This window comes from Hemitrygon akajei, chromosome 20 (genome assembly GCF_048418815.1).
Source record: "Hemitrygon akajei chromosome 20, sHemAka1.3, whole genome shotgun sequence".
Taxonomy (NCBI): Eukaryota; Metazoa; Chordata; class Chondrichthyes; order Myliobatiformes; family Dasyatidae; genus Hemitrygon; species Hemitrygon akajei.
Window position 1 is genome coordinate 52,925,279 of NC_133143.1, and position 121,896 is coordinate 53,047,174.

Consider the following 121,896-nt stretch of genomic DNA (forward strand, 5'->3'; position numbering starts at 1 on the left):
GCGAACTTCTGCACATGGCAGGACTCCGAGTTATATTGGAAGTCTGATGTGTACAGGGTGAACAGGACCGGAGAGAGTACGGTTCCCTGCGGCGCTCCTGTGCTGCTGACCACCGTGTCAGACCTACAGTCTCCCAACCGCACATACTGAGGTCTATCTGTCAAGTAGTCCACTATCCAATCCACCATGTGAGAGTCTACTCCCATCTCCGTTAGTTTGTGCCTTAAGATCTTGGGCTGGATGGTGTTAAAGGCACTAGAGAAGTCAAGGAATGTAATCCTCACAGCACAACTGACCCCATCTAGGTGAGAGAGTGATTTGTGCAGCAAATACGTGATAGCATCCTCCACTCCCACCTTCTCCTTATACGCAAACTGAAGAGGATCCTGGGCGTTCCAGCCGCTCCATGGTCTTCATCACGTGCGACGTCAAGGCAACAGGTCTGAAGTCATTCAACTCCTTTGGTTGTGCTCCGTGACCAGCCGCTCAAAGCATTTCATAATGGTTGTGGTTAATGCCACCGGACAAAAGTGTCACCTTCTTTGACAGTGGAATGATCGTTGCCACCTTGAAAACTGAAGAGACAATGAATTGTTCCAGGGAGGTGTTAAATATATCTGTCAACACCTCAGTCAGCTGGGCTGCACAGACTTCAGAACACGGCCTAGTGTATTATCGGGCCCCTCAGCTTTGTGTGGGTTGTCTCTGGCCGGGGTCTTCCTCCCCTCAGCTTCAGCCTGATGGAGTGTCTGCTCCCCTAGGGGGAGGGGAGTGTCTGCTCCCCTCGCCAGCACTCTATCCTGCGCATTAAATCGGGCGTAGAAGACATTCAGCCTCTCAGCTCGTGTGTGTCTGTTGGTACTGTGTTTTGCACTTTGTCCTTGGGGAAGTATATTTCGTTTGGCTGCTCTCATGGGTATTCATGCATGGTTGACTAACAATTAAACCTGAACTTGAACTTCAATTAGGTTCGACTTCAGTAACCAGAATGAGAAACGGTACCACCCAGGCCAATGGTGACAGGGAAGGTTAACACTAACACTCCACGGCATATTCTCTGGCTCTACATGTGGAAACTGCTGGGCAGAATCCACAGCACAAGCCCTCAAATACAAGCAGAAATTATGATTAGTGTTTATCCCCTCAGTCACTGAAAGGAAGTTTTCCCAAGAGCGGACCAAACTCATTTAATTTTCCTGAATTAAGGCCAGTAATTCTATCTTTAAGGAAATAGATTTTTGATCACCTGTGACTTATCTATTCCCAAGTACTGAGGTAATCATGATTCAGAGAGAATATTTTACCTATAATAAATGTGCACCACATGATACACTTATTAAGAATGTTCATCATTTTTAAAAATCTTTACTAGGAACCATATAACCATATAACAATTACAGCATGGAAACAGGCCATCTCAGCCCTTCTAGACCGTGCCGAACATTTACCCTCACCTAGTCTCACCTACCTGCACTCAGCCCATAACCCTCCATTCCTTTCCTGTCCATATACCTATCCAATTTTTTTTTTAAATGGCAAAATCGAACCTGCCTCTACCACTTCTACTGGAAGCTCATTCCACACAGCTACCACTCTCTGAGTAAAGAAGTTCCCCCTCGTGTTACCCCTAAACTTTTGCCCCTCAGTACTTGGTACATATTAAGGTTCAAAGTAAATTTATTATCAAAGTGTATATATATATATATATACACACACAAAAACAGAGAGAGAAAAAACAAAATAATAATAAACAATAAATATCAAGAACATGAGTTGTACAGTCCTTGAAGGTGAGTCCATAGCTTTTGGGAGGAGTTCAATGATGGGGTGTGAAATTAAATTATTTCCCCCCCCCCCCCCGGTTTAAGAGACTGGTGGTTGAGGGGAAATAACTTGCTGAACCTAGTGGCATGGGAACCAAGGCTCCTGTACCTCCTTCTTGATGGCAGTGTGAAAAGTGAGCATGGTCTGGATAGTAGGAGCCCTTGATGATGGATGCTGCTTTCCTGTGACAGCGCTCCTCAAAGATGCACTCAATGGTGTGGGGTGCTTTGCCCAAGCAGCACACACAAAGTGCTGGAGGAACTCTGCAGGCAATGCAGCATCTATAGAGAAGAGCAAGCAGTCAACGTTTCGGGCCGGGAGCTCTGATGAAGGGTCTCGTCCCAAAACCTTGACTGTTCACTATTTTCCATAGGTGCCGCCTGGCCTGCTGAGTTCCTCGAGCATTTTGTGTGTGTTGCTTGGATTTCCAGCATCTGCAGATTTTCTCATGTTAGTGCTTTGCCCATGATGGACTGGGCTGTGCCCACTATTTTCCATTCAAGGGCATTGGTACTTTCATATTCGGCTGTGATGCAACCACTCAATATACTCTCCACTGCACATCTATACAAGTTCGTCAAAATTTTAGATAAAGTGCCATATCTTCACAAATTTCTCAGAAAGTAGAAGTGCTGCTGTGCCTTCTTTGTAATGGCAATTACGTGTGGACCCAAGACAGACCCTCCGAAATTATATTACCCAGGATTTTAAAATTGCTGTCCCTCTCCACCCCGACCCCATGATGAGGACTGGCTCATGTATCTCCTGTTGTCAATATTCAGTTCTTTGGTTTTGCTGATATTGAGTGAGAAGTTAATGTTGTGGCACCATTCAGCTAGATTTTCAAACTTCCTCCTATATGAAGATATGTCACCACCTTTAATTCGGCCAACAACAATGGTGTTGTCAGCAATCTTATATTGGATTGCCACCAGAGCTGTACTTAGTCTCACAGTATTAAGCAAGTAAAGAGGAGGATTAAGCACACTGCCTTGTCGTGCACCTGAGCTGATGGTGATTTGAAGACGCTGTTCCCAATCTGAACCGACTGGGATCTGCGAGTGAGAAAATCAAAGATCCAGTTACACAAGGAGGTTTTGAGGCCAAGGTTTTGAATCTTATTTATGAATTTTGAGGTGATGACAGCAATAAATACAGAGCTGTCATCAATAAAGAATATCCTGATGTTTGCATCTTCACTGTCTAGATGTTCTAGGTTGAGTGAAGACCCAGTGAAGTGGCATCTACTGTTGACCAGTGGCAATGGTAAGCATATTGAGGTGGATCCAAGTGGCTACTCAGATAGGAGTTGATATGTTTGGTCACCAACCTCACTTCATCACTGTGGACGTAAGTACTACCAGACGATAGTTATTAAAGCATGGATTTCACTTTGGGGTGTCACTTTTTTTTAAAGAAGGAAATCCATTAATTTTATGGTATAACCACAAGAGAATTTGCAGCTGCTGGGAATCCAGGGTAACACATGCAAAATGCTCAGCAGGTCAGGCAGCATTCATGGAAAGGAACAAGGAGTCGACATTAGGGCACAAAACCATATTTTGTGGTATGCTTTTCAAGCAACAACTAACATGATTCAACTTAAGGAAACAACTAATAAACAATCAGGCATGATAGAGTTGGATGCAATTAGTTAATAATTTTAAGAAGTAGGAGCAGAAATACGCCATCAGGCCATTTGGGTCTACTCCAATACGAAGTATAAGCATTCTTGATCCTTTGCATCAACTCCACTTTCCTACAATATCTCTATAAACCTTTGATTACACTAGTGTACAAAACTAAGCAACTTCTGCCTTGAGTACATGTCCAAACAGTTAGAGGATTTCACAGTTCAGCCTCCAAGAAATTTATTAATCACAATCCAAAGTAGTTAACTGCTTTGTCTAAAAAAATGGTCCTTTGTTCAGGTTTATTCAATCATTAAAAAAAAATCCCTCATACATCCTGCTCATCTCTTTCAAATCCTTTAGATGATCAGTGAGATCATTTCTAATTGACGATGATATGGATTCAAACATTGAGAAATATCACTGGAATGGTTTGCTCAGAAGATTACCACAATATGGGATTAATTACCATGGGAAATCATTTAAAAATAATTTGATAAGGATGCCAAAAGCTACAGTGGAAAATAATGCAGGCAGATGAGACTAAAATGTAATTTTAGTACAAAGAAATGGACTCTTGATCTCTTAATACACCTCATTATGACCTTGTACTTTGGTGTTTACATGCATTGAACTTTGTCTACAGCTGTTGCACTTTATTCTGCATTGTTATTGTTTTACCTTGTTCTTCCTCAATACACTGTGTAATGATTTGACCTGCATGAACAGTGTGCAAGAAAAGAAATTCACCGTATTTCCCTACCTGTGCCAATATTAATAAAGTCCAAACCCAGTTAAGTGCTGATATCAGTACAGAGATAAAGGTCTCGTCGACTAAATGGGTTTTAGTTACTTTTTATTTAGAGATACTGAATGGTAACTGGGCCTTCTGGCCCAATGACCAGTCTGTCCAATTACACTGTGCCTGTCACGGAACGAGTTTCCGTAATATAAACCTCACTGTATTCTGGTAACACTGATAATTTACTTCTGTCATGTTCTTGAGAGGGGGACTTGAGAGAGAGACAATCAGAGACTTCCACAACTTTTAAGAAGTGCCTACACAAGCGTTTGAAATAAGAAGGCTTTTTCTATTTCAAGGAAAATCAGGGGAGTTATTTCCCCAGTCTCCTGGTCAGTATTTATTCCCATGCATTGTTATTCGGCACAAATGAGTTGAACCGTCAAGGATCATGTTATTTACATGCAATATACATATGCTATTATGCAAAAGACATACCTCCAAGATCTCTGATCATTGTCCACACAATGACAATTGAAAGCATTATTTCTCCAGAAGGTACAACTTCTTCACCTGTATGTCAAGATAAACATATTTTTAATTCTAATGTTATCATGCTGGCTCCCCCAAAAAGAAAGTCAAGTATGACCTCCGGAAAGTGACTGTAAGTACAAGGAGGCAATTTCAGACTAAACTAGGATCATAGATGCACGCTTGACAGTTAAGGCAAAGCTTGCACAATACGACTCCCTACAAGGCAAGATCGGGTGGCGAAGCAGCAATGACACATCACATGGATGAATTCAATATCTTTATGCACACCCTATGATACATGATACATCCACACGAGCACCCATATCTCCTGATGGCCTTATAGTCTCAGAGGCCAAAGTCTGGGCATCCTTCGAGTAGTCTATCCCACAAAAGATGTCTGGTCCAGGTGCCTTATCTAGCAAAGTACTAAAGATCTGTGCAGACCAATTACGGTAGCTGGAGTATTAATGGACTGATTCAGTCTTTCACTTCTGCAGTCTGATGTTCCTAACTGTTTCAAAAAGGCATCTATTGTGGTAGTGCCCAAGAGGAGCACGGTGACCTACCTCAGTGACGAACATCAACTGTAATAAAGTACTTGGAAAGATTGGTTTTGGCACGAATCAACTCCTGCCTCAGGGCTGACCTAGGCCTGCTTCAATTTGCTTGTAGCCAAAATGAGTCAACAGCAGACACATTTTTTTTCTGTTTTTCAGCCTGCTCTGAACCATCTGGACAACAAGAGTTTATATGTTCACTGACTGTTGACAAGGCTGCTGCCCATCGCCTGCGGCTCGGCATTCAACATAATCCTCCCATCCAATCTCATCATCAAAATTCAAGACTTGGGTCTCTTTACCTCCCTCAAGCACTCGAACTCCAACGTAATTTATTATCAAAGTACATACACGTCACCATAGACTCCCCTGAGATTCATTTTCTTGCAGGCATTCACAGTAGATGCAAAGAAACACAATAGAATCAATCAATGGCACACAAAATCAAGCAACTAATGTACAAATACAAAAAAAATGATAAATCATTGGATAGCTAGATAAATAAATAAATAAATGAGGACATGAATTGCAGAGTCTCTGAATGTGAGTCCATATAATAGCAGCAAAATTAGGCCATTTGGCTCATCCAATCTGCTCCTCCATTCATTCATGGCTGATATTTTTTCGCCCCACTTCCCGGCCTTCTGCCCATAACCTTCAATGCTGTGTCCAATCAAGAACCTATCCTATCCAACTCTGCCCTAAATAAACCCAACAACCTGGCCCTCACCGCTATATATAGTAACAAATTCCACAAGTTCACCTCTGGCTAAAGAAATTTCCCTGCATCTCTGTTCTAAATGGGTGCCCCTCTATCCTGAGGCTGTGCCCTCATATCCTAGACTCCCCCAATATGGCAAACATCCTGTCTACATCTACCATGTCTAGGCCTTACAACATTCAAAAGATTTCAATGAGATCCCCATCATCCTTCTAAATTCCAATGAATACAGACCCAGAGCTATCAAGCTTTCCTCGTATGATAACCCTTTCATTCCTGGAATCATTCTTGTGAACCTCCTCTGAACCCTCCCCAATCTCAGCACATCTTTTCATAGATGAGAAGCCCAAAGCTGTTCACAACACTCAAGGTGAGACTCACCAATGTCTTATAAAGCCTCAGCATCACAACCCTACCCCTGTATTCTAGACCTCTAGAAATGAATGCTAACATTGCATTTGCCTTCCTCACCACTGACTCTTCCTGCAAGTTAATGTTTAGGGTGGCCTTCACAAGGACTCCCAAATCCCTTTGCATTTGAGACTTTTGAATTTTTGAATCCTTTTATTCCCACTTGCTGCCTCCTACCAATCAGCCAATGCTCTAACTATGCTCTATTACCACTCTCCAGTAATACCATGGGCTTTTAACTTGGTAAGCAGCCTCATGAGTAGCACCTTGACAAAGGCCTTCTAAAAGTCCTAATATATAACAACTACTGCATCCCTTTCAACTTTCCTAATTCCTAATCTCCTCAAAGAATTCCAACAGGTTCATCAGGCAAGATTTTCCCTTAAGGAGACCAGACTGACTTTGTCCTATCTTGTTCTGTGTCACCAAGTACTTCATAACCTCATGATTAGCAATTGACTGCAAAATCTTCCCAACCACCGAGGTCAGACTAACTGGCCTATAGTTCCCTTTCTGCTGCCTCCCTCCTTTCTTAAAAAATGGACTGACGTTTGCAGTTTTCCAGTCCTCTGGCACCATGCCAGAGTCCAATGATTTTTGAAAGATCATTTCTAATGCCACCGCAATCTCTACCGCTATATCTTTCAGAACCCTAGGGTGCAGTTCATTTGGCCGGGTGACTTATGTACCCCCAAGTCTTTCAGCTTTTTGTTCATCTTCTCCCTTGTAACAGTACCTGCACTCACTTCTTCTCCCTCACACCCTTCAACATCTGGCACAGTGCTAGTGCCTTCCACAGAAAGACTCATGCAAAATACTTATTTTGAGATTAGTTGAAAGGCAATAACTGTTCCTAGACCCAGTGGTGTGCACGTCCTTCCCAATGGCAGCAGTGAGAAGAGAGCATGGCCTGGATTGTGGGAGGTCCTTGATGATGGATGTTGCTTCCTTGTGGCAGTGCTCCTTGTAAATGTGTTCAATGGTGGAGAGGGCTTTTCCTGTATCCATTATCTTTTGTTAGCTTTTCCATTTATGGCCATTGGTGTTTCCATACCAGTCAGGATACCCTCCACTGTGCATCTATAGATGTTTATCAAAGCTTTAGATGACATGCCGAACCTAAACAAACTTTTAAGGAAGAAGAGACGCTACTGGATACTCAATTTCCTCAGACCTCAGTCAGTGAGAATTCTTAACAGTATCTCCCCACTGACCATCAACGAGGCTGTCTGGCTAGCTCCCTGCTCTGCTCTCTCACACACACATGACTGTGTGGCAAAGCACAGCTCCAGTGTGATCTTGAAATTTGCTAACAGCACTACTTTTGTTGAATAAATCACAGGTAGTCATGATAGGTCACCTGACTGAGTGGTGCCACAAAGGCAACCACTTGCGTAATGTCACCAAAGTCAAAGAGGTCTTTGTTGACTTCAGGACGGAGGGTGAACATGTGCCAATCGACTCTGTGGACCAATGAATTGAATTCACTTTATTACTTAAGGAGTACATGAGCAGTGAAAATCTTCACGTTACGTCTCCATCTAAATGTGCAATGTGGAATTTATAGTAATTTATAATAAACAGTATGTCCAACAATATAACATAGAAATACAGTTATGTCAGCATAAATTAACCAGTCTGATGGCCTGGTGGAAGAATCTGTCCGGGGGCCTGTTGGTCCTGGCTTTTATGCTGCGGTACTGCTTCCTGGATGGCAGCAGCTGGAACAGTTTGTGTTTGGGGTGACTCGGTCAGGGATGACTTCACCAGCTTTAAATTTCTGGGTGTGACCATATCATCTGACTTGTCCTGCGCTCAGCACATAGATGCAATCATAAGGAGAGCACACCAGTGTCTTTACTTAGTTCGGAAGTTAAGGAGGTTCAGTTTGTTACTTAACAGAACTTGTGCAGATGTGCTGGTTACACCTGGGGTCTTACATTCATCATTCATCATTTCAAATGCACAAGAACACAAGTTTGGGTGGGACTACCACAAGAGGTCATGGGTTAAGGATGAAAGGTGAAAGATTTAAATGGAACATGAGGGGAAACCTCTTTGCTCAGCGGATCATGGGAGTATGGAATGAGCTGCCAATGCAAGTTCAACATTTGAGAAAAGTTGGGTAGGTATATAGAATGAGGGGCTATGGTCCCAGTGCAGGTCAATGGGAGTTTAAATGGCTTGGCATGGACTAGATGGGCCAAAGGGCCTGTTTCTGTGCTGTGCTTTTCTATGACCCTTTGGCTCTAAGAAGCCACAGAGAGTAGTGGACTCTGCCCAAATACCACAGGCACATTCCTCACCACCAAGGCCTTAAGAAAGATCCCACCATCAAGGCTATGCCATCTTTTTGAGGTACAGAAGCCTGAACTCCCACGGCGACTGTCAGTACATTCGAATATGGCCCAAGTGTGGAGAGAGAGAGAGAGAGACACTGAAGCAGGTCGATCGGTCAGAGACTTTAATGCAAATGGTATTTTAAGGGAAAAGAAAATAAACACTAGGCCAAACAGGGCCATTAACTAAAACTCTCAAATGGAAAACTAGACACCAACACTGTGGCTAAAAGGAATATCTAAATATAAAATAGCTGCTCTTGAACCTGGTGGCTGTCACAACCACAAAGCAGCCACCAATCTCACAGCAGCAATTTCCATTCCACAATCATCACTTGACCAACTGGCAAGCCATAATCATTAGAGTTTAGCAGCACTAAAATGGACTCTGTTGTTCCAATTGACATTTCTTGCAAAGTTTAATATATGTTTTTGTGAATGCTGATTATATAATGCTATTGGCCTATGATGACACTAGAAGTAAGGCTTTCATTGCACTTGTGCACATGACAAGGATATAACTGCACATGACTGTGACTGCCATGCTCTAGGGAAAGTTGGCTTTTGAGACATATGGTGTCTTCCACAATCAGCCATCTCTGTGCTCCTGGTTGTGTTACAAAATGCCTCTAAGACAGATTTAACAAGCCTCAAGGAACTTTGTGGGAAGTGCTACTGATAACCTCAACTTTTCACCAAAACTGGAAAGAGAAGACATTATTCTTCCTCATCCTATCCTGCACTCTCCATATTCTGAGGGTTTTGCTGCAATTGGTAGGGGCAATTGGAGTTGGTAGGGGCAGAAGAGATAGAAAATGGCAATAAAGAGAGGACTTCCTTGAGGACTAGAGAATCCTCTCAGGACTAACTTCCATTAACTCCACTCCCAGGCAGAGCAACACTCATACAGATCTTACCACCATAAGAATTTTGCACCTGTAGTGCAGAGGCTTTATATAGCTTTGGTCAGACCTCAGCTGAAGTATTGTGTGCAGTTTTGGGACCCGTATCCACAATAGGAAATGTTTATATTGGAGAAGATCCAGAGGAGGTTTGTGAGAATATTCCTGGGAATGAAAGGCTTACTATCTGAGGAGCATGTAGTGGCTCTGGGCTTGTATACACTGGAGATTAGAGAATGAGGGAGGGTCTCTGACACCTACAAAATATTGAAAGGCCCAGATAGAGTGGATGTGGAGTGGATGTTTCCATTGCTGGGAGAATCTAGGACCAGAGTGTATCTCCTCAGAATAGAAGGACATCCCTTTAAAACAGAGGTGAGAAGGAATTTCTAAAGCTCAAGGGCAGTGATTCTGCGGAGTTCAATGGCACAGATATCTCTGAGGTCAAGTCATTGGGTATATTTAATGTAGAGGTTGATGGGTTCTTGATTAGTAAGGACGTCAAAAGTTACACAGAGGATGTAGGAGAATGGGGTTGAGAGGGAAAATAAACCAGCCATGGTCAAATAACTGAGCAGACTCGATGGGCTGAATGGCCTAATTCAGCTCCTGTGTCTTATGGTCTTCAAACTGTGTTACAATAGGAACATACATATATCTGTCAATGACATCATACAAGTGCCACTTAATATGAACATGATCTATCTATATGTTTTCCAGTGTGAAAGTATTATCTTGGATATAAGATATGATCAAGTCATAATGTTATTCAGGCACTAAAAAATTGGTTTTGCTATTACATGAGGAAGATCGTGAAAAACATTCATCCAATTGTTCTGATCACCAATAGTAATTTAAACATTATTCCCAACACTTATACTTTGTGGCCACCATATTAGGTATCTCTTGTGGCCAGTGAGAGTATGGTTGTGGTCTTCTGCTGCTGTAGCCTGCCCATTTCAACGTTCAATGCGTTGTGCATCCAGAGATGCTCTTCTGTACACCACTGTTGTAACGCTTGGATTTCTGAGTTACTGTCACCTTCCTGTCCGCTTGAACCAGTCTGACTTCTCAGGGTGTTTTTGTTTTTGTTTTTCTCACCATTCTTTGTAAACTCCAGAGACCGACGTGTGTGAAAATCCCAAGAGGTTAACAGTTTCCGTCTGAAACCACCCTGGCAGCCACCATTCCATGACCAAAGTCACTTAGCTCACACTTCTTCCCCATTCTGATGTTTGCTCTGAACAACTTACCCAGTTGACCATGTCACCAAGCTTTTATGCATTGAGCTGCTGCCATGTAATTGGCTGATTAGATCTTTGCGCCAACAAGTAGGTGTAAAGTGTACCCAATAATGTGGCCACTGAGTATACGAGTGAAGCACATTTTCATAAACCCACTAATCCAATAATATTTAATCAGTTGGGTCGATCAGTTTGGTAACTGCATGATAATTGCAATTATTTTAAACAGAAAGAAAGTTTTCGTCAATAAGATGTAGTCATTTGTGATGTACTAATGGAGGATCTGTGATGAACTTGAAATTTGATAGGGAGTAAGTAAAGTCTGATGTAGCAGTATTTCAGTGTAGTAAGGGAAATTACAGTGGGATGAGAGAGGAGTTGGCCAAAGTAAATTAGAAGGAGCTGCCGGCAGAGCAGCAATGGCGTGCATTTCTGGGAAAATTGAGGAAGGTGCAGGACACATGTATTCTAAAAATGAAGAAATACTCAAATGGTAAAACAGTACAACTATGGCTTACAAGGGAAGTCAAAGCTATTGTAAAAGCAAAAGAAAGGACATACAACAAAGCAAAAATCAGTGGGAATATAGAGGATTGGAAAGTTTTTAAAAACCTACAGAGAGCAAATAAAAGAATCATTATAAGGGAAAAGATGAAATATGAAAGCAAGCTAGCAAATAATATCAAAGTGGATAGTAAAAGCTTTTTCAAGTATGTTAAAAATAAAAGAGAAATGAGAGTGGTTATAGGACCACTAGAAAATGAGGCAGGAGAAATAATAACATTGGGTAAGGAGATGGCTGATGAACTAAATGAGTACTTTGCATCAGTCTTCACTGTGGAAGACACTAGCAGTGTGCCAGATGTTGTAGTGTGTGTGAAGGAAGAGAAGTGGGTGCAGTTACTATTACAAGAGAGAAGGTACTCAAAAAGCTGAAAGACCTAAAGGTACATAAGTAACCCGGACCAGATGAACTGCATCCCAGGGTTCTAAAAGAGGTAGCGTTAGAGATTGTGGTGGCATTAGAAATCATATTTCAGATATCATTGGACTCTGGCATGGTGCCAGAGGACTGAAAAATTGCAAATGTCACTCCACTCTTTAAGAAAGGAAAAGGGCAGCAGAAAGGAAACCATAGACCATTCAGCCTGATCTCAGTGGTTGGGAAGATGTGACAGTCACTTGTTAAGAATGAGTAACAACACTTACAATGCCTCAAGGAAAAAAATAATTAAAAAAAATAATTTTTTTCCTTGAGGCATTGTAAGTGTTGTTACTTCCATGTACCTGTGTTATTTTTGAATAATATAATAAAAAGATTTGAAAAGGATAAGGTGATATAGTGCTTGCTGACAAGGAACAAGATAGTACAAAGTCAGCATGGTTTCCTTCAGGTAAAATCCTGCTTGACAAACCTTTGGAACTCTTTGAACAAATTACAAGTAGGATAGATAAAGGAGATGCAGTGGATGTAGTATATTTGGACTATCAGAAGGTCTTTGATAAGGTGCCACACATGAGCCTGCTTACCAAGTTAAGAGTCCATGTTATTACAGGAAAGTTACTAACATGGTTAGAGCATTGGCTGATTGGTAAGAGGCAGCGAGTGGGAATAAAAGGATCCTTTTCTGGTTGGCTGCCAGTGTTGGAACCATTTCTTCTTATGCTGTATATAAATGATTTAGATGATGGATTAGCTGACTTTGTTGCCAAGTTTGAAGAAGATACTGTTACGTACCCCGTAACTGGGTCACTTACCAGCAAAGATAGAGAGGTCCGTTGAAGTCTGATGGTACTATTTTTAACAGTATTTATTGATAGAAATACACAGAAATAATATCAATGCAAACACACAGATAATATACATCGTCAATACTAAATCTAAAAGCGCGGGTATAATAATAATCAATAAGAAATAGCTCTATCGTTGTCTAGGGGATAATGTATTGTCCGATGGAAATATAAAAGTCACTTTAGTTCAGTCAAGCTGTAGGCTGCAGCCTTTGGTTGGAGAGAGAGACGGGTTAAAACTTGCCCATTCCTTTTGTGATGTCAATCCTTCGAGAGTCGTTGGGAGTTGATTTCCCCGTTGTTAGCTAAAAACCGTTCTTCCGTGGTAAAGACCACCGATTCCGGGGCAAATGGAAACGGACACATGTGGCCTTCCACTGGTTTTTGCTATTACGAGATCACTAGCATTTCTTCTGGTGCGTCTGAGGGGCTGTTCCCCCAGACCCTCTTTTTATCCTGACTCACAGGGTCTCAGGTGTCAATCAGGTTGGGATGATGCAATCCCTCCACCAACCTCCTCCTTGGTTCATTGCCTGGGGCTTCGATTGCATCGTCCAGGATGCAATACACAAGTCCATCTCCAAGAGACAATAGCCGGTATCAATGGGTCCGCCTTTCGGAGGCCAGGACACATTCCAACCCTTTTGTGGATTCTGCATGTCTTTCTCTCATTTCCTGTGTCCCCTGAACTGACTTAATAGTGATCTTGCGATTCTCACAAAGGAGGGGGCTACCCCGCACCCTTCGGCCCCTCAGAGCTGTGGCACATTCGTAACAATACAAAGATTGATGGAGGGGCAGGTAGTATTGAGGAAATACATATGCTGCAGAATGACTAAGACAGATTAGGAGAATGGGCAAGGACATGGCAAATTAAATACTATGTTGGAAAATGAATGGTCATGCACTTTGATAGTAGAAATAAATGTGCAGACTATTTTCTAAACAGGGAGAAAATCCAAAAATCTGAGATGCAGAGGGATTTGGGAGTCCTTGTGCAAAACACCCTGAAGGTTAACACATTGAGTTGGTGGTGAGGAAAGCAAATGCCATGTTAGCTTTCATTTCAAAAGGATCTGGGCAGCATGGTCTAGGCCCGAAGTTGTTCGCTACAGCCTCGTCCTAGTACGAGGTATGATTCACTGTTTAGACATTTTAAATGCCTGCTCAGATCAGAGGCGAGAGCCAATTTCACTGGCTCTCAGCAATGATCTCTCCTCTCTCCAGGGCACCGGGGTCTTTCACTGTCCATTGTTTGGTCAATTTAAACACCTGCCCAGAGAGACTGAAAAGACAGGTTGTCGGAATCCAGGGTAAGAGCCAATTTTGCTCGCACTCTATGATGTCACTCCTCTCTCCATGGCACTGAGGCTATGAAGACAGGCCTGGCTGCTCTGCTCCATGCCCACTAATATGATGAACTGATAAGTGAGGCTTTGGGCCTAGTCTGGGCTGCTCTGCGGTTCAGACCTGAGGGTTCAATTTTGGTTTGGAATGCTTCAATTGTTTGCATATTTGTATTTTTTTTTCTCTTGCACATCGAGTGTTGGTCTATTTTTTTTTCTTTAATTTGGTTCTTTCAGGTTTCTTACTTTGTGGCTACCAGTTGAGCAAGCAAGTCTCAAGGTTGTATAATTTATACATCCTTTGATAATAGGTGGACTTGAATCTTGAATCTGGAGCTGTTAGAGAGAAAGAGGGCAAACCCCTGGACATTAAAAAGGAAATTACACTAAATTCAAAACAATAGAAAGAATAAAGGCTGAGGTGCACAAATAAGCTAATGCACTGACACTTCCCTTTTTAGAGGTCTGTCTAAACCCGGATCAGTGTTTTTTACAGTGCTTTGGTGGGACTTTTATAACTTTGTATCCTTAAGGGTTTGTGGATCTGTGGCAAAAACTGCCCATAACTTAACATTGGGTTCAAACTTAATTTTCTTTCCTGTGCCCAGTTTGTTATTTTCATGTCCTAATGTAAACTCCTTGCATCCTCATCTTCAAACTACCTTCCACCGGGAAGCATGCTATCAGTTGATTAGAACAACCCATAAGACCATAAGGTATAGGAGCAGAATTAGGCCATTTGACCTTTCGAGTCTGCTCTGCCACTTCATCATGGCTGATCCAACTTTCCTCTCAGCCCCAATCTCTTGCCTTCCCCCCCACACCCTATATCCTTCATGCCCTGACCAATCAAAAATCTATCAATCTCAGCCTTACATACACTGTACATAATGACTTGGCCTCCACGGCTGCCTGTGGCAAAGAATTCCACAGATTCACCACTCTCTGGCTAAAGAAATTCCTCCTCATCTCTGTTCTAAAAGGGCACCCCTCTTTTCTGAGGCTGTGTCCTCTGATCTTAGACTCTCCCACCGTAGGAAATATCATCTCCACATCACTCGATCAAGGCCCATCACCAATCGAAAGGTTTCAATTAGGTCATCCCTCATTCTTCTCAATTCTAGTGAATACAGGCCTAGAGCCATTAAACACTTTTCATACGACAAGCCATTTTCATGAACTTCCTTTGAACCTGCTTCAGAGTCAGCAAATCCTTTCTAAGAAATGGGGCCCAAAACTGCCTACAATACTCCAAGTGAGGCCTCACCAGTGCTTTATAAATTCTCAATATTACATCCTTGCTTTTATATTCTAATCCTTTTGAAATGAATGCGAACATTGCATTTGCCTTCTTCACCACAAACTCTACCTGGAAATTTACCTTTAGTGAACCCTACATAAACACTCCAAGTCCCTGTTTTTTGTATTTTCTCTCCACTTAGAAAGTATTCAACCCTTTCATTTCCTGTACCAAAGTGCTTGCCCATACACTTCCTGACACTGTATTCCTTCTTTGCCCATTCTCATTACCTGTACAAGTCCTCTTGTAGCCTTTCTACTTCCTCAAAACGACCTCCACCTGTTTTCATATCATCTGCAAACTTTGCAACAAAGCCATCAATTCCATCATCCAAATCATTGACAAAGAACTGGTACCAACACAGAGCCCTGTGGAACACCACTAGTCACCAGCAGCCAACCAAAACAAGCTCACTTTATTCCCACTCTTTGCCTTCTGCCAATCAGCCACTGCTTCATCCATGCTAGAATCTTTTCTGTAATACCATGGGCTCGTAGCTTGTTAAGCAGCCTCGTGTGTGGCAGCTTGTCAGAGGCCTTCTGAAAATCCAATGACTCAACATCTACCAATTCTCCTTTGTCCATCCTGCTTGTTATTTCTTCAAAGAATTCCAACAGATTTGTCAGGCACAATTTTCCCTTGAGGAAATCATGCTGACTATGGCCTATTTTATCATGTGCCTCCAAGTACCCACACCTCACCCTTAAGAATCGACACCAGAATCTTCCGAACCACTGAGGTCAGACTAACTGCCCTGTAATTTCCTTTCTTTTGCCTCTCTCCCTTCTTGAAGAGTGGAGTAACATTTGTAATTTTCCAGTCTTCCAGAACCATTCTAGAATCTAGTAATTCTTGGAAGATCATTACTAATGCCTCCACATTCCCTTCAGCCACCTCTTTCAGAACCCTGGGGTGTACACCATCTGGTCCAGGTGACTTATCTACCTTCAAGCAGAATTAATCAATACTGCCCATCGAGTTGCTCCACCATTCAGTCATGGTTGATTTATTTTCTCCCTTAGTCCCATTCTTTTGCCTTCTCCCCATAACCATTGACACCCTTACTAATCAAAAACCTATCAACCTCCAATTTGAATTTACTCAGTGACTTGGCTTCTACAGCTGCCTACGACAATGAATTCCACAGATTCACCTCCCCGTGGTTAAAGAAATTCCTCTCTGTTCTAAAGGTACATCCTTCTATTTTGCCTGTGGATCTTGACTCTCCCACTAATGGAAACATTCACTGAACATCCACTTGGCCTTTCAATATTAGTTTTCAATGAGATTCTCCCCCCCCCCCCCCCCGTTCTAACTCCAGCAAGTACAGCTCAGAGCCATCAAATTCTTCTCATATATTGACCTCATTCCTGCGATCATTCTCATGAACTTCCTTGGACCCTCTCCAATGCTACCATATCCTTTCTTAGATATGGGGCACAAAACTGCTCTCAATACAAGAAATTGAGTCTAAACAACACCTTATAAAGACTCGGGATTATATCCTTGTTTCTATAGTCCTCTCGAAATGAATGTTGACACTGCACTTGCAGTACCTTCCTACTACCAACTCAAGCTGCAGATTAACCTTCAGGAAATCCTCCACTAGGACACCCAAATCCATTTGCATCCCTGATTTCTGAGTTCACTACCTATTTAAAAATAGCCTACATCTTCATTCCTTTCTCCCAAAGTGCATGACCAATGCAGTAAAAGTTCAATTGGCAGTCTCTGCCCTCAAGATTGCCTTCTCTACTGGCAAAGGAACTCGTCAAACCCATCAGTTGTCAAGGCTGCCGGTTAAAAAATATTGTGAACACTTATGTAATTCGCAAACATTCAAAGTCAACCAAGAAATTTCAGAATACTGTTCATTATCTCTAAAAACTAAATTAAACCAGCACACATAAAAAAAATTAATCAACTTAATGAAATAAACTTGGCCTCGCTTGGAGTATTGTGAGCGGTTTTGGGCCCCTTATCTGAGAAAGGATTTGCTGGCATTGGAGACGGTTCAAAGGAGATTCACAAAAATTATTCTGTGATTGAAAGACTTAACATACGAGGAGCGTTTGATGGTTCTGGGACTGTACTCACTGGGATTTAGAAGAATGAGAGAGGATCTCATTGAAACCCATCATATGTTGAAAGGTCTCGGCAGAGTGGATGTGGAAAGGATGTTTCCTATGGTGAGGGAGTCTAAGACCGGAGGACACAGCCTCAGAATGGAGGGGCATCCATTTAGAAAGATGAGAAGGAACTTCTTTAGCCAGAGAGTGGTAAATCTGTGGAATTCATTGCCACAGGTAGCTGTGAAGACCAAATCATTGTGCACAGTACATTTAAGGCAGAGGCTGATAGATTCTTGATTAGTGAGGGCATGAAGGGATGTGGAGAGAAGCCAGGAGACTGGGGCGGAGAGGGAAATGGACCAGTCCTGATGAAATGGTGGAACAATGGGCCAAATGGCCTCATTTTGCTCCTATATCTTATGGTCTTATTGTTATTTCTTCCTATTAACATCAATCAATCAACATCTGATCAGTCAATCATGTAGCAGCAACTCAATGCATAAAAGCATGCAGACATGGTCAAAAGCCTCAGTTGTAGTTCACACCAAACATCAGAATTGGGAACAAATGTGATCTAAGTGACTATGACCGTGGAATAATTGTTGTTGCCAGACGAGTCCATCTCAGAAACTTCTGATCTCCTGGGATTTTCACACACAACAGCCTCTCTACTTTACACCGAATGGAGCAAAAAACAAAAATCAAAAATCCAATGAGTGGCAGTTCTGTGTTCGTTAATGAGAGAGGTCAGAGGAGAATGGCCAGATTGGTTCAAGCTAATAGGAAGGTGACAGTAATTCAAATAACCGCATGTTACAACAATGGTTTGCAGAAGAGCATCTCTGGATGTGCAACATGTTGAACATTGAAGCGGATGGGCTACATCAGCAGAAGACCGTGAACAAACACTGAGTGTATATGACCTGTGGACTGTCTTTTGGTTTCATAACTGGTCCCATCCATTATGATCATAATTTACCTCATAATGTCACTTCATTTCAAGTGACTATTATCCTATTACAAACTGGTTCTCCTCTCCATTCTTCCCACTTTATTTGCATGCTACAGTAAATATTCATATTAGAAATTGTTCTTAGAACCCGTGACTCAGCATGTTAGAATTTGTTTTTCTCTACCTGTCCTAGTTCTGATGAAAGTTGTCAGACTGAGACACTGATTCTACTTTGTTCACCATATACGATGCCTGACCTGATGATTATTGTTAACATTTTACACTTATACAAATTTCCAGCATTTGCATTTTTTTTGCTTTAGTAATGAAGTTCTTATGTTGGGATGCCAAAAGATATGAAAAGCATTCATATGAAAAACAGCAAAGTGCAGTGAAGTTTGAGTTTAGTCAGACTTTAAAGGTACAATAAGCAGGAGCTATGCTCTGCATTTTATTAATTTTTTATGAATTCAGAGCAAAAGTGTCAAATAAAATGTGTCCACTCATCTACATTTCCATTGTGGCGAACATAAGACTTTATTTTTTTTTTAAAAGAGAATAATATTGTAATATGCCTGGAGTAAATAGAAGCCGCTTTTGATACTAATATTAATTGCACAAGAGAATATTTTGATCAGTTCCATTAACTCCCTATTGAGGCAATGGAATCAAAATTGAAAAGGTGCATATGATCAGCCGACATTGGTTACCAGGATAAATTGATGTGAGATGAAAGACAGATTTTTTCCACTTTATGTTTAAAGAAATCACGTATTTAGGAAGGTGCAGTGTAGTTCTAAATGTTTAAAGATTAATATTTAAAGCCCTAAGAATAATCAAGTATTCTTCCAAGAAGCATCTGTGTATTTGGAATTACTGTGACAGTGCTCCTTTAAATAATTAAACCTTATGGAAGGCAAACGAACAGTGGAAAGTTACAGTACTTGTAACTGATCCCACAGTCATGACATTATGACACAACGATGTGCAAGCTTCATGCATTAATTCATCAGAATAACAAAGCTGAATATCATTGGAATGAAAGTCATCCAAACAGCAAGCATCTCTTGTCTCATGGTTCAGGGTTTTTTCCATTCAAGTGAGGAATGTGCACGTGCACATTCCAACAACACAAATTCTTGCAACTCCTCAAATAAAGAGTTTTGAAGGCTAACGAGCTTCACTTCAAACAAGAAGTATTGTATAATTAAAAGAAAAAAAGTCAAATTTGCAAAATGCTTTTCACATGTTTTTCAGGATGCCCTGAAGTTCCTGATAATCATGAAGTGTTTTGGATTTGTCACTGTTACAATGTGGGAAACAGAAACAAGATCAGGTTTACTATCACTTGTTATGTCGTGAAATTTGTAGTTTTGCAGCAGTAATAGAGTGCGAGACATAAACACTGCAAAAATAAATAATTAGGTAAATTTAAAATTGATATCTTGTTAGACCGGGAGCTAACACAGGATAAGCATACCTAGGTGATGGGATTTGGTGCAAGATAGGATAGAGCAAACAGAATTTTTGTGATGGTCACATTTACTTAGTGGGGAAGGGAGGCTGACAAGATTGCATTGGAATGATCACAGATGGATGTAATTAAAGCAAGAATGAGATCTTTCTGAGGCCGATGAGCAGATTTGTCTGATGTCAGAGATGGACTGAGGTGCTCTTACCATAAGATCCTAAGCATGCAATGATTTGATAAAGAGTAAAGATCTAAAACGCTCTATCTAAAACTCAGCACCAATTAATGCCTAACATAACACAGCAGGGAATATAAGCATCAAGTTAATTAGATGGAGAAGAAAGCAATTTTGTTTTTTAAATATTCAAATATGTTTACCAGGATGTACCCCTACTTAGGAGAATCAGATAACATCACAAATGATGAAACTAAAGCCGGAGCTGTTTATGATCACTGGCTGGAGCCTGTGAATTGAGATAATTACTCTATGACACACAATTAAATTCAAAGCATTATTTCACTCTTAGCCTTTTATTGCAGCCATTTGGGGAAACAACAATCAAATTACATTGTCTGATGCATCATAGTTTTCAGAGAAAAGAAAGATTACATCTTTAGTGTAAGCATATTGAAAAAAAATTTACACAGTCCTTGGTGAACACCATGGCTCTGAGATCTTGATTGTGAATTATCGCTCTAGTGCTACAATAAAATAAGCCAGTCAAATCAACTGTCACCATCTCAGGAACTTACCATTCAATGATTACCCAGTATCTGAAACATGAAACTGAGATAAGATCAGCTGCTCTATAAAGTTTCTATGCTGGAACAGTGAACAATTCATACATAATTGCCCCTCGCTAAACCTCAGTGTGCAATTACTTGGGAGAAGGCCTCATGTAGATACCAATGTTGGGTAGAGAAGTGGCAGAGATACCTTTCTACCAAAGGCAATATAAGGCACTCTTGCCCTCGGCTAACTTGCAGGTGAACTGTTGGGCGAGGTGTAGCACATGCTTAGCTTCCTGATCAGAGTCACGTGGAGCCATGGCAACAAGTGATGGTTGTTTGAGCAGCTGGTGCATATCACAAGTCCTGGTTATGCAAACACTGACGCCAGTCAGACAATCTCTGAAGCATGTTGATAATGGCTGGGGTCACCCATCTTGTAAAGACACTGCCCAGAAGAAGGCAATGGCAGACCACTTCTGTAGAAAAATTTGCCAAGAATAATCATGGTCATGGAAAGACCACGATTGTCCACATTATAAAACATGGCACATAATGAACAAACACGATACCAATGTGGAATAATGGAAAGAGTGAACTATTTTGGTGTTGTAAAGAAAAAGACAAATTTCTGTACTACCTTTAATAGCCTCAGAATATTCCAAACATCTCTACAGTCAAAGATGAACATTTTGAAGTATTTGATTGAAATAAATAGCTAGAGAAATTCAATGGGTCAGGCACCATCTGCAGAAAAGAAACAGAGTCCCCACTTCAGGAAATAACTTTTTCTTTTGATGAACTCTATCTGACATGCTGCATATTTCTAGCACTTCCTGTTTTTTTTTCATTCCAGTTCAAGGGTAACTTGCAATGAACAAGCCTATTGGATTATTAAGTATACCCACATCCTGTGAAAAATTAAAGGAAACAAAAATATGCATGCTTGCACTAAGACTAAATGCAGTGTGCAATGATCTGCACTGAGCACTATTTGTTAAAAACTCAGTCGGCTCATGAGCCATTTTGTAGTTATGTACAATGGATTGTATTCCATTTTAAAGAAAACAATGAATTGAGGTAGAAAGTTTAAATTATGTTGGGATAGGTCACTTAAATGTTCATGGTGGCAACATTTTACAAATGGAAAGTCCCTTGCATCCATATGTTCTTAAATATTAGAAAGATTCCTTACGAGCGATGGTCTTACAGAAGACATGGTTTAGTTTCCATTAACCATTGTGGATAAAAGAAAAGAAATCAAAATAGCAATATATGTGGTGCTTTAAGCATTCATAATTTGAACCTTACTTGCCATCGGTCAAGCAGCTGTTTAACCGTCAGCAATTAAGTATTAGAAATGGAAAAAGTTGTTCAATTTTCAAGTGCAGACATGGGAATGGTAGCTTTTTTCTGTTAACACAGTGAGAGTTTAGTGTTTTGTTTTGTGTGTGTAGCAACTGAACAAAAGTTGGCTGAAGTTAAAGGATTTATTCAAAACTTGTACCAAAAGTTAATGGAAAATCACTGGATAGAATAAATTGTAAAAGTAAAAGCAAGTCTGCATTTGTATTTATTTGGAACTTCTCCCATGGATCCCTACATTTGTTCACCTAATTTTTTCCAAATTGTTTCTGCCAATAATCTTTACATTTCTAATAATGGGCTATAAATTTATCTCTGTATGGCATGTTACAGATGTCTCCAGCTTGCTTCTTTCATGTGCAATGGTGCTATTTCTTCCATCACAGCACATTGCTCATTTCAATATTGACTCCAGAGAACTACAGTGTTTGATTAGCACTTTTGGATACTTGCATCAGAACTCGGTAGTTCTGATGCTAGATCATTCAACTCAGCATTAACTCCGTTTCCCTCACTCCATAAACTTAGTCGCTGACCATTTCTAGCATTTTCTTTTATTTCAGATTTCTTGCAGTTTCTCTGCTCTGGAGCTCAGTTCCAGCAATGATGCTGTTGGTATTTTTCTTCCTTCCAATGATCTGAATTCACTTCCCCCTATTTATAATCCAACAGACACGTGACAATGTGAATGACACCAGAACTAACTATGTCACCTGGACAACCATGGTCACCATTCTATAAACAGACATTCCCTTTGTTATCTCCACCATTTATCCCTGTTAGGGTGTATTCTGGAGTTAAGGTATATAGCAAATATTAATTTCAAAAGCAAGCTGTTTTCAGATCTGAATTTGCACTGTAGATTGAATTTAAAATGCAGCTCTGAACATTGGCTTTCCTGGAGCTGCAGACTGGGGTTGATTGTAAACCAGGAAATGCCCATTCACCTGAGATGTCTGCATATGCATGAAAGCAGCTAGAAAGACAATGGTGATTAACATTCATTTAGGGTGTCTGGAGTGTTGGTGTGAAGATTTAGATGTTTGAAAATTATATGTAACTTAAATGGAACATTGTCAACCCAAAGTATTGAAGTAAACAATGTCACTGTAACCGTTGAAACTGTACTGAGTTACCATTGATCTTAAAGGTATAAAATGTGATGTACTTTGAGTTTAGGAGGACTCTTCTTCCAAGAGTGTCTCGAGTATGATGCCTGCATTTTTTGTTGAATAAAAACTTTTATATCCACCAGTTTCAGTGTCTCTCAGGTGACTTTGTTCACAGTCACAACAATCCCCTTACAACTTTAAACACAATTGTTTCCTCTATTTTCCTGTTCCCATGAAGGATCAGGGATCTCTCTTTCCACAGACGTTGCCTTACCTGTTGGGTATAACAAACTTTACTTTCAAATTGCCAGCGTTAACAATCTTTTGTTTTCAACTGTACAAATGGCTTTCTTTTAATTATTCTACAAATCTTTCCTCCAGTCAATTAAGCCTGAATACTGGATAAAGAACTGTTCTGTACATTAACTGCACAACGAAGCACGACACAAAAAAAAGTTTAAAATGTTAAATGTTAAAGTTTTACTTCTGATACATCAACCTCAACATCTCAACACCTCAATCACAAGTTTCAGCTGTTACTCCTTATAGTCAAGAAACAAGAGCTGTCTTTTTTATAGACACAGAATATGTGGCATGGCTGTTGACTGAGGAACAGTCAGTGACGAGGCATAGGTTTTATCATCCAGTATCCAACATTTTGATGGAAGTGTATTTAAGATGTTTTAAAGATGGCGCTACTGAAGGCAAAGCCACAGCAGACTGGTAGTTCGAAAGACAAGAAGTTGAAGTAAAACATTATTAATAACACCTTTTCTGAAGTAAATTGTGGTAAACTATCACTGCCAACAATGAAGGGGCAAGCGAAGGAGAAGCAAATTCATGGAATGAACTGTGCTACTGCGTCGCAAAATTGATTCAGATGGAGTTGGAGTGAGCGATTCGGAGAGGAGTCGTCGAGGCAGAGGAGTTTTGATACCAGTCCAACTAATCCCAGTGTGAGGTTGGATCGCTCTAAGTGGCGAGCAGATTCGGAGAGGCTCAGAACAATTTTGGGCTGGGCGGCGAGATCTAGGCCCAGAGTGAATCACCGGGGGGTATAGTCTAGGCCCGAAGCATTTTGTTGCAATTTCTGGGCCCAAGCCACGATCCACTGTTTGGACAATTTAAACACTGGGCCAGATAGACTGGAAAGGCAGGTTGTCAGGACCGGAGGCGAGGGTCGTGCCGATTTCACGTAGAGGCTGTAAGGTTGTCCCGGCTGCTGTGCTTCATATCTGCGAGTTTTGTGGCAATTTGCCCCACTAATACAGACACCCCAACTCTCCCAGAAGTTCTGGGAGTCTCCCACACATTGATAGCAGCTCCCTGGCGCCTGCAAATTATATACAACATCCTGGAAATCAATTTTTTTGAGAGGGAGAGGAAGAGGAAGAGCGAGAGGGAGCATCCTGATTGGTCTCTCTTCTTGCTAAGTAGACCTATCAGTTTTCTCTGTGGGTGGGCTATACAGTCAACCTCAAAAATAATGACAGTGTTGCTCGCTGCACTGTTTGCAACAGAGACTTTTCTACTGCCCATGGTGGGTTAAATGACTATAAAAGACATGTTGAGGTGAGTTTAACAGGTGTCATTCGTTCATTAGTATAGCTAACGTTATTTAAACTAGCTGGCTAGCTGCTAAGGAGCTACTCTATTGATGTCCTACGTGATGAGGCCAAACTCCCTGTAGACTTGCTTAAAGTTGTAATAAAATAGAAAAACGACTCCATGACATTATAATATAAGTACATATTTTAATGTCACATTTTTTGCATATACTCAACTTGGTTTACAGATTAAACAAAATCACTAAACAAAGTATTACATACACCCTTGGAGTTCGATTGGGGGGGGGGCAGGGGGGTGCTACCTCCCTGAAATGAGTGTTTCCAGGGTGGAATGTCTGTTAATATGATGAGCTGAAACCGAGGCTTTGGGTCTGCTCCAGGGATTTAGATATAAAGACTCAGTTTGGGTCAGAATACCGTTGCTGACTTCTTTGCTTGCATGATTTGCGGTTATTTTCTTTCTCTGCACATTGGGTGTTGCTCTTGGTTCCTTTTCCAACTGGGTCCTTTCAGGTTTCTTGCTTTGTAGCTGCCTGTAAGCAGACAAGTCTCAAGGTTGTATTCTTTGATAATAAATATACTTTGAACCTTTGAATCTTTAATAAACTTCCTTCTGGGCTCTTTCAGGGATTTCAGCTTCTTTTGTCTTTATTATTTGTTCATCTCCTTCCTTTCCATGTGCCTTATTCACCATTCCTTTCAAGTTATTCCTTTCAGTCCAAACCCACATTTAATCCCTCAACTAAATAAAAGATCCACTTATGTGAAGCATGTACCAGCTTGTTCAATGAAACAATTACATGGATTTAGCTAAATTGCTACATTTATTAAGACAGACAGATTCAGCACAAAAACAAGACCTTCAGATCACCAAGTGCATGTTGACAATGAGGCACCCTAACCTCCCACATCCCTACCGATCAGTTAACACTATGAATGATTTACAGTGGCCAATTAGTCTGGCGGTCAGTGACTTTTCCAGGTGTGGGAGGAAAGCAGAGAGCCAAAACGAAACCCACTTGATCACAGGAAGAAGGTAGGCAGCACTGGAGAGCAGAATGAACCCTGGGTCACAGAAGATCTGAGTACCAGCTGCACCACAGTGCGACTCAATCTAGGACTGGGCCAAAATAAAGCTGCATTGTGTGTTTTAGTTTGATCATAAGTGAGACCGGAGCCAAACATTTTCTATTTTTAGCTTAAGATATCAAAAACTCTTAAGGAGTCAGGGACTTCTATTTATATTGCACCTCTCATGGTCCTTGTAGAATGTCGAAAATCATTTTAAAGGCAATGAGCAGCATTTTAGGTATGACCACTGTTGTAATGTTTTTGAACATGACAAACCCCACCAATGGGAATGTTATAAATAACAGATTATCTGTTATAATGATATTGAGTGAGGACTGGGTATTGGCCAGATTCTCCTGAGCTTCTTCACAAAAGTGCCAAGATATCTTATAAGTCCAACTGAGACAGCTAAATAATTCCACTTGGTCCATCGAGTCTGCTCTGGCTGATTTACTTCCCTCCCTCAACATTGTCCAGTCTTCTCCTTTAACACCCTTACTAATTAAGAACCTATCAACCACTAAACTCTGGATAGACATGTTGGGGATAGTCATGGAGAGACAAGGCCTGATTAGGGATAGTCAACATGGCTCTGTGCATGGAAGCTCATTTCTAACCAATCTTACAGAGTTTTTTAAGGGGGCTAGCAGGAAAGCTGATGGAGGAGATGAAGTGGATGTTGTCTAAATGGACTCTAGTAAGACCTTCAACAAAGTCCTGCATGAGAGGGTAGTCAAGAAGGTTCAGTCACTTGGCATTCGAGATGAGGTGGTGAATTGGATTCAACACTAGCTTTGCAGAAGAAGCCAGAGAATGGTAGTAGATGGTTGCCTCTCTGACTGGAGGACTGTGACTGGTAGAGTGCCACAGGATTCAATGTTGGGCCTGTTGGTGTTTGCCATTTATATCAATGATCTGAATCATAACGTGGTAAACAGGATCAGCAAATTTTGCAGATGACAGAATGATAGCTGAAGGACGGTTGTAATTAGGAGCTGACTGTCCGAGGTTGTACAGTGTATCGGAGGGATAAGAAGGTAGGCAGAGGGGCTGGCATGGCTCTGCTTGTAAAGAATGACAACAAATCAGTAGAAAGGCGTGAAATAGGATCAGAAGATGTTGAATCCTTGTGGGCTGAGTTAAGAAACTGCAAGGGTAAAAGGACCTTGATGGCAGTTGAATACAGTTATAACAGAAAGCCAGCATGGCTTCCTTTATGGAAAATCTTGCCTGATAAACATTTTGGAATTCTTTGAGGATTTCCAAAGGCCTTTGACAAGATGCCTCACATGAGGCTGCTTACCAAATTAAGAGCCCATGGTAATACTGGAAGGTTACTGGCATGGTCAAAGCATTGGCTGCTTGGTAGGAGGCAGCGAGTGAGAATAAAAAGATTCTTTTCTGTTTGGCTACCAGTGACTAGTGGTGTTCTGCAAGGGTCGGTGTGGAGACCATTTCTTCTTATTCTTTATAACAATGATTTAGATGATGGAATAGATGGTTTTGTTGCCAGGTTTGCAGATGATACAAAGATTGGTGGAGGGGCAGGTATTGGTGAGGAGTCAGGAAGGCTGCAGAAGGACTTAGACAGTTTAGGAGAATGGGCAAGGAAGTGGCAAATGAAATACAATGTTAGAAAATGCATGGTCATGCACTTTGGTAGAGGATATAAATGAGCAGACTATTTTCTAAATGGGGAGAAAATCAAAAAAATCTGATATGCAAGGGGACTAAGGAGTCCTTGTGCAGAACACCCTGAAGGTTAACTTGTAGGTTGAGTCGGTGGTGAGGAAGGCAAATGCAATGTTAGCATTCATTTCAAGTAGTCTAGAATATAAGAGCAGAGATATGATGCAGAGGCTTTATACAGCACAGTTGTGGACTCACCTTGAGTATTGTGAACAGTTTTGGGCTCCTTATTGGGCTCCTAAAAGATGTGCTGGCATTGGAGAGTGTTCACAGGAAGTTCACAAGGGTGATTCCGGGAATGAAATGGTTATCATATGGGGAACATATGGGGGGGGGAAATCTCATTGAAATCTTTTGAATGTTGAAAGTCCAAGACAGAGTAGGTGTGGAAATTATGCTTCTCATGGTGGGGGAGTCTGGGACAAGAGGGCACAGCCTCAGGAGAGAGGGGTGTCCACTTAAAACAGAGATTATGGGAAAAAAATTTTAGCCAGTGGGTGGGTGGTGAAATTGTGGAATTTGTAACCACAGGCAGCTGTAGAGGCTAGGAGGAGATTGATAGGTTCTTGATTAGCCATGGCATCAAAGGTTATGGGGAGAAGGCTGGGAAATGGGTTTGAGGAAGGGTAAAAAGGATCAGTCATGATTGAATGGTGGAGTAGACTCGATGGGCCAAATGGCCTAATTCTGCTCCTATGTCTTATGGTCTTACATTTCACAAGGACATAACAGCAAAACTATTAATCATTTATAACTAAGACCCACCTTCAAGTCAGCTTATTCCCCACATGTTATTCTTGTCACTCTTTGTACTCTATCCTACGTATTTTCTATGTATTTGAAATACCACTTAGCAATTCAGCATCGTCTCCAGTCAGCCTGATAGCTGCTCACCTTTGGATGCATTCTAGATGAGCAGTGAGTTGAGAAGATGTAAAATCTAAAGTTAAAGAGTAGCGGGGGTTGGGGTACTCTAAACATTGCTCCCAACCGTTAAGAGTGAAGAGAGGCAGATAGTTGAAGAGAAGCAACATAGGTCCAGCCAAGACATCATAAACTTCTGCTATATTAGTGTTTCATCAGTTGGTCTGAAATTCCTCTTTACAGGAAGAATAGATTGCTCAACAAATGTCCAACAAAATAACAGACAGGAGAATTTCTGATCACTGTTTTAATGTCCAACTGTATAACTTACGACCAGTAAATTTTTACGACTCTTACTTAACAGCAAATAGATTTGATTCTTGAGCTCAAAGAACAGGATAAGACAAAAACAGTAAATCAAGAATTGAAAACCTTGATTTTACTTTAATGATCCTATCAGGAGATTCTTTGGGTAGGTATCAAAGAGTTTTTGAAAATCTTAAACAGGTTTAACCAAAACACAAAAACTAGTATTACCTATCCCAAATATTGGATTTTAATTATAATTATCTCCATCATACACATTAGACCAGAGTATTTCTACATAGTAATTTTCTTATCTTGTATCAGTGAGCATAACTTTAAAATGCTAGTTTATCTACTGTTATCCACAAAGCTTCTATATTGTATGGTTTGGCTGAAAACAGTCACTAAATGCATTTAGATTTTATGGAGCGGGGTCTGCAGTTTCAGTGCAAGATCTCAGCATTCTAGTATTCAGTTTCTCTGTATTTCCACTCAAAATCATTTGCCAAACACTAACCAAATTACCTCAAATTACCTCATGAATGAGCACAATCAGGTTGTATTTTATAATGTCGATGCCTGAAAGAAAGGTATTGCATCAATAATTTTCCTTCATATGTATAAGGGCAATAAATTAAAGTTTGACTAAAACAATGAATATGAGTTTATCATAGAATATTTTTAATCAGAGTGCCAATCTTTTTAGTGAGCAACTACAGAAAAGTTTTGCATTTATATAACATAGTTTACATCTGTACCTGTATATCCCAAAGTGCTTCACTGCCAATGAAGTTCTTCATTTTAGTCATTACTGCACATGGATATCACAATGACAAATTTAAATACAGCATGCTCTAAACATTATAAAAATTGTCAGGAAATCTCTTCAAATAATGTTGTCTGATGAAGAACTATATTGATTTCAACCAACACAAATAATTCATCTGTTCTTCCTTAAAGCAGCACACTAGCATCTTCTATAATATTCCTCAGCACTGCATTTGGAGTGCTAAAATAGATTTTGCATTAAATGTGTCAAGTAGATTTTAACCCTAATCACTCATCTTACTGCATTTCAGAGAATGAAGGAGAAGTGAAGGCAATTATTAATAACTGCCATCTCCGTTCAGAACACTCTACTCCATCCCATTCCACCCCAGTTTCTCCTGAACAAGTGGCATTTGCAGAATTATTATTTTTCAGCTCAAACCTCCCATATTTTACATCAATTATCATTCATAGAAGAAAGGTCTGAATTGCTTTTGCAATTGGAGAGATAAAGGAGGTAGTCACAGCATTGAGCGCTTAATAGGGTGTATTGTCACTTGTTGCCAAGGTAAGGTTTATTATAAATAATCATAGTTTAAATCAAAAAAGGTACCAATTGTTTCCATCTTTATCAGGCCATATGGACACTGATTAAGCCTCAGATGAATCATTGTGTTCAATTTGGGCACTGAACTTTGAAAGAACTCTGTAGCTTTGGAGACAGTGCTGAAGAAATTCATTCAGTGCAGAAACACCTAAAGATCTATAACTGTTTCAGTGAGAATGGAAGTAATAAAAGTTTTCTGTGATGATCTTTAGCAGGGTAAATGAGGAGAAACTGCCTCTGGTGCAGTGAGGCTCAGAAACTATTTAATACAGTTCTTATAAGAAAGGACCAAAAGATTGTTTTATACAACAATTTGCTACATTCATATATGCCCTATCTGAAAGAATTTTACGTCCTTTCTAAAACTTCACATTTGTCGACAATGAAATCAATTTATCACAACTTTCCCCTCTTGGATATGGATGTAAGTATTATGCTGCATATCAGCAGAGTAAACAAATCTACTAATTTGCAATATAGTAATTACATCCATATTATTTACTATCCTATGAATATCTTTATACATTCCATCCATTACATTATATATTCCATCACTGTTGTTGATATAAATATGGTTTAAACTTGCATATCCAAAGCAGATCCCAGCAAGGTAGGACTCATCACATCCTACCATTGACTATCTACCTAGTTTATGTACTTTTTTTGTCTCCTGCCTCTCAGACATCAGTTAACCAGATCAATGGCTTGTTTCAGGTGACCGTAAATCAATTCAGAATCAATATCACCAGCATTTGTCGCAAAATTTTGTTAAATTTGAAGCTCCAGTACAATGCAATACATGATAAATATTGAAAAAACTGTGAATTACAGTAAGTATATATGTATATTAAATAGATAAATTAAATGATTAATGCAAAAATAGAAATTTTAAAAAAGCAGTGAGGTAGTGTTCATGGGTTCAATGTCCTGATGTCTTCTATAACTTTGTAATTATGTTAATATACGTCAGCCTCGCTGTTACTTTAAGCCATCCCTCCATTAAAACTCCAGTTTGTAAAGTATGAAGGTGTTTCTACAACCCCAAAATGAAAGAACTGGTTATAATTAGTAGATTAGAGATAATATTTCGGATCTATCAGCTTTCATCAGAACCAGGAAATGTAAACAAGCTTTTAAAAACAGAAACAGGGGAAAGGCAGGTGAGAGAAAATGGGGAAGGTCCATGAAAGAGTTAAAGACAGGAGGGATTAAATGTCAAAGAGAACAAATGCAGCAGGTGAAAGTAATGCAACAAGTAAATGAATGAAGTGGGCAGGTTGGAGGAAGTACAAGTGAAAAAGGAGATTCAGTATGTGAAATCATGAAAGGAAAACACTACCGTTTCTAGATTCGTAAAATACAAACAGAAAATGCACTCCTTTGCAAATCCACACCAGGTATCCCTGACCACCTGAAAGGAACATGTGACCAGATTAAAAAGCATGATCCTGAGGACAGCAATCTCAGAACGACTACAACCGCCAAATGCTAATTAGTGTGGGAATGAAGGGATTAGTGTAATAAATCTACATCTGATACAGGAAAGAGAAAATTCTATTTCATTTTAACATTGGTGCTGCAACTAGGGTCAGGAATAAGATGGAATGCTGGGTCAAAGTGCATCTGAATCAGACGGCTATTAAAAAGGATATGTAGTGTAGAAAGGATTTCAGACCTAAGAAAAAGACTTGAGAGCAAAGGTGTTGTGTTTGATATTGAGAGAGTGCAGAGCACATACCTGAGGCCAGCCTGCAGGATATTCAAATGAACTTTACTGATAACACTGCTTGTGCAGTATGTGAACTCCTCCCATGTGAGAGCAGCATAGGAATAATAGAAACAGCATCAACAACCACAACAAAAGGCAGGCATATGACAATGCTATGAAATTAAAACTCCAGTACCATAAATTGACATACTTATTGAAAATAAGGCAGGTGTGTTAATATTCAAGGATGAAAAATTATCAATACGTAGAAAGAGAGTCAGCAACTAATGGAAAGTAAGTCATTAGACAGTAAATACCTCATTAGGATGGTATACCCAAGTGGAGATTATAGGGAAGGGATGTAAACAATATTCTAATAAGAACTAATGGCAGCATAAACAAAACACTGAGAAGACAGTGACAGCTGCCATTTATAGGGAATCCTCAATGTCGTAAAAAGTCCCAATGGCGTATTAGTAACATTTTTTTGATCGGGCAACAGAAGTTGATGTTGGAGCAGAAGATCGAAACCTTTTACAAAAAGAGAAGAAAATTTTCGAGAATGTAATGGAAGATGGAGAGGGATAAGCAAGTTATGGCAAAACCATGAAAACAGAGAAAATATATAAGAAGGGTTAAGAAGCCAGGTAGAAGGGGTATGAAGGAAATTACTGAGACAAGACGGATCTGAGTGATGATTCTAAAACTGAAGCATTATTTAGACAGGAACCTTTTACATATACATCAACGTATGGAAACTGGAGGCTGAGCTGAGGCACACACAAAATGCTGGAGGAATTCAGCAGGCCAGGCATCATTTATGGAGAGGAATAAAGAGCCAATGTTTTGCACCAAGACCCTTTACCAGGACTGGAAAGGAAGGGGGAAGAGGTCAGAATAAGAAGGTGAGGTGAGGGGAAGGCAGACAAACTGGAAGATAATAGGTGAAACCAGGTGAAGGGGATGCATGTGAGTGGGGGAGGAGGGATGAAGTGGTAAGCTGAGAGGTAATAGGTGGAATAGGTAAAGGGTTGAAGAAGAAGGAATCTGATAGGAGAGGAGAGTGGATCATAGGAGAAAGGGAAGGAGAAGAGGCAACAGGGGGAGGTGATAGGCAGGTGAGGAAAAGGGAAGTTCTAAGAGAGGAGAAACCAAGGTGGAGGGGCATCAGGTGAGGGGAAGAGAAGAGGTAAGAGTGGAGACCAAAGCACAGCTAATAGTTCCTCACTGCCCACTGGTACTCAGGCAATTGCTTTGCTCCTTTCTCTGTTAATTTTACATTTAAAACAAATTATTCAAACTGATTTTGAATTTGCAAAAGGAGTCTTCCCTTAATCCTTAACTATTAAAAAGATCCATTACATAGACAAAAATTATATGATAACAAATTATAAAATTAATCCATTTAATGGTTCAAACGTGGTTCTTTTGCTTCAGGTTCTCTGATTTTCCTTGTCAAAGCCGGAATTAAAAATTAAGTTCTAGCACTGAAATAGCCACGAAGGTTGTTGGATTGTTATCGTTGTTATTGCAAAAAGAACAATCTATTCATTAATGTTGGTGGAGAAAATAAAAGAACGCATGGTTTTTAACAGCTCATCTTTATGTGACTACAGGCTTGCAAGGTCAGCTAAGGATTAGTTGGTAACATTCTTGCCTTTCAGCCAGAAGGCTACAAGTTCAAGCGCCCACTTCTACGACATTTGCACAAAACTCAAGGTTGATGTCTTACTGCCATGCTGAGAAACCTCTACATCGCTAGAGGTGCCAGCTTTCAAGATTAAATGGCAAACAAAAGCTTTGCCACGACAAGAACAAGATATTGCAAATACTCAACAGGATGCTATCTGATCCATGGAGGCAGAAAGAAAAGCTCTTCTCATACATCGATCCAAGAACACATCCTTGAAAGGACAAAATATCCTTAACTATCTTTGTGAGCTATATATTTAAAACGATACATTTATCACAAGGAAATTTAAGAAAAAAACTTTAATTCTGTTTCATAATCAGAATCACGTTCAGTATCACCTGCCTATGTCGTGAAATTTGATGTCTTTGCAGCAGCAGTACAATGAAATATATAGTAATGGATAAAACATGAATTTCATGAAGTATATATATATTAAAGAGTTAAATTAAATTAGTGCAAAAATAAAAATAAAAAGTGATGAGATAGTGTTCATAGGTTCAATGTCCATTCAGAAATCGAATGGCAGAGGGGGAGAAGCAGTTCCTGAATCGTTCAGTGTGTGTCTTCAGGATCCTGTGCCTCCTTCCTGATGGTAGCAATGAGAAGCAAAAATAAGTTATTCCTCATATCTGAATTAGTTTTATCCCAACAAACACAAATCACTGGGATTATTACGCCATTCCAGTTTGGGGTGGTTTCCATGGTTCCCATATTACAAAAGTGACAAAACTTCAAATGAGAGAATAGAGGTTATATCTCCAGGGCCAGTGTTCTGTTCTAGGTATCAGATGTGGGATTTCCGGGAGACTACCACCCTCCCCAGTGGCCACACCTGCGCCAGGTGCATCGAGATGCAGCTCCTTAGAGACCGTGTTAAGGAACTGAAGCTGCAGCTCAATGGCCTTCAGCTTTTTAAGGAAAGTGAAGAGGTGATAGACGGGAGCTACGGGGAGGTAGTCACCCCAAGGCTACAGGAGACAGATAAATAGCTGACTATCTGGAGAGGGAAGGGAGAACGTCGGATAGCGGAGAGCACCCCTGTGGTCCCGTCCCTGAGTCTGGTCTCAGAAGGGTAGGGAAAGGAAGAGGATGGCAGCAGTAATACGGGACTCTATAGTTAGGGGGACAGATAGGCAGTTCTGAGGACAAGAGAAAGAAACATGGATGGTTAGTTTGCCTCCCAGGTGCCAGGGTCCACGATGTTTCTGAATGCATCCACAAAATCCTCACAAAGGAGGGTGGGCTGCCAGAGGTTGTAGTACATATTGGTACCAACAACATAGGTAGAAAAGGGAAGAGATCCTGAAGACAGAATACAGGGATTTAGAAGCAGGACCTCAATGGCAGTAATCTCAGGATTGCTGCCTGTGCCATGCGACAGTAACGATAGGAATAGAACGAGGTTGCAGATAAATGGGATGTGATGTTGAGGTTCTATAAGGCACTCGTGAGACCACACTTGGAGTATTGTGTGCAGTTTTGGGCTCCTTGTTTTAGAAAGGATATCCTGACATTGGAGAGGGTTCAGAGAAGATTCATGAGAGTGATTCCAGGAATGAAAGGGTTAACTTGTGAGGAAAGTCTGGCAGCTCTTGGGCTGTATTCCCCGGAGTTCAGGAGACTGAGGGGGGGATATCATAGAAACATTCCGAATGTTAAAAGGTCTGAACAGATTAGATATGGCAAAGTTATTTCCCATGGTAGGGGATTCTCAGACAAGAAGGCCCGAATTCAGGGTTGAAGGACGTCCTTTTAGAACTGAGATGCGAAGAAATTACTTTAGTCAGAGGGTGGTAAATGTGTGGAATTAGTTGCCACGAGCGGCTGTTGAGGCCAAGTCACTGGGCGTATTTAAGGCAGAGATAGATAGGTTCTTGATTAGCCAGGGCATCAAAGGGTATGGGAGAAGGCAGGGGAGTGGGGATGGCTGGAAAAATTGGATCAACCCATGATTGAATGACGGAGCAGACACGGTGAGCCGAATGGCCTATTTTTGTTCTTATATCTTATGGTCTTATGGTCTTAAATGCGTGTCTGAGGAGTTGAAGCAGGAAGCAGAGATTCAGATTTCTGGGTAATTGGGACTTCTTCTGGGGCAGGTGTGACCTGTACAAAAGGGATGGTGGCTCTTGAATCCAATATTCTTGCTGGAAGGTTTATTAGAGCTGTTGCACATGTTTTAAACTACTATGGCAGGGGATAGAGCTGAGAATGACCCAGAAGGTTTACACATAGTGATGGGTGTAACATAGACGTAAGAAAGGACAGGGCAATGATTGGGTACAACCGCAGATAGAGCAAAGAGTTAAATTGTACCACAGAGGCAAACTCAAAAGGGTAAAGAATGCAGGATTAAAGGTGCTGTATTTCAATGCATGTAGTATTCGGAATAATGTGGAAGAACACGTGGTGCCATTAGGGTTTGGTCAGTATGATGATGTGGCCATCACTGAGTCATGACAGAAAGAAGGCCATAGTTGGGAATTTAACATCAAAGGATATACTTTGTATCAAAAGGACAGGCAGGAAGGCATTGGCGGTGGTGTAGCTCTGTTGCGAAGAGATGGAATTTCATCTTTAGAAAGAGGAGACACAGGGTCAGAGAAGGTTGAATCTTTGTGGGTGGAGTAAAGAAACTGCAAGGATTTTAAAAAATCCATTATGGGAATCATATATATGGCTCCAAATAGTGGCCAAGATGTGAGGCTGAGATTGCAAAGGGAGCTGGAAAAGGCATGTTATAAGAGTAATGTCACAATTGTAATGGGGGACTTCAATATGCAAGGGGATTGGGAAAATCAGTTTAGTGTCCATAAGACCGCAAGACATAGGAGCAGAATTAGGCCAATCAGTCCATCAAGTCTGCTCCACCATTCCATCATGGGCAAACCTGGATCCCACTCAACCCCATGTGTCAGATCACAAGAGACGGAATTTGTTGAATGCCTATGAGCTGGCTTTATAGAGCAGCTTGAGCTTGAACTTATTAGGAGAAAGACTATCTTAGATTGATTGGGTGAGGTGTAATAACCCAGATCTTATTAGAGAGCTTGACATAAAGGAACCCTTAGGAGGCAGTGATCATAATATGATTGAATTCATACTGCAGTTTGAGAGGGAGAAGCATAAGTCACATGTATCAGTGTCGCAATGGAATAAAGGGAATTACAGAGGCGTGTGAGGGGAGCTTGCGCAGATGGATTGGAGGAGGATACTGGCTGGGATGACAGCAGAGCAGAGATGGTTGACGTTTCTGTGAATAGTTCACAGGGCACAGGATAGATATGTCCCACAGAAGAAGTTCTCAAATGGCAGGTGTAGGCAACCATGGCTGACAAGGGAAGTTAAGGACTGCATAAAAGCCAAGGAAAGGACATAAAAGGTTGCAAAAGTGAGTGGAAAGTTGGATGATTTGAAGCTTTTAAAGTCCAACAAAAGGCATCTAAAAAAGCTATAAGGGCAAACTTGCCAATAGTATAAAGCAGTATACCAAAAGTTTTTTTCAATTATATGAAGAGTAAAAGGGAGACAAGAGTTGATATTGGGCCACTGGAAAATGGTGCTGGTGGGGTAGTAATGGGGGGATAAAGAAATAGCAGATGAATGTAATGAGTACTTTGCATCAGTCTTCACTGTGGAATACTGTACACTAGCAGTGTGCCAGAGGTCCGTCAGTGTCAGGGAGCACGAGTGAGTGCCATTGTTATTACAAAGGGAAAAAGTGCTAGGCATACTCAAAGGTCTTGAGTTGGATAAGTCATCTGGACCAGATGAACTACATCCCAGAGTCCTGAGAGAGGTTGCTGAAGAGATAACAGATGCATTGTTCATGATCTTTCAAGAATTACTCGATTCCAACATGGTCCCGGAGGACTGGAAGATTGTAAATGTCACTCCACTCTTTAAGAAAGGAGGAGGTCAAAAGAAAGGAAATTATAGGCCAGTTAGCCTAACCTCAGTGGGTGGGAAAGTGCTGGAGTCCATTAATAAGGATGAGGTTTTAGGTACTTGGAGACTAATGATAAAATAAGTCAACGTCAGCATGGTTTCTGTTAAGACAAATCTTACTTGACAAATCTGTTGGAGTTCTTCAAGGAAGTATTAGCAGGATGGACAAAGGAGAGGTAGTGGGTGTCATTTACTTGGATTTTCAGAAGGCATTCGATAAGGTATCACACATGAGGCTGCTTAACAAGATAAAATCCTATAGTGTTACAGGAAAGATACTGGCAAGGATAGAGGAATGGCTGACAGGGAAGAGGCAGCGAATGGGAATAAAGGGAGCTTTTTCTGGTTGGCTGCCAGCGATGAGTGGTTTTCTTCAGAAGTCAATATTGGGACCACTACTTTTCACATTGTTTGTCAATGATTTAGATAATGGAATTGATGACTTGGTGGCAAAGTAAGTGGATGATCTGAAGATAGGTGGCAGAGTAGGTAGTGTTGAGGAAGCAATGCGATTGCAGCAGGACTTAGACAAATTGGAAGAATGGGCAAAAAAGTGGCAGATAGAGTACAGTGATGGGAAATGTATGACAATGCATTTTGGTAAAAGAAACAATAGTGTGAACTATTATCTAAATGGGGAGAAAATTCAATCATCAGAGGGGCACAGGAGTCCTTGTGCAAGGTTCCCAGAAGGTTAATTTATAGGTTGAATCTGTGGTAAAGAAGGCAAATGCAATGTTGGCATTTATTTCAAGGAGAATAGAACGTCAAAGCAAGGAGACAATGCTGAAGCTTTATAAGGCACTAGTCAGGTTGCACTTGGGAGAATTTTCAACAGTTTTGGGCCCCATATCTCAGAAAGGATGTGTTGTCATTGGAGAGAGTCCAGAGGAGGGTCACGAGGATGATTCCAAGAATTAAGGTGTTGACATATGAGAAACATTTGGCAGCTTTGGACCTATACTCAGTGGAACTAAGAAGAATGCAGGGAGATCACATTGAAACCTACCAAATGTGGAAAGGATGTTTCCTTTGGCTGAGGTATCCAGAACTAAAGGACACAGCCTCAAAACTGAAGGGCAACTTTTTAGAACAGAGGTAAGGAGGAATTTTTTTTTTAGCCAGAGAGTAGTGAACCTGTGGGATGCTCTGCCACAGACTGCAGTGGAAGCCAAGTCCGTGTGTATCTTTAAAATGGAAGTTGATAGTTTCCTGATTGGTCAGGGCATCAAAGAATATGTCAAGAAGGCAGGTGTTTGGGATTGAGTGGAATCCGGGATCAGCCATGATAGAATGGTGGAGCAGACTTTTGGGCTGAATGGCCTAATTTTGCTCCTATGTCTTATGATCTAGTCCTCAATTGGAATGTCATAAGAGATGTGATAATAATTAACATTACGCTGCAGAAAAACTGTTAAAATCCAAATGAGAGCTTTGAATGACCAATAATAGCATTACCATCATGCTATCTTCCTTCACAGTCCAGGAATAAGTAAAAAAAAACAGTTCAGTAGGGTGGGTTTCAACAGATAATCATTCTTCATTTGATCCATGTACAAACATTTGTATATTGTTGTATTTAACCAGATTCTGTACATTGGGATGTCGAACCACTTTAAATCAATTGAAGAGCATTCAATAGTCATTGCTTTAAAGTAGCAAAAGAGCTCCTGGATTTATTGAGTATGCCCACAAGAAAACAAATCTCAGGGCTGTTTATGGTAATATACTGTATATATACAGTGATAATATATTTACTTTGAACTTTGAGTAACCTCTCAGAAACAACAATATGGTCATAATCAGATTATGCTTTTGATGAGATTGGTTTAAGGATAGGGATTGGCCAGGGCATTTTAATCATCAGCTTTAAATATGCTAAGATGAATAGACAGAGTGGACAGCCAGCGCCTCTTCCCCGGGGCACCACTGCTCAGTACAAAAGGACATGGCTTTAAGGGAAGGGAAGGGAAGTTCAAGGGGGATAGTAGAGGAAGGTTTTTCACTCAGAGAGTGGTTGGTGCGTGGAATGCACTGCCTGAGTCAGTGGTGGAGGCAGACACAGTAGTGAAGTTTAAGAGACTACTAGACAGGTATATGGAGGAATTTAAGGTGGGGGGTTATATGTGAGGCAGGGTTTGACTGTCGGCACAACATTGTGGGCCGAAAGGCCTGTAATGTGCTGTACTATTCTATGTTCTGTATCATAATCCAGCTAAACACTAAGAACTCCACTATACTCCCTGACTTCTCCAATTTGTTCTTCCTTTGAAACAATGTTTTCTTTCCTATCCTGACACTCAGAATACACAGAAAGAAATCAGTTATCAGATATCAATTTGATATGTTTTAACCTTCCTTATGGAGAAAATTTTTAAAGTACTGAGTCCGTACCCATGATTTTAATTTAGATTGGGTTCAGTACGTGAAGAGGGCTGGAGCTAGAAAATTTAGCTTCCAGATTGCAGTCTTATATGGAAGATCCAGTTCCCAACTAGAGACAACATGACTCACTTCGATGAGTCACTTACATGTCCTGTTATAAGAGCAGGAAATCTGGCAGCAAGATGTAGTCACTGGAATTAATGGGAACAGTCTAAGCTCAAGCAGTGTTGGGTTGTTAAGTCAAAAAAGACTAAACAAATAGTACAAAGCTTTTATAATTCATCTCTTGACCTTCAAAATAAAATTAGGACAGGATAGAGTAAACTCAACGAACACTTTATTAGTTACACCTGTACACATGCTTGTTTATGCAAATATCTAATCAGCCAATCATATAGCAGCAACTCAATGCATAAAAACATGAAGACATGGTCAAGAGGTTCAGTTTTTCAGCTGTTTGTTCAGAATAGGGAAGAAATGTGATTTAAGTGATTTTGACTGTGGAATGATTGTTCGTGCCAGTCTGGGTAACTCAGCAACTGCAGATCTCCTGGGATTTTCACAGAAAACAGCCTCTAGAGTTCACAGAGAGCGGTGCAAACACAAAAAAAAACATCCATTGAGTAGCAGTTCTGTGGGTGAAAGTACCTTGTTAATGAGAGAGGTCCGAAGAGAACGGGCAGACTGATTCAAGCTGACAGAAAAACAACAGTAACTCAAATAACCATGCTTTACAACAGAAGAGCATCTCTGAATGCACGATATGTCAAATCTTGAAGTGGATGGGCTACAGCAGGAGAAGGCCATGAACATACACTTAATAAAGTCAGCACTGTGTATGAGTATGTGCATAATGGATCGTCTGTCCAAGACATGTTGCGAAGTCTAACAAAACCCATGAATATGTATTTCAAAAATGAAACTGTACATATACATGCATGGACTAAAATGTCACCATGCACACAACATCAAAGGTCTTAAGGTGGATGTCATCTAGGCCAAATGGACTACATCCCAGAGTCCTGAAAGAGGTTTATGAAGAGATAATGGATGCATTAGTCATGATCTCTCAAGAAACACTTAATTCTGGCATGGTCCTGGAGGACTGGAAGTTTGCAAATGTCACTTCACTCTTTAGACAGACAGACATACTTTATTGATCCCGAGGGAAATTGGGTTTCGTTACAGTCGCACCAAGAATAGTGTAGAAATATAGCAATATAAAATCATAAATAATTAAATAATAAGTAAATTATTCCAAGTGTAAATAAGTCCAGGACCAGTCTATTGGCTCAGGGTGTCTGACACTCCGAGGGAGGAGTTGTAAAGATTGATGGCCATAGGCAGGAATGACTTTGTATGATGCTCAGTGTTGCATCTCAGTGGAATGAGTCTCTGGCTGAACGTACTCCTGTGCCTGACCAGCACATTATGGAGTGGGTGGAAGACATTGTCCAAGATGGCATGCAACTTGGACAGCATCGTCTTTTCAGACATCACCGTCAGAGTGTCCAGTTCCACCCCCACAACATCACTGGCCTTACGAATGAGTTTGTTGATTCTGTTGGTGTCTGCTACCCTCAGCCTGCTGCCCCAGCACACAACAGCAAACATGATAGCACTGGCCACCACAGACTCGTAGAACATCCTCAGCATCGTTCGGCAGATGTTAAAGGACCTCAGTCTCCTCAGGAAGTAGAGACAGAAGTAGGGAGGAAGGCAAAAGAAAGGAAATTATAGGGCAGTTAGCCTAACCTCAGTGGTCAGCAAAGTGTTTTGAATCTATTATTAAGGATGAGGTTTTAAGATCAAGTCAAGTGGTTTTTATTGTTATTTCAACCATAACTGCTGTTACAGTACACAGTAAAAACAAAACAATGTTCCTCCAAGACCATGGTGCTACATGAAACAACACAAAACTAGACTACATGAGCAACACAAATCAACATTAGACTTCAGACCTACATGGGACTACATAAAGTGCACAAAACAGTAGGCACAGTAAAGGGCAAATTACAATATAATAATAAATGATGTAAACATAAACAATGTTTTAGCAGGAATTGAGAAAGAAATGAGCAAAAATTACAAAGGGAGTGGAGGTGTGTGTGTGTGTGTGTGTGTGTGTGTGTGTGTGTGTGTGTGTGTGTGTGTGTGTGTGTGTGTGTGTGTGTGTGTGTGTGTGTGTGTGTGTGTGTGTGTGTGTGTGTGTGTGTGTGTGTGTGTTTGTTTGTTTAGACTCTGGGAATTGAGGAGTCTAATGGCTTGGAGAAGGAACTGTTACACAGTCTGGTCGTGAGAGCTTCGGTACCTTTTCCCAGATGGCAGGAGGGAGAAGAGTTTATATGAGGGGTGCGTGGGGTCCTTCACAATGCTGTTCGCTTTGTGGATGCAGCAGATAGTGTAAATCTCAAGGTACTTGGAGATTAATGATAAAATAAGTCAAAGTCAACATGGTTTCTGTTAAGACAAATCTTGCCTAATGAATCTGTTGGAGTTCTTCAAGGAAGTAACAAGCAGGATGGGCAAAGGAGAGGTAGTGGATGTCATTTACTTGGATTTGCAGAAGGCATTTGATAACTTACCACACATGAGGCTACTTAACAAGATAAAATCCTACAGCGTTACATGAAGGATACTGGCATGAATAGAGGAATGGCTGACAGGCAGGAGGCAGCAAGTGAGAATAAACAAGGCCTTTTCTGGTTGGCTGTCAGCGATTACTGGTTTTCCTCAAAAGTCAATATTAAGACCACTACTTTTCACATTGGCAATGATTTAGATAGTGGCATTGATGGCTTTGTGGCAAAGTTAGTGGATGATATAAAGGTAGGTGGAGGGGTAGGTAGTGCTGAGGAAGCAATGTGATTACAGCAGGACTTAGACAAATTGGAAGAATGGGCAAAAAATTGGCAAATGGAGTAGTGTTGGGAAATGTATGTAATGCATTTTGGTAAAAGAAACAATATTGTAGACTATTATCTAAATGGGGAGAAAATTCAATCATCAGAGGTGCAGCGGGACACAGGAGTCCTTGTGAAAGACTCCCAGAAGGTTAATTTACAGGTTGAGTCTGTGGTAATGAAGGCAAATGCAATGTTGGCATTTATTTCAAGGGGAATAGAATATAAAAACAAGGAGATAATGCTGATGCTTTGTAAGACACTAGTCAGGCTGCACTTGGAGTATTGTCAATAGTTCTGGGCCCCATATCTTAGAAAGGATGTGTAGTCATTGGAGAGAGTCCAGAGGAGGTTCACAGGATGATTCCAGGAACAAAGTTGTTAACATACAAGGAACATTTGGCAGCTTTGGGCCTGTACTCACTGGAATTTAGAAGACTGTTGGGTGTTCTCATTGAAACCTACCAAATGTTGAAAGGACTAGACAGGGCAGATATGGAGAGGATGTTCAGTGTACCCAGAACTAGGGGACACAGCCTCAAAATTAAAAGGTGACCTTTTAGAACAGAGGTAAGAATGAATTTTTAGCCAGAGAATAGTGAATCTGTGAAATGCTTTGCCGCAGATTACAGTGGAGGCCAAGTCCATGGGTATATTTAAAGTGAAAGTTGATAGTTTCCTGATTGGTCGGGGCATCAAAGAATATGGTGAGAAGGCAGATGTATGGGATTGAGTGGGATCCAGGATTACCCAGGATGGAATGGTGGACCAGACTCGATGGGCTGAATGGCCTAATTCTGCTCCTATGTCTTATGGTCTTATAGTCTTATAAGGTACTTCCCATTTTCCTGCATTCCAAGGAATGAAGACCTAAATTGGCCGACACCTCCCTATAACTCGGAACCTGGTGACATCTTTGTAAATCTTCTCTGCACCATTTTCAGTGTAACCACATGTTTCCTATAACAGGGTGAACAAAACTCCAAGAGCAGCCTCACCCAATAATTTATACAACTGCAATGTTATGTCACAGCTTCTATAATCATTGCCCTGACTGATGGAAGGCCCGTGTACTGTCTACCTGTGACGCTGCTTTCAATGAACAATGCCTTTGTACTCGTCAGTTCCTTCTTTCCCTTACACTCAGTAGTGTCCTACCAGTCATAGTACAAATCCTTCTCTAGTTTGACTTTCCAAATTACACCACATCACACTATTTATATGGAAATCCATTTGCCACTCTTCGGCCCACTTCACTAACTAATCTATGATAACTTTCTTCACTATCAATACCACCTCCCAATTTTGTCAGCAACACACACACAAAATGCTGTGTGATCTCAGCAGGCCAGGCAGCATTTATGGATAAAAGTACAGTCAGGCCGAGAGCCTGCGGCAGAATTTTGTGTCATCTGCAAACTTACTGACCAAGCCTTGTACAGCCACATCCAAATCACTTATGTAAATAACGACTAACAAGGGTCCCAACACCAGCCCCTGCACCACAGCTCTGGTTGTTGACCTCCATTCCGAGAAACAATCTTTAACCACCACCCTCTGCTTGCTACCTCTGAGCTAAATTTGAATCCACCTAATTATCTCCAAATTCCATGGGACCATATCTTCCAGACCAGCCTACCATGCATAATCATATCAGAGGTCCAAAAAAACAACATCCAGATAGATGGCCCTGGGGATCTCTAAGGGGACCTACTCTCTCCCTTGATAGCCTTTTACTCTTGTAATTATTACACCTTCCATATTATTCTTCACTTTTGTTTTCTAACATCACATTGTCTACCAGGAAAACTTTGAAATTTCATATCAGCAGTCCTTGTAGCTGATAAAGGTAGCAATTTTCAATTAGACCCATTATAACCTTTGTTGACATACTTAATTCATTTAATCAGTTCTGCAGAGAAACTAAACCGCTTTCTTTGGAGTGGAATGAGATTTAGAGGAAGATGTTTCTTGTTTAGCATTGCTGCCTGCCGCACCTCCAACAGTGCCCTCAGGCCAGCTGCATGATCATCAGTCAGGAACCACCGTTCATTGATGTTTCACTCCCTTGGACCTGATACATCTCCTGGTAGTGGAGCAGTGGCAGGAACGTCTATCTGCCACCCTCTGCAACTTCCAAGGGGTTGGTGGTCCCCCAATTGCTACCCTTTCTCCTTAGCCACAGCCCAAAGCTGCCCTTTTTCTGCCTATTCAGCCACATCTCTGGTGGCCCTCCTGAGCCTTGCTCCAGTCGCTGCCCTATCACGGAGTAACTTTGTCGTCAATGTGCCAGCATCCTACTTCCTCAGGGTCGATGAGGGTCTTTCAGCCGGCTTCCTTACACTCAACTGCCAGGTCTGGGTCCTTCAGCCTCGTCCACTCATGGGCTGTCTCCACTCCTTCCGCCCATGGGATGATTAACTCAATGAGGAGACAAGTTTAGGCAAAGTTTAATGCAGGTGCTTAAACTTACGTAATGTTATTGTAAGCGTTAGATCATTTCCAGTGGCAGATGGCCATAACCAGAGAGGACAGATTTAAAGTTAATGGAACAGAGAAGGTGAAGAAATATTTTAATCCAGCAACTTCTATTCATCTGGAAATCACTGCCTAAAGTGATGATTGAATGAATTGCAATGGTCACATTTAGAGCAGGACTTTTTTTTAAAACAAGGGTCGGAGTGTGTAGCTAATTGGATTGGTGTTTCAAAGAGATAGCAAAGACATAGTGCGTGAAATGTCTTTCTTCAGTGAAGCCAGATTTTATTATGTTATGATTCATCAGCTGCTCTATGAGTCACCTGAGTGAAGTTCTCGGAATGTATGCAATCATTATTGATATACATATTTTAATCAGTATTTTATCAATAGATGAATTAACTTCTGAGAACAAATTTAAAATAAGTAAGTTAATCTTTGCAGTACCCTCCGACATCTGAAAGTTTGGTTCAAATAAACTGAACAAAAGTACTGTTTTCAGCTCCTAATTACTCTTTGCCTCAATATCCTACAATTGAGTTAAATTCATTTGGAAATAAATCAATAGTCTTTAATACTCAAAGTAATAAGGTTCTCAAGTTGCACATTTAGTATTTCCAGTATTAATGTTAGTCACAGAGAATTTGAAATGGAAGATGACACCATCCCTGACTCACTCGTACTAATCCAGTGTGGACCTGTCTTGATTTCATTTACGTATATACGGGATGTGTGTTTCCTGAGAAGGTATGTAATCATTGCTCATCATCCCTACTTGAACCATTGCTGTCCTTCAGGTATAGCTGCACCTCAGTTGCTGTGGGTAATGTTCAAGGATTCTAGCCCAGTAATAGTCAAGTCAAGTCAAGTCACTTTTCATTGTCATTTCAACCATAACTGCTGGTACAGTACACAGTAAAGACGAGACAATGTTTTTCAGGACCATGGTGCTACATGAAACAATACAAAAACTACACTGAACTGCGTAAACCAACACAAAAACTACATTAGACTACAGACCTACCCAGGACTGCATAAGTACACAGAACAGTGCAGGCATTACAATAAATAATAAACAAGACAATAGGCACAGCAGAGGGCAGTAGGTTGGTAGTCCGATGGCTTGGAGGAAAATCTGTTACATAAATAAACAGCTGAAAGGCGGCGTCCGGGATTCCGTCCATTTCTGTACTCCTGTCGAGTATTTTGTTGCCGCAGATGTAGTCCAATTTAATGTCCATTGGAGAGCAGAACGGACGGGAAAGCCAGCCAGCTAGAGCTCACTTTTTTCCTGGCACGGACTCCTGCCCACTCGCCTCACTTCTGCCTCCGTGCACACCGCTTACGACGTCCCCACCTCCAGCCACCGGCATCAGGCGACACCGAGGACTGCAGGCCCGATTCCCTCAGCAAGCCGAGGTCGCGCAATCTAACCAGCAGATTTTCATGAAGGTTCATTTTTGGGTGATGTCTGTATTGTAGCAGTATCTGGTGATGGTAGATAGTTGCTCTGTTATCCATTGCCCTAAACCCTAATTGTGCCTTAAAATTAAATTTAAAAACTAAATTAAAGTAGCACCAGATCCGAAAGGTCGCTGTTGCCGTGTGCTGCACCACCTACAATAAAGAAGCAACAGTGATGATTTCCAAGAAAAGGTGCTGCAGATGTAGAGGGCTTCTTGATGATGGTGGCATTCCAACACACCCACTGCCCGTGTCCTTCTATGTAATTGTGTCTGCAAGTTTGGAAAGTGTTGTCAAGGCAGCCTTGCTGAGTTGATATGGCATATGTAGTAGATAGAATGGCCTCCCGCCTTGTGCACCAGTAGAGGAATCAAGCATTCAGGCTGCTGAATGGGGTGACAAACAAGCAGATTGATTTGTCCAGTATGAGGTTGAGTTTGTTGAGCTACAGTATATATAAGAGTTCCAACACCGCCCTGTCATGCCATGCAAGTAACAGAAAGGGTCAAGGGGACAAAGAGATGAGGAAGGAGAAAACTAGAAAGCCTTACACGCCTTTCAAATGGAATTGAAATTAAGACATGGAGGTGTGAACTTGAAAGAAGATGGTGCCAGCGAACAACGTGACCAAGGGCAACGTCCTCCAGACGGTTCACAAAACCGCTTCTTTCACTTCTTTTTCTTTCAGATGTGGTTCTTCTACTATTGGGGCCCTGTGAGCTGCATTTTGCTGGTGGTTTTCCAGGCCAATTGAGCAATCGAGGAGGGCACCGAGGAAGAAAGGCATCATCGAGGCGGGCGTGGAAAGTGAGTGGGTGTTCAAGTAAAACATTTTCTGGGAGAAGCAATCCATTATTTACAATGATTTTGATCTGATTAATAATGCTAATTGTTCAAAATTCAAAGTAGCAGGCTGAACATCAAAAGGAACTGTTGTATGAAGTATCAGTCATGCAATCACTATTCTATTCAACAGAATGTTCATAGATTACTGCATCATGTTTCATTCCACTCACAACCTTATTCCAAACTGAAGTAACTCTTGCCTTCACATAACAGATCTGTGCTTAGAAGCACACAATTAGTTGCCACTTTATTAGGTACCTCCTGTAATTAATAAAGTGGCCACTGAATGTACATTCGTGGTATTGTGCTGCTGTAGTCCATCCACTTCAAGGTTCAATGTGTTGTGTGTTTAGAGATGCCCTTCTACACACCACTTTTGTGATGCATGGATATTTAAGTTACTGTTGCCTTCCTGTCTGCTTGAACCAATCTGGTGATTCTCCTCTGTCCTCTCTTATTAACAAGGCATTTTCACCCACGTCCCAGCTCTAGGGACTGTTGGGTGTGAAAATCTCAGGAGATCAACGGTTTCTGAGCTACTCAAGCCACACCTTCTGGCACCAACAAGCATTCCACGATCAAAGTCACTCAGACCATATTTCTTCCCAATTCTGATGTTTGGTTTGAACACCAATTGAACCTCTTGACCATGTCTGCATGCTTTTATGTATTGAGTTGCTGCCACATGATCGGCTGATTCGATGTTTGCATTAATGAGCAGGTGTACAGATGTGCCTAATAATGTGGCCATAGAGTGTACAGCTCAGTAACACCGAAGAAATACAAAACTATTCAGAATAAAGCAGCCCAGATAGTTGATATCCCTTTCTCCACCATAAACACTTCATTTTCTCCATGGCTTCATTTCTGGGCCATCAGCAAAATACAGCGAAATTTCTGCCCAGCTGATTTTGAAAGCTCCACCCAACCTTACCTACTTCCAGCCCATTACACCACTGGTGTTTAGGGCGGCAATAAGGATTCTTTATCTCCGGTGGTGTTCAGAGTACCATTCATCGTGCCAGTAGCTTCCTCTCGGTTTTAACTGAGTCAGTCATGCAAGTCTTGGGTGGAGGCTCAGGATTACCATTGAATTCAGATGTAGAAGGATTATTCATTGCTGTTTCCGAAACAATTTTTTTTGACCAGTCAGGGTTGTTAGCCCTGAGCTGAACCCCCAAACCTAGAGGGCCAGTGGACCACTCTTAGATCTGTTTGCCATAGGTGAACGTACTAAGAGCCAAAGCATAAAGCCCTGAGTCCATTCAATGTAGCTCACTGTGGCACATGAGCCTCCAAGCCACGGCAAGTTAGTGGTCCTTCTCAGAGGTCCACCCTACCTATGACTATTATAATGTGGATCAAAGGCTCCAGACACATGGGACTGCCACCCTTAGTAGATCTCCCTTCACGTCACACATTGTCTTGATGTGTATCTTGCCATTCTTTTTATTGTCACTGCATGCAAATCCCTTTACCAAATAGATAAAATTGTTCAGAAAGAGATAGAAAACCTACAGCACAATTCAGGCCCTTCAGCCCACAAAGATGGTTCACCATTTTCTCAAGAATAATTACAAAAGAATAAAAATACTGGCCTTGCTGATAGATATTTTAAACTGTGCATGAATAAAAAAAAACTAAGTGTACAGAACTGTTCAAAAGTCTTGGGCACATATATATATATATATATATGTGTGTGTGTGTGTGTGTGTGTATATATAGAGCTGGGGTACCTAAGACTTTTGCATAGTTCTATATTTGACAACGTGGAGCAGAGAACAAGTTTGTAAATCTGGCGGGTGTATTTTTTAATGCATGTAAAAAGTGAGATTAAATCTTTGACAGAATAAAAATCGAGCAAGTTGACAACCAGCCCATTTCTCAAGGTTGGCGTCAAGACACAATGGCCTTTTGTTCACTTGCTTCTATTAAATGAAAATGAGAGAGATTCATCAGCTGTTCAGTGGAAATTAACAGAATGTGGAAGCAACAATAATTCAATTGTGATAGTATCTCACCAGCTTCTGGTTATTCAACAAAAGTTCAACACACAGCTTTTCAGTTATCTCTAGTCTATTCCCTTCATTTAGCTCTGTTCCCAGACTGTATTGTTGAATGTTTTCCTCTTAAAAACAAAATTACAAGACTTTGTGAAAACCAACACAATAAACTATAAATTCCAAATACAGCACTGTGATTCACTAATATTTTATCTATTTGAGCTGCTCACTACTTTGTCACTTCAAATATCCTCTGCCACAGCTGTTGCCAGTAAAACTTTGGGGTCAATTTTTATCTTTTGTTCCTATTCATTAAATATTTGCAGAGAAATTAGAAGGCCCAGTGAAATTTCAACAGACTATATAACATGGTCTGAGTTTCCAGTTCAGAGAAAAAGACTGAAAGATGATCCAAAGCCTTTTTGAACAAAAATGAAAAAAAAACATTGAATTTTGGAATTTCTAGCCCAAGTCTCTTCAAAGTAGAGAAGAGATATTTGAAATGTGATTCAAAAACTGAATCCATGCATCAGGGTCATACAAAAGCCACCTGAAAAATTCTCCACCCACCTGGCCTATTAGACACCACCTGTCCCATTTATGGAAGAGTCCACATTTTCTATATTAGCTTCATCTGTCACCTCAGAACCCAGAACATGCTGTGGAACCAAATTATCCTTGGGCCCGAAGGTGTGCAGGAGATAAACACGTGGCATTTTCTATATCAGCACATTATGATATCACATGATATTGTCTTCATCAGAAAGGAGTTTGGCTCAAGGAGTGCTGCTTCCTTTTTACACTTTATGCAATATGAAAAAGATATTTTCTCTCTATATTTTCAATATTCTTCAACCAAAATATGATTTTCCATTTTACTATACCTTGAAACTATTAACTGAAATTCAGAGCTTCTGTACACCCCAAGGGGGCTCCCAAGATTTTCCTGTCAGTTGGTAAATTTAAATACTGTAGCACAATAATCCAGCCTGCACTGCATTTTATAGCAGCTTATCATAAGGTAGCATCCGCTTTAATTTTATATATATAAAGTATCACACAGCAATATTGCAAAGGATAGCAGGAGAGTTTACATTGATATTCTGGTATAATATCTTCCCTCATTGAACTCCATCCACATACATCTGGCCATATCATAAATTGGCTGCACACCTTCCCACTTTACAACATTGTAACTAATTCTTTTAGGACGTTGATCCACCATCATCTATATTTTATTATTATTATTATTATTATTATTACTTGTCCTGGAACCAACCCTTTTCTTTAAATAATGTTATGTCTCATTTTACTTATAGGAGGGTTGGCCTAATGCTTTATCCAAAATACAGGTCCAATGCTGCAACAGAGTATTTGTCAGGCCAGATAACTTCCTTGGGGTTCTCATGTGGTTTTCAAGATCTAAAGCATGAGTATAACCAATTGAGTCAAACTAAAAACAAAACGTTCTTATTCCAAACACTTCCCTGTCATCTCTTTCAGTGCTTACAACCCATGGTCCTGAACCTAATCAGATATTCATTCAGGTCTTTCAGTGAAGGTTTCGTATAACAAATGGATTTTCACTCTGCCTGTTGGTGTCTTCAAATATCCAGCATTCTTTATCAGCATCCTTTATTTATAATGGTTCTAATTATTGTTGCAACAACTTAGGGATGATAAAATGGAAAAAGAAATCCAAGAAATTCACACTTTCCTAAATTTGAACCAGTTTTATCCATCCTTATTTAGTTCAAATAAGATAAAAATGTTTTGTTGATGATTTTCATTTGTACTCAGTGTCTGTGGCTTCTCACTTAAGTATCCAACTATAATCAGCCAGCATTGATGGATTCCAGTTGCCCTGATACTGTTTCTCCATGACCACAATCACCAGCCTCATACCTAATAGTGTCGAGATTTGCAGGGAAGGAGTCTAAATGGGAATGCAGAAAATGAATCTTTTGTGACATGTTGCACTTTGTAGTTCTGTATGCTTCAAGCATGTTATCAACCAGCTACACGTAGTTTGGTGCTCTGTAGTTGCCGAGAAAAAAATCAACATCCTTGAATGCCTTCCCTGTGATTTTCTCCAGTCCCACAAGAAATTCTTCTAATTGCCTGTCATTGATGACCTGTTTGATTTGTGTATCAACACAATTGTCTTCCTTAATCTTGGCGTGAGTTATTCTGACTTAAATTATGAATTGAAATAACAAATATAGGCAATTTTTTTAAAAACAGGAAACTTAACGGCGATTTTCATGATTAGCAGTCCAAAATCCATAAGATACGCCCAAAACTATTCAGGAAGCAAAATCTTTGTTGTCCAGTGAAAATGGAAGGCAAATGATTAGCATAACATGGAGGAATATGAACTTACTCTATTACTTCTTGACAGTCATCTTTCACATTGCTGTTGAATCATCTTCAAGATCTTACAGCAGATCCTGCCCTTAAGGACAGATTAAGACAAATAATTGTCATAAGTGCAGCAGGTTAATAATTTTCTATCACACAATGTTCACAAGCCCAGAGTTTAGCTAATACCGATGCAAAAGAGACTTACATTCCAAACAGATCAAATGACAGTATATGATTAACAATTTCAAGACCTTCTTTAATGCTGATCTCCTGAAGAAATACAATGGAGATTCAGTTCGAAACTGACCAAGTTTGGAAGGTGCAATTTGCAATTTCAAAATGCAGGGTATCATTGAAATTCAAAATGCTCTTGGTGACATGATTTTGTTTCGGTTTCTCTGGAATGCTTTAATATCAACGACAGGTCAATCCCTAAATTAGCCTGACCAGTTCAAAGTATTCCAACTGAAATATATTCTGGAAATAACTCTACAGGTAGATTTTGATTTAGTTCTGGACTGCTGCTGTAGGTATGGATTTTAATATCAGGATGTTATTTGCATGTTACACAAGAAGAAAATGTTTTAAGCTGTTGTAGAAGTGTCATGATAATACAGTAAAATTTTCTGTCTTTTCCATAAAATATCACGTTGCACGCTGTTCCCTGTCTCTTCCTCTTAGCTTTGAGGTCAAATAATTTTCTTTGTATCACAGAAATACAAAACCTGGCACAAAAAAAAGCAGAAATGAAATTAAACTTATCTCAGTTACACAGGTATCAGAACTAGCTAATAGATTCTTGTCTGCCTTTTAACCTGCTCTGCTGTGTAAGTCTCCAGGGACAAATACCAATGTGACTTCAGGGTCAACATTTTCCCATAAAGGAAAAGGCAAGGACAACACCCAAGGAACTATGGATTTCAAGGATTGGGGTAAAAAAGGAAGCCTATGGAAACCTATAGACCTTCTGTGCAGGGGTTGGGTACATAGAAATGAAATTAGGAAGGCAAAACATGGACAAAAAATAACACGGTTGGACAAAGTTTAGGAAAATCCCAATTCATTTTAGGTGTGTAAGAAAGCAAAATCATTACATGAAATCAGAGAATGCAGGTGAAGTTATAACCCACCACACATTATCTGTGTAAGTGCTGAAACCTGAAATGTTACAACATTTAAGGAGTGTCAAGACAAGCATATGAATCACCAAAGCTTGGAGACTAAGGATCAGGTTTAAAAACTCTATGGCTAATTCTCTTATCAATTGTAAATTATCATTTAGAAAAACTACAGCAATAAACACATTATCCCAAAAATTAAGTATGCAAGATATAGTGGACAAAAACACCTAAAGCAAGTATTGTACGCTTAGAAACATTAGTAGAGACATCTGTAAATCTCTCATGCACTAATCAGTGTTTGATATAGGTATTCACCATGAGACGAAGTTAGTTGTCAATATCTATCATTGGATAAGTTGGCAGAATATTGATTATGAAGTGAAGAAGATCTGACTATTCATCTTTTTATAAGTTACATCATACTTAACCTCAATCTCCATTGAAAAGGAAGAATTACAAGGTGACAAAGTTACAGATGTAGACAGAGACAAGTTCCTGCCCTACCTGGCCAAGTGGCACCACTCGAGCCAGCATGAACTCACCTGAACCACCTCTCATTGTGACGTTCCCACCCTCTCTAGTCCTCTGTGATCTCATCTTGAAGCAATGTGGCTCATGTACTCACTGCAATGAGGTCACCGTGGACATATTTTAAAGGCATCCTTTACTGGCAGGGATAGGGCATGGCTGATTGGCAAGAGGTAAAGTGTGGGAATAAAGGGAGCCTTTTCTGGCTAGCTGTCAGTGACTAATGGGGTTCCACAGGGGTTAGTGTTGTGAATGCTTCTTTATCCATTATACGTCAATGATTTGGATGACGGAATTGATGACTTTGTGGCTAATTTTGAAGATAGGTGGAGGGGCAGGAAGTTTTGTGGAAGTAGAGAAGCTACAGAAGGACTTAGATTAGGCAAATAGGCAAAGAAATGGCAGATGCAATGCAGTGTTGAGAAGTATATGGTCATGCACTTTGGAAGGGGAAGTAAAACTGTAGACTGTTTTCTAAGTGGAGAGAAAATTAATAAATCTGAGGTGCAAAGGGACTTAGGAGTCCTAGTACAGGATTCCCTAAAGGGTTTAAGTCGGTGGTTTTGGAAGGCAAATGCAATGTTAGCATTGACTTCAAGAGGATCAGAATATAAAAGCAAGGATGTAATGCTGAGGTTTTATAAAGTAATGGTGAGACTTCACTAGGAGTTTTGTGCGAGTTCAAAGAAGGTTCACGAGAAAGATTCTGGGACTGATAAGCTTGTAGTATGAAGAACATTTGATGGCTCTGGGCCAGTATTCACTACAATTCAGAAGAATGAGGGGTGACCTTATTGGAACCTATCAAATGGTGAACCGCCTTCACAAAGTGGATGTGGAGAGGATGTTTCCTACGGTGGGAGAGTCTAAGACCAGAGGACACAGCCTCAGAATAGAGGGCCTTTTAGAACGGAGAAGAGGAGGAATTTCTTTAGCCAGGGAGTGGTGAATCTGTTGAATTCGTTGCTACAAGCAGCTGTGAAACTAAGTCATTAGTTAAAGCAGAGGTTGATAGATTCATTATAATATGATTAGGAGTAGTCAGCATGGCTTTGTCATGGGCAGGTCGTGCCTTACAAGCCTGATTGAATTTTTTGAGGATGTGACTAAACACATTGATGTAGGAAGAGCAATAGATGTAGTGTATATGGATTTCAGCAAGGCATTTGATAAGCTATCCCATGCAAGGCTTATTGAGAAAGTAAGGAGGCATGGGATCCAAAGGGACATTGCTTTGTGGATCCAGAACTGGCTTGCCCACAGAAAGCAAAGAGTGGTTGTAGAAGGGTCATATTCTGCATGGAGGTCGATCACCAGTGGGGTGCCTCAGGGATCTGTTCTGGGACCCTTACTCTTCGTGATTTTTATAAATGACCTGGATGAGGAAGTGGAGGGATGGGTTAGTAAATTTGCTGATGACACAAAGGTTGGAGGTGTTCTGGATAGTGTGGAGGGCTGTCAGAGGTTACAGCGGGACATTGATAGGATGCAAAACTGGGCTGAGAAGTGGCAGATGGAGTCAACCCAGATAAGTGTGAAGTGGTTCATTTTGGTAGGTCAAGTATAATGGTAGAATATAGTGTTAATGGTAAGACTCTTGGCAGTGTGGAGGATCAGAGGGATCTTGGGGTCCGAGTCTATAGGACGCTCAAAGCAGCTGCGCAGGTTGACTCTGTGGTTTAGAAGGTGTACAGTGTATTGGCCTTCACCAATTGTGGAATTGAATTTAGGAGCCAAGAGATAATGTTGCAGCTATATAGGACCCTGGGCAGACCCCACTTGGAGTACTGTGCTCAGTTCTGGTCGCCTCATTACAGGAAGGATATGGAAGCCATCGAAAGGGTGCAGAGAAGATTTAGAAGAATGTTGCCTGGATTGGGGAGGATGCCTTATGAGAATAGGTTGAGTGAACTTGGCCTTTTCTCCTTGGAACGAAGGAGGATGAGAGGTGACCTGATAGAGGTGTATAAGATGATGAGAGGCAATTATCGTGTGGATAGTCAGAGGCTTTTTCCCCGGGCTTAAATGGTTGCCACAAGATGACACAGGTTTAAGATACTGGGAAGTAGGTACAGAGGAGGTTAGGGGTAAATTTTTTACTCAGAGAGTGGTAAGTGCGTGGAATAGGCTGCCGGCAATTATGGAGGAGGTGGATACGATAGGATCTTTTAAGAGATTTTTAGATAGGTACATGGAGCTTAGTGAAATAGAAATAGGTAAGCCTAGTAATTTCTAAGGTAGGAACATGTTCGACACAACTTTGTGGGCCGAAGGGCCTGTATTGTGCTGTAGGTTTTCTATGTTTCTATGATTCTTGGTTAGTCAGGGTATGAAGGGATACAGGAAGAAGGCATGAGATTGGGGCTGAGAGGAAAAATGGTACTGACTTGATAGGCCAAATGGCTTAATTCTAGACACTAGAATACTACAGCACAGTACAGGACCTTCAGCCCTCAATGTTGAGCCGACCCATATATTCCTTAAAAAAAAAGTACTAAACACACACTACCCCATAACTTTCCATTTTTCTTTAATCCATGTGCCTGTCCACGAGGCTCTTAAATACCCCTAATGTTTTAGCCTCCACCACCATCCCTGGCAAGTCATTCCAGGCACCCACAAACTTCTGTGTAAAAAAACTTACCCCTGATGTCTCCCCTAAACTTCCCTCCCTTAACTTTGTACATATGCCCTCTGGTGTTGCTATTCGTGCCCTGGGAAACAGGTGCTGGCTATCCACCTTATCTATGCCTCTCATAATCTTGTAGACCTCTATCGTCCCCTCTCATCCTTCTACGTTCCAAAGAGAAAAGTCCCAGCTCTGCTAATCTTGCCTCATAAGACTTGTTTTCCAATCCAGGCAACATCCTGTTAAATCTCCTCTGCACCCTCTCCATAACTTCCACATCCTTCGTATAATGAGGTGACCAGAACTGAATATAGTACTCTAAGTGTGGTCTCACCAGAGATTTGTAGAGTTGTAACATGACCTCTCTACTCATGAACTCAGTCCCCCTGTGAATGAAGCCTTGCATCCCATAGGCCTTCTTAACTATCCTATCAACCTGTGTAGTGACCTTGAGGGGTGTATGGATTGGAACCCCAAGATCCCTCTGTTCATCCACACTCTTAAGTAAATAACCATTAACCCTGTACTCAGCCTTCTGGTTTGTCCTTCCAAGATGCATCACCTCACACTTACTGGAGGAATTTAAGGTGGAGGGTTATATGGGAAGCAGGGTTTAAGGGTTGGCACAACATTGTGGGCCAAATGGCTTGTAATGTGCTGTATTGTTCTTTGTTCTTATCCAGATTGAACTCCATCTGCCAATATTCTGCCCAACTCTGCATCCTGTCTATATCCTCTTGTAACCTTCGACAACCTACAGATCCATCCACAACTCCTCCAATCTTCGTGTCATCCACAAGTTTACTCACCCATCCTTCCGCCTCTTCATTCAGGTCATTTATAAAAATCACAAAGAGCAGGGGTCCCAGCACAGATCCTTGCGGCACTCCACTAGTCACCGACCTCCAGACAGAAAACTTTCCTTCCACTACTACCCTCTGCTTTCTTCCTGTAAGCCAATTTTTTATCCAAACAGCCAAGGTTCCAGTGATCGCATGCCTCATGACTTTCTGGATGAGTCTCTCGTGGGGGACCTTGACAAATGCCTTGTCAAATTCTGCTCCTATATCTTATGGTCTTATGATGCTGGGACACGCGGCAAAACTCTGACAGCACTGATGCTGTACTGTCCAAGGGTGAGTCTTGGCATCACTAAAGAAATATTAACAGTTCTATCATTACCTGATTAAAGTGTTCAGAAATGCTGAGGGGAATGAAGGATTAAAAAAACAAAATGCACTATATATAAAATTGCAAACCTTCCCAGAAAAATAAAATTCCACATAATATATTCCATTTGCCAGGATATTTATTTATATCGACCTATTTTACTTGCAGATTTAAAAGTACAAATTTACTTTTGAAATGTTTTAACATTTCTAACAAATAATTTCAAAAATTTCAAATATCACCATACCATAAAAATAAGGGATCACATGATCATGAGGGAATATTAAAAACTTTAGCAAACTTTTTCCCACGCTGAATTATTGGGTCTGCCATGACCCCAGACCTCATGGGAAATTATCATAATCTTTACTTAACCTGGAAGAGAAATGGGAAAGCAATGACCATCAAGCCATAAATCTTTTACAATAACTGCTGCCAGAGTTTGTTGCAGCATTTTCTGTTTTTATTTCCATTTTCCAGCATTTGCAAATTTTTTTTACTTTCAGTTCATTTTCAGGCCTATTACCATTCTATGGCAATAGTCTATTTTGCAAAGAAAATCTCATCGAAACGCACAAATAAAATAGTAACAGAATTAAATATCACCCTATACAATTCATTCAGCCTAGCTTGGAATGGAGTCGTGAATGGGCTAATGAGTTAAACCAATTCTTCAACTGATTTGACAATTGCCCTCGTGTTTACACCACCCTCAGCACACCAGTCCAGGTGCGGAGGCATCCAATGCTCCCTCAGCACCAATGCCTCCTCTCCTCCTTCTTCCCATCACCAGTTCAACACATGGATGAACAACCCATTGTCTATATCCCCTCCTTGCCCTGCACCTACCATCCACACCTCCACATACCAACTGCTGTCGTCCCGATCTTCACTTCCCCCAGCCCCTACCTTCCACCTATTCCCCAGTCATCAAGGACTCACCTTCACTACTGAGCAGGTGAGAAAGGCGCTGGGGAAATTCAGACACGGCAAAGCGTTGGGACCGGATGGTGTGAACCCCAGCATCCAGAAGGAGTGTGCTGAGTAACGATGTAGCGTTCTCCAGTATTTTCAATCTGAGTCACAGGCTGGAAAGGGTCCCAACTGTGTGGAAAACATCATGTGTGCAACCGGTACCCAAGAAGGGCCAACAGGAAGTCTCGAATGACTACCCTGACCCTTGAGTGGCCTTGACCACACACATCATGAAGACTCTAGAGAGGTTGGTCCTGGCTCATCTCCAACCCCTGGTCAGATCAGCTCTTGATCCATAGACAATAAGATCATAAAACATAGGAGCAGAATTAGGCTATTTGGCCCATGGAGTCTGCTCGGCCATTCAATTGTGCCTGATCCTTTTTTCTTCTCCTCAGACCTATTCCCTGGCCTTCTCCCCATGACCTGTGATGCCATGTCCAATCAAGCACCTATCAGGCTCTTCCTTAAATATACTCAATGACCTGGCCTCCACAGCCACCTGCAGCAACAAATTCCACAAATTCACCACTCTTTGACTAAAGAAATTCCGCTGCATCTCTGTTTTAAATGGACGCCTCTCTATCTTGAGGCTGTGACCTCTTGTCCTAGACTCCCTTACCATGGAAAACATCCTTTCCACATCTACCAAGTCTAGGCCTTTCAACATTCAAAAAGTTCCAATGAGAATCCCCCACATCCTTCCAAATTCGAGCGAGTACAAAACCCAGAGCCATCAAACATTCCTCATCTGATAACCCTATCATTCCTGGTATCATCCTTGTGAACCTCCTCTGAACCCTCTCCAATGTCAGCACATATTCTCTTTTAGAAGAGGAGCCCCAAACTGTACACAATACTCAAGGTGAGGCCTCACCAGTGCCTTATAAAGCCTCAGCATCACATTCCTGCTCTTGTATTCTAGACCTCTTGAAATGAATGCTAGCACTGCATTTGCCCTCCTCAACACCGACTCTTCCTGCAAGTTAACCTTGAGCATGTTCTCCCAAGTCCCTTTGCATCTCAGATTTTTAGACTTTCTCCGTGTTTAGAAAAGAATCTGCGCGTTTATTTCTACCACTGAAGTGCATGACCATGCATTTTCCAACGTTGTATTTCATTTGCCATTTTCTTGTCCATTCTCCTAATCTATCAAAGTCTTTCTGCAGCCTACTTGTTTCCTCAACACTACCTGCCCCTCCACCAATCTTCATATTATCTGAAAATTTGGCAACAAAGCTATCTATTCCATCATCTGAATCATTGATATACAGCAGAAAAAGAAGCGGTCCCAACACCAACCCCTGCAGAACACCACTAGTCACTGGCAGCCAACCAGAAATGGATCCTTTTATTCCCACTCGCTGCCTCCTACCGATCAGCCAATGCCCTAACCACACCAGTAACTTTCCTGTAATGCCATGAGCTCTCAACTTAGCAAGCAGCCACATGTGTGACAATGTGTCAGTTTTGAACAGATCATACCTCCGGCAGAAGTGATCCCAATGATCCAAGAGCCTGATGCCCTACCTCCTGCACCACTTTCTCAGACATGCATTTATCTGCCAAATCATCCTGTTTCTACACTCACTGGTGCGTGGCCCAGGCAGCAATCCATAAATTACTATCATGGAGGTTCTACTTCTCAGTTTTCTGCCTAGCTCTCTAAATTCTCTTTTCAGGACCTCTATGCTTTTCCTTCTTATGTCATTGGTATCAATATGTACCAAGACATCTGGCTGCCCTACCTCCCCTTCCAGAATGTTGTGGATACAATCCAAGATGTCCCTGACCCTGGTATCCGGGAGGCAACATACCATCCGGGTGTCCCGTTCATGTCCACCGAATCTCCTGTCTGTTCCCCCAACCACTGAGTCCCCTATAACTTTCACCCCCCTCTTCTCCCTCTTTCCCTTCTGCACCACGGACCCATGCTCAGTGCCAGTAACCTGGTCTCCATGGCATTCCCCTGGGAGATCACCCCCCACAACAGTATCCAAAACGGTATATTTATTATTGAGGAGAACTACCTAGTCACATTTCCATTTCTCCTGATAGTCGCCCAGCTACTCGCCTCCTGCAACTTCAGGGTGACTACTCCCCTGTAACTCTGATTGAATATCTCCTCACTCTCCTGTACAAGCCAAATAGTCATCCAGCTGCTGCTCCAGATCCCTAACACGGTCCTCAAGGAGCTACAGCTGGATGCACTTCACGCAAATGTAGACCCAGGGAGACTCTGAGTCTCCTAGGACTCCAAAATCTGGCATGAAGAACACACAACAGCCATTTACAGCACTAGGTACAGTAAGAGAAAAAAAAGGGAACCTTAACAGAAACTTAAGCCAAGTCAAAGCCTCTTTCGAGCCAAAGCCTGACACTCCTACCCTCACCACTGGCCTACTCCCAACAATGGCTGCCTCACTAGTCCCTTCTGTACTTTTATACCAGCGTCACTGACCCGCGAGAAACCACTGATTTCATGCCACTGAAATGAACCCGAATGGCCACGACGCTCTCCTTTCAAACAAGCGTCGCTGTCATACCTCGTCTGTCACTTGACATCCTGCCTTTCCAGTCTGTCTGGGCTGACATTTAGATTGCCTTAACCACATGTTACGCCTCACAATAGAACCAGGGCCTCGCTGCAGCAAGTTGCTCCAGGCCTAGATCACGCCACCCAGCAATTTGCTTTGCACCTGGATTTCACTGCCGAAGATACTGTTCTCGACCTCTCCAAATTGGCTCGGGTCTAAAACCAATCCACCGTTGCACCCAGGCCAGCTGGACAGGCATCGGAACTCCTCTGTCCTGTCTTCTCCCCTCCAAATCGTTCACTCCAACCAGCACGGCTCCAACTCCAAGTGTGTCGATTTTGCAGGGCACATCTCTCAAACTCACTTTTCCCTCGCTCACCTCCTCATGAGATCTTAATTGGAGAAAGGTCAATTTTTATGAGAAACAGATCTAGCAAATTTTGATTGACGCAGGTTAGCCTCTGGCAGGGGAGTATTTGGTAAGGGTGAGGCCCTCAAACATGAAATTTTGAGATACCGAGTTTGTATGTTCCTGTCTGAATAAAAAACAAGGATAACAGGTTTATGGAATCTTGGCCTTCAAGGATATTGAGGCTACGTCCACACTAGACCGGATAATTTTGAAAACGCCGGTTTTGTGTAAAAATGATAGGCATCCACATTAAGCGATTTTGAAAATACTTCTGTTTACATTAAAACAGATATTTTGGCGAATCTCTTCCTACTGCGCATGCGCAGGACACATCTACCAAAAACAAGTGACGTGTTTGGTGTCGAATCTCGCCGTGAAAGACTTGGTGCGTGTTTGTGCAGTTACACACTGGTATTGGTAGTGTTATGTACCTGTGACACGTGATAGTGGTGTACTTGTCACGTGACAGGGGTTGAAGCTATACTGGACTTGAGGTAATGGTCTTGTGATGGTGGAGTGATGTCATTTTCCCGCCAGTAGAGGTCACGTGACAGGTTTTTTTTTACAGGGTATAAAAGGAGGACCCCTCCCTGTGAGGAGGGGCAGTTCATGGCTGGATTTGCCATGTTGACTTCATGCCACTGCGTGATTTAATGTTATGACGCAGTTTAGTTGAAAGATGGAGTTTTATTTAATGCCTAAAGCATATATGTCAAACTCAAGGCCCGCGGTGGAATTATCTTTGGCCCGCGAGATAATATCTAATTACTATTAAAGCTGGCCCCAATAATCGAAGCGCCTATGGCGTATGATATGGCTAATACTGAGTTTATTCAGGTACCAAGTTTTCGGAATTTTTAATGTTTATTTGGCAGTCTTGCTCGGCAGTCTTCTTCATAAGAAACGGAATTTGTAAAGTGAAACACTTTGTAGTTATAGCAGAGACTGAGACACATGAGAGCAGGCTGAAAAAACGGAGGCAACGAAAGCTGCGTTCGCACGCGTCCGACTGATCCGGCCCGCATGAAGCTGCATTTTGCTCAATCCGGCCCGTGACCTAAAATGAGTTTGACACCCCTGGCCTAAAGTTTAAAAGGTCATTGCCAGCAGTTTCTTTATAATACTGCTAGTTGAGAATCAGTGGAGAGTGAAGATTGGAGTTCCGGAGTTAAAAGATCGAAGAAAGTCGATTTCGACGGTGAAACAGGTTCGACCTTGTTTGATCCTCATTCGGAAGGAATTCGTTGACTGTGCCCATGTTAATCCCTGTGAATAGCAGAAAGGATTGGGAACAGTTTTGTAAAGGAAAGGTCAGTGCCTTTAAGCCGTTTCATTTGTCCATCTCCGTAAATTCTTCGTGGGAAAAGTTTGATTTGGGAACCGAAGCAACGCGACGTGAAAGAGAATTTAAATCGTCTTAAAAAGTCTCTCCCTTTAATGGACTGTAAGCATTTTGAACTTTTGCAGTACTACTTTGAAGAACTGGTTTTGCAATATCGCTTTAAAAACTGTTTAAGCTGCCGCACAGCAGCTGATTTCCGGTTACGTGAGTGGTTTGTTTACTTTTGGGGGTTTGTTTTTCCAGTGTTTAATAAACGTGTTATTTGTTATAAAAACCCCTGCCTGACTCATATATTTGTTGTTGCTTGAATCCGTAACAGTAGTAGTCTCTCAAAGTCCGAGGAAGACGGATGTGTGGCGCAGTTAACGTCTGTGGGCACGCAGATGACTTCTGAGGCCGAAGTCCAAAGCGCAGTTACGGTTGCAAATGGGGCAAGGAGCACCGGCTGTTGGAGCAGGAGCGGACACCTTCCTGACCAGAAAGTTACAGACTAGAAAAACTTAAATGACGGACAGCTGCTGGCTCTCAAACAGGAGAACTTAAAACTATAAAAAAACAAACACTGGAGCGTAAGGAGACAACCAACAGGGAGCTCACGGACAGTATGACCCAGCTGACGACAAACATTGAAAAACTGACTAACTCTGTTGCATTAATAAAGCCCCTTGTTAAATGTATAAAACATGTCTGCATTAGTGTTATCTTGTATTTCCATATAATGGTACATTAGGCTGTTACACATCTATTGTCAGAGAAGTACTTGCATAAATAGGTAAACCACCTTCATATAAGCAAGGACAGAAAACAGGGCAAAGTGAGTATACTTATTTATTCAGTAAGTTATGGGTCAAAGTATTTGGTGAGTACATTTCTAACTCTTCTGGCTTCAGTCTCGTTGCCGACTGTTCTGAAATTGTTTGGTTGCGTTCAAGAAAACAATGAAGTGGCGCACTGCCGTCACCATCTGTTCCGGCACGTCACAACAGCGTTTTTAGATTTCTCCGGTTACCCCGTCCACACTGCTCTGGCCAATCCAGCGTTTTCAAATTTACCCACTCTGGAAGTGTTTTAGAAAAGCTCTGTTTTCGGGGGAGGAAAACGCTGTTTTAGTGTGGACAGAGGGTCAAAACAAAGAGAAAAAGCTTCGGTTACGGATTTATCCGGCGTAGTGTGGACATCGCCTGAGGCTCTGGTTAAGAAAAAGAAGGAAGTGCATAGCAGCTACAAACAAATGAGGTGCTAATGTAGTTTAAGAAAGGCAAGATAGGGATGTTAAGGGGGGAAGGGTTAAGGGGAGGGGGTTGGGCTGATACATATATATACATGTCATTTTTCCACTATTCTATTCTATGTAATTATCTTAAAAAATCGAATTTAAAAATATTTTTAAAAAAGAAAGGCAAGAGAAGAAGGAAATCAGGCTATATCCACACTAAGCCAGATAAATCCGTAACCGAAGCTTTTTCTCTTCGTTTTTACCCTCCGTCCACACTAAAACAGCATTTTCGTTCCCTGAAACTGGAGCTTTTCAGAAACGCTTTCCAGGGTGGGTATTTTTGAAAACGCTGCTCAGGCAGATCAGTGTGGACAGGGTAACCGGAGACTTTTGAAAACGTTATCAGACGGCAGCGCGCTATTTCATTGTTTTCTTGAACGCAACCTAACAATTTCAAAACAGACGGCAACGAGACTGAAGCCAGAAGAGTTAGAAATGTACTCACCAAATACTTTGACCCATAACTTACCGAATAAATAAGTATACTGTACTCACTTTGCCGTTTTCTGTCCTTGCTCATATGAAGGTGGCTTACCTATTTATGCAAGTACTTCTCTGACAATAGATGTGTAACAGCCAAATGTAACATTGTATGGAAATACAAGATAACACTGATGCAGACATGCTTTATACATTTAACAAGGTGCTTTATTAATGCAACAGAGTTAGTCAGTTTTTCAATGTTCGTCATCAGCCAGGTGAATCTGTCTGTGAACTCCGTCGGTTGCCTCCGTATGCTCCAGTATTTGTTTTTTTTTAACTTTTAAGTTCTCCTGCGCGAAAGCCAACAGCTGTCCATCGTTTTAAGTTTTTCTAGTCTGTAACTACACAAACGCGCACTTTTACGGCGAGATTCGACACCAAACATGTCGCTTGTTTTCGGTAAATGTGTTCTGCGCATGCGCAGGAGGAGGAGATTCACCGAAATCTCCGTTTCAGTGTGGATAGAGATATTTTCAAAAACGCATAGTGTGGACGCCTATCATTTCTACGTGAAACCGGCGTTTTCAAAATTATCCGGTCTAGTGTGGATGTAGCCTAAAAGAGGGCATTAAATTGCTCTAGCAGACAAGGTGAAGGAGAATCCTAAGGGCATCTACAGATATATTAAGAGCAAAAGGATAGCAAGGGATAAAGTTGGTCCTCTGGAAGATCAGAGTGATCATCTAGAGGTGGAGCTGGAAGAGATAGGGGAGATCTTAAATGGATTTCTTGCATCTGTATATACTCGGGAGATGGACACAGAGTCTATAGAAGGGAGGCAAGGCAGCAATGAGGTAATGGACAGAGGAGGAGTTGTTTGCTGTCTTGAAGCAAATTGGAGTGGATCAATCCTCAAGGCCTGACTAGGTTTTCCCTCAGATCCATTGTAGGCTGGGGAACTTGACATCAGTAGTGGGAAAGTTATTGGAAGGTATTCTAAGAGGCCAGATACAGTATATAAGTATTTGAATAAACAGGGACTGATTGTGGCTAGTCAACATTGCTTTGTGTGTGGTAGGTAGGGTACAACCAATCTTACAGAATTGTTTGAGGAAGTTGCCAGGAAAGTTGATGAAGGCAAAGCAGTGGATGTTGTCCACATGGACTTTAGCAAGGTCCTTGACAAGGTCCTGCTTGGCAATTTGGTCAAGAAGCTTTAGTCACATGGCATTCAAGATAAGGTAGTAAACTAGAATAGACATTGGCTCTGCAGGAGAAACCAGAGAGTGGTAGTAGATGGTTACCTCGGTAACTGGAGGCCTGTGACTAGTGGAGTGCTGCAGGGATTGGTGCTGGGCCTGTTGTTGTTTGTCGCCTATAGCAATGACCTGAATGATAATGTAGTAAGCCGGATCAGCAAATTTGCCGATGGTGGGGGTGTAGTGGACAACAAAGAATACTACCAAAGCTTGCAGCGGGTTATTGACCAGCAGGAAAAAAAATGGAGTGAGAAATAGCAGATGAAATTTAATGCAGGTGAGTGTGAGGTGTTGCACTTTGGGAGAACCAGCCAGGGTAGGTCTTATACGGTGAGCAATGGGACACTGAGGATTGTGGTAGAACAGAGGGATCTGGAAAAGCAGATCCATAATTCTTTGAAGGTGTCATCACTGGTAGACAGGGTCCTAAAGAATGCTTTTGGCACATTGGTCTTCAAAAATCAATGCATTGTGTATAGTAATCAGGATGTTTTGTTGAAATTGTACAAGATGTTGCTAAGGCCTAATTTGGAGTATTGTGTGTAGTTTTGGTCACCTATGTAGCAGAAAGTATGTGAATAAGATTGAAAGAGCACAGGGAAAATTTACAAAGATGTTGCTGGGACATAAGGACCTAAGTTATCAGGAAAGGTTAGGGCTTTATTCCCTAGAACGTAGAATATTGAGGAGAGATTGGTTAGAAGTTTACAAAATTTTGAGGGGTATAGAAGGTAAATGCAAGTTTTTCCACTGAGGTCGGATGAAACTATAACTAGAGGTCATGGATTAAGACCATAAGATATAGGAGTGGGATTAGTCAATTTGGCCCATTGAGTCTCCTCCACTATTTCATCATGTCTGATCCATTTCCCTCTCAGCCCCAATCTCCTCCCTTCAAGCCCTGACTAATCAAGAATCTATCAATCTCTGCCTTAAATATATCCAATGACTTGGCCTCCGCAGCTGAATGGGGCAACAAATTCCACCAACTCACCCCTCTCTGGCTAAAGAAATTCCTCAGCTGTGTTCTAAATGGACCCTTTATTCTGAGGCTGTGTCCTCTGGTTTTAGACTCCCCCACCAAAGGAAACATCCTCTCCACATCCACGCTATTGAGAAATTTCAACATTCAATAGGCTTCAATTAGGTCACCCCTTATTCTTCTGAATTCTAGTGAATACAGGCCCAGAGCCATCAAACGCTCTTCATATGACAAGACAGTCAATCCCGGAATCATTCTCATTAACCTCCTTTGAACGCTCTCCAATGTCAGCATATCCTTTCTTATATAAAGGCCCAAAACTGCTCATAAATCTCCAAGTGAGGCCTCAGCAGTGCTTTTTAATGACTCAACCTTTCACACTTGTTTTTATATTCGACTCTTCTCCAAATAAATGCTAACATTGCATCTGTCTCACCCACCACTGACTCAACCTGCAAATTAATCTTTAGGGAATCCCGCACGAGGACCCTCAAGTCTATTTGCATCTCAGATTCTTGAATTTCCCCTCCATTTAGAAAATAGTCTATGCTTTAATTTCTTCTACCAAAGTGCATGACCATACACTTCCCGACACAGTATTACATCTGCCACCTCTTTGCCCGTTCTCCTAATCTACCCAAATACCTTCTGTAGCCTCTCCGCCTCCTCAAAAGTACCTGCTCCTCTACTGATCTTCGTATTGCCCCTAAACTTGGCTACAAAACCATCAATTCCATCATCCAAATCATTGACATATAATGTAAAAGGTAGCACTCTTTATATTTATATTTCTGAAGAAACTTTATATGCTTTAACATTACTGGCTAGCTTACTTTTGTATTCCATCTTAACCTTCTTAATGTCTTTTTGTAGCTACCTTCTATTGGATTTTAAGAGCTTCCAATCCTCTAACTACCCTCTCATTTTTGCTCTATTATATGCCCTCTCTTTGGCTTTTATGTTGGCTTTGACTTCCTTTGTCAGCCATGGCACATCATCCTACCTTTAGAGTACTTCATCTTTGGGATGTTTCGATCCAGCACCTTCCAAGTTGCTCCTAGAAATTCCAGCCTTTGCCACTCTGCTGTCTTCCCTTCCAATGTTCCCTTCTAAAACAATTTTGGCCAGCTCCTCTCTCATGCCTCTGTAACTCCCTTCACTCCACTGTAATACTCCTGAAATTTCAGAGTGAATTCTACCATATTATAATCACTGATACACCCTAAGGGACCTTTACCTTAAACTCTCTAATCAATTCCAGTTCACTGAACAACGCCCAATCCAGAATAGCTGATCCCCTAGTGGTCTCAACCACAAACTGCTCTAAAACGCCATCTCACAGGCGTTCTACAAATTCTCTCCCTTGGGTTCCAGCACAAACCCGATTTTCCGAATCTACATGCAGATTGAAATCTCCCATAACTATTGCCTTTTTGGCGTTTTTTTTTCTGTCTCCCGGTGTAATTTGTGATCTGTTTTGGGGTCTGTATATTACTCTCATCAGGGTCTTTTTACCCTTGCAGTTTCCCAGCTCTAATGATTCTATACCTTGCAGTCCCATGTCACCGCTTTCTGATGATTTTATTTCATTTTTTCCCCGTACAGCGCCACCATGCCCTCGCTGCCTTCCTGCCCGTCCTTTCGACATTTTATTTTATTTATTGAGATAAAGCGCGGCATAGGCCCTCCCCGCCCTTCAAACCACGCCGCACAGTAATCCCTTGATTTAATCCGATTCTAATTGCGAGACAAATTACAACCAATTAACCTACTAACCGGTAAGTCTTTGGACTGTGGGGAGAAACCCCACATAGTCACGGAAGATCAAACTCCATACAGGCGGCAGCGGGAATTGAACCCGCGTAAAATGTTTAAGGGGGGAACAAGGGGTACTGCTTTATTCAGAGGGTAGTGAGAGTGTGGAATGAGCTGTTCGCGCAAGTGGTAGATGTAGATTTGATTTCAACATAACGGAAAAATTGGATAGATACATGAATGGTCCCGGTGTGGTCGATGAGACTAGGAATATTAACGATTCCGGCATAGACTAAATGGGCCGAAGGGCCTGTTCCGTTTTGCAGTGTTCTGTGACTCTGTGGCTCAAAACCAGTGTGTGTTTGGTGGATTGCTATTGCAGATTAGCTGGTTTACTGTTCTCTGCCACAAGCTTCCTTTTTTCATAACTTCCTGTGAACATCACAGTCGATTTACGGCATCCGAATGCAAATTTATAAACTGCGAAAACTTGTCCATCCTCCGTTTACCATTCTGACCAATAGCTGGTAAGCTCTCTGCGAAAATAAATGTTGTGGGTAGATATCTTACACAACACATCCGTAGGAGACTCATTTCTCTTTGTTAACTATTTGCCGTAACGTCATGGTTAATAGGATTAAAAATTAAACATATGATTTTACCAGTGCCAGATTCCTGGACAGTTCCTCAACAACTTATCACCGGGTCAGTAATACGTTTAAAACATCTCGCAGCTGAAACGATTCCACGTTCTCCAACATGGAAGACACAAGACCTTCGTGGGACAATCCCTTGCAGTTCGTGTTCGCCTGCATTTCGTTTGCGGTGGGGCTAGGGAACGTCTGGCGATTCCCTTACCTCTGTCAGATGCACGGTGGAGGTGAGTTGCTGCTTTGTTTCTATCCCGAGAATCCATCCCTGTCAAGTAGGCGAACTCGATCGATTGCTCAAATTAACGGGCATCAGTGGGGAGGGAAATCTCAAAATAGATCTTTTCCTCAGCTTGTAAGCCTGCCGACTCTCGGCGGCTGGTTTTATAGAGAAGGACTGAGCGTTCACAAGAAGTGAAATCCAAAGCGATCATTTCTTGTCCTTACCACGTTCATTTCCGAACACAAAAGTGGTTTCAGTTTGGATTTGACTGTATTTGAAATTTAGCTTGAGTCTATAAAACAAGTGATGGAAAATTCCATTTGTGTGCTGGGGTGAATTTGTAAAATGCTTTGCATGAAGAACGCTGTACATATAAAAAAACATAATCTAGTAATTGTTGGAAATCTAAAATACCACGTTAACTTCTAAAATGCATAATAATATTGCTGAAAGCTGTAAGTAAATGTATAAGTGGGGTAATGACGTGTCTCAAGGGGCCGATTTCAAGTCTAAGGTTGACTTCGACAATTCTGCCAAAGTGGAACAAAAATGGAGGGAACTTTTGAAGTCGCTTAGTTTTTTTTTAACTCTATCCTTTCTGAATTTTGGGTTAGGGTAAGGATCTTCACAACCTTCAAACATCAAAGTCCTGCTATCTGTAGCTCTGGAGGTCAGTTGCATAAATCAGAAGAAAATGTCAACCACAAGTTTTGTTCATCTCATTCAGTTCCATTGCCTGAAAAATGAGTGAAATACAACAGGACAGTTAAGAAGACCTATGTTGTATTGATGTCCATTACAGAGAAGTTACAGAGAAAGTTGATAGTGTGGTTCAGAAGAGGTATGGTCTGTTGGCCTTTATTAGTTGAGGAATTCAATTCAAGAGCCACAGGGTAATGTTTAAGCTCAATAAAACCCTGGTTAGACCACACTTGGAGTATTGTGTTCATTTCTGGTCACCTCTGGTCACCTCATTATAGGAAGAATGTGGAAGTTTTAGATGGAGTGCACGGATAATTTACCAGAACACTGCCTGGATTAGAACATGTCTTACGAGGATAGATTGAGTGAGCTAGGGCATCTTCTCTTTGGAGGGAAGGAGGATGAGGGGAAACTTGATAGATAATAAGAGTGGATAGCCAGTGACTTCTTCCCAGGGAGGAAGTGGCTAACATGGGGGGGGGGGGGGCAGGATTTTATGGTGATTGGAGCAAGCTACAAGTGGAATGTCAGGCGAGGGTTTTTTACATAGAGAGAGGTGTGTGGATTGCACTGCCAGAACTGGTGGCAGAAGTAGATACGTTTGAGTCATTTAAGAGTTTCTTAGGCACATGGATGAAAGTAAAATGGAGAACTATGTGGGAGGGAAGGGTGAAAGTATGTTAACCAGTTGGCAAAACATCATGGCTGAAAGGCCTGTTCTCTGAGGTGCCGTTCTATAAGCAGCTCATAAATAATTGATAATGTCTTGTAAACATTTGGCACTGGTGACTAAAGGTGACTTTCTCCAATGCAGTTATAATTTCCAGAGAGTTTCTTCAATATCAGAAGTTGAAAAGAAGTCACTTTCTGCTATTATTTCTCAACAGGAAACGAGTCAAATTTTGAGTTACTGATGTCCACCATGTTCTTTTTTATACATCTCTGAACATGTTATTACAGAGGAGTATAAGTAAAGGTTTTGAAATTCAAAGAGGGGAACTTGGAGATGTAGAGAACTAATCTGCCAAAAATGTCCCTTTTTTAAAAACCAACTGATAACATACGGTTTATATAATAGACCTAAGAATGTTTAGGACATTTCAGAAGTTACTCCTTTACATATGGGTGTTTCTTTATCATGTAATTTGTCAACTTTCGCTGACAGCTATAAAATATTTACTTCAGGGCTCCACTACTCCTGTCAGGCATAACTAATAAGATATAAATCTCAAATGGCTTCAAGGTAATGGGCAATTTGTTAATATCTAAATAGTAATTGTGAGAACAAATTAATTCTTAGAGCTTGTAAGAGAGTTTGTATATTGTGCAATGTAACTGGGGTTTTATACAATTCCCTGATCTTGTATATTGAAAAGCCTCAAAAACGCTACTGATTTCATATTCAAATGTCAGCTGAGGGAGTATATAAAGAACTAATCCACTGGACTTCCCCAAAATGGTTCATTTTAAATAATTTTACTGTTTTATCATTAGAAGTAAGGATCAACTTTTTTTTTTCCCCCAGGAGAAAAAAAAGTTACGGGAGAAATATTATTTTCTAATAGCTTTCTCTCCCAGCACCAGTTCCCAAAAAATCTGAGGCAACTGTGTTGGGAACACGTTTGATGAGTCAGTACATTTATCTTTCAAGAGAATTCAGCTAACATCAATAGGGACTATGCTAAATATAAAATGAGGTTATCTTGCCAGCCCGCTGCACGGAGCTCAGTGCTGCTCATAGTCAAACTTCATATATTGATTAAGGGGCTGCGGGGATTTGACAAATGAAGGGGAAAATTAAGAAATATATGTGTGTGAGGTAATCTTATTAAATTATAGAATAGAATGAAGGAGATTTATCAAGGATAGCAAGGGACAAAATTGGTCCTCTGGAAGATCAGAGTGGTCATCCATGAACGGGGCCAAAAGAGATGGGGGAGATCAAACTGATTTTTTTGCATCTGTATTTACTCGGGAGATGGACACAGAGTCTATAGAAGTGAGGCAAGGCAGCAGTGAGGTTACGGATAATATACTGATCACAGAGGAGGAAATGTTTGCTTTTTTGATGAAAATTAGGGTGGATAAATCCCCAGGGCCTGATCAGGGGTTCTCTCGAACCCTGTGGGAGGCTAGCATAGAAATTGCAGGGGCCCTAGCAGGTGAGGTGCCAGGGGACTGGACGATAGCTGATGCCGTTCTATTATATAGAAAAGGTTTATAAGAACTAGCCAGGAAATTAAAGGCCAATGAGCCTGGCAGCACAGGAAAAGCCCGGGAGTGGTGGTAGGTGGTTGCCTGTTTGATGGAAGCCTGTGTCTAGTGGGTATGCCATAAGGATCGGCACTGGGTCCATTGTTGTTTGTTGTCTGTATCAATGATCTGGATGATAACGTGGTAAACTGGATCGGCAAATTTGTGGATGACACAATGCTGGGGGTGTAGTGGACAGAAAGGAAGAATAAGATCATGCAGCAATATCTAGACCGGCAGGAAATGTGGGCTGAAAAAATGGCAGAGAGATTTTCATTCTCTCAGTGAGGTGTTGCAGTTTGGGAGGACAAACCAGAGTAGGACTGACACGGTGTGCGGTGGGGCACTGAAGTGTGTGGTAGAACGGGGGGGGGGGGGTGGAATCTGGGAATACAGATCCATTAATTCCTTGAAATTGGTGTCACAGATAGATTGGTTTGTAAAGAAAGCTTCTATCACATTGGCTTCCTAAATAAAACATTGAGAACAGGATTTGGAATGTTGTATTGAAGTTGTATAAGATTTGGCGAGACCTAATTTGGGGTATGTGTGCAGTTTTGGTCACATGAAAGATTGAAAGAATGCAGAGAAAATTTACAAGGATGTTGCCAGGGCTTGAGGATCTGAGTTATGGGGAAAGGTTGAATCGGTTAGGACTTTATTCCTTAGAGCAGGGAAGAATGAGGGGAGATTTGATAAGAGGTATACAAAATTATGAAGGGTATAGATTGGGTAAATGCAGGCAGGTTTTTTTTCCCACTGAGGTGAGGATGATTGGAACTAGAGGTCATGAGTTAAGGGTGAAATGTTTATGAGGGGGAATTCCTTCACTCAGATGGTGGTGAGACTGAGGAGCAAGCTGTCAGTGAAAGTGCTGGATGTGGTTTTAATTCAATATTTAAGGGAAATTTGGATAGGTACTTTGATGGGAGGGGTATGGAGGGCTATGGTCCAGATGCAGATCATTGGGACTAGGCAGATAAATGGTTTGGCATTGACTAGATGGGCCAAAGGGTCTGTTTATCTGCTATCATGTTCAATGACTATAATTCCATGTTAAAATCTGGGTTTTTCACATGAAAATTCTTGAACCAGAGCTGATTCTCTTGTAATGCATCAACTATTTAGTATTGATATGCAGAGGGATCTTTGGGATTGTGTGCTCCAAGAGCTGTGGATGCACAGTATCTAGGTTTTTCAGGAGTAACAGATATTTTTGGACTGTTAAAGGAACAAAGGAACAAAAAGGGACAAAGTAAAATCTGATGTAGCAGTATTTCAGTGGAGTAAGGGAAATTACAGTGGTATGAGACAGGAGCTGGCCAAAGTAAATTGGAAGGAGCTGCTGGCAAGGATGACAGCAGAGCAGCAATGGCGTGAGTTTCTGGAAAAAATGAGGAAGGTGCAGGGTAGATGTAATCCAAAAATGAAGAAGTACTCAAATGGCAAAATAGTACAACTGTGGCTGACAAGGGAAGTCAAAATTAATGTCAAAGCAAAAGAGAAGGCATACAACAAAGCAAAAATTAACTAAGCTAGCTTTTAAAAAATCTGCAGAGAGCAAATAAAAGAATCATTAGGAGGGAAAAGATGAAATATGAAAGCAAGCTAGCAAACAATATCAAAGTGGATAGTAAAAGCCTTTTCAAGTATGTAAAGAAAATAAAAGAAAGAAGAGATAGATAGAGGACCACTAGAAAATGAGGCCAGAGAAATAAAGAGACAAGGAGATGGCAGATGAACTAAATGAGTATTTTGCATCAGTCTTCACTGTGGAAGACACCAGCAGTGTGCCAGATGTTGAAGGGTGTGAGGAAAGATAAGTGAATGCAGTTACTATTACAAGGAAGAAGGTGCTCCAAAAGCTAAAAGCCTTAAGGTACATAATTTACCTGGACCAGATTAACTGCACTCTAGAGTTCTGAAAGAGTTAACGATAGAGGTTGTGGCGGCATTAGTAATGATCTTTCAAAAATCATTGGACTCTGGCATGGTGCCAGAGGACTGGAAAATTGCAAGTATCATTCCGCTCTTTAAGACAGGAGGAAGGCAGCAAAAAAGAAATTATAGACCAGCTAGCCTGACCTCAGTGGTTGGGAAGATGGTGGAGTCAATTTTTAAGGGTGAGGTTATTGGGTACTTGGTGACACAGGACAAGATAAAACAAAGTCAGTGTGGTTTCCTTAATGGGAAATCCTGCCTAACAAACCAGTTGGAATCCTTTGAGGAGATTACAAGTAGGATAGATAAAGACAATACGGTGGATGTTGTATGTTTGGATTTTCAGAAGGCCTTTGAGAAGGTGCCACGCATGAGCCTGCTTACCAAGTTAAGAGCCCATGGTATTACAGGCAAGTTACTGGCATGGTTAGAGCATTGACTGATTGGTAGGAGGAAGCAAGTGGGAATAAAAGAATCCTTTTCTGGTTGACTGCCAGTGACTAGTGGTGTTACGCAGGGAGCAGTGTTGGGACTGCTACTTGTTATGTTGTATATAAATGATTTAGATGATGTAATAGATGGCTTTGTTGCCAAGTTTGCAGATGGTGGAGGGGCAGGTAGTGTTGAGGAAACAGGTAGGATGTAGAAGGACTTAGACAGATTAGGAGAATCAGCAATAAAGTGCCAAATGAAGTACAATGTTGGAAAATACACGGTCATGCATTTTGGTAGTAAAATTAAATGTGCAAACTATTTTCTAAATGGGGAGAAAGATCCAAAATTCTGAGATGCAAAGGGACTTGAGAGACCTTGTGCTGAACAACCTAAAGGTTAACTTACAGGTTGAGTTGGTGGTGAGGAAGGCAAATGCAATATTAGCATTCAGTTCAAGAGGTCGAGAATACAAGAGCTGAGATATGATACTGAAGTATATGATAAGGCACTGGTGAGGCCTCACCTTGAGAATGAGGAGCCCAGAACTGTTCATAATAGAGGAAAAGATATGTTGGCATTGGAGATAGTTCATAGGAGGTTTACAAGTATGATTCTGGGAATGAAAGGGTTATCATACGAGAAACATTTGATAACTCTGAGTCTGTACTCACTGGAATTTAGAAGGATTGGCGGGGGGGGGGGGAGGGATTCATTGAAACCTTTCGAAAGTAGAAAGGCCTAGAAGTGTAGATATGGAAAGGATGTCTCCCGTGGTGGGGGAATCTAGGACAAGAGGGCACAGCCTCAGGATAGAGGGATGTCCATTTAAAACAGATGCAGAGAAATTTCTTCAGCCAGATGGTGGTGAATGTGTGGAATTTGTTACCACATGCAGCTGTGGAGACCAGGTTGTTGGGTGTATTTAAGGCTGAGCATGATAGGTTCTTGATTGGACACAACATCAAAGGTTATAGGGAGAATGCCGGAAAGTGGGGCTGAAGAGAGGGAAAAAAAGGATCAGCCATGATTGAATTGCAGAGTAGACTCGATGGGCCAAATGGCCTAATTCTCCTATATCTTATGGTCGTAAAAGAACATGAGGATTAGAACTGGTATAACTGAACAGTAGAAACAGCTAAGCTGCTACCCATTTTTCTTTTCCAAATGCTCTTAACATGCAAATTGACCTCATTGGATGGAATTTCTTTAGCCAGGGTGTGGTGAATCTGTGGAATTTATTTCCATAGATGGCTGTAGAGGCCAAGTTGTTGGATATATTTAAAACAGGTTCATAGGTTCTGTTGTGTCTGTGTGCAACTACACATCATTAAATAAAAGTACACACACTGGAGATTGCAGCGAAAGAGAGAAAACAATGCATAAACAACAGTACATGCACAAACATCAGGTCAATACATAGTGCTGGGGGGGGGAGTTCATTGCTCCAAAAAAATATATCCATACATTATGCTTCCTCCCCCTTTTAGATTAATTCAATATAAAGCTGTATACAGTGGCATGCAAATGTTTGGCACCCCGGTCAGATTTTCTGTTACTGTGAATAGCTAAGTGAATAAAAGATGACCTGATTTCCAAAAGGCATAAAATTAAAGATGACACATTTCTTTAATATTTTAAGCAAGACTATTTTTTATTTCCATCTTTTGGGCACCCTGCATGGTCAGTACTTAGTAATACCCCCTTTGGCAAGTATCACAGCTTGTAAACGCTTTCAGTAGCCAGCTAAGAGTCTTTCAATTCTTGTTTGGGGGATTTTCGCCCGTTCTTCCTTGCAAAAGGTTTCTAGTTCTGTGAGATTCTTGAGCCGTCTTGCATACACTGCTCTTTTGAGGTCTAACCACAGATTTTCGATGATGTTTAGGTCGGGAGACTGTGAGGGCCATGGCAAACGTTCAGCTTGCACCTCTTGAGGTGTCTATCTGAGAGCTCAAGTCTTTTGAGGTGCCCAAACTTTTGCATGGTGCTCTTTTTTTTACACTCTAAAGTTGTACAAAACAAAAATAATACACTGATCTTGCTTAAAATGTTAAAAATGTTAAAATGTCATCTTTAACTTTGTGTTTTGAAGATCAGTTCATCTTCTACTCTCTTAACTATTCACAGTATCAGAAATTTTGACCAGGGTGCGCAAACTTTTGTATGCCACTGTATGAAGGAAACATTCAATTTCCTTTTCATAAACCCATATTCCAAATAAACATGCTTTGACAATAACAGTCCATAACTAACTTCACAGTTCAGTAGATTCAGTCTTCTGGGTGGTGCTCTGTTTCTTTCAGAATAGTGCTTCTGGTCCTGTGGAGTGAGTGGCATCAGGTTTGACAGGTATCTTGCCTGATACAACGTTCTCAGTTTCCAGTGTCATGTTGCTGTCAGTGATATCATAACTGACAGTCAAGTCCAGTGACTAATGTGTCTGTCTTGTTGGATGCAGCCGACTCAGGTGTGTTTTTTTGGTTGAGTATCTAGTATCTGGTCCACATGACATATCCATGTGTGATCTCCAACACCCACTGTGTACGTCAGTGGTCCAGTCCTTACAGCTATCCTACCCAGTGTCCACTTGTCTTCTCAGTAATCATGCACTAGGACTTCCTGTACAACCTCAAAGCTCTTTGATTCACTTGGTAACTGGCTGAACTGTTTATTCTGTACTTCCCTCTATAGATCTGGTTTCAGGATGTCTATGCAAGATCTCAGATTCCTGCTCATGAGCAGCATTGCAGGTGTTTGATTTGCCATTGCATGAACAGAGTTCCGATACACAAAAAGGAAGTTGTACGCCTTGTGCTGTAGAGAAACATGCCCCTTGTCCTACATTTTAATGGACTTCTTGAAGGTTGGGATAATCCTTTCATCTAACCCATTCATTGTTGGGTGGCAAGGAGCTTACTTTAAATGTCTGATGACATTTTTCTTCATGATCAGCTGGAATTCTTCTGACATGCATTGTGGTCCGTTGTCACTTACAGTTTGTTCTGGGAAGCCATTTCTGGCCAAGATAGTCCTCAGAGCGGAGACAGGCTTTGCTGAGGTGGATGACTTCATTGGTATAACCTCTGACCACTTTGAATGAGCATCCACAGCAATTAGAAAAATGGAGTCCATGACTGGCCCAGCAAAGTCAATAGGTGCTCTTTGCCAGAGTGAAGATGGCTACTCCCCTGGGTGTAATTGTGCCTGTCGAGGTGCATTTTAAACCTTTTGGCATCCTGAACAGCTTTTAGCCAAGCCTTTCGATTTATTTATTTATTTATTTTGATCTATTTATTCCCTTCTCAAAAGATCCTGACCCGGATCTGGGCTATACCTTCCAAATATCCGGACCTGATTTGCCCTACCTTACTTTCCCTTTTCTATTTCCTAATTATGATTTATAATTTAAATTCTTATTATATTTACTTCGATTTGTACTTTAGGGAGCATGAAGCGCAGAATCAAATATCGCTGTGATGATTGTACGCTCTAGTATCAATTGTTTGGTGACAATAAAGTAAAGTAAACACCTTCTCATTAGCATTAAGCAGCTCTGCCCATCTCTGGTAAGTACCGCCATTTGGGCTGCCTTTACCTGTTGATGTCGCTCTGAGAACTTTTGATTGCATACCAGTCTAGTTGGATCTTTCTCAACCATTCACATTCGGCAAGTGCTGACCCTCCACTTTTCAATACATAAAGCTCTAACTGTTATGTTTGGCCTCCATGCATCACACTTACTTTAGGTTTGCCTTCAGGAGACATTTATTCACCTGTGTAAGTCTTTTCCATCACTGAGGTCTTCTCTAATGGTATCTTAGAAAACAGTCTGACGTGGTCAGTCTCTGGAATTATGGACAAAGCTGACCCTGTATCCGGCTCCATTTTCAGTTTTACACTGGACACATCTATCATGATCGAGATGATTTTGTTATCTGCTTCAGTTATACTGTGCAGTTCTAGTCATGACAATTCGTTTTTGTCCAACTCTATGTTGTCTGATTCTGTTTTACATTCGGTAACTTTATGCATTTGCTTAGTTTTGTGTTTGAGACTTTTCACTCGATTGCACTTTTTGTCTGCCTTGCACAGTCTCTCGATGTGACCTTGTCTCTGACACTTTCTGAAGACTTTTTCTTTGAACCAACAGTCATTAGCATCATGGGAGGATTTGTCAGATCTATAACATCTTTGGCTTTTTGCACCATTCAGGGACATTTTGTGCATTTTACATTCTAACTTCCTTTTCTACAGTTCTGCTGCATCCTTTGCTGTAGTCTCTAACGATATTGCAACGGTCAATGCCAATTCTAAGGTTAGGTCTCTTTAGGACAGTAGCCTCTTTTGAGTGTTTGGACTATGCATGCCACACACAAGTCTGTTCGTTAATGCATCAGAAAGTCCAGCTGTAAAGTCCCAGTACTGGGAAAGTTTGCACAGCCCTGCAATGTATTCAGAAATGCTTTCATCTTTTGGTTCCTTTTGTAAAATCAAAATCTCTCAGCTATTACCAGAGGTTTAGGGCTCAAGTGTTTTTTGAAAAATTGCAACAATTTCATCTAATGTATTTCTTGCTGGCTTTTCAGGGGTTACTAAGTTGCATAAGAGACTGTACATTCTTGGATCTATTAAGCTAAGAAGTGCAGGGACTTTCTTCTGCTCCTCCATGTTGTCACATTACACTACAGCTCAGCCCTCTCTATATACAACTCCCAGCCTTCATTAGCCCTATCAAATTCATCAACTTTCCCGATTGAAGCCATTGTTACCGTGCACTGTACTCACGCCTTTATTAGCCTTCATGTTACTGTTTAACTTTCACAGTTTCGTCCTGTAATTGTACTGTAACTGTTGGTGCATTTCATAATATTTTCTGACATTCAAGTTTGTGTCACTGCACAACTACGTATCAATGGAATGAAAGCTCACAAGCGGGAGATGGCTTTAACTGGTGTATTCACATTGTAGAGAGAGAGAGAGATCAATGTACATGTGTAGACAACAGATCAATACGTGGTCATTGCTCTAAAAGAAATAGATCCATACATTACAGCTTCTTAATTAGTAAGGGTGGCAAAAGTTACATGGAGGAGGCAGGAGAATGGGGTTGAGAAGGATATTAAATCAGCCATGGTGGGTGGAATAGAGGAGCAGGATCGATGGACTGCTTCATTCTGCTCCTCTGTCTTATGGTCTTATTAAAGTGTTGTATTCCACTTCTTTCTGAACAATGTCTGTATATTTGAGAGAATCGCTTGTGACTCTGGATGCCTTATTCATGAAAGACACTGTTAAGATTTGCAATTTGAATTCATATGAAGAGATAAAAAGTTTTACCTTGAAGTCACCTTCTTCACGGAAGGAAATAAACTCTTAAGGAAAAGAAAAGTGAAGCAGCGTATAAGTTAAGTGATAGTTGGAACTGTGTACCATGGGTTTTAATGTATTCCACAAATATTTTTTCTCTTTCAGGTGGATTCTTAATTCCTTATGTCATAATGTTAATTGTGGAAGGACTCCCCTTGTTTTATCTTGAGCTTTCAGTAGGGCAACTGATGAGGAAAGGCAGCATTGGTGCTTGGAAAGCTGTAAACCCATTTTTGATTGGTGTTGGTATGTAGTTTTCTATCCTGAAAGTTAATCCAAGAAGGAAACTTGTTGAACTTGTTGAGTCAACTGTTCTTTCTCCCATCAACAGGTGCAGGAAGTCTTGTTATATCATTCCTTGTCTCTGTGTATTACAATGCCATCAATTCCTGGAGCCTTTGGTATCTATTTCATTCATTTGAGGTGAGAAGAGTTGAAATCGTGTTGAAATCTAATCATACCCTTAACTGAATCACCTGCATGAATACTGTGATTACAAGAGCACATCAGAAGTTAGGTATTTCCTGGCATCCTTTCTGCCACTTGTACAGTAAGTTGGGAACATAATGGACTGCATTCCACTTGAATAGATAAGTGCAATTTTGCAACACCCAAGAAGCTTATCGTCATCCAGATTTAAGTAACTCACTTGATTTCGTTAAGTTTTCCACCCTAATAATTCATTTCTTTAACATCATGGTTGCAGTTACTTACTTGCCAAAGCTGACTCAGAAGTAACTCTCACACCCTCAAGCACACTGTACGAGGACAATAAGGTATCTGAAAACACCTGGAAGTCTCCTTCCAAGGTACCTGGATACATAAATTGTTCGGTTTAAAAAAAGTGTAATTTCCTTAACCTTAACATGTTCTGCTGCATTTAACAGGACTTCTGAAATACCTCTTTTTTAAAAAAAAAAAGCCCTCATCTTTCTTTTATCCAAAGTGCTACATTTCACAAAAAATTATTCTGTTATTACCAAATCTAAAGATAGTATTACTAATACCTTCTGTCTGTTCACTGATAATAATGGGCAACAGGCTTGACTTCATATTAACCATAGAATCTGAGCTTGAAGCCAAAACTTAAGCAAAGTTCCATTCCTAATAGCCACCAAAATAACTGTAAGCAGCTGCGAATCCAGGTTGAAGTGCCTTTGTAATTGCCATAACACTTTGCAATTTCAATAGTTACATTTAATATCAGAGAATGTATAGGATATACAACCTGAAATTCTTACTGTCCGCAGACATCCTCAAAACAGAAGAAAACTTCAAAGAATGAATGACAGAAAAAAGACATAAGGCCCTAAAAGCACCCTGTTCCGATCCCACACGCAAGCAGCATCAACCCTCTCCCTTCACTTATTCTAATATAAAGCATCAGCATTTCCACCACTCACCAAGTCCCCAAAGAGAGACCATGGTGTATAGTACATCAAACACTGACTGTTCACTTCAACACTTCCAACATCCCACAGGCTCTCTCTCTCTTTCTCTCTCACTAACAAAGGAGAGACAAATAACGCTCCTTCCATAACGACAGGAGACAACAGTCACTATTTCAATGTTACAGTTAATATGAAGCATTGCTTTTAATTTCAAGTTCTCCAACTCAAGAATTGGCAAATTGATTACCAAGCATAGATCCCTCCAACAGCTGCTCTCGCTGTCTTTGATGTTCCAGCTCCCACTACACTTCATGAGGGGAATTCCCTCTCATCTCTCCCTGAGGCTGTCTCGGACTGTTTGCACATACATTTACAATGAATCAGGTCCTGGCTCAATTGTCCAATCAATAATGATGAATTTATGATCTGCCTAAAAAGCACTGCTATGAATTAAAAGAATGAAAGTCCAGGAGAATTCACTTTGCTTACGTTATTTAAAGTCAAAGTTGAGTTTATTGTTATATGTGCAAGTACATGAATCTGCGAGTCCAATGAGAATCTCACTAGCAGCAGCATCACAGGTACGTAGTATCATGCAAACAGCATTCACAAGAAAACATAAACAGGGAAATTTTTTTTTACAAGAACACACTTTAATCTTGAGTGGCCACAGTGTTACTAAGCTATAGTGAATGAGGCCGTACTGGTTGGTTCAAGAACCAAGTAGTTAAAGGGAAATAACTATTCTTGAACCTGTTGGTGCCACCTGCCCAGTGGTAGCTTTGAGAAGATGGTGGGATTTTTTATGATGGATGTTGCCTTCTTGACGGTGCCTGCTGTAGATACTACCCAAAGTGGGAGAGGACATGCTTGTGATGCATTGGGCAACTCTCTGCAACCTCTTACATTCTTGTACATTTGAATTGCATCCCAGACTATGGCCCAACCACCCCAGGATAGTTACAACAGTACATCTGCAGAAGCTTTGTTAGAGTTATTCACGTGTTAAGAATTAGGATTTGTTTTAATTCATCCATTTGCAGAATCCCTTACCTTGGGCTAGCTGCCCACTAAACAGAAACAAGACTGGATTTATTGAGGAATGTGCAAAAAGTTCTGCCACTGAATACTTCTGGTACAGAAAGACATTGAATATCTCTCCAACAATTGATGATACTGGAATTATCCACTGGGGAATGCTTCTGTGTCTTATACTATCATGGCTTATAGTCTATGTCTGCATAATTCGAGGCACCGAATCTACTGGCAAGGTAATTATTGCTGAATATTTTTACTCTAATCAATAAATAATCTAGAATATTTAAAATATTTCTTTTAATTCTAGAAATGTTCTGTTTTTCCTGTTGCCAAAATTCTTGAAGTAGTTTTTATCTTCAAGCACATTCTTCAACCAATATCACTCCCTTCCAAACATTTTGTTTCTCTCTTTCTATTATTGATGCTCAAATTCCCCAATGAAAATCGCTATTGACTGGAAACATAACCGAGCTAGCCATGTATCCTGTCATGAGTGAAGTGATGAAGTTCCTGGTTCTCAAGTTGCAAGTCATAAGTCACAAGTCCAGAGAGTAAAGGGTACCACATCATACCACTTGCATGAGTTCAGCTCTTAAAATGTTCAAGAGACTTGCCATCATCCAGGACAACACAGTCTACTTGACTGATAGATAGATAGATAGATACTTTATTCATCCCCATGGGGAAATTCAACTTTTTTTCCAATGTCCCATACACTTGTTGTAGCAAAAAAGTTGACTGGCTTCCATTTTCAATGATAATTATTTTTTGCTTCCACCAATGGCATAGTGTGATGACAATCCATAAATTGTTACAATTTCTCACTTTGACTAACTCAGCAACGTCTCCCAGACCTACGATCTCTACCACTAGAAAGGACCAGGCATTGGAATATAATCACGTTCAAGTTCCCAACCAACTAACACACCATCCTGACCTGTATGAAGTTCACTATTTCTTCACTGATACTGTGTCAAAATCAGTGTGCTAAAGGGTAACTTTACCATTCACAGTGCAATAGTTTCAGAAAGGGGTTCAACATCTACTATTCATGGACACTTAAGGATAGGTAGCAAATGGCTGCTACCAAGACCTATGTCAGAAATTAATAATAAGTGCCCATTCTTCTGGCACTTCTCCAGTTTTTTGAATGAACAACCACTTAGGTTATTCAATGGAATGATTCTTAGGCTGTCTGTTAAAAAATATTTTCCCCGATCTTCAATATCCTTATAACCAATCAACCAAAGTTTTGAAGCAAAATAACAATTACACTGTTTTACATACCCCTGGGAGATTTGCATTCATTCCTGGTGTCTCCATGACAACTTTGGCAAGTTACCACTAGTACCTTAACTCTAATTGCCACATAGTCTCTAAACTTGGTCTTGTCTTTTAATATAGAGACATTTGCCAGTGTGTCTGCCCCATGAAGGAGGGTCTGTCATGGTGAACAAGTAATACTACAGCAGCACCCACACTGTGCAGCAGAATGAAGGTTAAAGCAACATTTGAATATCATCCTGAATTTTTGTTCATCCAAGAACTTTCAAAGTAAACTTTCAAAAAAAAAATGGAACATTGGAAAGTTGAAACATTTTATGCCAGATAGAGGTTAATAAAACACTAACTGTGATTGTGAAAGACTGGTACTAATATATTTTTCCTTGACATAGGTGGTCTATGTAACGGCCTGCTTTCCGTATGCGGTGCTGCTTATATATCTAATACGAGGATTGACACTACATGGAGCAACAAATGGTCTTATATATATGTTCACTCCAAAGGTACAATCTTACAGAATTGTTGAAAATAAATTTATATAAGGTTGCATACAGAGATGACAATCTTATTAACTCTTAGACTCCTAGGTGAACAAAAATTCCATCATACCATCTGGAAGAAGAGCAGAGGCTTTATCCCTTTGTCCTATGCAATGGGCCAAATTAGACATTCAACCATGACTTTACACTAGACTAGGCTGCAATGCACGTAGCTCACTGTTCAGCAAATGAGATTGACACATAATAGAGTATATGGGATTTGATTTCCTAGATCAGAGCATTGAAGAACCAATGAATAAATGAATGATTTTATATCTATCATTGTGCAGTGAAGAAGAATTAATGATAGAGTAGTTGATGAGCCTTCTGGGAGAAGTGAACATAATATGATAGAATTTCTAAAAAGATTGTACTTAACCTGGAAAGCAGACACTTAAATCTGTATTAAGCAAGATACTAATGAATGAAGCATGAGTGGCTGTGGCAAATGAGGGAAACATTAAATGGATTGAGGGCAGAGCAAGCAAGCAGTGGCTAACTTAATGCGCAATTTACAAGTAGCATGTACCCCTTTAACATACAAAAACCTTAGACAATTTCAATTGGTAGATATTTATTATTGTCATTTATACTGCAGTACAGTGAAAAGCTTAATCAGATTAAATACATTGAGCTAGTTCAGGGTTAAGCAGTAATAAAGTGCAACAGCTACAGGGAAAGTGCAGATCTGGTGAACAATAAGGTACAAGCCCACACCCTGCTAAATTGTGAGGTTAAGAAACTATCTTGTTGTACTAGAGAAGCTAAAGATTGTGTAAGATCAAAGGAAAAAGCTGATGGCATTGCAAAACAAGTAGCAAGTTTGAGGACCGAAAACATACCAGTAATTTGTATGAGAACCGAGACATTGATAAGGAAAGGAAAAGTAAAATAAAAGTATAAGTGCAAACACGAGGAAATCTGCAGATGCTGGAAATTCAAACAACACACACACAAAATGCTGGTGGAACACAGCAGGCCAGGCAGCATCTATAGTGAGAAGCGCTGTCGACGTTTCGGGCCGAGACCCTTCGTCAGGACTAACCAAAAGGAAAGATAGTAAAAGATTTGAAAGTAGTGGGGGGAGGGGGAAATGCGAAATGATAGGAGAAGACCAGAGGGGGTGGAATGAAGCTAAGAGCTGGAAAGGTGATTGGCGAAAGTGATACAGAGCTGGAGAAGGGAAAGGATCATGGGACGGGAGGCCTCAGGAGAAAGAAGGGGGGGGGGAGCACCAGAAGGAGATGGAGATCAGGCAAACAACTAAATATGTCAGGGATGGGGTAAGAAGGGGAGGAGGGGCATTAACGGAAGTTAGAGAAGTCAATGTTCATGCCATCAGGTTGGAGGCTACCCAGCTGGTATATAAGGTGTTGTTCCTCCAACCTGAGTTTGGATTCATTTTGACAGTAGAGGAGGCCATGGATAGACATATCAGACTGGGAATGGGACGTGGAATTAAAAGTATAAGTGAGCAGGAAGTATAAAGGGTGTAGGAGAAATGATCTGGATATCCGGAGCTGGTAGAGATTTTTTTCTAAATGCATGTCATCATGGTACAGAAAGCCTAAGAATATAGTTGGGAGGACAGATCCAGACTAGATTGCAAATTGAGAATAATTAGTAGCAAAATGCTATAATTGGATATATTAGTGGACATAAAGGCAATAATTCCCAGAACATGGCAACATAATTGTGAAGGAACTGACTATGTTGATGGTGGATACATGAGTTGCCATTTTCCAAAATTTTATTGATACTAGAATTGCTCCAAAGATCAGAAGATAGCAAATGTAATGCCGCTATTTGAGAAAAGAGCAACAGAAAATGGGGAACTGTGGGCCTGGGAGTAGTAAAGAACAAAATGGGGAAATATTTATTAATAAAGTGCTAACAGTGGTGCAATGGAAAAAGAAGTTCGGACTGGATAGAATAAAAATACATCTATGAAGGGAAAGAGTATTCAACAAATCTGTTAGAAATTTTGAGGGTGTAAAGCTCAAAGTTCTGATGTAAACAGAATAATAAAAGTGAGTCAATTGATGATGTTTCTGGACTTCCACGTCAGTGAGATGCCACGTGTGAGATTATGAACTTTGACTCTCCAGTATTAGGGGTAATATGCTGGCACAGACTGAAGATTAGTTAGCAGACAGAAAACAGCAACAAAGATTAAACAGTCAATGTCTATTGTCTGACCAATATCTAGAGATCTTGCCTAATGCATTCAATTCATTCAGTATAATAACTGCTAATATTACAGAAAGTTAATTCCAAAGAGGCCCCCTTTTGATAAAACATTTAGAATTTGATCTTGTCATAATCAGAGAGAAGTACAAAGCATCAGGTCAACAACCTTGATCCAGGTATTTTATTCCTTACTAAACAAATGATTAATATTATCGGCCAATGCTAGAAATCAAATTGGAATAAATTCTGGTCTAATTTATTCTGCTATTAAAGATTTATTAACTACCTCGTAATTCTTTTTATATATATATGAAAGGAGTGCAGATGCTAGAAATCTGAAATAAAAACAGGAAATGCTGGAAACACCTAGTAGTTCAGGCAGCATCTGTGGAAAGGAAAGAAGAGTTACCATTTCAAGCCAAAGACCCTTTTACAACATTTTAGAAAGGTGAAAGGGTCCCTACCTGAAACATTAACACTTTTTAATTTCCCTTTCCACAGGTGCTACCGAGTGTTTCCAGTATTTCCTGATTTCCTTACTTTGGGTATATTTATTAAAAAGAAATCTACTTAAGATCAATTTTAATTTTATTCTGTCTACATTTTTTTCTTTGAACTATTAGCTTTCAAAGCAGGCTTAGGGATTCAGCCTAGTTTTTGATCATCATAATATGCTCCGCTCACTGAACCTGACTGTGCTTCATTCTCAGATTGAACAGCTGATGGACCCAAAGTCATGGATAGATGCAGCCACACAGATCTTCTACTCACTCGGCCTGGGATTTGGGAGCCTGATTGCGTTTGCCAGTTTCAATGAGAAAAGCAACAACTGTGAGAAACAAGCAGTAATCATTGCTTTAATTAACAGTCTGACATCCATATTTGCCAGCGTTGTCACTTTTGCCATATATGGTTTCAAAGCTACATATAATTATGAAAGCTGTATTGAAAGGTAAGAGTGTTTTACAGGGAGAATCTGAATTCCTGCACTAGTTCTTTCTCTCCCAACCTTTCTTGAAGGTTATTTCTTTTTTTTTAATCTATCATTTTCTTATTTATGTCACATACCTGAAGTATGTTATGCACATTTTACACATTTTTTTTCTTACATACTTTCTCACTGTCTCTGCTTACTTGCTGAACAGGAGTGATGCTCAAAAGACACTTGTATCACCGTAAGTAATTGCGTTACTTAACCTACTTTTCCGCCAGCCTAGATTAAATGGGCAATAGCTGTAAGGCCTAATTGATTTGCCCTTTCATTCCCCCAACCCAACCCCTTGTTAAAGTCACTAGAAAGATCTAGGTGTCAATTTGGAAAGTTTTTTTTTTAAATGCCCAGTTCATTTAAGTGAAAGCAATAAAACTTTTGCCTAAAATGTATTTAGTATCAACAATATCCATTAATAATTTCAGTGCCTGCAAGTTATGTAAATATATTAGGGGACTTGTCTCGCATCTCACATACTCTAATGTTGCATTTTGTCTCTTTGCAGTCATAATTGCAAAGATACAATGCATTGCAGCATTTTCCATTGTTATGAAATGTCATGGAGAGCAATGATGGACCACTGGCATATAACACCCTTCCCTTTTTAATTTCCTTATTGGGAAAGATTTGTCAATTCATGTGGCAATTTTCAAACCTCCAAAATGTTTTACAGTTAATTAAATGCATATTGAAGTTTTGTCACTGCTCTGATATGAAAAATGCACCAGTCTTTTTTTTAAAAAATATATTTCACAGCAAGCTTTCACAAACAGCAAAGCAGCAACAGCCAGGTCATCTGTTTTAATGGCGTTGGTTGAGGAACAGTAGGGAAGACTTCCCCAGCCTTCCAGAAGCTTGCAATCTATAAAATCCAGGAAATTTTGGTCTGTGAATACATAAATTAATGAGAAACGCTGGCCTGAAAATCATGGTGACGTGACCTCAGCAGTTGAGGCCACATCATCAATGATTTCCACGCCTTTGTTTCCAACTAATTCGGGCCTGAAACCATGGTGATGTGGCCTCAGTGAAGCTAATTTAATAAGGCCAGTGCCTCTCTCCATCCTTGCTTATCAGTTGAGAAAGAGGCTACACAGGTCCAGTATTGGGTTCAGAACACTTTTTTTTTCAAATTTCTTTTTCCTCTATAGATTGAATAGTAGAACCAGCTTCACCTTTTTGAAGAGCAGTGCATCCCATGTTACTTGATATACCCTACTCCAGTATTAGGCCGACTGCTCTGAGCAATGCAGGCAGGAAGTCCTGAAGTAGGAAGAAAAATCAAAACAGAAAGCTGCAGATACTGAAAGTTTGGAATAAAAACAGAAAATGCTACAAGTAACTCTTACAAAATGCTGGAGGAATTCAGCAGGCCTGGCAGCATCTATGGAAAAGAGCAAACAATCAACGTTTCAGGCTGAGATGTTTCATCAGGATTTGAAACAAATGGGGAAGGAGTCAGACTAAGAAGGGGAGGGGGGGAGGAAGAAATACAAGGTGATGGGTGAAACTGGGGAAGGAGAGAAGTAAAGAGCTGGGAACTTGATTTGTGAAAAAGATAAAGGTCTGGAGAAGGGGCGATCTGATAGGAGGGGATAGAAGACCATGGAAGAATGGGGAGGAGGAGGAGCTCCATAGGGAGGTGATGGGTAAGTAAAGAGATAAGCTGAGAGAGGGAAACAGGAATGGGGAATGGTGAAGGGGAGGAGGCAATTACCAGAAGCTAGAGAAATCGATGTTCGTGCCATCAATTTGGAGGCTACCCAGACAATAAAAAGTGTTGCTCCTCCAACCGGAGTGTGGCCTCATCGCGGCAGTAGAGGAGGCCATGGACTGGCATGTCAGGATGGGAATGGGAAGTAGAATGGAAAAGGGTAGCCACCAGGAAATCCCAATTCATTTTATTTATTTATTTATTTATTCTAAATGGCTAGATGAAGTGGTCTCCCAATCTATGTCGGGTCTCAATGATATAATGGAAGCCACACCAGGAGCACCGAATACAGTAGATTACTCCAATTGGGATGCCACCTCACCTAAAGACTGTTTGGGGCCCTGAATGGTAGTGAGGGCTGAGGTATAGGGGCAGGTTTGGCACTTCCTGTTTGAAAAGATGAGTACCAGGTGGGAGATCAGTGGGGATGGATGAATTTACTCTTATTCTTCTCCATAGATGCTGACTGGCCTGCTGAGTTCCTCCATTATTTTGTGTGTGTTGCTTTGGATTTTCAGCATCTGTAGACTTGTGTTTGAAATGCTAAAATTACTCAACAGGTCAGGCTGCATCTGTGGAAAGACAGACTGAGTTCTTGTTTCAGTTCAAAGACCCGATGAAGGGTCTTGGACGTGAAGTGTTAACTTTGTGGCTCTTTCCACAGATGCTGCCTGACGTTCTGAGTGTTTCCAGTGTTTTAATCCTCGCGGAGAATTTCTGTGTGATACTCCACCCCGCTAATAATAACATTCTCTAACTTAATTAAATGTCCTTAGGCACTTCTCAAGAATGTGTTCATTAAAAGTTAAAAGTGAGTAAAGCAAGGTGAAAAGATTTAAGGACAACATGTTTGCGCTTCAACCTTGACACTGAAGGCTGCCAATGTTAGAGCAATTAAATTCAGAGATGATCGAGCGTCAGTATTTAAAGATATCTTGGCAAGTTGTAGGCATGCAGCAGTTTACATCAATAGAGATAACCAGAGATTTTATTCCATTAGAGAGACTGTCCCACTTTTAAACAGCCACTCTGCCACCAAAAATTATAGGATGATAAAATTGCAGATTTCTTTGTTCCTTGCGAAACCTGTGGAAATGGGGATGTCTTACTCAATTAGCCATCCAGAGTTCTGGCCTTTTACATTTATAAAAGATTATCAGTTTCATCCAATTCATACAGCATCAGAACTTATTACTCAGTCACACGTTTCAATTCTTTTATAACTAGTAGGTCACAAATATTGTATCGGGAGAAAGCCTGCCAAACCCCTCTCGGAGCAACAATGGATGGCCAGTAAATAGCATTTTCTCCATGTGAACCATGTATAAAGTCCAAAGATAAAAAAGGCCACTATTACGAACAGTCTTTCAGCCTGTTTATTTTAAAAACATTATTTTTGTTGTTTAATAGCAGTAATCAAGTTGACTGTCTTAAGAACAATTGTTTTTAACAGTTATGCTCGATAAACTATAAAATAATTGCAATGGATTAGAATACAGTCATTTTAATTCTGTGGAACCAAGTGACCTTGAATAGAAACTCGAGGTTCTATAATGACATCAGATTAGCTTTCACTGCATTGAGAGTGCCTAACATAAATTGCAATGGAGAATATAAAGGGATGGGATTAACTGTATTGCATTTAGAAAGAGCTGGCACAGTCGCTTGCACGTAATAGTATCCTCTGCGACATTATTGTGATTCTGTTCAGCAGAATTTGCTGCAGAAGATCCCTATTGGTTCGTTAGCATTCCAAAGGGGAGGGAGTTGGCACCGTCAGTTTCAGTCTGGCCAATGTCAGTCTTCTTATCTTCTGAACATTGTCAGTGCTGTGTTGTTTAAATACATGATGCATTTGACATAAAGGGCAAAGTGACACAAAAGAGGAAAAATTCCAAATCATGAAGGCTTTGACCAAGTCTAAGTTACGAATATTTTACACCACCCCAGCTTAGTTGTAACTGAAAACATTTTGCCTTCTTTCTTTCCTTAGGATGTTCTTTAACCAAGATGTTACTTATCTAACTTGATATTCCTTTACAAGGTCTAGTGTCTATTTTTGTTTGACAGCACTCCAGTGAAGTGGCTTGGCACATTTTGTGAACTTAAAAACTGCTGCATAACACTCCACATTTGATTTGCAGGACTGAGGGATAGATCTGGACTAGCAAAAGGCAGTTCCAGATTGATCTTCCCCTAGCCACGACTGCCCAACTTATGGACAAGTGGTATATTTACTTTATGAGTACATCTGTACACCAGCTCATTAATGCAACTGGCAAATCAGCAAATTACGTAGCCAGCAACTCATTAAATAAAAGCAAGCAGACATGGCCAAAAGCTCAATTGTTATTCAGACCAAACACAAGACTGGGGAATAAATACGATCAAAGTGACTTTGACCGTGGAGTGATTGTTGGTGCCAGACAGGGTAGCTTGAGTTTCTCAGAAACTGCTGATCCCCTGGAATTTTCATACACAACAGTCTCTAAAATTTACAGAGAATGCCACAGAAAGAAACAAAATAAAAAAGGAAACATCCAGTTAGTGACAGTTCTGAGGGCAGAAATGCCTTGTTAACAAAAAAGGCCAGAGGAAAAGGCTATAATGGTTCAAACTGACAGGAAGGTGACAGTAACTCAAATAATCATGTTACAACAGTTGTGTGCAGAACAACTCTGAAGTCATACCACACTGAACCTTGAAGTGGACGGGCTGCAGCAGCTGAAGATCATGATCGTACACTCAGAGCCCTATTTATCGGGGTCAGGAATGCCTACTAAGGTGGCCACTGAGAGTATGAACAAAGCATTTGGGAGACCATCGAGACGGATGTGCCAGCTGCTACAGAATTACAGACATCTCTGCTGTGGGAAAATGGGACATTTCTAGGTACCTTCCCTTCCCACACCCCCCCCCCCCCCCCACCCCAGCCCTCTCAACCCCAATCTGTAACATCCGTGCTGAGCGGGGCCAAGAGCACTGTTTCGACTTGTCCCCTTCAATGAGCCTGCAAGGTTGGCTTCCCACAACTGCGCATTCGTCCATCACAGTGGTTTCTGTGATCCTCTCCCAAACCCCATTTTTATTAATTTCTCATTTACAAAACTGCTCAGGTTATGAACGTTTCTCTGGAGAAGAACACGGTCCTAACCTGTGGAAATCAAGTATAGGTAAAAAAAAAATTATTAGGTTTTAGAAGTTGCTTGAAAACAGATTCAACGTAACCTTAAAAAAGGAAGGGGATAAGTACATGAAGAGTTGGAAGGGCAAGGACTTGAAAGAGGTGGAGGGTATCTACAAACTCAAGGGCCAAAGTCACCTTCTTGGATTTGTAGTGTCCCAAAGTTATACGGAGTAAATTTAAATAAGAAAACATAGGAGCAAGAATTAGGCCATTTAGCCCATCGAGATACTCCGCCATTCCATCAAAGCTGACTTATCCTTTTCAACCATAATTGCCTGCCTTTTCCTCGTAACATTTGGTGCCTTTGCTAATTAAGAACCTATCAAGTTCCACTTTAAATATAACCAATCACTTAGCCTCCACAACCATGTGTGGCAGTGAATTCCGCAGATCTGCCATCCACTGGATAAAGAAATTCCTCCTCATCTCTGTTCGAAAAGGACATCCTTCCATTGTGAGGCTATGCACTCTGGTCCTATATTCCCGCAGTATGAGAACCATTACCTCCACATCCACTCTTTCTGGGCTTTTCAATATTTGATAGTTTTTAATGAGACTCCCCCCTCATTCTTTTTAAACTCCAGTCCGGCGACATTGACTATTCCTCATATGTTAACCCTGTCACTCCAGGATCAAATGTCCTCTGTAAGCTCTCCATTGTCAGTACATCCTTTCCTAGGTAAGGTTCCCAAAACTGCTCGGGGTCATGGGTTAAAGGTGAAATGCTTAAAGGGAATATGAGGGGGAGCTTCACTCTAAGTGTGGAACGAGCTGCCAGCGGAAGTGCTAGATGCATATTTGATTTCAACACTTAAGAGAAATTTGGATCGGTACATGAATAAAAGGGGTTTGGAGGGCCTGGTTCAGGTACAGGTCGTGGGGACTAGTGGATTAATGGTTCAGCATGGACAAGATAGGTCAAAGGGCCTGCTTCAGAGCATAGTGTTCTACAACTCTACAGATGAAGGAGAACCATGGTGTTCCCGTACAAAATTAGTTGTGAATGGCTGTCAAAGATTTTGCTCTCCAACTTCTACCCTGGTGATTAAAGTGAAAATGAACTAAGGCAAATTAGCCTTGTTTTTTTCTGCCTTAAACTGTGCAGATCTAAAGGGAAAGTAAAAACAGAAATATTGAAGCCCATAACAGAATTGGCTAATTAGTCCCCTTCTCCAAATATTTTATGCCTATGTTCAAATGTTATGTGGCCTAGTGCCAAACTGCAGAATACTGAGGGGAAAAATGACACATGATATTATTCATGTTTAATAAGGAGGTCTGAGAGAAATAAATACTAACACAGACCAACTTGTCTGACTTCGCAGTGTACAGTATACACCACTGTAATTGGCCAATCTTTATTCATCAATATTTATAAAGGTTAAAAAAAATTAAAGTCTTGTATGTGTATACCCCCTTTCAGTTCAATTTATGGATACTCTAGCATGCTTATGAAGTGAGTTACAGTATCAATAGGAAATATGATAGTAAATATGCACACGTCACAAGGTAAATTCACTGGACTAAATTCAGCATTGAAAGGTTTATCCTATGAGCTGATATTGAGCAAACCTGGTTCAAATTTCCAATGAATATTTTGAAACATACAGGATTCTGGGAGGGTCTGACATGTTGGATGATAAAAGGTTGCTTCCTGTGGCTAAAGTGGGTGGTATAATCTCAAAATAACAGTTTAGCTGTTTATGACCAAGATAAGACAACATTTCTTTATTATATTGTGAATATTTTGAGCCTACTGTCTTACCAGCCATAAATGTCTATAACTGAGTATTTTCAATGCTAAGATCCATAGGATTCTTTGGACACCAAGAGAATTAAGGAATATGATAATTGGGTGAGAAAATGGATTTGAAGTATTGGAGTAGCCTTCATCTTATTGAATGTTGAAACAGGCTCACTGGGCAAATGACTTATTTCTGCTTCTATTTCTTACATTTTCCCACAGAAGCATGTAATATTGATCAGGTAAAGGCCTGAAAGTGTAGTAGTTAATATACTGGACCTGCAACTGGAGTTTTGGATGTTGATCCAGAGACCTCTGTGGCAACTGGGAATGTAAATTCAAGTAATTAAATAAAAATGGATTTTTCTTTTAAGTAAGAAGTTAGTTGTAGTCATGGTAAACATGAAATGAGTGTATTGGTGAAAAAATCCTGTTGGGCTACTTTATGGACCTCAGGAAAGCAAATCTGCATTTCCAATCTGAGCTAACCCATATATGACTATTAACTCACCAATTTGACTTTTAATTTCCTCTTCAGTTTAGATACATTTCATGATGCTCAGTGATGCCTGTATCCTGTGAAGAAATAAAATTCACATGTCTTTAATGGAAGGCAGCAGGGTTGATATCAAAGCCTTGAAGAGTACACGTAAAGGTGATTCTTGGAGATCAGCGGGTGGGTGGTGCACGATTTGGAGTTGAACTAGGAGTCTAGAGCTACACACACAAAATGCTGGAGGGTCTCAGCAGATCAGGTAGCATCTATAGATGAAAATGAACAATTGACGTTTTAGGACGATGTCCCTTCAATAGGTCTTCATCAGCTCCTAATGAAGAATCCTGATGAAGGGTCCTGCCTGAAATGTTGACTGGTAGTTTTCTTCCATGGATGATGTCGGACCTGCCGAGCTCCTCCAGTGTTTTATGTGTGTTGATCCAGATTTCCAGCATCTACCGTTTCCTTTGAGTCTGGAGCTGAGACTCGTCTGAAGGCACGGTTAGATGGATGTTGCCATATCAGAATGGAGTTTGGGGTGGTGGGGTGTGGAAAGGTCCTTAGGAAAACAAAAATGCAAACCAGCATCACTGTGAAAAGAGGTGTTTTCCAGAGCGCCAGACAATGGCTGCATTCTGTGAATAATGTGACCACCTTGTATCCACCTGAGAGTGTAGACAAACCATTTGTTTAGCATCTCATGCTGGCTTCTCCAGCAATGTAGGACATCCTCAACCCATGTAATCTGAAGGGGAACTCAAGTTCACCCAAAGGCAAGACTACTGGCCACTGAGCTGCAGACAGTCTACAAAGAGTGTAGGGAGGAGGCTAAAAGATCAGTTGTACAGTTGTGCATAGTCATAAAATCAGTTACAGCTTTGTTATCAAGAGGTCGTTTTGAGATTTATCTATTCAAGGACAGTCATAAAAGGCATTAGCTCTGCCTTGGCTTTGACATTGCATTCCTGTTGAGTAATTGTGGCTGGTTATTGTTCTACTCCACTAATTTTGAAAAGATCACTTGGATGCTCAACTTTTGAACCTTAAGTATTGTTGCTCTAATTGCAGGACAATTCTTCTATTAACTAATACTTTTGAACTGGAGGAGACGGCAATAACTCCAGACACACTCAGCAAATGGATAACACACCTGAATTCAACAGCACCAGACACATTTGCCGGCATTTCCTCACAAATTGAAGTCTGTGACCTGCAATCTAATTTAGATACGGTAAGAATTAAAGAATAGGAGCCAGATTAGACCACTCATCCCTCTAAGCTTGCTCCACCATGGGATAATTGCTCAGTGCCATGCTGTTGCTATAACCGTATACTTTTTAAAGCTAGTGAAATCACATTTCTTAGTAGCCAGTTACCCTACCAACACATCTTTGCATTGTGGAAGAAACTGGAGCAACTAGAGGACACCCACAAAGTCACAGAGAGAATGTGCAAACTCCACACAAACACAAAAGGTCAGAGTCAAACCCAGGCTTCTGGAGCTGTAAGACTACATTGCTATTCCACTGTTCTCCTGGGATATGTGCACACGTTTGAATCCATCATGAAAGTAGCTACTGTAGACATGTAGTTTGGGATGTGAATCAGGTAACAGTAAATGAAACTGCACAATTTTAAATGTACCTGTATAGGGAGACCTTCGACTGTTGGTACAGGGAAGCTTAATAACAGAAAGACAAGTTTATGCAACTATTGGAAAGCTACATATACACAGTCATGTTGTTGTTAAGTGCCGTCGAGTTGTATTTTGGCAACTCATGCCGACTCTATGAATGGTTGCCCTAAACGAGTTTTGATCCTCACACAATGCGGCTCATTGTAGCTAACGTTATGTTCATTGCTGTCCTTATTGTGTCTGTACTCTGCATGGTGGCCTTCCTCTCTTCCATTCTCCTTCCACCTTGCTGAGCATTATATCCTTTTCTGGGGAGCTGTTTCTTTGCATCATGCCCCAAAATATGATAGGTGGAGTCTTGTCATTTGAGCCTCCAGAGAGAGATTTGGTTTGAGCTATTTGTTTGTTCTATGTGAGGTCTACGAGTTGAATCTTTGTATGTAGAGATAGATGCTTGTTCCCAAATATCTTCTCTAAATCCTTCACTGCTGCTCTGCCAAGGGCAGTTGGATTTCTTGACAGCTTACCGCTTCAGTGTTACTCAATCATTGAATCATAGAGTTATACAGTACTGGAACAGACCCCTCAGCCCCGCTCATCCATGCCAGCTAAGTTGTCTACTTGAGCTTGTCTCATTTTCCCTCATTTCATGCATATCCTGCTAGAGGTTTTTGTATCCTTCAGCAGTTAAGGCATCCAAGCAGCCACACTTGACACCATTCAATGTAGCACCAGCTGAGTTAGGTAGGAGTTCAGTACAACTCTCCTATATTAGGAAAACAGTAGGAAGAACTCCAACATGCCTCCCTATTTGGCTGCTAACTCTACACACATCTATCTGTTTTCTGAAGAAATCATGTATTGAGTTGGTAAACCCGTGAAGTTTTGTAGCTAACCCGAAATACTAAGAAAGTGTACCATCAAGAAATATTGTTCTTGAAGCAGTCAGGCAACAGTGGCATTCAAAGGCTGATCTGCAACATTCCACATGCTCAATTTTTATAACAGAGGTTTTGCTTAATAGAATAATGTTTTTTTTCCTCCAAGTTACTGCATTATTTATTTAAATATTACCCATTGGCTGACCACCAAAATAACTTTAAATCTATTTTTCCAAACAACAGATAATAACTTTCTCCCCATATCGTTGTAGCTTTCTTAGTTGAGATTTAAGACCATAGTTACAGACTGAAGTCCACCACTCTCAAGTGCAATGTAAATTTCTTTTTCAATCTCTTTGTTATTATTAATAATATTATGAACAAATTAAATTTCTATCGTATTATGGGTACACTTCACTAAAGGACCCTTTACAATAATGCCATGATGTAATCTTGTCGCACAAATCAGACTTAAATAGCCTTCTCACTGGTGTATTCTTCAATATATCAATCTGGAAACTTATATACTTTCCATGAGCCATGGTAGTGGAACAGTTAGTGCGACACTATTCCTCTGTAAGGAAGTTTGTACGTTCTGCCCACGTGCATGCGGACTTCCTCCGGGTGCTCGACTTCCTCCCAGAGTCCAAAGATGTGCCAGGTAATAAGTTAAATTGGTTGTGGTAAATTGTCCTATGCTTCGGCTAGAATTAAACGGGTGGGTTGCAGGGTGGTACAGCTTGGTGGGCCAAAAGGGCTTGCTCCCTGCTCTCTCTCTAAATAAAGAAATAAGTAAGTTTGTCCTCCATCTTATCACTCCCATCTACAGTGTATATGTAGATTAAAGTCTACTGCATTACCATTATTACACATTGTTCTAATTTCTTGACTTCTGCCCAAGTTTCAGTGTCCAGTACATCCCCACGTGTTTCCTGCTCTTTCCTGTTTTTTTGCATGACTCGAATTGATTCCAAATTGAGTCATGCTTTGCTGACTCAGTTCATTTCTCATTATTGTGCTCGTTTTATCTCTTATTGACAATGCTACCCCTATTTAATTTTCCGTTGCTTTTCCTTCCTAGAAGTTAAATATCCCTGAATAGTCAGTCCTTTTCTTTGAATGACCCACTGTCACATTTCTGCAATGGCAATATACTACCAGTCATGTCATTAATTGTTACCTTGTTAAAAAAGCTAAGAGCATTTATTAATTTTGCCATTTGAACCATTTTCCACACTTTGATCTTACATTTACTATTTACATTTTTTCTGCTAATTATTTCACTTAACAACTTTTGCACCTTCCACTTCCTGTTTTGTTTCCCTCCACTGAGGATCTCATCCTCCAGCCAAGGTAGTTTAAATGTCCACAGTTGCACATGCAACCCAACCCTGTGGGAATATTCCTTCCAGTCCTACGCATCCAATTTTCACTTTGCATCTGCCCCAGAAACAGTCCCAGTGCGGCAGATATCTGAAGCCCTCCCTTTCCCTCAATGCACCATTCTTCCAGCCATGCATTCAGTTGTACTGTCCTCCTATTCTTGTACTTATTAGCAAGCAGCACTGGGAGTAATCCTGAGATAAACAGCGCACAGAGCAGTACAGCATTGTACAGGCCCTTCACCCCATGATGTTGTGTTGTTTAACCTACTTTTTTCCGCCCACGTAACCCTCCATTTTTCTTTCTTCCTTGTGCTTATCAAAGAGTCTTTTAAATGTCCCTAATGTATCCACCATTACCATTACCCCTGATAGGGCACTTCATTCACTTATCCATCTCTGTGTAATATAAAACAAACTACCTCTGACATCGGCTATACTTCCCTCCAACCACCTTAAAATTACGCTCTCACGTATTAGCCCTTGTTGCCCTGTGGAAAAAGAAGCTGGCTGATCATTCTATCAATGCTTCTTACCATCTTATACACCTCTATCAAGTCACCTCTCATCCTCCTCCTCTCCACAGAGAAAAAGTCCAAGCTCAGTTACCTTCTCTAAAGCTTCTACAGCCTTCCTATAATGCCAGACATGAGAAATTCTGAAGGTGCTGGAGAACCAAAGTAGCACACACAAAATGCTGGAGGAACTCAGTAGGCCAAGCTGCATCAATGGAAATAAATAAACATTTGACGTTTCGGGCAGAAACCCTACTTCAGAGAACCTCATTCCTTTTTCCTACCCTCGTCTTTGATACCAATGTAACCTGCAACTTCTAGACCTGCTACAGAGTTTTGACCCAAAACATCAACAGCTCTTTTGCCCCCGCAGATGATGCTCAGCCCATTGAGTTCCTTCAACAAATTGGTTGTTGCTCTAGATTCCAGTATATGCGGTCTCTTTTGTCTGCAACTTTTAGCTTTTCACCATGCCTTTTCAAGATGTTCTGCAACTCCCTAATCTGTTACACCCATTAGAATACTTAGCTAGTGGACAAAAAAAAACAAAATTAGAAAGGAAGCAATTTCTGGTACTGTACAGGCATAATAAGCAGGATAGCCTGTTACTTTAATCCATCGTTCTGCAATTCTTTGATTCTTTCCAGTGCTCTGTTTTCTAATGGAATTTTATCCTTTCATTTACTAGGCTGCTGAAGGTACAGGGCTTATATTTATAGTCTTCACTGAAGCCATTGTGAGCATGCCAGGACCATCACAGATCTGGTCGATATTGTTCTTTTTGATGGTCTTGATGCTGGGAATTGGCAGCATGTTGGGAAACATGGCAGGGGTCATCACGCCGCTCAGCGACATGAAGATCATTTCAAAGTACCTTCCAAGGGAGGTCATGATAGGTAAGCCGTGATCTGATCACCCTCTTTATTTTTATATGGTGTCACAACCCTTTATTAGCCCCAAAAAGAGCAAAGCTTCTTTGATTTATATCTAATGCAAAGATGGCGTCTCCAACAGTTGAGCGCTCCCTCAGTATTTCAAAAGAATGCTTGTCTAGCTTTACGTGCTTAAGTCTCTTGACTGGGATTTGATGAATAATCCTTTCTGCATTATGTTCAAGGTAAGCCAGAGTGTTACAGTGATAAGGTTGTTGACTTTAAATTAACTTTCTCGATACTAGTTGTTCAATCTACAAAACGTGAATTGTAGCAAAAGTTCCTGATGTTGGCGAAACGTGTTTTAAAAAATCTTCAGCAAGATCTTGCCAACCTTCTATGCCTGCTACAATCTGTGTAGGAACATTTACATAGAACATAGAGCAGTTCAACACAGTTTAGGCCTTTTGGCTCACGATGTTGTGCCAACCCTTTAACCTACTCCAAGGTCAATGTAACACTTCACTCCCACATAGCCCTCCATTTTTCTTTCATCCGTGTACTATCTAAGAATCTCATAAATGTCCCTAATGTACCTGGCTCTACCACCACTCCAGCAGCACATTCCATGCACCTACCAATCTCTGTAAAAACATCCCCACTCTAATTTCCCTCAATCACTTTAAAGTAATTCCCCCTCTTATTAGCCACGTCCACCCTGGGAAACATGTCTACCCTGGTTGTCCACTCTATCTGTGCCTCATTCAGCTCACCTCTTATCCACCTCCTTTCTAAAGAGAAGATTCCTAGCTCTCTCAACCTATCCTCATAAAACATGCTTTCTAATCCAAGCAGTGTCGTGGTAAATCTCTGCATCTTCTCGAATGAGGTGATCTAAACTAAGCACAATACTCCAAGTGTGATCTAATCAGAGTTTGATAGAGCTGAAACATTACTTGTCGGTCTGTTAGCTCAATCTCCTGACGAATGAAAGCCAACACACCATATGCCTTCTTAACCACCCTATCAACTTGCACTCCAGCTTTAGGGGATCTATGTAATAGGAATCCCAAGATCTCAATGTTCTTTCACACTGTAAAAAATCCAGCTATTAACCCTGTAAATTGTAGTAGTTCCTCTCACAAGCTCAAATGAAGCCAATAAAAATATCTGTCAGGAATTTCAAAGAGCTTTATAGCCAATTGGATATTTTGGAAACATTGTCATGAGCAATGGAGAAAACATGACAACCATTTTGCATGTGGTAAGCTCCCACTCACAGTGATGGTGCTTCTCTCATTTGTTGTGGAACCCAACAGCAATTTTAAACCTATCTGTTTGACCAAGCTTTCAGCTGTCTGCCCTAATGTCTCCTCATGCAGCTCAGCATAAGCTATTTATCTTAAAATTTTCAAGTGAAGTATCAAGGCACCTCTCCCCACAATACACGTGTGATAGACATGAAAGAAGCTCTTAACCGTGGAAAGGTTGGCAAGCTTTTTAACTGAATTTATTTTATAATTCAGATCATTAACAGTGAAAGAGGGTGTTAAAATAGAGTTTTACAATAACTGAAACTGTTGATTTACATACCGTAGATAAAAGCCATGATATATCAAGCTGGGGTAAATGTGTTTTATGTTATGCTTTTGATTATCATGCACTAAGTCCTGCCTTTCTTATATTTTGTAGGTATCACGTGCCTTTTAGCTTGTGTTATAGGGATCATTTTCACCACTGAAGCAGGCAATTATTGGTTTGTTATATTCAATGACTATGCAGCAACGCTGGCACTTTTAATAATCGTTCTGATTGAAGTCGTTGGAGTCTGTTATGTCTACGGAATAAAAAAGCAAGTACATTAATCTTTTTTTCCCAATCAATGGCACATCTTCTTCAGAATGAGATCCACGTAGAGATAAAACGAGGAAACATAGAAATCTACAGCGCATTACAGGCCCTTCGGCCCACAATGTTGTGCAGGCCATGTAACCCACTCCAGAAACTGCCTGGAATCTCCCTGCTGTTTTTGTTTAAGGCTACACTATTGACATTTTCATTCGCATTTAGAGATCAGTAAAGGAAAATTAACTAAAGAATATACCTACATATCTAAAATATTATACCACATTAAATATTTTTGAAACACAATGCCAGTTGCAATGTAGCCGACATTGTAGCCAAAATTGCACACAGCAAGCTCCCACAACTAGCAGCATGTTAATGACCACATATTCTATTGAAGTGATAAGTTTGGGCCAGAAAAATGAGGCAAACTCTTCCACTCTTCCTTGCTGTTGTGCCTTATTTCAAAGTCTTAACAAAAGACCTCTGACAGGGCAGTATTCCCTCAGCACTGCAGTGGAGCATGATTCTTGTTTTATGGAGTGGAACCAGAACAGTCTCTGGACTCAAAGCCATGGTCACTAATTGGACCAACTTAATGTTATCAAAGGATGCTATTATTGTATCTGTAAAACAAAGACAGAGCGGCAGGAATGAAAGGTCAAGCTTGTATGTTTCTTGTTGTAGTGCTTAATACATTACACACTGCAGGGCATGAACAAATAGACAAAGTGTTGATATTTGGATATGCATCCGAGCAACCATGTGAGTAAATCTCACATTTAAATACCTGGCCCCGTTTTATGTCTTGCTCTGCCCCCTCTCTCTCAACCCTCCCCCCTACTCTCCCAACCCTCCCCCCCCCCTCAAACCTCACCACCCAGTTCCTCTCTTTCAACCCTCACCCCCTCCTTCTCCCTCCCTCTCTCCCCCACCCCTCTCTTTCCCACCTCTCCCCTTCCTCTCCCTCTTCCACCCCTCCCCTTCCTCTCCCTCTCCCACCCCTCCCCTACCCCCTCACCCTCACTCTCACTCTCCCACCCCCTCACTCTCTCCACCCCTCCCCCTCACCCTCCCTCTCCCTCCCCTCACACTCTCTCCCTCTCCCTCCCCTCACACTCTCTCCCTCTCCCTCCCCTCACACTCTCTCCCTCTCCCTCCCCTCACACTCTCTCCCTCTCCCTCCCCTCACACTCTCTCCCTCTCCCTCCCCTCACACTCTCTCCCTCCCCTCACACTCTCTCCCTCTCCTCACACTCTCTCTCCCACTCCTCCCTCTCTCCCCCTTTCCCACTCCCTCCCCCTCTCTCTCCACTCCCTCCCTCCCCCTCTCCACTCCCTCCCTCCCCCTCTCCACTCCCTCCCTCCCCCTCTCCACTCCCTCCCTCCCCCTCTCCACTCCCTCCCTCCCCCTCTCCACTCCCTCCCTCCCCCTCTCCACTCCCTCCCTCCCCCTCTCCACTCCCTCCCTCCCCCTCTCTCTCCACTCCCTCCCCCTCTCTCTCCACTCCCTCCCCCTCTCTCTCCACTCCCTCCCCCTCTCTCTCCACTCCCTCCCTCTCTCTCCACTCCCTCCCTCTCTCTCCACTCTCTCCCCCTCCCTCCCTCTCTCTGCACTCTCTCCCCCTCCCTCTCTCTGCACTCTCTCCCCCTCCCTCCCTCTCTCTGCACTCTCTCCCCCTCCCTCCCTCTCTCTGCACTCTCTCCCCCTCCCTCACTCTCTCTGCACTCTCTCCCCCTCCCTCACTCTCTCTCCACTCTCTCCCCCTCCCTCACTCTCTCTCCACTCTCTCCCCCTCACTCTCTCTCCTTCCTCTCTCCTCCCTCTCCCTCCCTCCTCAAGAATTGGTCCAGATGCCCAGGAGCCTAAATTTCTCCATCCTGAGCCACATTTTGTCCTGTATTTATCTGTGAACAGCTTGCTCTCCATATCGTGATGCCCAGGCTTGCGTATCCAGACAGCTAGAACACAACAGCCATAGTCAACCCTGTCCGACAGAGGCCTCACTGATGGAATCTGTGCTATCTTACTTTCTATCCTCAATGGTACAAGGAGCAGTCTGAAGATTATTATCTTTGAAGTCCTGCTTCTATTTCTTTCCCAGCTCCTTACAATCTTCCTGCAGGATCTCATCCCCCCAGCACTACATATAGACCACAACATCTGGTTGTCCATTTTACCCCATTCGCTCAGTGATGTCTTTATCCCTGTGAGTAGGGAGGCAAAGAGTCCTGATGAATAACTTCATTAACTCCAGCAACACTTGCCTGTTCTTCTAACGATAGAATCCTGACAACCATATTGATTTTTCCCTTCTTTTCCATGGTCTGAGGTTGCACCCTTGGCTGAAGTCCCCAAGGGAAACCTGTTCCCCGTCAGTACTCAGAAATGAATACGGGAGAATAAAATGCCCTTAGCCACCTCCTGAACGGCCTTTTTTTGTCCATTTGTCACTCTGCCTACATTCTCTTGAGTGTGATCACTTCCCAAATGATGTCAGCCACAAACTCAAAGGTTAATCACTGTGACCTCAGTTCTTGTTCGGGCTCCAAAACCCGGTGCTCGAATTGAAGCAAACCATTCTTGCCCCCGCTGCTGTCCTCCTTGTGGTGAGCCAGCAGAAATTCCCATACGTTGCAGAATGTGCATTCCCTGGATGCTTCATTTGTTAGATTAACAGAAGATAAATTTAAAACTATTATTACATAAGATTACTTATTATTTTGCTTGTCCTTGAAGAACTTTGTAACTCCCCTTTTTAATGTTTAATCTTGGTGGTTGTCTTTCCTTACTTCATTCGAATTGACACTCATCAGTCTCAGAGACAAACTAAAGTCCACATGCAAAGCTGAAATTAACAGCGCGCTACTTCCTGTACAGACCTTCACATGTAGGTTACACAATCTCAATTCAAACCGCTCCAAACCTCACCCCACCCACAAGCTGCATAAAGGAGTCCCTTTTATTTCCCTCGCCAGCCATTGAAATGTTTTTTTTAAAAAACGGTCAGAATGGAAAAGTACTGCCTCTCCTTTACAGCACTTGCTTGAGCCATTCCTCTGGCAGTTTGTCAAGTTATGATCTCTCTCTGATAGCTCGCTAGGCGGAATGTAATCTTACTTCTGCCAGAGTTTGCATTTCCAGCAAGGAATGGAATGGAAAAGGCTTAAAAAAAATTCACAAAAAAGCATACTCATGATCTTTTGCAAACTAGATATCAACACTGACCAAGGCTTTTATAATATTTTAGAACTTAGTCTGAGGGTCCTGACTATGTTATGCAGTGCTGTCTATGAAATGTGATTTTTTTTTTAATTAATCATTTCATCTATGTGGCTATAATAATCATAAAGAAGTAGATCATAAAGGGCAAATGATAATCAAAAAGTAAATAATTGACTGAATCAAAGTTTTTCCTTTACAGAAAAGCTAATTTCTACCACACTCTTCCTAGTTCAGCCGTTGGCTATAAATCTTATCCTTTTAGTTTTTTCAGACAGTATATTACAGGAGTATTTTATTCCAGTAGGACCAATGCTGTTTAAAAAACGTCTACATTGCTCCCCCGAGACTCTGCTCTCACAAGAACACAGGAAACGAGTAAACCAACAACCCCATCTTTAATATAATCAGGGCATATCCACACTGGCCTAACTCCTTCTCTGTGCCAGATCTATAAATCCCCCAATCAATTGACCTTACAAAATCTTACCTACCTGTAACCTCCACAACTCCAGAGATGTACCACCCTCTGCATCACCATCCCCTTATCTCCCCTCATATGAGATTTTTCTGCGAGTGAAAACATTCCAATACCTACCCTGTCAAGCAACCACCCCCCCCCCCCGAGAATCTTAAATGTTTCAATAAGATCACTCCTAAATTCCAACCTCTAGCTTCCCTTGACAGGACCATCCTCTCGTCCTAGAAATTAGCCTGTGGTATTTCTTTTAGACGGTCTGTAAAGCTGCTAATCCCTTTTTAGGTAAGAGGACCAAGCCTTGACACAGTACTTCAAGTACGATCTCACAAACAGCCTTTGTAATTTTAAAATTTTTTCCTATTTTTGAATTCCAACCTCTTTACAGTAAAATCCAACATGCTATTTGCCTTCTAAATTACTTGCTTGAAGCTACCTGAAAACTTTTGTGCTCAGTGTGCCAAAACACCTAAATACTTCTGTATTACTTCACTGAACAGCTGTCTCTTTCCATGAAAATATACATACAGCAGGCGGGCTCAAAAAGCCCATGAGATGAATTGGAACAAAGGATCCAAAGTTAATTTGATTATCAGAAACAGCAGGTTACGGTGGAGGGCTTTCTGACTGGAAGATTGTTATCAGTGCTGTATGTCAGGGATGGGTGCTGTGACTCTTGCTATTTGTTATATACATTAACAACTCAGATATGAATGAACGAAGCAGGTGATGTTCCCAACAGTGGTGAATCAGAATCAGGTTCGTTATCGCCGGTATATGTCATGAAACTTGTTAACTTAGCAGCAGCAGTACAATTCAATGCACGATCATATAGAAAGCAAAAAATAAGTAAATCAGTTAGTGAGTATATGCATATAGGTTTAATAGTTATCTTATTTCTGTTTTGCTTATTTTTAAATCTATGGAAAAGTGAGGTAGTGTCCATTTTGGAATCATAGTGCTGTTGTAGATAATGGTGGGAACAGTGGTCTTGGGCTGAAGAATTAATATTGATCAGCTGGTAACTTGGACAGAGCAATGTAGGGTAGATTTAAATCCTGATAACTATGAGGTGATGCATTTTGGGGAGGGGGGGAGGTCCAATAAGTGTTCAACATATACTGTGAAAGAGCCCAAGAGGGTAAGACAAAGGAGCAAAATTAGGCCATTCAATGCTTCAATTCTGCTCAGTCATTCAATCCTGACTGATTTATTTTCTTTCAATCCTGCATCCTCTCCATAACCTTCGACACAAAGTTCAAGATGGTGCTGAGCTACAATTTAGTTGTTTTTAATTTATTTGCTTGATTTTTAATGGTTTGTTCTGATGGTTTTGGGGACATGGGGGTCAGGATAGGGTCTAAGAGCAGGGATTAGAAGTCGGGCCAGAGTCTTAAGTCTCAGCTCCAGACCAGCGACAGGAACGCGAGACATCTGTGGTCAGATGTTGGGTGTCAGACCTGGAGTCGGAGACCTGTGCGGACAGGAGGAAGGAAGAGCAGAGCTCGACTCTGCTGCTGTTACTTGTTGAGTTCTGTGTGGCTCAGCCAAGCTTTGTTGGCACTGGAATATACGGGCTGTTCCCAGCACACCCTTGGGTGTGTTGGTTGTTTATGCAAGTGATGCATTCCACTGTGTTGACATACACGTGATGAATAAACTTAAAACTTGAATCTTGCCATTCTAATCAAGAATTTATCAACAAGCATGAGAAAGTCTGCAGCTGCTGGAAGTACAGAGAATCGTACACATAATGCTGTAGCAACTCGGCATCTATGGAAAAGAGTATACAGTCGCTGTTTCAAGCTGAGACCCTTCTTCAGGACTGAGAAGGAAGGGGGGAGATGCCAGAATATTAAAAAAGTGGGGGGGGAGAGGGGAAAGAGGCTAGCAGGAAGGCGATAGGTGAACCCAGATGGGCAGAAAGGGCAAGGGCTGGAGACGAAATAAGCTGATTGGAGAGTAGAGTGGCCTATAGGAGAAAAGGAGGGGGGAAGGGACCTAGAGGGAAGTATTAGGCAAGTGAGAACAGGTAAAAAGTCAGTGGGGAAAAAGAAGAACATTGGGGGCGGAGGGAATTGTTCTCCAGAAGGAGAAATTTATATTTTTTGCCTTCAGGCTACAGATTATCACCTCCAATGAATTTATCAACCTCTGCTTCAAATAAACATAATGGCTTTGCCTCCACACCCATCTGCAATAATGAATTCCACAGATTCATTGCCTTCAAGCTAAAGAAGTCTCTATTTCGAAGTGGCGTCCTCCTGTTCTGAAGCTGTGCTATCTGGTCATAGACTCTGCCGGTATTGAGGAACACAGTACATACAAGTCAAAAGATCCCTGGTGGTGGCTGCATAGGTAGATGGGGAATGATGTAGGCAATGGGGTGCTTGCTTGTGGGATACAGGCGCCACGATTGAGTAGCAGGTAGTACGGCACTATTATAGCTCGGAGGGTCAGGGTTCAAAGTTCGATTTCAGTGTCAACTGTGAGGAGTCTGTGCATCCCCCCCCCAGCTTTCTCATGTTTCCTCCCACAGGCCAAATACTGATTCCTCCCACAGCGACTGATTAGTCATTGGAAATTGTCCTGTGATTAAGCTAGGATTAAGTTGGAGGTTGCTGGGCAATGCGGCTGGAAGGGCTTATTCCATGCTGTATCTCAATAAATAAAAAAAATAAACTGGGGAAAAGAATATAAATGCATCTACGTCTTGGTACAGCGTTTGTAAATGTTAGTGACGCCACGTCTGGAATATTGTACCATTGCTGTGAAAAGTGTGCAGAGAAGATTACAGTTTCCTGGGATGGACCATTTCAGTTAAGGAGAGACTACGTGAGCTGGGTTTGTCCGTGGGGGGGGGCATATCAGAGATGTACAGAATTATGAGAGATATTGATAAGGGATGTTATAAGAAATTGTTTCCGTTGCAGTGGTGTTACCCTGTGCCTAGAAACTGAAAGACTCATTCAGCCTTTCTGTTGGTATTTCAAAGAAACTGCTTTCAAATGAATTGATAAAGTTAAAGATTAAGTACTTTTTTGCATTTATAATTTGCCATATACAGTGGATTCTGGTTAATGGGGACACATTAGGACCAGTACATTTTGGCCCAATTAAGCAGCTGCTCCAATTAGCTGAACTTTTATAGAAATAGTTAAAAAGATAAACTACCGTTTAACTGAGTAACAAGTTATATATTTCAATGAAATACAGAATAAATTAGAACACTATCATTAGCAGCGGACCAGTCAATTCAAAGAGGAGAGAGAGAAAGAGCTTTGCTCAGGTCGTGGAGAAAAGTTTAAAAAAGGAGCGTTTCGCGGGGCTCGGCGCATTAGAATAGTGGGTGTGACTGTGAGGCCAGTTTTCTCTTCTGGGTGTCAGATGTGGGATGTCCGGGAGACTACCAGCCTCCCTGATGGCCACATCTGTACCAGGGGCATCAAGCTGAGGCTCCCTGGAGACCAAGTGAAGGAACTGGAGCAGCAGCTCGATGACCTTCAGCTTGTTAGGGAGAGTGAGGAGGTGATAGACAGCAGTTATAGACAGGAAGTCACCCCAGGACCACAGGAGACAGATATGTGGGTGAACGGCAGGAGAGTGAAGGGAGGGCATCAGGTAGTGGAGAGCACCCCGTGACTGCTCCCTTAACAATAAGTACTCAATTCTGAGTACTGTTGGGGGGAAGATAACAGATGTAGGTGTGGCTGAAAGATTGGAGCAGGGGGCAGGAATTCAGGTTTTTGGATCACTGGGACCTCTTCTGGGGCAGGTGTGACCTAAACATAAAGGACGGGTTGCACTTGAGTCTGAGCGGGATCAATATCCTGGCGAGGAGGTCTGCTAATGCTGTTGAGGAGGGTTTGAACTAGATATGCAGAGGCAGAGGATGAGGAGTTTGGAGCACAAGTAGAGACAGCTTGTGCAGAGTTCATGAGGAAGGATAGTCAGATGTTTGAGCAAAGGTACACCCAGCCTGATAGTTTGAGATGCGTCTACTTTAATGCAAGGAGTATCATAAACAAGGCGAATGAACTTAGAGCATGGATCAATACGTGGAACTGTGACATTGTGGCCATTACAGAGACTTGGATGTCTCAGGAGCAGGAGTGGATGCTGAGTGTGCCAGGCTTTAAATATTTCAAAAGAACAGAGAGGGAGGCAAAAGAGGTGGGACGTGGCATTGCTATTTAGGGATAGTATCACAGTTGCAGAAAAGGAGGAAGTCATGGAGGGATTGTCTACTGCGTCCATGTGGGTGGAAGTCAGAAACAGGAAGGGGGCAATAACTCTACAGTGGATGTTTTTATAGACCCCCCCCTCCCCCAATAGTAACAGGGGTATTGAGAAGCAGATAGGGAGGCAGGTTCTGGAATGGCGCAATAATAATAGGGTTATTGTTTCCTAATATTGATTGGCATCTCCTTAGCGCAAGGGGTTTAGATGGGCTGGAGTTTGTTAGGTGGGTTCAGGAAGGTTTCCTGATGCAAAAAATGTAGATAAGCCAACTAGAGGAGAGGCTGTACTTGTATTGGGAAATGAACCTGGTCAGGTGTCAGATCTCTCTGTGGGAGAGCATTTTGGAGGTAGTGACCACAACTCAATCTCCTTCACCATAGCACTGGAGAGGGATTCAATCAGACAATTTGAGAAAGCATTTGATTGGGTAGGGGAAAATGTGATGCTATTAGGCAGGAACTTAGGAGCAGAAATTGGGAGCAGATGTTCTCAGGGAAACGTTCAGGGAACATTTGCATGGAGTTCTACATAAGTATGTTTCATTGAGTCAGGGAGAGGATGGTAGAGTTAAAGAACCATGGTGTACAAAACCTGTAGAAAATCTAGTTAAGCAAAGCTTGCAAAAGGTTCAAGAAACTAGGTACTGTTAGAGCTCTAGAAAATTACATGGTTGCTAGGAAGGAGCTTAAGAATGGAATTAGGAGAGTCAGAAGGGCCCATGAGATGGCCTTGGTGAGCAGGATTAAGGAAAACCCCAAGGCATTCTACAAGTATGTGAAGAGCAAGAGGATGAGCCGTGTGATAATAGGACCAATCAGATGCAATAGTGAAAATGTGTGCATGGAGGTAGTGGAGGTACTTAATGAATACTCTGCTTCTGTATTCACCAGGGAAAAAGAGCTTGGCAGTTGTGGGGATGACTTGCAGCAGCCTGAAACACTTGAGCATATAGACATTAAGAAGGAGGATGTGCTGAAACTTTTGAAAAGCATTAAGTCAGATAAGTCACCGGGACCAGATGAGATGTACCTCAGGCTACAGTGGGAAGTGAGGGAGGAGATTGCTGAGCCCCTTGCTCATCTTTGCATCATCAATAGGGATGGGAGAAATACCAGAGGATTGGAGGGTTGCAAATGTTGTTCCCTTGTTCAAGAAAGAGTAGAGATAACCCAGGAAATTACAGAGACCAGTAAGGTTGAGTGTACTTGGCCTTTTCTCCTTGAGCGACAGAGGATGAGAGGTGACCTGATAGAGGCGTATAAGATGATGAGGGGCATTGGTTGTGTGGATAGTCAGAGGCTTTTCCCCAGGGCTGAAATGGCTAATATGAGGGAGCATAGTTTTTAAGGTGCTTGGAAAAAGGTCAGGGGTAAGTTTTCCACACGGAGAGTGGTGGGTGTATGGAATGCACTGCTGGCATTGGTGGTGGAAGCAGATACAATAAAGTCTTTTAAGAGCCTCTTAGATAGGTACATGGAGCTTGGAAAAATAGAGGGCTATGCGCTAGGGAAATTCTAGGCAGTCTCTAGAGTCCATTAAATGGTAGGCACAACGTTGTGGGCTGAAGGGTCTGTAATGTGCTGTAAATTTCTATGTTCTATGTACTATCAATAATACTAAAACACTAAAAGAAATTCTTCCATTGATAAATGTTAGTTCCTAATAGTTATCAGTAAAGGAATTCAGTGTACAGTGCTGTGTTCTTTTGAGTGACTGTAAATGATCAAAATCAGCACAGACACCTGGTGCAGAAAGTGGACTGTTTTCATACAATGCTTTTTATGCTTGCTTCCTCAAAAATCTTCATTTTCTTTGTAATATTCAAGATTATGTCGATACCTTCAAATTCTTCGTATTGTAGTTCCTAGTTTGTTGAAGTAGTAAAATTGTTAACATTTTCACTCCCAGCCATTTCTGGTATCTCCAAGCCTGAATACTTCAAACCACAGTGAGCAAAGCAGTTAGGAATTGTCTTACTGTTCATTACCGACCAACTATCAGTGACAAAAATCACTGCTCTATGAACATAGACATACGCAAGTGAAATTATTTAAAATTGTTTGCTGTAAGCATGATATAGTGTCTAACAGCTACACGACTTGCACATGACTGACGCTAGTTAGAAAATGTTCAGCAACATTCTCCTGCCCCAGTTAAATGGCAGTGTCCCAGATAAGTGAAGGGAATCACGGCTATTTTCTCAAATTGTTTTTGTTCCTAAAGTATTGTCCTAAATAAGTGACTGAGCTGCTAAACCGATGACCCAATTATTCAGAATCCATTGTATATGGAAGTGGGTTTGTGTGGGAATAAGAGACCATTCAGTAATTTAATAAACAGACACAATAATACTGTCGGACATTTTATATCTATTCATTATACATTTTGAGCTATGTATTCACCAGCAATGCCCCCACTCCAGAGGCATAAACTCAAGCACCACGATTGAACTGCTTGTTCTTGCCAATAATGTCCATGCACCATCAATTTACAGGACATGTCACTCCAGGACTTGAACTATATTTTTCTGTTTTTCGTGTGTAACTGTATGCTTGCTTGCTATTTTATACGTGTACAATATGCCTTGTGCTGTGTATGACTATTAGTGCTGTTTTGTTTGACTTTATTCATGGGTATTCATGTATGGTTGAATGATAATTAAACTTGAATTTGAACTCGACAGTCCCATACAGCACAGAGAGAGTAAAGCACTGCTGGAAATGCCATATTTAGAATAAGGCTTTAAACCAAGAGCATTCTGTTTTCTCAAGCACACATAAAAGATCTAGTTACACTCTTCAGAGTTAAAAGTATTCTCCCCAGTGTTATGATAAATATTTACCCATGAGGAAGCATCACAAGGAACAGATCATTTATTTTTGTATTTTTTGAGCAACAGCCTTCCGGCCTATCGAGCACGCCGTCCAGCAACCCCCCCCCCCCCCCCCAATTTAACCCTAGTCTAATAGGTGACAATCTACAACGACCAATTAGCCTACCAACTGGTATATCTTTGGACTGTGGGAGGAAAACCCCAGGGTCCCAGGGAGAGCACACAAACTCCTACAGACAGTGCAGGGAATTGAACCCGGGTCGCTAGTACTGGAAGGCATTGTTAGAACCTGATTCTTGCTTCTGAAATCTCACTGTGATCAGATTGGCTGCTGTTTTGTTCTCTATACTAGCACAATAGCAACAATTCCAAAGTACTTCATGGAAATCTGGCCTAGAAGGGCACCATAAAAGGCTCTTTCACAGAATTGATTACAATTGCAAGCATTTTTTTGATGATACGGAATAACAACTAATGAGTAAGTTGTCTGTTACAGGTTCCGGAATGAGATTAAAATGATGGTGGGACGAAAACCAAACTGGTACTGGATAATTACCTGGGTGGTCATAAGCCCTGTTTTAATTGTGAGCCTTCTGATATTTTATGTTGTTGATTACTCCACAACTGGAAGGTTAACATACACTGCGTGGGATGCATCCAAGGTATGTGCACAATCTGACTTGATTTACCTGTGGCCACACATTTAATAACACCCATTTGCCTTGTATACTTCATGCTCAGCAAAGTAGGGTCGACTGTCTTACTGATGAGGCTCCCCACCACCCCTGTATGGTGAGCGCAGAGTGCAAGTGCTTAATGCAACTACCTATATTTGCAACCACTTAAATGCGTCTCCAGCAAAGAAGGTGTAAGGTACTCCTTCCCTCTGCTAGCCCTTGGCAAGGTGTAGCACCTGCTTAGCCCTACCGCCCACCACCCCCCCTGCCCTCCCGATTAGAGTTATGAAAAGCCATGGGAGCAGTGTGAGCAGCTGGTGCTAAAAGCAAGTCCAGGTTCTGTGACCACTGACGCCAGGCAGTATTGATAATGGCTTTGGGGGGGTTGGGGTTCATCCGTCTTGTAAAGGCACTGCCCAGAAGAAAGCAACAGCAAACAACTTCTGTAGAAAAATTTGCCAAGAACGATCATGTTCATGAAAAGGCTATGATCACTTAGGTCCTATGATGTGGCACATAACTTCACATTAATAACAGTAATAAATAGTTTCTCTAACTTCTGGTAACGTTCCTCCTTCCCTTTTCTTCAATTCCTCACTCTGGCTCCCTTCTTACATCACCTGCCTGTTGCCCCTGGTAACCCACCTCCTTCCCTTCCCCCATCCTCCTTTCTTCATATCCCTCCTCTACTCACTTTGCTTCATCTATCACCTTCTAGCTTGTACTCCTTCCCCTCCCCACCCCCTTCTTGTTCTGGCGTCTTCCCCCTTCCTTTCCAGCCCTGTTGAAGGGTCTTGGCCCTAAACGTCGACTGTTTATTCATTTTCATGGATGCTGCCTGACCTGTTGAGTTCCACCAGCATCTTGTGAGTGTTGCTCTGGAGTTCCAGCATCTGCAGAATCCCATTATTTATAAGCAGCAGTAATGCAGTGAACTGAATGACATTACCACACCCTGGTGTCAGGGTTACCCTGATATCAGTGGTGGGGAAGTTACTGAGGGGGGAGGGGCAGATTCTGAGTGACAGGATCTATCAGCATTTAGACAGAATCCGATTAGGAAGAACCAGCATAGCTTTGTGCAGGGAAGGTTATGCTCGGTGAACCTTTTTTGAAGAAGTAATCAAAAGGTAGACGAGAGTTAGGCAGTAGATGTTGTCTCCTTGGCCTTTGACAAGATCTCTCATGGTGGTCTAGTCTGCAAGTTTAGATCCCAAGAATTCAGAGAGCTAGTAAGGTGGAGTCAATTTTAGCTCCAAGATAAGAAGGAGAGGGTGATGATTGAAGATTATTTCTCGGAATAGAGGCCAATGACTAGTCACGTGCCACGGGATTCTTGTTATTCATTATTCGTATGAATTACTTGGATCCACAAGGCTTGATCAGTAATTTGGCGGTTGACACCAATTTAGGAGATGTAGCTTTTGGTGAAGAAGGTTATCGTAGATTGTGAGGGGATCTTGATCGGTTAGGGAAGTGGACCAAGGAGTGGTAAAAGGATTCCAAAACTGACAAGTATGAGGTGATGAGTTTTGGAAGTCAGACCAGCATGGGACTTGCACAATGAATGGTCAGGCATTAAGGAGTATATTGGAACAGAGAGACTGGGGGGTAGAAGTTCATTTAAAAGCAACATCACAGGTAGACATGGTGGTCTTCATTAGTCACGGCAATGAGTACAGCAGTTGACATTATATTGCAGTTGTACAAGTCTTGGTGAGGGTGCACTTGGAGATCAGTATACCGTTTTGCTCATTCTATTATAGGAAAGATGATGCAGAAAAGATGTGGAAAAGTGGAGAAAAGATTTACGATAATGTTGCCTGTACTAGAGAATCTGAGATATAGGGAGTGTTGCCAAGGTAGATTTTTATTCTTTGAAATATAGGAGAATGAGGGGTGATCTTACAGAAATATATAAAATTTATGACAGGAGTGGATAAGGTGTATGGTAACAGTATTTTCCACAAGGTGGAGGAATCAAAAATTAGGGGGCTTAGATTTTGGGTGAGAGGGAAAAGATTTAGAAGGGACCTGAGGGGCAACATTTCAACACAGAGGACAGTGAGTATGTGGAAAAAGCTGCCAAAAGAAATGGTTGGGGCAGGTACAGTAGTATCATTTAAGAAGCACTTGGAGGGAAAGGGATTAGGGGGATATGGGGCATACACAGTAATTGGGACTAACTGGGTGGGCACCATGGTCAACAGGGGCCAGTTGGGCTGAATGACCTGTATCTGGGCTGTTTTGCTCCTCGACTCATTGCCTTGGACAGAAGTGAAGGGATCCTTCATCAATGCAGCAACTTCAGAACAGAGTATTATGATCAATGTGTGGATTCCTACTCTAACTTTATGAATCACTGAGAGGCATGGAGAAGTGTTAAATACTTGTATCTTCTCACTGCTCTCCCTACAAATGCAGAGTGCATATCGCGAGGTTGACCCCCAGCATTTTTTTTTGCTGGTACCCATTTTTCAGCTGGGAGCATTGTGTGGTTAAGTGCCTTGCTCAAGGACACACAGGCTGGGCTCAAACTCACAACCTTCAGGTCGGTAGTCGAACACCCTAACCACTTGGCCACGCGCCACATCCTACCTCTCTTCCTCTTAATTTTACATGCCTCTATCAAACCTCTCTTCATTCACCAATTCTCCAGGAGGAAAAATGTCCTAACATATTCAATCTTTCTCTTTACCTCAGGTCCTCAAGTCCTGGCAACATTGTAAATTTTCTTTGTACTCTTTCAATCCTCTTGATGTATGCAGTACTAGTTATCTCATGTTGCTGACTTTCCTCATCAGTATTCAATATCTGACAGGACTAGTTTGACTCCAATTGGTTTCACATGTAGCCTCCGTGAGTAGGCAATGAGTACTGTTTGTCATCTGCCTAGTTAATTATCACCTGAAATCTCCACACCGTTCAACAACTTTGACATCCTCCCTTTCCCCTCACACAATAACCAGAGATGTACCAAAGTGATCTAACAAAGCATGCACAGAAGAAAGTTTACAGAGGATAGAGAGACAATCTGCACTCACTGGAAAGAACTCTACCAGGACCTCCTCAGCCAAGACTGTTTCCTCACATGAGTGTCCTTGATTCCACCCCACAGTAAATACTTGGAGCACTACAGCTCAGATGCAGATCCTTCAGTCGATCTAGTGATCCAGTTCCAACAACGAAGTACATCAAGCCAAACTTCAGCTAAACTATAGGTTGTTACAGTGTGACTGTTGGAAGTCAATCATCCCAGCCCCAGAACATCACTGTAGAACTTCTTTACAACTGCAATGCATTTTATAGATAGTACATGTAATATCCACCATCCACTGGGGAGGGGAGGGAATGAAATGTTTAGACTGGTGTATAGAATGTCCTCAGCCCTACTGTCTTCAGGTGCTTCATCAATGACCTTCTTTCCATCATAAAATCAGAAATGGGGACCACTGGGGACTGTACAATGTTATTTGCAAATCCAAACTCAGTAAGGGAACCAGTCCATGCCTGCACCCAGCAAAACTTAAAGAACATTTTCAAGCAGAAGAAAATCTGCAGATGCTGGAGATCCAAGCAACACACACAAAATGCTGGAGGAACTCAGCAGGCCAGGCAGTGGTCTGATAATTACCAAGTAACATCTGTATTACAAAAATTAAAACCAATGACTGTTTCCCAACAAAAAAGTCTAACTACTCACCATTAATGGCATTGCTATTGCTAAGAACCTGACTTTCAACATTCTCAGAGTCACCATCAACAAGCAATCAAATAACCAATCACATAAATTCCATGACTACAAGAGTAGATTAAAGGCTGGATACCGACTTGATTCTTGACTCCCGAAGTCTTTCCAAGGTAAAACCACAAGGTTTTACAAGAACATTGTGATATGTTCATCACTTGCCTGGATGAGTGCGGATCCATTAGTTCTCAAGAAGATTGGCATTGTTCAAGTGATAAAGCTGCCCATTTGATTGGCACCCCTGGCACCACCCAAAACATCCATTCCCTCCACCACCAACACACATTGGCTGCAGGATGTGTCACTCATAAACGCATTGCATTTACTCACCCAGACGTTTCTAGTGGTACCTGCTAAACTTTTGGTCTCTCCCATCAAGGAGGACGTGGGCAGGTAACATCGCCATCTACAGGCTCCACTCCAAGTTGCACAGTAACGAACTTGGGTGTATAGCACTGGGCTTTCACAGTGCTTGGCCTGAATCCTGGAACTCCCTAGCCAAGAGTGGAAGGATTGTAGCAATTCTTGAAGATAGTTCATAACTTTGCTCCAAGGACAGTGCAGCACTGACAATAATACGAGCCTTGCTGATCCTGAAAAATAACACATAAAACTTCCATGGCTAACCCCTTCACAGTTCTCTGAATGAGAGCATTCTAAAGATTCACCACTCTTTAGTAGTCCTAAATGACCTATTTTGAGACTGGAATTCTTGGTTCCAGACTCCTCAACCCAGGGAACATTCCTCTATTATTTGTCCTGGCAAGTTCTTCAAGAATTTTAACAAACAGCTTATTCAATCCCTTTTCATGACAGGCCTGTCATCCCAGCAAACAGTCTGGTGAACCTTTGCTGTACTTATTTTATAGTTCAACATTTGTTTGGGTAAGGAGACCAAATTTATCCACAGTACTCCAGCAAGGCCTCATATAATTATGGTTGAATATCAGTGCCCTCATATCAAAACCCTGTGGCAATAGAAACAAACATCATCTTTTGCCTTCCTATTTACCTCTTGCACATTAGATTTCATTGACTTGCAAAAGGAGGACACTTAATTCCCTTTGAATACTAACATGTCTCAGTCCTGCACCATTTAAAAATATTTAGCATTTCTGCTTTTTCTGAATATAACTATGCATTTTTTTCCCATATTATACTTCATCTCCCATAGTCTTGTTCACTCACTTAGCTCATCTACCTTGCCTTTGCATCCAGGTCATCATTCACATTCCCTAGTTTTGTGTTATCAGCAATCATGGAGATTTTACACTTGGCTAAATTGTTAATAAAGACTTTTGAATAGCTGGGACCACACAGGAGTCCTTGTGGTAACCCACTAGTCACAGAAGAACACATTTATTCTTAATCACTTGTCTATTCCTACTCTGTCATCCAACTCTCACTCTGTGCTCTTATATTATAATTCCATTTGATATCTATCATCTACCTTTTGTGTAGGACCTTATTGAAAGCTTTCTGAAAATCTACCTTCATAGCTCCCCTCCCCTTCCCCTCTCTCCCCCTCCCCTCTCTCGCCCCTCCTCTTCCCCTCACTCAAAACTATGAGATGAAGATCATTAGGTCACTGGGATTTTTTTCAGTCTTCAGGGTCATTAATTTCTGTTTTTTCACTAGTACTAATTTATTTTATTTATTCATTAGCATTTTTTCATATTGCTGAAAGGGTTTTGCTTTTTCTTTGACAGACTCAAAATTTTGATTAATTCCTCTCAATCCCATTCTCCTGCTTTCTTCCCATAACAATTGATGTCCTGATTAATCGAGAACTATCAACCTCCTCCTTAAATATACCAAGTAACTTGGCTTGCGCATCCATCTGTGGCAATGAATTCCACAGGTTCACCACCCATTGGTTAAAGAAAATTTTCTTCATCTCTGTTCTAAATGGATGTCTCTCAATTCTGAGGCTACACCCTCTGGTCCTAGACTCCACCACTATTGGAAATATCCTCTGAATACCTACTCTATCCAGACCTTTCAATATGTGACAGGTTTCAAAGAAGATCACATTCTTCTAAACACCAGTGAGTACAGGCCCAGAACCATCAAAAGCTCCTCATATGTTAACCTCTTAATTCCTGGGATCATTCTCGTGAACCTCCTCTGGACCCCTTCCAATGCCAGCACATCTTCTCTTAGATAAGTGGCATAAAACTGCTCACAATGCTCCAAATGTAGTTTAACCAATACTTTACTAAAACTTCAGATTACTTCCTTGCTTTTTAGGCCAGTCCTCTCAATGTGAATCCTAACATTGCATTTGCCTTCCTCACCACTGACCCAACCCGCAAGCTAACCTTTAGGGAATCCTGCACAAAGACTCCCAAGTCCCTCTGCACCTCTAATTTTTGAATTTTCTCCCCATTTAGAAAATAGCCCACACCTTATTCCTTGTGCCAAAGTGCGTGACTAATCATTTCCCTGCACCATATTCCATCTGCCTATTCTCCCAATCTGACTTCGGCAGACACCCTGCTTCCTCAGCACTGCCTGGCCCTCCAGCTATCTTCACATCATCTGCAAACTTGGCCACAAAGCCTTTAGTGAGACGTGTTTTCCTGGGAGCAGGGGCAGCTGAGAAGGGACCAGAAAGAGGAATATGAAACTATGAGAGGCATAGATGGGGGTTGAGGTAAAATCAGTATCCATGTGGGAGAGGTGTCTAAAACCAGAGGATATAGGTTTAGTGCGAGACAGATTTAGAGGGGATCTGAAGAGTTTTTTTCACCAAGTTGGTTGCAATCTGCATAAGAAAATGGTGGAGGTAGGTAATCAAAGAACACCCAAGATGCACCTAGACAAGCACATGAATCACCAAGACAAGTGTCGGTAGATGGAACTAGTGGTCAGTATGGATGTGATAGGCCAAAGGGCCAATTTCTGTGCTCTGTGTGTGTCTCTGAATCTTTAGGGTAGCCAGTTTGTCCTCATAGCCAATTTATTTTGTTCTGGTAGCATCCTTATAAATCTCCTCTGTGCCCTATCAGCAGATATTACCCAATTCCTATCATGTAATCACCAGAAATGCAGACATTTGGAAGAAACATTTTGTGGCACTGAAGGCTGTGGAATTACAGTAATAATTTTTGCACTGGGAACAAGTTTGTGTTTTTCTTTGATGTTGGTTTTTGAGGCCCTTATTTCAATTGTGATGTTATTTTTTCCAGGGTAAATCAGTGAAGATGGAATATCCGACTTATGCCTTGGCTGTAATTGGACTCCTTGTGGCTATTTCGATAAGCTGTATTCCTGTGATGGCAGTATTTGTATATATCAAGAAGAAACTGCAAAGCAGGAGCCTACTATAGTTAAAAAGTTAATTGAACATATTAAAACTGTTTTTTTTTATAAAAAAGTATCCATTTCAAACTATCATTTACTGTAAATAGTGGCATTAGTCATTGGAAAGTTCAAAGGAGCAAATATCAATTAGTTGCTTATTCTAAAATGATTTTAAAGGTATATGCATATTTTAATATTTGGGAAATTACATTGTTGGTATAAGATGGACTGTGAAATTTTAGAAAAAAAGCATTGTTTTCTTGGGATGGTCATAAATGCAAGTTCTGCATTATTATTCAACTGCATTTGTGATCTTGACAAGATAGGCAACTCTGAAATTTTCCATGTGTTGGGTTGCCTGTTTACTACTGTAGTTTCTACTCAAAAAAAATCTTTTTAATATTTTAAAATATCCTGGGCCCTTTACAGGAATATTATTAAACAAAAATAACATTGAGTCACAAAGAGGAGATGCAAGATTAAAGAGCTAGGATTTAAGGAGGAGTTTAAAGCATGAAATGGTAGGTAGGGACTTAAGGAGGAAATTCCAGGGCTTGATACCTGAAGGAAGGAATGACCATGGAGCAACTAAATTCCTGAATGAGCAAGAGGCCGTATTTGGAGCACTGAGACTATGGAGCTTTGCAGTGCTGCGTGCAAGTACAGATTTAGGAGTGACAAAACCACAGAGGGTTTACTCATAAAACAACAATCAGAAGTTTATAATCAATGTTTAACCACTTGGTGTGAGTGATCAGTTTTGCTCAGTTCAAAATTTAATCTAGATATTTTAACCTAGTTTTTGCAACCAGTTGGACTTGAAGTAAGCTTCCCTAAGTTAAGTAGAAACTGTCTTCCCAATTTTCACAGAAGCATGTGAGATTCACAGGTGGAACTTGGAGGCAACAGGGGTTTGGGGCGGTGAGAGGAAAATCGGCCCAAGCTTTCTCAACTTATAGAGACCCAGGCCAAATCAAAAGATAATACTGTCTTTGTTGGCATGGACTTTGCCTCAAGAATGAGGTAGTCTCAATGATTACCTCATGGAAAAATTGAATGGCACCTTAATCATGGATTCACGCAAAGAAGGGCCCAGCAATACTGTTGCTAGCAACACATAACACTCAATGTAGAAGCTACAGATAAGGCCAAGGCAGATTTCTACACTAGCTCTTGACGGGGGGAGGGAGGCAAACAAATGCCTCAGGGCGACTTCGGTCATCAGGATCGTAAAAGAAGAAACACTGACAAGGAGGGAACCGACGTTCGTCAGAAAGACCAGCCTAATCTGCTCAGTTATCTCCGTCAGCTTCTCGCAAACAAGAAAGGAGAAAAATCCAGTGGCAATACAAAAGGATCTCCCCGTTGTCTACCAGTGGGAAAGCCACTGTCAGCAAACTCATCAACAACCTCCGTCCAGCAGCCAAAGGGTGTCTGAATCACAGAGCAGAATCCATCCAGTTAAAGGAGCAATGCACCGGATCTTCACCAAATACCAACTCAAGAAAAAATGCAGAGCGAAGCATCCAACACCATATATGAATATTTTTGCTATAATAAAAGCTGTTAACTCTATCAAGCATGACTCTGCAGCATTTACTTCAACTTTTATTGCTCACAAAAATGTCTCTCTCTTAACAGGATCATAGGTCACTTCAGATTTAGTCTTGGCGCAGGGAAAGTTGTGTCATTGCTCAATGTTTCTCACAGCAGTGCTGCAACTCCCCTTCACTGAACTTCACCCTGGAATTGAACTGATCTACAGGACAGATGGTAAACTGTTAAAGTGGCCACTTTATCAAGTACACCTGTACATTAATGCATATATCTAACCAGACAATGATGTGGCAGCAACTCAATGCATAAAAGCATGCAGACATGGTCAAGAGGTTCAGTTGTTGTTCAGACCAACATCAGAATGGGAAAGAGATGTGAACTAAGTGACTTTGACCACGGTTGCCAGACAGAATGGTTTGGAAAACATCGCTGGAGAGGTAGA

General features: G+C 41.2%; 1 protein-coding gene across 1 annotated transcript; it reads left to right on the forward strand.

Annotated features, from left to right (window-relative positions):
* Positions 1–68,672: 68,672 nt before the first annotated feature.
* Positions 68,673–121,472, forward strand: LOC140713788 (sodium- and chloride-dependent transporter XTRP3-like). The gene is made up of 11 exons (XM_073024320.1): positions 68,673–68,997; positions 79,791–79,931; positions 80,017–80,108; positions 82,120–82,347; positions 83,791–83,901; positions 86,838–87,079; positions 95,328–95,490; positions 99,362–99,569; positions 101,238–101,397; positions 112,663–112,828; positions 119,783–121,472. Exons 1-11 carry the CDS (start codon positions 68,877–68,879, stop codon positions 119,921–119,923), a joined length of 1,773 nt encoding a protein of 590 aa, XP_072880421.1. The 5' UTR covers positions 68,673–68,876; the 3' UTR covers positions 119,924–121,472.
* Positions 121,473–121,896: the final 424 nt, after the last annotated feature.

What these genes read in the sequence shown, in the direction of transcription:
- LOC140713788 (XM_073024320.1), top strand. Translation starts at nt 68,877, where the DNA reads ATGGAAGACACAAGACCTTCGTGGGACAATCCCTTGCAGTTCGTGTTC. An exon ending in CTGTCAGATGCACGGTGGAG is followed by an intron (nt 68,998 to 79,790) that starts GTGAGTTGCTGC and finishes TTTCTCTTTCAG; the next exon opens with GTGGATTCTTAATTCCTTAT. An exon ending in TCCAAGGGAGGTCATGATAG is followed by an intron (nt 99,570 to 101,237) that starts GTAAGCCGTGAT and finishes TATATTTTGTAG; the next exon opens with GTATCACGTGCCTTTTAGCT.